The sequence below is a fragment of the Coloeus monedula genome (assembly GCF_965178545.1).
Source record: "Coloeus monedula genome assembly, chromosome: 4".
Lineage (NCBI taxonomy): Eukaryota > Metazoa > Chordata > Aves > Passeriformes > Corvidae > Coloeus > Coloeus monedula.
Window position 1 is genome coordinate 9,119,524 of NC_138784.1, and position 130,259 is coordinate 9,249,782.

At 40.4% G+C, this 130,259-nt stretch overlaps 1 protein-coding gene across 1 annotated transcript; it reads left to right on the plus strand.

Moving 5' to 3' along the window:
* The first annotated feature begins 38,720 nt into the window (after positions 1–38,720).
* FBLN1 (fibulin 1) lies at positions 38,721–115,894 on the plus strand. Its single transcript, XM_082280420.1, has 17 exons — positions 38,721–38,853; positions 53,710–53,809; positions 60,560–60,689; positions 67,506–67,677; positions 70,069–70,128; positions 71,844–71,945; positions 73,548–73,685; positions 75,847–75,984; positions 77,439–77,582; positions 78,378–78,506; positions 79,003–79,128; positions 79,986–80,105; positions 80,949–81,080; positions 81,624–81,747; positions 94,605–94,747; positions 96,601–96,732; positions 114,916–115,894. The coding sequence occupies exons 1-17, from the start codon at positions 38,772–38,774 to the stop codon at positions 115,053–115,055; spliced, it is 2,112 nt and encodes a 703-aa protein (XP_082136546.1). The 5' UTR covers positions 38,721–38,771; the 3' UTR covers positions 115,056–115,894.
* The last annotated feature ends 14,365 nt before the right edge of the window (positions 115,895–130,259 follow it).

A 130,259-nucleotide genomic window follows, 5' to 3' on the forward strand; every position in this document is an offset into this window, starting at 1 on the left:
GGTCAGAAATGTTTTATTTTGTGAGCAGTGGGAATAAGAGTTCAATAGTCATCAAAGTGATTAGTGCACTGAGGTATAGCACTGGAACAGAATGTGTGGTAGAGTTAGTGTGGAAAAGCAGGGGGGAAAGTATTCCTACATACACCCTCACTCTTTGGAAATAATGGAGGACATTTCAGGTAGTGTGCTGCTGAAGGAGAGTGGGGACAATTCACAGGTGTGACAGAAGAGGGGTGAAAAAGCAGGTGTGCACCAAACAAAGTCAAGGAGAAAAGTCTCAGCTTGTGCAGGGTAATTCAGGGAAACTGTTTACTTCCTGCCTTCATGGTGGCAGTGTTGACTTAGCAATGAAAGAGCCAGTCACTGACATTTGAAACATGGGCGAGCACAACACCAAGGAAGAAAACACAGAGAAGCAATGCAAGAAACTAACTACATAAGGGAAATGGATGGTGGAAATCCAGAAGAGAAAGAGCTGACATGGAATAGACTGCAAAAAGGAGACTAACCCTAAGAGTCAGGAGATACGAAAGAGAAGAAAAAATGAGAGTCAGATGAGAGATTAAGCTAAGAATCCAAGACCTCTAATATTGTGAACCTTTAATAAAAATAGAGAGCCCATTTATAAGAATAGATCTCGATAACTTGCCAGCATATGGGACATAAATCTGGGGTAAAAACATCCTGATGATGTTGGCTTGGAGCCCACTTTGTCTCAGCAATAATGGTAATGTTGAATAAACTTTGTGATGAGACAGGTTGAAGATGCCTCCACCAAGCAAAGGAGGAAAGATACTTAAAAAAACCCAAGGGCTGAGATAAACTTGAATGAGTTATTCTCATCTCTGAAAATAATGAAGAATGCATGGTTCTTGAGATATTATTAGGAGGATTTTATGATGTTTGAAGGAAGCGTTTCTTGAAAGGGGACTGTTCAAACAGGTCTGTTTGCTCAGCTGAAGTAGTGCCCTGTGGGATCACGCTGATACAGTGTTCCTGCCTGATTCAAAACGCTGATTAAAGAGGAGTTTGGAAGAGACCCATCATGTTAATGCCTTTAGATAGGAGAGGTGAAAGAAAATGCAGGAGAACATTAAAATGGTTAAAGAAGTGCCTTTCAACATGATTATCCTGAGGAAAAAGGTATGTCCCAATTGTAGGACATTGATGCAATTGGAATTAATTGCAGTAGAGATAGAAGCTAAGTAGAAAAGCAGTGTGGTTGAAATACAGGAACTGTAGGAAAGTTGGAAAATGAAGTTGAGAGGGGATCATGCACCGTTAGTAATGAGCTGGTCTACAAAGAAGTAAGAAGGAATGATATTCAAGAGATGCCAATGTGAGATCCATTTATTTGTCAGACTGAGATTCACATATGGCTGGATGTCTTTGGAGTATTACCTAGAAAATTGACAATCTCAGGAGTGCAGGTATGTGTCTTAGAATAGACAGGCCGTCAAATGGGATGGGTGGATTAATATGCCATCTATAGTAGTTCTCATGTCACTAAAGTTGGTTTTGATCTGTGTTGAATATCTCAGACTCTGACTTCTTCTTTTTTAACTGGAATTTAATTACCTGACAGAAAAAAATAAATAAAGCAAGTGCTGAAAAGTTCATGAAGTTGTCTTAGTTTGTCCAACTCATGTGACTAGGTGCTTGCAGACTTGACAACAGCTCTACAGTTTAATGAAACGATGCTGGACCTCGTCAGATGATGTTTGAGTTTCCTTCAGGAAGGAATATGTTTTTAAAGTCTTTTTGTAATACCTATTTGTTTGCTTGGAAACATTTTATGTGAGATCAGAGAAGGATAGGTTTCTCAGCTGTACTCTGAATAAGCCTTTAGATGGAAATTCAAATAAGACTGACAGTTCAATAATTGGGCAGGATCAGGCATCACTGAATTTCCTAGGAAACTTTCAGCATCATCAATCATATTTGCAAGAACAACCATGTTCCATTCTACCTGTTGCTTCAAAATATAAAACCTGAAATTTATTTTGGGTGTTGGAAGCACAATCAAGTTGTAGATAACATGCTTAATGTAAAGGGGAAAAGGTCTGATTCATTGTTATTGATATTTTATACTAACTTTTGCCTTGCACTGAAACAAGCCATATTTTCAGTAGGTATTATCAACTGAGCAGGTGATAATAAAGAATTGAAGTGCAGGAACTCCTCAAGCCTGTATGGCTTTGAAACAAACAAGCTGTGAGTGGTATCTTCACCTTTTGAAACATCATTCTCTTAACCTTTACTTCTGAGTTTTGAAATAAGTGGAGGAGATCAATTAAAAAGAGCCTTAGCTGATTGTAGGTGCTGTTTGAAAATGTTGGTTTCCATTGCTGAGGTAATCTATTTTTTGTGATATTTGTAGGTATTTCTATTAAATACAGCAGTGAAAAAGACAGTATCTTCTATGTGATTATATGATCAGCTAACTGGAATGAGTACAAATCACAGCTGCTGGGAGTAGAGGGATAGCAACCATCTCTTTCTAAAAAAGCATAGATATATTTTCCATTTCTTAAGAAAGACTTTTTAAAAACTGTGAGTATGGCATAAGAAGTTTCTAACATTCATCAGTTCTTCTAATGGTCCTTACAAATAAGCACAATTAATTAGATTAAATGGTCTTCATGGAGCTTCACAGAAGTAAGTTGGGTAAAATGCATGTGCTAGGACCTGATTTCAGAGAGGAAAATTATGATCAGTACCTATCATCTTTAAATTTGTGGTTTATATTCACACAGTTTTCCACGTGTCTTTGGATCAACAATTTGGGAAAAGAGTAGGTATTTAAAGTTTAAAAAAGAAGTTACAGTGATTGACCTGAGACCAGTATTCTACTTTCTCTTGGGATTTTCTACTCTAATATTTATAATATTTCTCTGTCTTAACTCTGGAGCTAAGGTCTGACCCAAGGAAATTCTTAGTTAGTGTACAAAATTTTCATGACAGTTAGCACTTTTTGATATGCTTGTAGAAATTGGATTGGGATAAATCTTTTTTGTTCATTGAAACATGAACTAGCTAATTATATATGAAAATGAGATGGGTTTTTTTTGTGTCTCTCATTGATAGTGATGTAATGCAAAGTGCATAGTTAAGTCTTGGAAACAGTAGTAATTGGTGTGAGCAAATGAGTTTGAAATTCTGGGTGTGGTTCGCCTTCTTCCATGCCTGTCCCTAAAGAGGGACTAAGAAATTTGTCAGAATAAATATCCAGCTAAGCCATCATCTCCAGGATGGGGGAATACTCCTTTCCAGGAAACTGTCTCAGGGACTTCCAGAGCTATAATAGGTGATTGCTATTGCAATCATTAACCATGATAAAAACCCTTTGCTTTTTGAACCCAGGTAAATGTACCATCCAAGATGTATTTCTGCAGACTCACCTTCTGTTTGTTTGGTTTTTGAACTTGACATCTTTGAGCTTCACTTGCTTCTGTTAATCGTCTTATGAAAATGTTTTAAAAAGGTGAATAGCTGTTCCTCATATTTTTTAAGTTGTTTTAGACCATTGTCACATCACCATTTAATCTTCCCTTTTTGTAGGCTGAAGAATCCTAAGTTTGTTCAGTTACTCCTCAGTAAAAGTTATCACATAGGTTTCTCAGTCCTTTTTATTAACTTCTGTACTTTTAAAAATTTGACTACATAACCTTTTTGAGATGAGGAGGTCAGAAGATTGTGTAATAATGATATTTTCTGGTTTATTCCATATTTTCCATAATGCAAATATATGTGTATTTCTATAGAATCCTAACATTGGGGGGTTTGGCCTTTGTTTAGCACTGAGAGGCATTTTCATAGAACTCTCTAGTGTTGCTCAAAGACATTTTTTTTCTTCCGTTCGGTATCAACTAGTTCAGGTCCCCAAAAACATATACTTAAAATTAGGGTTGGGGGGTAGTTCTTGGTATGTGTCACTTTTGGGTTTTCCTGTATCAAACTTCACCTACCATTTTATCTTCTCATCATCCTTTTGCTACACAGGTAGGTTAATATGATCAGGAAAGTATATGATCGCAACATTTACTTCTTTTTTCAGGATGTTGAATAGCATTTTACCCAGGGCTTGTGGGACTTAGCAATTTCCCTCCAAAGGGAAATTTCAAAGGGAATTTTCATTCTGTGCAATCTGTTACTGTCCATTTTGTTATGCTGGCCTGGGATGTCTGTAATCAACACAATGGCTTGAAACACTACCAATATGTTCCACATAATACAGTGTTCTGGTTTGGAAACATCCCTACTCTCCACCACTGTGAATACACAAAAAATCTCTTAAACCGTTTGAAATGACCTCATTTTTTCTGCTGCTTTAAGAAATTTTGTCTCCTACAGGCTTCTTTTTAAGATCACCTCCTTATGAGGTATTCAGAAAGGAATATAAATTTTATACCTTTAGTTTAGAGATCTCTAAACTTTATTTTTGGTCTATGTTGTTAAGTTTTACATCCAAATTGCCAAAGTTTGGTTTCCCCTTTGCTTCTGGCATGGACCTTTGGAGGAGTTGACGGCATCCTTGAAAAGGTTTACTCTGCTACCTAACAATACTTGGGGAAGATTTTTCCTCTAAGGTTTGGATAATATTTAATTTTGCATAATTTTTTTTTTTAGTGGTTTTTCTACTTAACTAGGAATTTTCACATTTTTTGGCCAATGAATTTACAAAATCACATTAAAAATATTTCCCCAGGTTTTACTTGGCTTTATAGGTGAGAGAGACGAAAGAAAGGAAAAACCAGTCTCATCTTTATGCCAGCAGGCAGTTTATTTTCTTGTGAAAAAAGTATGAATTCTTCATTTTTATCAATTAATTAAAAGTTTAAAAAATAGTAAGTCTGCAGTTTACTTTGCTATTTTTCAAGAAGGGATGACTGAGTTTCTGATAGTCTAATGCCATCTCCTTCTCTCACTTCTAAAACTCAGAAAGGCCTAGTAAGAGTCTTGCAGATGCTAGTGAGCTTTGAATCAGAACTGAATAGGCAAAGTTCAGCTCTTTTCTGTTAAAACCCCAGAAATCACTGCAATTAAACTTCACTTTAAATAACTAATGAAAGACATCTTTGAAGTAAAATTTAATACTTCTACTAAAGTTACGTTGTTTGCATGGTACAAGGTGTTTTAAGTGTATTTTCAACTTAACCGAACGTGCTGAGGAACAAAGAAAATATTCAGTTAAAAAATAAAACAAATAAGCCAATAGAACATCATAAATCCAAAAGAAGTGATCAGACCTTATAAAATAATTGGTGTTATTCTGGGACAGGTTTGACCCTTCACTACTTTTTTCATCTGTTCATTTGAGTAAAATAAGTCTCTGGATTAGAATAATCAGAATTAAACCTATTATATTACTGAATTTTATATTTGGTTGGGTTGATGACATTCCATTTGTAGTCATTAACTTCTATGCAAATAGAAATATCTGCTGAAAGAGTTAAAATGCTTATGTGTAAAGTTGTTACAGCTAACGGATTTGAAGGATTTCACTGAGTAAATTGCTGCTGTTATTTTGGCAAGTTGCATAAGCAAGTAGTGGAGAGTCAGGTTGGAACTAGCCATTACAAATACTGAAATCTGATTAAAGAATGAGAAAAAATGCTAATTTTCTTTTTCTATTCTGTTTTGTATCTCTGTGAGGATCCTGATATTTCTCTTTTCACATCAATTCTTTTTTAGAACATTTTCTCAGAACCAGTTTTTAGTTCCTCATTTTAAACCGAAGATACTGTTTTGTATCAAATGCAATTCAGAGGATATTAACCTCAAAACTTGGCAATGAAGGCAGATATGTTACATAATCCTAAATGTAATTTGCAAATGAACAAGGCAAACTATGCATGGACAAATAGGCATATAGATTTCAAAATTAGAAAAAAGAAGTTTCTGAGCGGGGGAAAAAATGAGTTTCTGAGTGAATAAACTACATTTCACTAATTTCCTGAGATTTCTCCTGCAAGGGCAAAGTTAAGTTTTTTTTGCAGCTATTACTGAAATATTATTGGTATTTCCAACTTATCTAATGTTAATATAATAATGTTAAAAAACAAATAAAAGCACATAATGAAGGAAGTCAGGTCAGTCCTGGTTTTCCCACTGTAATTTTTTTTTTTTTTTAATTTGCTTCACATACTCCTCCACATTTATTTCTTGACAATACCGTATGTGTTCCCAGCCCTGTAATACCAAACCACTGTACTTCAAATTCTCAAAGCGCAGAAATACTCTGTATGAATTAGGGAGAAAATTCATGTTAAGTCTATTCCAGTGAATTTTATGTACCATTTCTGTCTTACCTTGTTGCAATTATTAATGAAGTTAAATGCTTTTCAGATGCCAGCATGTGGAACCAGGGAAAAATGGATATCTAGCAGACATTCTACTTGATTAAAGGCTGATGATGCAATGGAAGTATGAGGAATACTTCAGGTGATCATTTAATCAGGAGAGATACTGCTTTCTGAAGGCTTTCAGAGTTTTATCTAAATATAATTTTTTTAAAAGTTTGGCTTAGCTTACTAGTTTTAGTTAACTTTATTAAATTGATTATCATTACTCTTTTGTTGCCACAAATATGTCTATGTATGTACATATATATATATCTGTGCCCATTTTTGCATGAATCTTTAAATACTGTTTTAAGACTTCAGCATGCTTTCTGTTGGTTTAAATACTTTTCCAAATATACTGTCCTTTTCTAGATTTATTACCAGAGTTATGAAATGAGGACATTACCATTAGAATGTTTCTTGCTATTGATGCTCTAACCCAGAAATGTAATGCTGCTTAGCAGAATTGTAATGAACTCTCACCCTGAGAAATCTAATTCCTGTGGCTTCTCATTAGCAATCCTGATTCTTCACAGAAGAAACCACAAAAATCTTGCCCATAGAAAAAACCACAGGAAATAAGCAGCAGCCTCTATATGTCATAGTAGAAATTGCACAATTGCTGTTCACACAGCAAAAGATACTCATGCTGAGGTCCTTAGAAAATAGGGATAAGGGTAATTTTTTTTTTTTTTAAATAGTACATATTCTAATCTAACTATGCCATTTTGCAATAATACAAGAGAGTGGAAATACTGAGGATCCAGATGCATCACTGTCATACCAACTTGAACAAAAGAGTGCTCCAGTGTGTGCTATGGCTTTTCTAACAGAATATTTGCTATTGCAGCGGTGGTTGAAATATTCTAAGAAACAGAATACTGTAAATACTGTAAGTGTTTGATACAGCATATAAAAATGAAAATTATTTACCTTTGAGCTTTATTAAATTTTCAATGAACTTTCTCCATCAATAAAATTTAAGAGTTAATTCAGGTTTCTTGTTTGAAAATGCTAGAAAGGAAGTGAGGATTGAAAAATCGAGCATACACAGGAAAAATTGACAAAAAGAAACAGCCAGCTACAGAAAGATGTTACTATTTTAAAAAACAAAATATTTCATTGGTAATATTAAAATACTAGTTTCTGCTTTAATGCTGTCCCTGGCAATTAAATGATGAGATGTTTAAACACAAATGTCTGGAAAGTTGGTTAAAACCCTTGGAATCAGTGACACTGCTCTGAAATCAGGATGAATGGAAAATTTAGTGAAAGCATAGATGAAAAAACAGTCTAACTGCTCAACAGTTTAATAGTGTGATAGCTGAGAAAACTCAGTTAAAAGGACATATAATAATTGGAGTTTGCTGAGTAGCAAAATGGGTAAAGTAGTCACTCTCCAGGAAACCTTCTAACTGGAAAATACTGTTTGTCTTTTCACATGCAGAAGGATCCACAGTCATTCTCTGGGTTCATGCTTCTGCTGGAAAAACAGTTGAGTGTGGAGCAGTGACAACTTTGAGTTGTGAATTCTTGGGAGATGCAGGTTTGCTTGTATCTGTCGTTACCCAAGTCTGGCTAAGAGATCCAAGTACCAAGCCTAGACTCAGGATAACTGAAATTATGGTGGATTGATGTTTTTAGCCTCCCACAATACATGTGAGCATGTAATGTGTAAGTATAGATGCATGTACATACACAGAAATGAAAGTGCAATTTTCAAAGCCATCTGTTCAGCTCCTGCTGCCTTAAAAAAAAAGAAAGACAAAATAGTGGTTTTTTGGAGGTATGGCCAGCACCAGAGTTCATTCCAACAGAGATCATAAGCTTATTTCTACAAAGAAAATGGTTTTCCCTGAAAGTTTAAAGGACTGAAGAATGAGAGGTTCTGCCAAGGCTAGCCAAGTGTTATCCAGGTGGTGTAGAGCTGGGAAATAGCTTGTTGCTTTGATGAACTGCATTAAAGCATGGTCTAAAGGCTCTTTGCTCTTCTATTTTTGAGACCTTAGTAGGATGTGTAACAGTTCTTCCAGAAGTGAGAGCATGGGCCATGTATGGCACAAACAAGTAAGCTCTGGCAGGGTGTGTACCTTTGTATGCTTAAAAGGTACACAGCATGTGAAAACACAACCCCTGAGCGGAACCAAAATTTCATCTCTTATCTCTCCCTGTTGGTTTTTGGTTTGGTAAGCTGTTGTTAGCATCCCAGAGGGAATAGAATTATAGTATTTCTGTAAGGTGATGGGATAGAATTTCACTGATACAAAGGTTAGTGGCAAGTTTTGTCTTAGCCAGCGGAAAATAGATTTCATGCTGGTTAACTGAATCATCTGAGTTTTCAGATATCTAACCAAGAAACAGAATGGAAAACCAGAAAAAGTAGAAAAATAATTAAGTAAATTATGGATGAAAAGTCAGAAACATCAAAGCATGGCTGTATACAAATCTGAGTAAATTATGAAAGTAATATTTGATGCTTTTAATTTTTGCACTTTTGAGCCTCTTAACAGGTAATTTATGAACAAAATAGAGCAGAGGTCACTAAGGTTCTGGTCAGGATTATGGTCACTTTTGGCTACAGCCATGATTTGAAAGTTCAGGTGTGTACAGTTATGTGACCACTCTGCCAAAATATGGGAAGCAGCATGTACTGAGCTCAGGAAGATAGAAGGTGACAGTTTCTGTAAAGCCTCTTCCACTCTGAAGTAAGTCTGCCCTTCTTATTCTGTAGTTTAGAAGGTGTGTTGATGCATTAGTATCCTGCAAAGAGGCCATGGTTTGCCACATGTGTTACAACCTTTTCCTTGCACATTTCTGATTTAGTTGTTTATACCTGCCAGTTTGACAAGAAATTGCACATTCTGCACAGGCTTCATTAATGCAGAAGGACACTTGGGAGACTTAGTCCTCTTACAGTCTGGATACCCTTTTGAAACATGGAACAGAAAAGTTTTGAGTTTCTTCCTGCATGATTATAATCAAGGTGTAGATTGCATAGAGATGGAAGAATCTCAGGCTACCAGATGGGTATGTATTTCCAGTTACATTCCATGTTGAAAAAAGCAAAGCACAAAAAGGGAAGATCTCACAGCAATGTTCTCCTGGCTTGGGATTTTCTTTCCTCCCTTTCTTGTAAAACTCAAGTTGTTAACTGTGTGCATCGAAGAAGAAAATGATTTTGCATCCTCACTGAAGAGAAAAGCCCTTGCTGTATCAAGTCTGGAATACAGCATCAGTTTTCAATTTGATCTGTATATAAATAAGCCACAGAACTGTGACATAATTCTGTTTATGAGGATATGCATCAGGGTGGAGCAGAAAAAAGCCTTGTGTTAGACATAAGTAAGGCTGAAAAAATTTTAAAGAAATAGTACATGTTTTTCTCTTCTGGAAATGTGACTTGCGCTAAAGAAAGTACATTTTGCTTTTCTGTCAGATAAAACCCATGTGCCCCAAAGTTACTAATTATAGCTCAACATACCAAAGGCTTGGGGAAAAAGAAAGGCATCCTCAACCTCCTCCTTCCGGGCCTTCCTAAGTGCTAGAAAACTGTTTTATTGTCATATTTCAGTACAAAATATCAACTTGTAAGTAAAAGTTAATGAACAATAAACGAGTATATCAAGTTTGGTCAGCACAGAAAATTATTTCTATTTATTCTAGTAGTATTTATTGATAAGATGAACTCTTAAAGATACCGGTATAACAGTCATTGTCCGAGGGCCTACAGACCTGCCTTGCTATGAATTTGAATGTTTGTTCAGTTCTGCTGTGTGTATTAATTCATGTTTCAGTTTACTGGAAATTTTTGTCGTTTTTAACTAGCTGCTGTAGTATTAAATATTGGATTGTCAATGTTCTTGTGAAGGTAAATGTCAAGAGAAAGTACTTGAGTAATGCCAGCATCTCTTCAAAAGAAAATCACTTTGTACAGTAGGTCTCTAGCACATGAGACTTACTGTATTCTGATGTTATGATGCATTTATAGAAAAGCCTTAATTCATAAATGACGTAATGGTATTTTAACTTAGCCTCAGTTACGCCATTTTGCAGTAAAATTCTCAGTCTTCCTCCTGTGTCACCTGACCACAAACTGTGTTTTGTTCAGACCTGCAGCTGTGCTGCCTAACAAGCCCAAAGCCACATGTAACAGAAGTATTGACTTGCTGCATCCTTTCCCTAAACAGGTCAATCACCTTTGTTCTTTCTACCTTCTCCAAGCTCAACTTGTGAAATTAATATAAATTTCTATTTGAAAACTTTACCTTCTTTTATTTGGGTTGAAACTGGCAAGGGATTCAATGTGTGAAGGGAAAGGAATGCAAGACAGGAAATACGGGTTCTGTCACTGTGCAAGTCCTATTTCCATAGGAAAAAAAGCAAGTCACAGGGATCTATGGACAAAGCATAAATATAAAACTTTCCCTAGCCCAGGTCCCTGAAAATACAAGACACGTTAGGAAGTGCTTTTTTACAATAGCAGCACATAGAACACTTCGCTGATAACGCCAGCAAGCAGCATAATAATACCTTAAACCTAGTGGAAGACAATGGCTGCTTAAAATAATAATGACACCTATTAAATAGAAATTGTAGCCACTGAAGAAAAAGAGCTAAGACAAGTACAGACTTGTACTTGTTTATAGCCAGTTTGTCACAGCCTCAAACCCCAAACTGATTAAGGAATGACATAACATGGTAACATGATCCAATACCTTATGCTTGGCTGTGATTGTTCTCTGCCAAAAAATTCTGAAGTAGGAAAGGGAGCATTTTGGAGATGAGAAAGAAAAAAGGTTTGAATCTCAGAAAGAATCAGTTTGTGCAATAGTTCTGAACACTGGAGACCACAGTTGCATATCCTTGGTCTGCCACATGTCATGTCTGACCACGAGAGTTTTAAGCTTTCTTCAGTTTAATTTCTAGTCTGCAAAATGAGAATAATTCAATAGCAAATAGTGTAAACAAATACGTAGATTAGATCTACTTTCTATGCTCACTTCAAATTTGAGGCAACTATTTCACAGCACTACAGTCAAGTGTTAAAGTTAAAAAATGGCATTAAATTATAAAGACAGATAAAGCAGAAGAACCAACTAGAACAAAAAACAATAAATGTACCAAGGATTTTATGTCACTAGACAGAGATATAAAAATACATAAGATAAATTGATAGGTAAAATGGACGTCAAGTTCTACTGGGCAACTAGTAGGCCTGAATATCTCAACAAATACCCACATACATTGAGCCATTACAGGTCTCATATTATTTGTACTTACTAGTTCTGTAGTTCTCATGGGAATCCTCAGGTTTTAAGTGACTTTTGTTAAACTGCCTTCTGTGCCACATGGTAACACCAACTGCCCTTGAAATGCAGCCAGCCTCTAGAGGAGAGCAGTTGCATTTGTGCAGAGTTGCAGTCCGAATTAGGTCTGGTTTGGGTTAGCTCAGGTGTCTCCAGCCACTCAAGCTTTACACAAATACTACAACTGAGAACACAGTGAATGGGCCATCTTATTGAGTCTCTGATAAGAGAAGACAATGAAAATGGAAGGCAATATGCATACCATTGTAGAAGGAAATGTTTGAAAGCAACACATAAAGTAAGGAAACAGAATCTTTGAGGGAGTGTAATAAAATCTAACAATTTCCTTATATCCTTATAGAGAATCCATTGAACCACTTTGGGCATGTTGTGAAAATTACGATGTAAACGGTCATGTTCAGGGCTTAAGCAAATTATTAAGGACCACTGTGTGATAAATCACTAAAGCAGGTTAGGAACATGCATGATTTCATTCAAGGCAATGGAACTGTTTGTACTCAAAGACAAAGTGTACCTCAGTGCTCTACTGGCTCAGAAGCTCATAGTTCAGTGGTAGAATTTCAGCTATGGGCAGGTTCTTTGGAAGGTGTGTATAATGCCTTTCTCTTACTTTCCCCTAGTGCGTAAGTTACTATCAAAGGCAGGATGTTATGATAGATGGACGACTGGTCTGATCCAATAGGTTGTTTATGCGCTTATATTTTTCTGCGAAGAGCAATTTTTCAGTGTTTTGTTTTCCTTTCTCTGTAGTGCATAGAGGAAAAAGGAATTAAGAGCCCTATCTTCTGCATGCTCTGTTTGACCTCTCTGAAAACAGAAGAGTTGTATCCACTGGGAAATGTCAATTACTAGACATGTATATCCTAGGAACAGACAATGGAGATCACCTAAGAATGTTATATAATGTCCAGGTCTTTTAAGTAGCCAGGAAAATAATTTCATTCTTCAGTAATGATGTCACTGAGCTTGTAGTCCAAGTAGTGTTCTCATTCTTGGCAAGGAACGTTAAACAAAGAATGTATGGTTTTTAAATGCTGCTCAGATTCAGTAAAAAGCATTTACGCAAACAAAGGATGTTGTTGTGTCTAGAAACCGTTGTTTATCTTTAGAATGGAGCCATGTTAATAGTTTTAATATGCTAAAATGTGAGGTCCTAGATGCATGGAATAATCAGATTCTGTTCATCTGCCTAAAAGCACTGTCATCCTGTGACCTGAATTAGGACTGTGCTGAAGCCTCAGGCCCTGACTAATCTGTGCACAAACTAAATATCATAGAAGTTTTTTTTCATTCTTACTTTCTATAGCAAGTATAGTTGTCTTTATCAGTATTAGCAGTATTTTTTTGAATGTCTAGAGAAAATATATGTATAATACATATAATTGTCATCATGCTGCATCAGTATACAAATTTAGTGATGTCTTTTTTTTTTTTTCTGGAATCTTGAAGGAGATTTATGTTGAAGAGTCACTGTGAGTTTTGATTCAAAGTGGTTTATGTCCACATCCAAAAGTACTAAATTCAACAGCGGGATACTGCTTTTGGTATCCTCTGTTTTCTTATGAGTGCTTATGATTTAATCAAAGGAGATGATGGTATTGAGTGTGAATATGTAGAGTTACCTTCGTATTCATGTCACAGAAAATAAACAGAGACTGAAACGTTTAGTTGAGAGTATTATCCCTAAAAGTAGGTAAAAATACACAAATAGATATGAAGTAAAATGAGCAGTGTATTCTTGTGATGATTTACTTGACTGCCAGCATGAATTTCCAGTTTTAGCTTTTCTGGTGGTTTTTCTAAACATTTATATTTCATTATAGGACAGTGTACGGTGCCATTTTTGTGTCGGGCTGTCCTTTTGTACATGGAAGTTATTCCCAGGAGGATGATAGAGCACTCTAACAGATTGCCCAGGGCAGTTGAGTCTTGATTCTCAGAGCTATTCAAAATTCATCTGGATACAGTCCTTAGAGTGACCAGCTCTACATAGCTCTGTTTTGATTAGGGAGTCTCCAGCTGATTTCCAGAGGTTGCTTCCAAATATAACCATTCTGTAATTCTGTGATTTCATTTCTTGCCTCAAAAAAATGAAGGGAATATAATTTTTGTTCACTCAAAGTGTTCCTCTGTGTATCTACGTGTCTTATCTCAATACCACTGCGACATTCAGAGGAACAGAGAAGGAACATCTGTGTGTCAGCTATGTATCAGACAGTTCTAAAGTGCAACCTCAGGGCCATTTGGATAACTGTGTAATTTAGCAAGGCAAGTAAGACCTTTTAAGCCATTTCTGAAGTAATATACAAGCAAAATAGGTTGTTGGTTGCCATAGGTTGGTTTGTCTTTGCTTTCATTTGTTCTTCCATGTTATTAAATTAGTCTCAGAAGGTCTTGGACAGAGAAACGAGAAAGGAAAAACATAAAAAACATTTTTTTCCTTCTCCTCCTTTTTGAAGTAAAATGAAAGAAATGTTAATTTAATACTATAACAAAAGTAATGCTGTCCACTGAGAACAAAAAACTCTGATGGAGTAAAATTGTTCTATGTAAAAAGTTTAAATCCCTTCTGGGAAGAGTTTAGGGTTCCAAAAGTCTTGTAACATTGTTAAAATTTACTCAGTAGTGTTATTCTGGACAGAATTAATTATTCTGCCTTCATAACAAGTCCACCATATATAAATGCATATATTCAAAGCATAGGTTTTCCAAAGAAATTCTCAGAAATTACACGTTCTTGGTAGTTGCAGGGGAGAAGAACCAGTATCTTTCTGTCTTTTAAATACAAAAAAGCACTGTGCTGGTTTGAAGGCAAACCAGTGGGAGAAATTAACTCCACACAAATATGTTGCAAGAGATTCCGAGTCAGAACTACAATTTAATAGGAAAAAATACAATAAAGGCAACAGTACAGAAACACTGGCTTAAACCAAAAAAGTCAGAATACAGCCTGACCTGTTGGTCAGGGTGATGGATGTGGTTCTGTTCAAGCAGTGTTCTTGTAGAAAAGGTCTGGTTTTTCTCTGGAGGTACAGTGGTAGTTGTCAAGAACTCTTGTCCTCTGGGCACCCAGTACTAGTATTGTGCTGGCCCAAGCCCCAGATTATATACAGGTGGGAATGTTCGGTACCTCCCCCATGGCAGGGCATTTCACAATTAGATGATGTAATTCTGTGAGTCATTCTGGGAAGTCCTTGATGGTCTATTAGCAGAGATGGCCCCTTTAGGCTGAGTGTGTGTTTGACAGCTGTTGCAAATGACCGACCATTAACAGTTCATCAGAGGGTGGTGTAGGTGGTTATAGAATACATGCCTTACATTGTAACCAAGACAAGCACTCTAAGATGCATAAATAGTATCAACAGGCTGCAATTGAAGCAGTCCTATGAGACAGAGAAGGAAAGGTACCAGTGTTCGGGAGACAGGGAAGGTGGTTTTTTTTGTCCTCTGCTGCTGTGAGACACTGCCCTCCTCCAGCTGAGGTAGAATATTCCAAATTATTTTAGAATATGAAGAGCAAATCTATAACCTTGTGGATTCCCACCTTCTTGAGAGTTTGGAAACTGTATCACTTACAATTTGAGGCAGCCATGAGGATGTGTAGATTCTCCACCATTTGCTGTTTAGAACTGTGAGACCAAAAAAAAATCCATTTTCTTCCATCTTTTCAACTTGTGTTTTTTTGTATTCAGTGACAGACTCCAAGATCTAGTTGCTTATTTTCAGTTGTTATAATAGGCTTCTTACACAAAAATGTCAATTAGCCCATGTCATGTTCCAGTCCACAGACTCTTCCCAGTGATTAATAAATAATAAACTTTCCTAGAGCATGATACAAAATCTTTTTATCATCTATAATGCAGTCTTCCTCATATAAATCTGAATCTTCTGTTTCTGAGAATCTGAGGCAACTGTGTATGGTCATTGTGGAGTTCGCTATGCCAGTTCCTAATTTAGCACTAATATTTTTTTGAAAAAGTGCAAAATAACAAGCAATGATGCTTGCTTCATATGCATTTATATCTCAAATTTGGAGTCTTAGTTTTGCCCAAGGTTGAGAAATTTGTGTATTCTTTCTCTCAACGGCTCCCTGTCATGTAATAATTCTCTGTCATCTAATTAAGTAGTGACCTGAGATCAGATAAGGCCATTCAATGTGTATATTGAATTTGGCCCAGTCTGTGAAAATAATGTACAAGAGAAAGAGATGTGTGAAAGTACTGGGAAAACAAAGGAGCAATTTAATTTAGTTTTAAAGAGTATTTTAGACAATCTAGCTTCCTTTTTGCCTCTGTTTCTTTATTCTTTTTAGCCTTTAATGTTTGCCCTAGAAGAAGACTTTTGATCAACAAAAATTATACCAGTTCAACTAGAAATTGCTCAGCAGAGTTAAATGTAAAAAGAAGTTGCAGTAATGCAGTTGGAGTAACATGGAGCAGGAATGGGCAATTTTGATGTGCCGAGGTAAAAACTGGTTTGTGAATGTGACAGTGTGCTGAACAGAGCAGTGAACACATACCCCTGGCACTGGCTCCCTGGGATGGAACTAAACGCAGCAGCATCACCGTGGGAAGCATTTGCCACTCATTGCTAAGGCAGGTCAGGTTTTCTATTGTGCAGAGAACAGTCATTACCTGATGGTGAGGTGCAGCATTTGTACTTGGAATTATAGTGTTTGGGTAGAGAAAGGAGGGATTTCTAATGGGATTCTTCACTTATAGAAGTTTCTTCTTAAGAAGATTCTTGTCTCTTGAAAAATTCTTTCATCCCTCATTGTATGGTGCACTGAAGAGGTGGGTAAATTGAATTTCAAACGTGGAGTGGAGGGAGATAAGCCTGCATTATCAGAGACAGGTAAGTGTTCGTAATGCAGCAGTTTAGTAGAAGCATAAATGGTGCAGAATTGAGGCATAGGCTTTGTGCTCACAGGGATGTTAAAACAAAGGATTGCCTTTCCATGCTCAGTTCTTACATCTGGGTATAAAATGTTATGGGGAACTGAATATCTACTTGCCATACAGTAGATTGTGTGGAAAACAGACACTGACATGGCTATTTGATTTATTTGAATGATGTTGAATGGATTTTGGGTTTTGCTAAAATTTAGGCAAAAATATTTTTTTTGCTGAAGATGTTTTTTGTTTGAGATACCCTGAAAACAAATCAAATCTTTAACTCACTGCAGTCTCAAATGATTACAGGAAAATTTAAGTTAAAAAAACAAGTAAAAACCACACAACTTTTTTTTATATGCCATGGTGTTCAACTGTATTATTACTGTAACTACTGAAGGTCAAAATGTTCTTCACTCATGTGCACAGCTTTTATTGACAAAGCTCAAGCAATTGCCCCTAAAATATTCTGATTTTCATCCTGTTGCTTTTCATCCTGCCTTGCATCCTTGCCGACTGGACTTACAGTGTGGATGCTTTAATTAGAACATGCTCCTTGCTGTCTTGAGTAGTTTTCAGAGCAATATTTTCCAAGTGTTTGTGACACTTACCATATGGTTTCCAACTTCAGTGCTGGCCAAAGCCTGGCTGTCACCAACAGACATGAACAGCATGGCTTCATAAATTCACATTCTTTATTCCTTGTGTTTTGCATCAGTTCCCTTTTGCAAAAAACCTGCACTAAACTACTCTTCATTAAAAGAGGAGAAATTGAAATCAAGTGTTCTATACACGTAAAACTGCTGCCCGCACACAGGAGGATGATCTGTCTTCTCTACCATCACTGTTTGTCCTTTGAATTTACTTTACAGTTCCTCTGATGAATGACTTAGGGTTGATACTGATAAAAGAATGAAAAACTGAAGATACTAATGGGGTGAGCAGCTCAGCTGTTATTACAAACAAGACAACTTATTTCTGTGAATACTGCCATCTTTCTGTTAGCCTGTCCTCCATTTGTTTGTTTACCTCTCACTGTAGTTTTCTGTCCTGAGTTTTAATTAGGAGTATTTTGGCCCATGTATGCTTTTGGCCTCTGAAAGGAATTAATTCTGTTTCCCACTTTGTCCTACATGGTGGAGTTTTAAATATATTTTGGTGCTAATTCCTGTTGAATTCAGAAAGAATTAAATACCTTTATAAATATGGTGACTCAATAAAAATAATAATTAGAAATGTATCCAATACATTGGGAATATCATTATCCAGACGATATTTTTTTACTCATCTTTGATTTTGCATCATCGGGAGCTTTCATGGATGGGCCTAATAGACTTGTTGTCCTTTAGATAGTAAAAAAAGAGTATCTGTTTAGGTTGTGGTTTCAGGTAACTAGGAGCCAGTGTTGTATGGAGAGGATACAGGATAGTGTAGCTGGCTGTGGAACACTGGCTGTGGGTATCACTTAAAAAAGGCAACTGTAACAAAGGTGGTTATTTTTAAATCAAATTCTTTCATAGGGAAGGAAAATATTCACAGTTGAATGCTGTGTTTTTCCTTGCAGGTTTTCACAGGTACTTTTTTCATATGGCTAGAAAGGGTTCAAATAATGATACGAGTTTTCTTCCTAGACAACTGCAGTTTTCCAGGCTTCTAGGTTTTCCTAATGAATTAATTAGTCCTTTTTCTTCTATGGATTAAAGAAAAAGAATGAATCATTTGACTTTACATTTTTGGTAAAATCTGTGATTTTGGCTTACAGAATGGTACATTCCAGTGAAAGTAAGAGCCAAGCAATCCAGTTTACCACTGATGTAAATAGAATCATTAAGGTTGGAAAAGGTCTCTGAGATCATCAAGTCCAAATCAATGCAGCTTCACAGAATCGTGGAACTGTAGAATTTTAAAGGGTTGGAATGCACCTTAAATATCATCTAGTCCCAACCACTCCTACAATGTGCAGGGACACCTCCCGGTTGACCAGGTTGCTCAAGGCTTTATCCAACCTGGCTTTGAACACTTCCAGGGATGGGGCAGCCACAACTTCCCTGAGCAACTGCCTTTCTTTCTTTCTTTGCCATATTGCCCACATTTGTAAAACAGTACCTGTTTGGGTTTGGAAATACTAATTTGTTCCTGTTTAAAATGTGCAGTGGTCTGTTCCATGCAGAATTCAGTTATAAATTCATAATAAAAATTAAAATGTGGAAACCTAACTCAATATGATCTACGTAAGAGAATTGGGAGACTTCTGCCTTATGGACCTCTGGGTTATCTTTCAGAGGATCAGTGCAGTTGTGGACCATGTTGTTATTTCAGGCCATAGTCTGTGTGGGTATGCAGTGCATTTAAAAAGGTCTGTCACTGAGAGCTTTTAAGACAATTAATCAGCACAGACCAAAAAGGAAGGTCCTTGCTTAGCTAAACATCTAAAATATTGACTAAGGAGGATAAGTCTAAAAAAGTTGTTTTTACAATGAATGGTCATTTGCAAATTTCAGCAGTGGTCTGTGCTAAGATCTACTCTCTTCAACGTACTTACAAATAACCTAGAAGCAGATGTGAACACTGAGATTAAAAGTTTGGAAGATACTAAGTTATTCAGAATAGAGAGAAGAAGAAAAGGTGGTAAAGAAGTGCTCATAGAACTAAATGACCAGGCAATAAAATGGCAGCTGAAATTCAGAGTAAATAAATGTGAAGTCATACACATGGTGAAAACAACTCTGGAGTCACGTAAAACTGAACCAGCTGTTCCCAATCAAGAGCAAGATTCTGAGGTTATGATCTTAAGTTTCATAAAACATTGATTCATTGCTCAGTGACAGTCATAAAACCAAATAAACTGTTTGGCGTTTTCAAGACTGAAAACAAAACAGAGAACACCATTATGCCACCATGTACCTTTATAGTTCAGTCGTGGTTTTTTGTGCAAGTTCTGATCCCTTGATCTCAAAAAGGAATTTATTAAAACTTGAAAATATTCAGAGAAGGCAAAAAACGTGACAAAGGTATAGAGTTTCTCCAGAAGGGGTGGATTACTAGGCTAGCCATTTTTAACTTGGAAAAGGGTGATTTAGAGGGCTGATAAGAGATCCACAGAATCCTGGCTTTCACAGGAATAGTTGATACAGGTCAGCTGTTCACTCTCTTTTCGCAGAAAAACTAAGGACCATCAAATGAAACTGGCTAAGCTGATTTCAGATCAAATACAATATGGCAGTTCTTTAACCAGAGAGTTGCAGCCCCATGGAACTGCTCACCAGGAGGCATTGCAGATGCTCATATTTATGTGGATTTTAGGGGGAAGTGGACAAACACTTAGAAGAGGAATCCACTAAAGATTAATAAACAGAAAAAATCCATTAAGCTTAGGAAGTTGTGTGACCTGCATATAATTGGAAACTGAGGGACTTCTGAAGGAAAAGTCTGGTTTTTCTCTGTTGCTATTCACTGAGCATCCACTTATGGCTACTGCCAGAAAAAAGATACCGGTCTAAATGGCCCCCTGGCTTGAATTCCTGTTCCTAAGAAGTGCAAATAAAGTGTTTCTTTTTTAAAAACAATAAAGACCACAATCACCCAGTTTAATACCAAAATCACCTGTTTGGGGCATGTGGTACGCTGTATTATCGGGCTATTTAAACATCCAAGCAATAATTTAGAGCTGATATTTTCATAAAATACAAAGGGACTTAATGACTTCCAAAATTATTTAAAGGGACTTAATGGATTCCAAATCTGACTGATTTGCAGTCTGGTTTAGACATTTCGTTGTATTTGTTGTCCTTGAAAACTGGGGCATAAAAAACTATACAGACAATATCAGAGAGTACTGATCACAGTAAAAATTACGTTGACTTTGGAACTTTAATTAGGGATTTATGTCTTCTTTTATTTTTTAAGGTTATTAATCTGCCACACATATTTTCAATATAGAGTGAGTAGAAACTCATGTCTCTTCTTTAAACGCCTGGATTGAAAAAAACCCGATGAGTTCAAAACCAGTTGACGTAAATTGTGATTTTCCAGGAAACATGACTGTTCCATGAATGTATTATATTGTTCAATCAGTCAGAATAGTGCTTTCTTCATTTGCTAACTCATGGAGGCTGCTATAACACTCCAGAATGGGAAATCCTTTAGAAGGGTTATTTCTGAAAAACCAGCTGGTGCTTGGGGGTTTTTTTCAGCTAAGACTCAACAAAAAATTATGTGGTTCCTTAAGGCATATATTTCTTAAAACTACCCAGTTTCAGATCTAGAAGAATATTGCTGTACAAGATTATAATAATGCTTTCAAATATTTCATCTGAGAATTTATGTATGAATGTGCATTCCTAAAGCATATGTGTTAGATTAACATTCAGTCCACCACAGCCACAATGCACAGTTTCCTTTAATGGATTCCAGGGATTTAAGAAAAATATATTTTACATTATTAACTTCAGCTTAGTTCTATTAACAGCAATTAATCCTCTTTTTTGTTCAACTTAATGAGATTTATGCAAGTTTAGGATTTTGAAAATAGTATTGTTATATTAGCATAAAACTACTAATGAAGGGATAAATAGGGAAATCAATCTTCACTATTCAATGAAAATTCCCTGTCTATCCAAATGCTAGCATGCTGTCCATCATTAACATGCCTGCTTGATTCACAATTAAGTGAGGCTTATAGCTGGCTCCCTAGAACTCTGAATTCACCTAAAGATTCCTGCTGACTGATTATGAAATGAATGTATTTATATATACGTACAAGTATATATTATATCTAGCAATCCAGTACACCATTTCTGACAAAATTAGAAATTTTCTTACTACACTAAGTCTTTTGCTTATTTGTTGTTTTCACTATATATTGACCCCAAATAATATCAATAATAATCTTCTGTAAAGTTAACAAAACGCTTTAGTTCTTAATGTCAGACTAATGTGTGATGAAATAATATCTCGTTGTATGCGACAGCCTATTTCTTGGTCTGCCTATCAAGTAAGTAATAAAGTACAAGAATTCAAAATTTTTAAGTTGGAATAGGAGTATTTTTGAAGCTTGGAGTGAAGGAGGGAAAACTCACAAAGAATTTTGCTCGCAACATCAGTGCATCTAAGACTCAAGTCTAAATTACCAGCAGCACAGATCATAATTTTCTGATTTTAATTTTTCTCGTCCTTTAGCTATAATAAACAATGGTAGTAGCCAGTTTTCAGGATGACATTTAGAATTTTTTTGTATTCTAGTGTATTAGTTGAATCGTAAGACAGATTGCATCACTTCCTGTGTATTGGGCTTTCATTCATTCATTCATTCATACAAGTTTTCTTCTTCAGTTAAGAGCATTGTACAGATTCTTTGGAGCTGCACTTGTGTTTAAGTTTCTGCTGCAGAAGGCATTTGTTTCCTAACGTAACATATGCCACTTTTGACATAACCAAACCATTTCTGTCTTGCCAGCAGATGATATGTGTTTGGATTCAGGCAAATTGCCAAAGAGGCTCTACTATGTTACATTTCTTGTACTGTTTAAAAATTGCCCTGAATACATCAGAGGGACTAGGCAAATCTGTTCGAAATTTAGATTATAAAGGGGCTGTAAAGGGCTGGTTTAGGAGCAATGAAAATTTTAGTCTAGAGAAGAAATTACATTGCCTTGTTTTCTTTGCCCCACAGGACAGATTGGAGACCTATGCCTGCGTGGATGTCTTTTAATATGAACTGAATATAGTCTGAGAATAATATTTCTGATCAGCATAGCAGATTTATTTTCCCTGTTCCTCACTGGGAAGCAAAACTGGCTGTTTAGAAGGACACACAATAGGTACAAACAAAACCATTTCTTTTGAGATGTTTTGGTCTGTTTCTTCTTTGCTTTGTACTTAGGGAAGATTGGGAGAATAGTATGAATGTGATGATGATTTTCATTCTTAAAGTAATCTCAGCATTAATTTCCATAATGAATTTAATGTACGACTCATAACTAACCATAACTACAAATAATGCTTTGAGCACTCTGGATGCCACAAAGCCAGACATAGCACTCCTCCCTAAACATTGAAGAGGAGACATTCTGAGCTTGAAACGGTATTTGGGGCACTTCCTTTGAGACCCTGAAATATCCTCTAAGACAGTTTGGTAAAAACTTAGTGTCCTTACTTGCATGTTCTGCTCATTCTTACAAGAAGATGGCAGTTTGCTTTTCTCCATTTCACATACATTGTTAAGCCTTCTGAGTTCTTTTGTTTGGAGACTTTATATGTATCCAATACAGAAATCAGGGATTAAATGAACAGAAAAATTACAGAATAGCTTTAAAATAACACGAAGATTACTCTGTGTTAGAATTCAGGTGCAGCTTCTGGTTGCACTAAGTGATAGATTTTGATTTTCTTCCAAGTAAAAAGCTCAGTTTTTTGGTGAAAGTTAATTTTAAGTCTCCCCTTTCCAGAACTTCCAAAGTAATATACCTTCCATAAAGCCCAGTGGCTGCCTGGCTCCCACAATACCTCGCAGTATGCCAAAGACCTCTGTAACAGGAAGGAGAGCCGGAGTCTCTGGCATTGCCTGTCAGAATAATTATAATGAGTCACTTTTGTCACTATGGATCTAGTGACAAAGAGTGATCTTGGAAAGCAAAAATGGGATCTCGCTATTTAAAACCTTTCTTTTCAGAACCAGTGTATTTCAACTGCATCATTCAAATGTGGGTCTTAATATTCACAAGACCATGAAATTAAGAGTAAAAAGAACTTAAACATTAATAAATGACATGCTAAAATAATAATTATATGGTTAGCTAGTATATGTGTACATATTAACTGCCTCCTAGTTTTCATTTCATTTGAAGGGCAAAGTGTATCTAAAGTAATCTCCACAACAGAAAATGTTTCACATAACTTGGACTGGATCCTTTTTCCTATGAAGTAAGGAGAATTTTGCAGTAGATTTCAATGCACCCAAGTTCTTATATAGTCATTTGAGACAATGCAAAGAAAAATGAAAGAAAACCCCCACTCTTTTTCTGTCTTACAATTAGCAACAGGGCTAATGGCTAACATGAAACACAGGAAAATGGATAATAAGGCTCAAGAAATACTGTCGTTGGGAGCATGCTTGAATTTGTATGTGCAATTACATCATTTTATTGTATTGTAGGAAAAAAGCCTTATAAATTTGAAGTAAACATTTCTAATGGAGTACAGGTGTTAATATCTTAGTTAAATAATTGGCCGATAGTGAGTGCTGTCTGGCAGTTCCACCCAGTTGAAATGTGTTGAGAATTGTTAGTTCACTTCAGTGGTTTCTGGTCTAAGCTTGCATGTAAATGTGCAGAACTGTCTCAATTATTTGTAATTTGATCAGTTTATTTTTTAAAGACTAGATTTCAAATTAAGTATTTGTGTTTTAACGGTGTTTTAACCCTGTGGGCAGGAAGTATTTCTGTTGGTTCATTTAGTGCAACTGTTACGTAGTTAGCTCAGTCCTTCTACTCTTGAAATTAATGGCAACATTCCTGCTGATTTCAGCAGCAAAAGCAAATCTACATCATAACTAACCGCAATTCCCTTTACTCCTCCTTCCCTCTCCAAATATTGTGTTTATTAGAGAAAATTAATTTTAAAATATTCTTTAACTAGTGATCTGCTGGAAGACATTTAACTCCTTAAATTTAGTTTTTAAATGTCAGATGTTAAGAAACAGAAGACACTGATTAATGTACTTCTCTTTTCACTTTTCAATTAATAATCTGTGCTTATGCTGAATCCCTGGCTAGAAGGGAGATATTTACATGGTGCATATTACAAACACTAAGAGCATTTAGAAAGATCTATATTAATGTAATTTTCCTGCTTAAATGTATCCTCTGTGCTTTGCTTGGTACTGGTTAAAGCTTATTAACATACAACTGAAATGAAACAGCCCAGTGAAAGAGGCTGCTGTCAGATCCCACATGATGAATTGTAACTTCAGGCATCTCTGTGTAAATCTCTCTGCTAACCTGTTCCCAATTAGTGACATGTGGGACCAGATTTTCTTGTATTTGAAGCAGAGGCTCTAAGAAGTTTTTAAGCTGAAAAAAAAAAGCATAAAAAAAGGAGATGGGAAATGTTATAACAGAAAGAACTTTAAATCCAAGTCCTATGTGATTTTATAGGCAGTGTCAAATATTTTTAAGTATTACATCTCAGTGTAGTGCATTATACCATGATGTGTTAAAGGTCTGACTTTACAGTGATTGGTGTTATTCCAGGTCTTAAGTTTCAAACTTTAAAAGGCCTTTTTTTTTCTTTTTTTTTTTCTTAACAAAGAGATGAATGAGAATATCTTTGAAGAGACACTAATAAACTTCCTGCTTTACATCTAGAAATACATAGGATACTGCACCTCCTTTTTTTCCCAAGAGTTGTCAATCCTCTTCTGTTGCAAATTGGCACAATTTTGGTGAAAATAGTGGAGCCTTAAGTGAGCCTTAAGATTGAGAATCTTGACATATAGATATCTGTGCTTCCATTGCATTTTTAGTTATGATATCACTTTCGTTTTTCTTCATGCCATGGATGAGTTTTTAGACTCTGTACGTGCTCAGTCTTTCCCTGAAGTTATGGTTGGAGTGTAGGAGTCTGAAGGCAAAACCATGTAACTTCCTGAAGTGTACAAAAGGTCTTTTAAACAAGAATTCTTCATTTTGAGAGACAGTGAACATTAACCTTCTGTGCTTTTCAGCTGAAATTTGGGATATGTTTATCCAAGAACCAGGCCAGCATAACATTGTATGCATAGATACATAAATAAACAAAAAAGCAAAGAAACACATGCTTAAACTTGGCACTTTTGTGGTGTTTCACTAGTAATTATGGGTGCTTTTTGTAGGCATTAGGGTCAAAAGAGAAGGTGGTTGTGTTTGTCCCAGAAAACACCCTGTTCTTGCGATACATAAGAGTGCCTAGACAATTCAATATCTAAATGTAATTATACATGCTCTAGTGACAGTTCCAGTTCCATGCTGCAAAGTGCAAAACATCCATTCCTTCGCTGAGTCCTCTAAAATAGAGAGGAGCACTGTGAAAATGCCTCCAAATAAAATACAGCCTGGGTGGTACATGGGAATGCCAAAGCCAAAATTACTGCAAACACATTAAAATGGGAGCCAGATAAACCCACATTGCTTGAGCATTTTCTTATATTCTAAATACATTTTGAAAAAGTGTAAATTTTGAAGGGTGTCCCATGGGACAAACAGAGATAGAGAGGAATCATTGTGTGTGCATTCTGGTTCTCAAGTGCTCATAATACAGAACTTAAAATTGCTGCAGGCTGATGGGTATGTTGCTCATCTGTGTCTGTTAATGTTTTGCACGGCCTGGTTTGTGGTAGTGGGGGGGCCACAGAGCTGGCTTCTGTGAGGAGCTGCTGGAAGCTTCCACCATGTCCAGCAGAGTCAATCCCTGGTGGCTCTGAAGATGGACATGCTGCTGGCCAAAGCTGGGCCAATGAGAGATGGTGGTAACACCTCTGTGATAACATATTTAAGAAGAAATCAAAACAAAGATAGTGGGGCAGTTTTAATTCCAGATGGAGAAGAGGAGGAGGTGAGAACATGTGAGGGAAACAACATGGAGACACCAAGGTCAGTGAAGGAGGGGGAGGAGGTGCTCCAGGCGCCGGAGCCAAGATGCCTCTGCAGGCCGTGGTGATGACCATGGTGAAGCAGCTGTGCCCCTGCAGCCCTTGGGGGAGGTGCCCATGCCAGAGCTGGTGGATGCCTGGAGGAGGCTGTGATCCAGTGGGAGACCTGGTGGAGAGAGGGGGCTCTGCTCCCAGGCTGGAGCAGCCTGTCCTTGGAGGACTGCACCCCGTGGAAGAGTGACCCGTGCCCCAGCAGTTTTGGAAGGGCGGCTTGCCTGTGGGAGGGACTCACACAGGTTACAGCAGTTGTGGGGGGACTACTGCTTGTGAGATTGGAACCATGCTGGAGAAGTTCATGGAGAACTGTGTCCCGTGGGAGAGACCCCACAGTCTCACAGGGGAAGGACTCCTCTCCCTGAGCAGCGGAAGAAAACCTCGGGTGATGAACTGACCAAACCCCCATGCCCTGTCTCCCTGTGCTGTCCGTGGGAAGGAGGGATGGGTTGAGGGAAGAAAAAGTGTTTTAAGGGCTTATTTTAATTTTCATTATCCTCCTCTGATTTTGTTAGTAATAAACTCACTTTGTACCCCGAAGTTGAGCCTGTTTTGCCCTCGGAGTGTTTTCCTCACGGTTGTTATCTCAACTCATGAACCCTTTAATTTTTTTTTTTTCTCCTCTGTCCAGCTGTGGCAGGGGAGGGTGAGTGAGCGGCTGTCATAGGTGCTTGGCATTTGGCCAGCGTCAAACCATGACAGTTAATGAGAAAGATTGTAAATAAAACTTCAAATAGAACAAAGGACCTTAAAGGGACTTTATTAATCAGTGTGTCACAAAAGCAGACAGTAATCACGGAATACAGTGGTTCCATGACAGACAAAGCAATCATCAAAATGAGTGTAAAAGTGAAGAAAGGGCAGAACCCCCAAAGAATAGCAAGTATGAAATAATGAAACATCAGCCTGAGGTGGAAGAAAAGTACAAATTGTTTTTCTTTGGCCATGACTTAAATGGAAGCTTCATCAATGACTGTTCATAGACCAAACAGAAGTTTTCCCTATGACTTATCAGTTAAAAAAAAATGTAGGAAGAGGTATTTTGACATTCCTGTCTCATCATATGTCTGGATGGAAGGGTGATGTAGGACATAACAGTGTAGGAAGGCATTAGAAAGTGCTGTGAATATTCACAATAAGCTTGAAAAACAATACCATGCTGAAAGCATTATAAAGGCTAATGAAATATTTCTGATAAGTACTTTCTGACCTTGCCATCCTGCTGATAAAATAGTGAGGACTTTCTGAAGTCACATAGGCAGTTAAGTCTCATTTCTATCATGGCAGTGCTCTTAAGAACAAACTTGTCCTTCTAGCAGGAAAGATCTCTAGTTAATCTTCCATCTCAAAAGCCGTCTGATGAGAAGCTATTAGCGACTGACAGCTTAAAGCTCGAGTACTTTAACTGGTGTCTAAGGTAAATATTAATTATATCGTATGAGGAGGAGCCAGGGAATGTAGGAAGAGAGAACAGATGAAAGGAATTCTTTAGACTTTTATTAATATTTTGTGGACCATTGCTACTATTACTTGCTGTTTATATGAAGGCAGTTATCTAGGGGTCTGGTTTTAAAAATGTGTATTGGGTTGACCCTGAGCTGATGGACAGTCTTTAAGACCAATTACGCTTCTCAGAATTTACATATTTAAACCGCACAGAAAGGCGGGACTGTCCGTTTTTGTCGGAGCTCGCCTGCTGGAAGGTGGGGGGGGCTCCGAGCCTCCAGGCCCCGCCGGGCTGGGCCGGGGCCACTGTCCCTTTCCCCCTTTCCCAATGCCGCGGCACGGACCCTGGGTCGCTGCGGGGGGACTGTCCCAGAGCCGCAGGCAGCTAAAACCAGCCATGGACTGCTCACAGCTAAACCCATCCAGCGCGGCTTCTGGGGACCGGCGGGTCCCTCTCCTGTCCATGCGGAGCCGGCGGAGTCAACGGGAGCCAGCAGAGCCTCCTGTCTGCAGCCAGCACACTCCGTGCTGAACTGAAGAAGACACCACGCAGCCAGCAGCACAGAGAGAGCGAGGCTTTCCCCACCGTAAAGCCTGAACAAGAACACTCTTCAACATAGCGGCTTCAGAGTCAGAGAGAAAGAGAAGTGAGCCATGTGGGACGGAGCTGAGCATGGCGACGGGAGAAAAGAGGGCGGTGCCGCGATTCTGGCGCGTGGCTTAAAAGAAACCTTCTTGCATGCCATGGTAAGAAACTGTAATACCACAAACTGTTTGTCTCTTTAATCCATTTGAAGAACATGGGGGGATGGAGAATCCTCATGTGGCCTGTGAAGATTATGAAGAGTGCCTATGCCAGGCTATATAGAAGTAGTAAGAGGCTGTTAGAGACTTGTGGCGAAGAAAAGCCTTTGTGTGCAGGCCAAAATAACTTATCCTTAAAAAGATTAATAACCCCATGTGATGGCCTATGTTTTGCAGTGTGAAGGAACTGTGAGATTTTTCATGGAAGAGATGTTCTACACACAGCAGATTGATTGTTTCCGGGCAGGTCTGCTGTTAGTAGCAGTTTAGGAACCACGTGCAACTGAAGGAAAACCCTTTTTTTCCTTAAGCATGAGAGAGACTTTTCAAGAACTGGAACACTGACTAACATCCCATGTTCTGTTATCCTTGTGTGAGCTGGGTAAAAGGAGAGAAGTGCTGGAAAGGGGGGGGGGGTGGGGGAGGGGGATTTGCTTTAATTTTGTTTTGTTATTTTCTCTTTACTTTTAATTCTATTAGTAATAAAGCTCTTCCATTGTACTGCAACTGTTTAAGGTTTGTGCCTGCTTTGCTTTTCTCCTAATTCTTATCTCACAGAAGGAAAACAAGTAAGTAATGAATATATTGAACCAAAACCACTACATTTAATTGGTGTTTCCGCCCAGTTTCGAACTCAACCCGCTACAAAATGTCACTCCACAGTGATAGATCCTCTAGGAGTGACCAGCTAATGTCCATGTAATCAAATAAAGGAGTGATTCCACTATGTAGAACCATGCCTGGAAGAGATGACATTCAGCTAAAACACAATGAACAACAGTCATGGGAATGTGACAGTGTATTTGTCTGTAATCGCCTGAAAGTCTCTACTCCTGTGTCTTCACTCATGAAGAAAATGAATATGGGATACACTTGCCTGAGATACAAACACACTCTTGTGTGTGTGTTCTCCATGAAAGTAGGTTCTGAAGAAAAATTGAATGCCAAGATTGCTAGCTCTTTAAAAAGAACAATCATTGCCTCCTTCACAGAATAAACAAACTCAGAATATAAGGGAGAAGTTTTCTTTTTTCTTTTTCTTTTGAAAATCTACATAAGTTTAACATATGAAAGTAATGCTGACATTACTATTTGGGTCCTCTTCCCCAATACTGAGTTGAAGAGAAATCTGGCAGTGAAAACTCCAGCATGAATTTTTTTACTGGAACCAGAACAGCAAACCAGAAGAGAATTTACAGACATTTCTAGTAAGGCTGGCTTTACTAAGAAAGGAAACAGCTCACTGTGACAGGCAGTGAAGTGAAACGGACCTTGGATTCTGTGAGCTGTCAGAAAATACAGATGGATGCATGAACAACATGGGTGTGAAAAAGATTCTTTTGACCCGTGATGGAGTCTGGCAAATGCTGGCTTGAGAAATCATAGTGAAAGACTACAGTTCTCAACATATATTTTGGAAAATGAAAAACATGAGTGAACTTTTTTTTAGGACACTTTATATAACCCAGTTCAATAAAGAATTTAAGGGCATATATAAATTAAGGTGTGTGAGTAATCCCAGTGAAGTTAATAAGCCAGTTAAATAATGATGAAGTGTTTGGCTGTATGGAAATCAGGCTACATACCATCCCATGGGAACAAGTCCTACAGCACTCCAACAGAAATATTACCAGTTTCTTCAGTGGCAGTCTCTTGCAAAGTTAGAGCTATTCTTAGCTTTGCTGCTTCAGAGCAAACAGTCCAATTTCTTCCAGCTATGATCAGAACAACGGTACTTGAACATCTACTGTGAAAGTTCAGAGTTCAAAAGAAAAGCAGCTAGAAAGACTTTGCAAGGGGACACAGAGAGTTAGTCAATGACCACTAACATGGATCTGCATTCCATGTGTTTAGCAGAGGACTCTAAATATGGACCATCCTCAGTATAACTTAAGTAGAGAAGTCTCCACAGTTGGATTTTTAGGGGTTTTGTTGCACTATCACAATGTTGCTGAATTTTCTGTTCCACATTAAATTCAGTTCCTTGTGGTTTTTTCCTAGTCACAAAGTCACCTTTGTATTTCAGTGGGGGCAAGGAAACGGAATGGTTTGGTGTAGGGTGTAGTAAATGGTCTGGAATAGACATGTATTTAAATCATAGAATGGTCTGTGTTGGAAGGGAACTTAGAACCCATCCCATTTCACCCCCTGCCGTGGTAGGGACACCTTCCACTATCCCAGGTTGCTCCAACCCCTGTCCAACCTGGTCTTGAACACTTTCAGGCATGGGGCATCCACATCTTCTCTGGGAACTGTGTACCAGGGCCTTACCAGGCTCACAGCAGAGAATTTCTTCCTGATATCCAATCTAAACCTCCTCTCTGTCAGTTTGAGACCATTCCCCTTTGTCCTGTCACTCCAGGCCCTTGTAAATAGTCTCTCTCCATCTTTCTTCTAGGCTCCCTTCAGGTAGTGGAGAGGGCAGTTAGGTCACCCAAGGGCCTTCTGTTTTCCAGGCTGAACAATCCCAATTCACCTAGCCTTTCCTCACAGGCTATAAATCATCCTTAATTCTGACAGTTTCAGAAGATACAAAACAATATACTAATATTTCAACAAATTTTATATGTTTTAGTGCATTTAAAATGAAATGTCAAACTTGGAGGCAGAATGTTCTACAGTGTTCACTTAATAAACATGAGTTTCTTTCTGGAAATAATAATAAATTTTAAAATTTCTGTAAAACAGTCAGTGAAACCACTGGAATATGGAAGTCAACATAGGTGCTTTCATTTATAAAAGGAGAAGGTTTGTTTTACTCCAGGGTAAAAGTTTGGGGATAATTTATTATGCTAGTTTTGTCTTGAGGATTTGGCAAATTCTCAAGAATAACAGCTTTCGTAATTGTACAAGGTCAGTTCAGCTTGTAAGCAGTCTGGATTGAGGTCTTAGCAGAGGCAGGCCACCTTCCTAGGCAATCTAGATTTTCCTTGTAGGGAAGAGTTAACAGCAGTATTGGCCCCACTGAAGTCAGTGGGAATTTTGCCAATGATTTCTGTAGAGCCAAGCTTTCACTTGTCTTTAGCAGAGCTATTAAATACAGTATATTGCATAAACTGAGATGAATAAAGACGCTTCTTTTTCTGGATTCATGTAAATGATTCTGCAGATGCTTTTCATATGACCTATCTGCTGCAGGAGAGTTAAGACACAATTTATATAGCTCCTAAATACACCTATTTGAAAGAATCCTGTTTTCTGACTTGCAATGCAACTATTACTGACATGCACAAGTTAGATCTTCATAATGACAGCCTGTATGTTTGTGGAACATTTCAGAAGTAGAGTACAAATTATGGAATAACTATCCAGCATATGTCTGTATCTGCTATTCTGTTGGAAATGTACATTTCTAAGTTTGGAGAAAACATGAGAGCTATTCTGAACACTAGTGTTTCTGTAATATAGACTATATAGGATGCTGCTTTGAAACAGGGGAAATAGAAGTTAAAATTGGACAAAATTATTTCGTACCACAATCGTGGGAAGCTAATGGCTTAAAGTTGCTAGTTTTTAACAACTATTTCTTATGTGCCTTGCTTAATTTTATGGAGCTCAAAACATTTTAAAAATCAGGTTATCCCTATAGACAACATGTGGCACTAAGAGGTGCAGTATTTGGCCGAAAGGTATCTCAGAAGCCAGAGAGAATGAGCTAGAAAGAGAATGTTTGTTAAAGTCTGCTCAAACTTGCTGTTCAGCAGGCCACATTTCTCTTGGATAATTAACTCCTAAATAGTTAGGATTTTCAGGGTGTGTGGGTCATTTTTGTGAGCAGCCTGGATTTTTTTCTGCCTCCTTTTGGTGTAAGTTGCTGCTGTCTGTCTGTATGCCACATCCTGTTTTCATACATTCACCTGGGAGCTGTTCTTCCCTCTTGCAGCAATAGCTCATTGACCCAATCCCAAACTCTTTGACTATATGAAAGAACAGTTGTGAGATCAAAGTTGAAAGAAATAAAAGTGTCAGGAAGGGGTAGTCTGGAAAAGATCTGGTTAGTTGGTTCAAGTTCTTTTAGCTGGAACCTAAACTTTGTTGCTTCCTCTGCTTCCAGAGCTCACCCAGGAGCTAAGAAAGGAATGACAGAGTAGTCCCTGACAGACAGAAAAGCTCAATGTTATCCAAAATGTAGAGTATACTGTAGCTCTCCAAAGACTCTGAGCCAGCCTCCTCATCCACATAGGCTGTGGCTAATGATGGAGTATATACAACTGAAACTGGCTGTCCTGAGAACCACAGGGTACATGCAGCATGGAACATGAGGTTCATTTAATAGAGCTCGTCTATTTATTTTGCCTTTTGCAGCATTACATAGGTGTTCTGATCCATTCACCCTTCCAACTAGAACCCAGTGTCTACTAATTTCACATGTACCAGATATCAACCAGTTTCTGGAATTGTGCCAGAAAATATGTTTATAATATTTTTATTCTAAACAGTTTGCTACACTACAATAACTTTAAAAATCATGTTTATTAAGGTATGCTCTCATAGCCACTGCTCAGAATTGTGTCAGCATTTTGTAAATGCAAGCCACACTCCCTGTCAATTGTATTACAAACGTGTTTGTAGAATCAGGCCTCCGAGAATCATCTCGGGTTCCTGGGACAAAGATATTAAGCCCAAGGCTGTGAAGTCTAAAAGATGTGATGCATGAGTAAATAAAGTTTGAGAACCTCTGATAAGGAAACTGAGACTGAGGAAATGAAACAGGCTGTCTGTGAAACTGGGGGAGAAGGAGGAAAAGAGTATATATGAATTTGTTGTAGAGTTTTATCAGTGTTCATACTCTTTCCACTGACTGTCTGCTTACATTATACTGTGTTTAAATTGCAGTTTCTACTGGTAAGATAAAAGTTTTCAGGCAGGCTGGGACTGTTTGAAGATGGGTAGGATGGGTTCTTGTTTATTAGAATTACACAAAAAGACTTGTAAATAATACAGAAAATTCATAAAATGATGAAGAAACAGCACTGAATGATGCAGGTCTTCAGTGATTATGAGGAAGCATAGAAAACTGCTCCTGGTTTAAAGCTGGTAGGTACAGCTGACTCTGGGATATTATTTATTCAAGCCTGAAATGTCTTACATTCATTTGTATATTTTCTGGTGCCCAAAGATCATTGGGTCACATACTTGAATATTACTTTTGTTTGACAAGGGATGGAGTTCAGATTTACCAGGGTTATCAGGAGGGGAAAAGGCCTTTATCAGAATAGCCATTTACTTTATTGATTGTTTTTCCCCACCCTTTATAATGAGATTTTATTTAGACTGCAGCTAAAATAGTGACTGATCCATGCTGTTGTTGGATTTGTGGAGGCTCCAAGCAGAGTCTAAGGCAGATGCCACTGTCCCCTCCTACCTGTGTGTGCATGACTCCCACTGTTCTCCAACTTAACCAAAGGATCCCAGCCTTCCTGGGGCTCAGGTCCTGGAGAACACCTTGCAGATCCACATATCAGACTAGGTCAGTGTGTGGGGACATGAGAAAGTTTAGAAGGGGAAAGGAAATTTATGGGAAGTGGGAGATCTGAGAAACTGGGAGGATGCATCTCTAGAAGGAGAGGCAGGAAATGCCCCATGAATGTCAGATTGAGTTATTCCTGAATTCTACAAATAATACCACAAGGGAAATTACATGGATCATCAAAGCATTCCTCTATGCCCAAATAAGTTTCCCCTTGTCTTAGAAGCAGCCCCCATACATAATAATGGACAACCAGTGTGGGTTCTGAGTGTCCAAGATAGCTATATCTAATTCCCTAAATCAGAGAGGAAAGAAAAGAAAATGTAGGTAATATGCAAAAAATGGATACAAATTCCAAAATGGGCAAAACCTCAACATGCTTAGAAGCAACACTGTTGAAAAGGACTCAGGGTTATGAGTCCCAGTCTGGAATATTTAACTGATCCATGCAAAGAGGGGTTTTGTCTTTGACAAGGAAAGCTCTTTAAGATAAGCCAAGCCTCTTCTGACAGTCTCTAGGCATTTGAAACATAGAGCCCAGGCAAATTCCCTTGTTTGGATACAAGCATCTGTATTTCTTGTCTATGCATATGGCTTAGTGGCTTGGACTACTGGCATCTGTGTAATTGTACATATGCATATATATATATATATATAATACGACTTATGTATGTATTTCTATGTAATACGATTTATATAAAGAACAGTGTAAATTCAGGATTGTTATGAATGGCATAGTAATTGTTCTGGAAGGAATTCCAGCCTTGACTTTAGCTACAAGATGCCATAACAAGCCTGATGGTGGTGTCTGGGTGGGCCTTCTTGGAGGTGAGTTTTGGACTCTTAGGGCAACAGAGGAGGCTCACAGTCATCCCACTTCCTTTTGTTTACCTAGGCTGGGAGCCATTTCGTATGGATAGTCTGTAGTTTGGGATTTGAGGATGGGGATGTGCCTGCATCCTGATTTATTCCAAATTAATCCCTGACAAGGATTTGGAAGTGCATATGAAGTGCCCCCAAGTGACACTACGCTAAGGGGCTTTGGTGATCAGTGGTGATGCGCAAAGTGTCAGCAACTTCAACATGAATACAAGCCCAGAGAGCTATTAAAAGCTAAACTACATTGATTTAGACTCAAAATAAGCAAGCAATTGTTATCTGTAATGGCAGTAGCAGTTTCAAAAAATAATCAAGGATTACTGTGCATCCATCTCTGAAAACTCTGCTAAGTTTTCTTTGTAAAAGATGTCTTCTAGTTTAATGAGCAACTTATCATTACTGTCCAAAAGGCAAGATAGTCGGAAAGGTTCCCATAAGCCTTCAAAATCCATTTCCTATATTAAGATACTAAACCAAAAAAATTCTAAAACTTCCAATGTTAAAATGATTATGTGTCAAGTTGTTGCCGCATGTCTTTTGTACATAGGTTTTATTCAAGTTCAGAAAATATTCAGGTAGTGTTTTCTCCAGGAAAGAAGCCAAATGTCAGTGGTACCATGCCTGTACTAGTGTTTGGAGCTTAGCTAAGTGGTCATTTGTACTCCACTAGCCATGGATTTACCTACTGTAGGGTTTGGGGTCTTTTATTTACAGTGAGAGACGGTAAGATCCACATGAATCCTCTTAATCCTTGTGTATCTGTACCAATCAGTGATGTATTCTTCCTATTAAGAAGGAAAAGAGGCCTTTTTATGCATCTTTAATGAGGCACATTTTCATAACAAGAACCAATATGTAGCTTCATTTTTTGCCATGGGGCCAAAGGAGTTTCCCTTTACAGTTAGAAATCTACAGTTAAATTTAATTTCTAGGGGAATCTATTAACTTCCTTGCAACATTCTTCCAGCAAACAGGGAGATAGTGCAATTTAATTTCCCTCTCTTTTGCTCAAGTTCTAGGACAGATAGGTGGAGTGGTAAAAAAATCAGGCTTTGGGAGCTGCAGTAAAAGAGATGAGCTAGGAGGCACAGCAGCTGGGACCCTGGGTCAGCTTTGTTCATTAGACAGAGGTCGATACCCTTATATAGACTTAATCAGGCCATCTCAAGAATTCCTGAGTAGCCAAATGGGAGCTGTGAACCTGCTGCCATAGATGGCTGGATTTGATAGAGTAAGTCTAAATTCTTTGTCAGTCTACTTGTGTGTCTCTACTCTCAACAGGACCCTTGGAAATGACTTGCGGAATGATTTTATTAATGATTAGCTGTCACTGCTCATTAATCTGAGCTTCTGCAAATGATTTCTATTCTTATGAAGTAGAAACAAAATCCTCATTAAAGAATTTGTTTGTTTTAGAGCTACACAAAAGATTACAGGGCCTTTATGAGCAGATATAAGAAAAAAATTTGGTTATGCAAAATGTTCCGTCTCATAAACCCTTGCTTTCCATTGACTCCCAGGACCTCTGCATTGAGCCTGAAGTGCATGGCTCAGCTCATTACAAAGCTTGGGGTCAGTAATTGGAATCACATGTACTTGAGGCCTCTCAATCTGACTGTAGGTGAGAGTGCCAATTTATCCTGGAAATGTGTATTAAACAAAAAAAAAAAAACCACCCCAAAAATAGGAAAAACCTATTGTCAGATCTGCAGATGACCATAGCCATGATGTTTTCTAGAAATACTTCTTAAACTTTTATTTAAATTTGCCTCATTTCTGGTATAGTTCGTGGTGGCGAACTAAATGGGAACAAGGAATTCTTACTCTGGAGTAAAAATGTCGACACATGGTGTTAATCAGAGTAACTCCATGTGTGGACAGGCACATGTATAACTTTACACTGTTTTAGGCACGCTGGGTGAAGTTCTTTCTATCCATCTTTAATCAATTTGGGGAGGTTTTAATGTAGAGTGAAATAAGGCAATATTGAACTGAACCCAGAGTTTCTGTCGAGGGGATTCCTCTGGTTCAGTTAAGCTGGTATGAATTTTAGACAAGGTGTAATCTTTGTTAGGTGTCTCCCACAGCTGTCTGATACATGAAAAATGGTAACTTGGAGGTTGGAATGAAACACTGGGAAGGTCCTGCTGTAACTGATGTAAAATCATTTTAAACTGAGTTAGGGCATTAAAAAAAGAGGGAGAAATAGACATGCTTATGTAGAAAATCCTCCAATTAATATCCCCCCCCAATAAAATCAGCCATACATCCTTTTTCTCCTTTTCCAGCTGCCCCTTCCCAATAAGACAGAGGAGAAAACCAACCAACCAACCAACAACAACAACAACAAAAAAAAAAAAAAACACAAAAACCCACAACAACAACAACAACAAAACCAAACCAGCAGTCAAAGGAAGATGACGTGGGCATTTTGAGTGAGGATGGAGGTCAGTTCTTGGATAACTCTTTCTGCTGTAGATGTGGGAGGCAGCCCAGAAGGGCGCTGGAACTAGGTTCAAAAGGAACAAAAGGAAATGGCCCTTTGCACAGTCACTGGTAAATCCATGAAACCTCCTGCCAAAGGGTATTTTGGATGATAAAGTTTTACAAGAACTCATGGGGAGACATGATAAATACCTGAAATAGAAATTCACTGAGGGCTACTAAGTATACATAGACCACATTTCACCAAGGAAATGCTCCAAACTCAAAGGAACTGAAGGCTGGAAGAGTGGCCGGGAAAATTATCACGTGTGTTTTTCTTATTCATTTTCTTCCACTACGTTACGATTGTGGCTGAAGACAGGCTATTGAGATAGTTGGACTCTTGGCCTTATGGCTGTATTTGTGTTCTTGTGTTAGAAAAGTACAGATAACCTGGTGCGGAAGAAAACACACATTCAACTCTTACTGACTTAAATACTTTTTCCAATTGGACATTTTGAGGAGAGATACTCAAAAATTGCATTATTGAGTATTTACAAGAAGAATAGCCCAATTAGAGTCCACGTGGCACAACCTCCAAGTAAAAACACACTGACTTCCAACTCTTTGAGTAAAATCGAGGTCAAAGTATACAGGGGTGTTGAACTTTGTGTATTTCCATCCCCATTTGCCTGCAAATATTTTCCCTCCCATTATCTTAAAGATCTCAGCAACAGCATTACCAACTGGGTCTTTTGACCACTATCAGTGTTTGTGTTGCTGTTTAAATAAGATAAGGAGGTTAAAAAAAAAAAAAAAAAAAAAAAAGGGAGGGGAGAGAGAGAGAAGAGCTGCCTCACTTAGGTTGAAATTCTTATCCTGACTTCTTAAGAGGAGGGGGAGGGAAGAAAGGATTTTTATTTTTCCCACTGAATTTCATTGAAAGATTCTAGAATCTCTCTCCTTTTAAAAATCTTATTTCATTGACAAAAGCTGTATTGGGGTAAAATCCACGGAAAGACCTAGAAGGGGGATTGAATATCTCCCCTTTAGAGCTTAAACCTCTGCTAGGTGGTTTCTTTTGTTTTGTTTTGCTTTGCCTTGCTTTTGTGGCTTTCTCCTACTTGGCACCGAGAGAAGTCGCTGCACTTCTTCACAGAATCAGTCACGCCGGCCCGAGGTTCACGCTGAGGATCTGCAGTTTTCCGAGCTCAAGGGAGTCACTTTTAGAGCGTGTGGGGGCGGCGGGGTATTAGAAGCAACAGGGCTCGTGCCTCCGAGCTGCGGTGACGGCTCTGTTCTGCCGAGCACTTGCAGGCTGTATAATTAACCAGGCAGGCAGTGAATTAAATCTTTGTAAAGCCCACCGAGTGGGGGGTTCCTGAAAGCTGTTTTCCAACCGGTCTCAGGCGGCTGGGATAACAGCAGCAGCAGCAAGCGAAAAGGGGGAGCCCACTGGACGCCGCAGGAGAGCCAAGACCCGCTCGGAGCGAGCGCTCCCGGCCGATGGACAACCTCGGCGGGGCCCGGCCGCTGCGGCTGCTCCTGCTCCTGCTCCTGGCGCTGCTGCCTCCGCTCCGGGGACAAGGTAAGTGCGGGAGCGGCTCCCACCGACCCGAGCCTTCGGGCTCTGCCCCGGCGAGACCCGCTCCGGGATGCGGGCTCCTGGGGATGGGGCTGCGGGGCTCCCCACGGTGTCCCCGGGCTGCCGGGGGACGGGGCCGCGAGGCCCCCCTTGGGGCCCCCTTCTTCCCTGTATCCCTGGACGTTCCAGGGAGGCTTTAAAGCGCCGCTGCCACGTCCAAGTGAGCAGAAAGGCGTGGTGTGCACCGGCCCCGCCGCTGCCCCCCCGGTCCCGCTACCCCCGGGCAGATTCGGTACGAGGCTCCGCCGGGACGGGCTGTGCCGCGGGAAAAGGGTGAGTGTGCTCCCGGCGGACAACCCCGCCCGGGATCCAGCGCAGCTCGGTGGATGTCACGAGAATCGCGACATGTCGTGGCGGCCGCCGCACGGTGCCCCCCGCCCCCAGCGAGAGGTGCCCGGCGGTGGCACCGCGAAGTGATGGGTCTGAAACCGGCGGGCCCCAGAGGTGTCAGCTCTGATCTGCCGGAGACAGAACTACGCCCGAAAAACATGGGAAACTGGACGAGCAGTTAGTTGGGATCCCAGAGAAGCGGGAGGAATAGTGAAGCAAAGGATGCGGGATTTTTGGAGACCAAATGTGGAACATTTATGAATGATACCGTGTGATATGGTTGCTTTTGAAAGCAGGGATCTGGATCCGGATCATGACTCTTTTTACTTATTGCACACTTTTTTCCTGAGCTCTTAGTACTGTCTGAAGAGAGGATATGAACTTGATTTAATTCATTGTAGCAATCTCATGCAAATCTTAATTTGTAGGAGATGACAAAGAAAGTTATTTGTCCTATGGTGATAATGAATTTATCACAGCTAACAGGTAAGTGACTTTTCCATTAGAGTAACCCCAAGGGGTCTTTTGAGGTTTCATTTCACTCTGGGCAAGTACTTGGAAACACATGGTCTCTGGCCTAGGCAGACAAAAGCCAGTGAAGTAAATAATTTGTTGCTGTCACAGTGTCTTGGGTCTTAGATTTTCGTTAGAAGAGTACTATCTGTCAAAATACTTGCTTTTGATAAAGAGACTGTAGCACTCCTTTTAAAAAAGGACAGACTAAGATGGTCAGAAGAGCAGCATTTACCTCCAGAATCAAAATAGCTCCTACTTCCCCTTAGACAACAAAATACATCAGCAAAACTGTGGCTTTGATGTGTCACAGTGAGCAGACAGGGTAATTTTAAGCATTCAACTTTATTGTAGAACATGAAAAATTTCACTTTGTAACCTCTGTACATTTAACCTTAGTTACGGGATAACTTTTTAGAAAACTGGGAAGTCATTAGATCTATGAGTTCCGTTTTTAAAAGTTTTTTTTAATACAAAAATTTGCAGTAAAATGTATATCAGGTTTTTATTCCCAAATTAGAATCAATACTCTAATTTGACTGAGAATTTCTATTTCTTAAAACTTTTATCCAGTGCACTGGATAAAATTAAATTTATACGTCTTAAAGCAGTTGAGGATCCTTGCTTAGGAGATTGGCATTTAAAGAGTAGACTTTGCTTCAGTGAAATAATTATTGAATATTGAATAATGATCTGTGTTTTAGAAGTAAATGAAGTAATTATGTGGTGAGTTATGTTGTTGAAGTCTTTGGGGTAGAGCCTGTGCTCCCCTGCAGGTCTGGAATAAGGGGCCTTGGAGAAAAGAGGAGCTCTTATGTGCTTTAGTGATACAACTGCCAAGTTACTAGGACAGCATATTGATGAAATATGGTTTTCTTCTAAACTTGTTACCATCAGTTTTCTTAATTGCTTTTCCTTACTAATGAATCATCAAATCATCAGTAGCTCTTAAAGTCTTCATTCTGAAGAAACTGAAGGAACTGCCTTCAGGGGAACTGCCCAGTGCACGTAAATATAGGTATGTACATCATTCTTTGCGAGAGTAAGGATCTTAAAACCTTTAAACATTTCATTATGCAACTTTGTTTTACTGTAAACATTGCATTATTTAACACATATCAACTACCATAAACCAAAGAAGATGAATTACATCACCATGGCCAGTCAGTGTATTAATAGTTCATCCTGTAGCTCTCTCTTTGGCATGTCTTGGTACTGCAGGCACAGTTTTAACTCACTAACCATCTGGAAACATGTCTATTCAGGGGAAGCTTACAGTTGTAATAAAAAAAATGTTCCACTGACTTTGTGGAATGAGTTTTATTTTAAGATTATGATTTTTACATGTGCTTTTATAACAGTATATTTATAAGGAGTATATGGGTGGAGGTAGGACACATGAAAGGCTAAATCTGTGCTTTTTTGCATGCTATCACAGATAAAATCTACCCCAAAAAATCACATACTATCAGTTCTAAAACATGAGTGCTACGTCTAAATTAGCTGAGTTTCATTTTAAGAGGCCATTTTGAGAAATGACATTTTATTGCAGTCAGGAGAAGAGCAAGATGTTAAAGCTCTTTGTTTTTCATCTGTGTAATTGAAAGCAGACGTGTTAGTGAAATCCAAGAGAAACCCCCATAAACCAGCTTATCAAGTTACTGCAGTGTATTTATATTGTTCTGTTAGGTTTCAGGCATTATCTGAGAGTAGGTCAATGCATTTTCAAAAGTTATTTATTTATCATTCTGCTTTAGCCCATTCTGCAAGTTTCATATCAACTTCACACGTGTTTTCAATAAACAGTTGTGTTAAGACCAACTTGTTCTACAATACTTCTGTTACTATTTTCTGAAATGAAAGATGGGCTTTGGCCCTCTGGAACTTGACTGAAATAGTTAACTGGGACCAGTAAAGAGTTTGAGTTTGGTTTTGTGAGTTATGGATACTTCTAAAGAAGTAGGTGGTAAAATGAATTCATTAAGCAGAGAATCTGGGTTTACTTGACGTAGTAAAATATCTGTAGAGAATAAAAGGGGGGTGAAATAGAGAAGGTCAAGAAAGGGAGAGCTGAAATCCAAATAAAACAACATCAGGGCACAGGCAAGAATTTTAATGGTAACATAGAGTGGGTTAGTAGAAAGATAAATGAACAGAAGCTTTTGTGAAAATGTAGCAGAAGGTGATGGTTGACAGTTACAGGGAGCAAAGAAAATGAGTAAAGTTAAGAAATAACAAAGTAAACAGGTAATTTTAGCCAAATTAGGCAAAAGCTTTTGTAATCATTCTGGAAATGTCAGGCACCCATGTTTTCGTGTAGATTGAATGGAAGAAGATAGGCCAAGGGTGAGATTTTAATGGTTAAGTCATGACACAATTAAATTTGGAGGTTAGATAGCATTGCTCCAAGATAAGATGTAGAAGTGGAAGCAGAAGGTTGGGAAGATTGCAGGGTAAGAAAGAATAGAAAAATTGTCTGCAAAGAAGCTCATGAAGGAGTTGTCAGGAGCAAGAGAGAAAACATAGGAAGAGGCCACAACAAGCAAAAAGCCTGAAAAGGAGAGAAAAAGTCAGTACGGATCAGTGAAGAGTTCTAGAAAAATGGTTAGAATTTCAGGCCATAATATTTTGTGAATAAAAATTAGCTTGGAAATGCTCAGAATAATGTCAAGTAAGTGGAGAAGGAGTAGTCAAGGACCTACTAAGATGATATACTGGGTGATTACAGTGACAGAGTGTACAGTAGGGGGAATATTGTGACAGTCACCTGCACGTTCATCAGACTTGGCAAGGATTCTTGTCCTCTGGTAAGACACAGGACAGTCCAGAACAAGTTGTGTTGAAAGTCTCTCTGATCAACAGGATGCAACGTCTTAAGCATCTCCCATGCTTGTACTCTCCTCAATATACCAACAAATCTTTGGCTAAGGCAGTTTATGAAGTTTCTTCCCTTCACTTTTTAAAGCAAGAAACATTTCTGTTTTCTGCCAGCACTCAGGAGTACTTTGTCTCTGATTTGTACCTATTATGACCTACTTCAGACTTAAAAGTTTTGAGAAATTGCCTTTTGGATTTGAAGTATGTGCTGCTGTATCTTAAAAAGAAAATCACTTTCAGATTGTCAGGGATTTTCATTCATACTCTTTTCAGTTAATCAAATTACTGTTACATTTTCGTTCAAAGAAAGCTGATGTAGTTTTGGGTACTGAGTACACAGGTACAGGAAGTATGTTGTTTTCTGGGTTATGGTAGCATCACAAATGAGTGATGCTGCACAGGGGTGCAGTATGTTTCCCAATAAAGGGTTCATTTTTGAATCTAGTCAAAGTCTGGATTGAGACTTTAATCTTAGTAAGAAAGAAAACAATACCAGAAAAGATCGTTTTTATCAGTGCTGAAGTGTACAGATGTAGAAATACTTTGTATGGTTCTTTTCAGCTTTTTAGGGTGTTTCCAAGGATTTATGAAGCTTTGGAAGGATATAGTGTGCAAATGCTGCTCGCAGTACATCCACTGGAAATACTGCCATCTTCCAGCTTTGCTCTTGTCACTGACTAAATTTCAGGTACTGAGTACTTTTAATATCAATGCTTAGTCAGAGAATCTGGGAGAGCTAGATAATGATTGTGGCTTACTATAGATAATTTCAAAAATGAGGAAAGTCTCACATAAAAGTTCTAGTACAGTTTTCTCTAAAATGAAACTTTCCCTAAGGCATTGCTATATAATTATATGCAAAAATAGATCTGTATTGTCTTCCTGCTCTGTAAAGTCTGTGGTTTCTTCCATGCTTGAACCTTGACCCACCATGCTATAAATTTTATCCCATCTGCTTAGTGTTTCCTGACTATTCTTTAAATATGGCAATACTAGAATATCAGAATCTTTCATCATTGTCTATCTTTTTTTTTATATTCAGCAATAAACATGCTGCCTACAGAGTAGATACATTTTACTTTAGCAGTATATAAAAGCATCGTAATTCTTGTTAATTTTCTAGTCAGATAAAAATACAGAAATCCCAGTGTGAAAATATTTTTCCTGTAATCATTTTACAGGAATAGCAATAGAAATAGAAATCGTTTTATGGCAGTAGAAATGCTTGAGCATGTGTGTTCAATATTCTGAGATGTTCTGCTCTGTCACATTCTCATATCCTTCTTATTTAAGTAGCTTTATTTTGGATATATACATATACTTGGACTCAATCCAAAGCTCTTCAAGATCTACTTAAAGACTGTCATTTACTGCAGTACATTTTTGGTCATGGACTTTATACAAATGAACAGGACTCACAATAGGTTAATTTTAATACCCTAAATAAAACTTTCTAATCACACAGTTTTTCATTATTTGAAATGAGAAATCAAGAGAAGATTAAAATTTTTTCTTAAATGAGAAAGCCTGATGTGGCCCTCTTTCTGTCAAGGTCCTGTGAAGTTATTTCGTTATTTGCACGATTTTCTCGCAGGGGTGAGAGTGAAGGACAAAGTTTAGCATACGTTTATCAGGAAGAGCAGTTGCTCTTCCAGTTATGAGGTTTTTTTTGTTTGTCCTTCCATGTCATCTTGGTGAGTCTGGGTTCTTTAGGCCACCTGTCTGTCAGAGCTGTGAATGGACCATCTTTTTTCATGTTCTTTTGAGTATGTAAAGTCTGGGACAGATACTACACGTACTAAGCTGTTTACGCAATGCTGATTCAGTGGACTCCAAGGTTCTTTGAATGCTTTTGTATCTTCTAGAAGTTTTCAGAACAGTCTTTATTCTTTTAGTCTTATGTCTTTTGAACTTCAGCCTCGTCATGGAAGCCCAAAAAATAACCCATCCAGAAAGATGAAAAAATAGGAATTAATTTGTTTGCAGAAAAGGCACCTTCAGGGACCAGGTACACAGAAGGTTGGGTGTATAAGAGGTAGTAACAAAAGAATGAATTGAAACAGGCTTTTGGAGTGAACAGGTAGTATATTATCAAAAAATCTGTGGTGTTGCTGAATGTATGAGATCTTCGAGCACAGGAGCACATTGCCTAGACACGTTTGGGAATCAGCCTCACTTGATACTGATTTTGAACAACTACGTAGGGCTCTGCCCACAGCTGACTGAATTTTATCAGGTCTCCCTGGAAGTAGTAAGACAAGATAACCTCCTGAGGGCTTCTACATCCCTGTCTTTTCTGACATTTTGAGATACAGATATAGATACATACATCTCTCTAAGATGCCTTATTTCTGCAATAGATGGAGTTGTCTTTTCTAATTTTTAGTAGCCATTTGCCTACTTTTAGAAGGATTTTTTTAGACCTGAGACATAATAAAAACCCTGCAGTAAAGCATGTGCTTTTCCCACTAAGGACATAATGGATGTTGCAGCATGCATTGTCTCTGTCAGGCCTGTCCTTATCACCAGCTATTGCCATGGAAGATTTTAAGAACTTGTTTTATAAACTGCACATACGTATCTCATAAAATGAGGTTTGGCTGTATCTGAAAAATCCCCCTAGTTGTGTGATGGCCTCTGCTGGTGCTACCAGAGTCACATTCCCTATAAATGAGTGTTCTCCAGACCTAAAAAATTTCCAGTAAAATGTTGGCTGTTTTCAAACCAACCACAAAACACACTAACATACCAGGCATTTCCTTTAGGATGCTGCTGCTTCAGTTACTGTGCTGTCTTTCTTCAGTGATTTCAGCTGTCCTGAAATAATTGCCCTCAGCTGAGAATACATCTGAAAGTAAAACTTCAAACCCTTTAAACATGTTTAGAGAGGATGTTGTATTTTTCAGCTGCATGTGAATTGTGAGTGATTGTCTGTCAGTCCATAAAGCTCCAGTACAACCCCTCACACTTGGAGGAGAGAAGTTCAATAGTTGTAGGTCCTCTTTGAGGGACTAGAGCAGGACAGGAAAGGGACAGCTGGCGAGGAACACAGCCTTGCATCCTACAACATATGCATTGGAGAATTCCTCCTAGCCCATGCTGCTGTGGGTGTTAAGAGAGAGGGTGTTCTGTCTCCAAGTTTTATGCTTTTATTATGAAGTTCAGACTGTCATAGTCTTTAGGGGAACCTGTAAGAACAACTGAGTAGAACAACTAAGTATCTTACTGTCCAAAGCTGACTAGTGCCACAGCTCAGCTGCATCTGTTCATTGTACCCCATCAGCATATTGGGGTAGTTGATGAGTAGTCTTGAGGTGAACCAGCATTTCTCTGCAGAAAGAGAAAACCTCCTATTCCCTTTGCTTCTTTCTTTCCATACAAAATGGAAGAGGGGCGTCTTCATTCCAACTCCATTCTGAAGAGATCCATGACATACTCGCATCGTCTCAGATGAAGAATGGTAATGCTCTCCTAAATTGCTCCTTTACTTCCAGTTCAAACTATTTGTTTCAGGGAATCATGGGGCAGATTTTCTGTTGTACATCTTTCCCTTTCATGGTTTCAGGTCTCCTTCACCCTTTCCCCTACTCTGTGTGCCTAATCCCTAGGTTTACACACAAGATAAAGATGCAGCAAAGCTGTATTTGTCATGTTAGTTTATTACCAGTTGGACCTTTGAAGTCCACTGGCTTCCCTTTTGTCTAAACACATCTCCAGGTCTATTCAATACCTTAAGTGGCCAGTCAGAGTGTGTTTGCATTGCCAGAGACAGCATTTCCACAGTTTCTTGTAAGAAGAGCCAAAAAATCAAGACTACATACAAATCCCAGCTGCCAGCACTTAACTGCCGTCCTTGCTACAAAAGCAGGTGACTTTGTCCACCTGATGATAGCCAGGTGTCATTGTTCAGGAGGAATTAATTTGGTGTAGCAAATCAGGCCAAGCACACTTTGTTTGCCCTGAATGTTGAGCAAAGGGGAGCCTTGGCCAGAGGGATATGCAGTTGCTGTGGTTTTGTGAGAATACAGATATAAGGGGAGATTGGAAGACAAAGAATGTGACTCTGCGTAGTATGGATGGCCAGTCTGTAATTCTGAGGATCAGATTCTGTAAGTAGGTTTGGAGTTTTTTCCAGGTGGCAGTTAGATGGATGAAGATCACTAGTGAGAGAGTTTTCTGGACAGGACAAGGATTTTATCAAAAAGGTACACAGTGAATGTTGAAAGTGGTTTTCTTACTGGAAACCTAAACCGGTGTGTGTCTGTTGTAATCACGAGTTCCAAAAATTCTGCATGACATACTGTTACTGAAACATGTTGGATTAGTGCTGAGCTCTCACAGAGTCCATCTGTTGCCTGTATCCTCCTCATATGCTGAGAAGTGATGCCTGTGTTTTGTTTTCTCACATTCCATAGTGCTGAGCCTCTTACAGAGTAAATTGAGTGAAGGGCAAGATCTGCACCACATTTTGCAAACGTAATCAATTCATGTGCTTAAAGGATTGTAAACGTCTTAATAAGAAGGTGTGATTTGGACCCCTTGACCTGGACTCACTTCCAAATCTGTACCCAACTACAGCTGGTTATGTGGGCTGGGAAATCATGGAGTTCGAGGGTCACATCACTGACTGCCTTGAAGAATAGGCAATCTTAACTGGCACTGGCTTGGTGAGCCCACCTAGCTCAGGTGTCACTTTGGTTTGGTATCACCATCAGGTTGATAACTGTTCCATAGATCAGCACTGAGTAATGAACAGCTATCCAATCCTGGACTCTATATAGACCTTTCCATTAGAGGCAACCATGCAGATTGTTACCTAAAAAGTCTCCCTTTTTGATCTAGCTGCAGTGCTGCTGCTATGAAATTTATCCAGTTCTTTCTACTTCTGCTTATCATTTGCACAATTCCTAGAAACAGTTCAGGGGCTCTCATTCCAGGAATCACACTTTTGGGTAACATTCTTAAGATTATCTTTCTTTTGCAGAAAATATTCACTGCAGCTGCTGAATAATCAATTATTACATCATAGAAGTCTAAGGTTATGCAGATATTAACCTCATTTCTTGCTTTGAACTCCCACAAATGGCAGTCCTGTTACGATTAGCAAATTACCTTTTTTTATAAAACAACCTTCTGCTTGTACACATCATATCTGTGTAAGTGTAATTCAGACCTAGCACATGAATGCATCATGTGCACATAGTGTTTGAATATTTTTGACCTTAATCACATCTTATCTGATTGATTTTCTTCATGACATCTTTTGTAAAATTAGAGAGCTTAGTTCCATCTGTCTGCTTCCTAAGACTTCTGAAATCTCTCTCAGAATCCAACATAGACCAGATATCCATTAGGACAGGCATCCTTGCTGTTACCATACTAACAGAGCTTGAGTTCTTTTGGATGCCCTGCTGCACATACTTCTGTACAGGAACAAAGTAGTGATAAAGCTGCATTGGATTTTACCCAAAATAAACTTGGATTTTCTGAACTGATCAGTTAGCATGCAAAATTATTGTATCTGATGTAAAGGAAGTCAACATGCTCCCCTATTACCAGAGCTCTGGTTTATCCTCATACTTTTCTGTCTTGTAATACCGGAAAGCTGAAAAAGTGTTTCTCAATTTTACAAAATGGACCTGACAGTGTGTTCTTACATGGTTATAACTTTACTGTAGGGTTTCTCCCTCCAAATAAAAGGGTACATTTAATCTGAACATAGATGATATCGTCAGCCTTTCCTGTAAAGGCTTTATCTTTAGGATGCCTGAGATTTCTCTGGCTGATTAGCATGAAACATTATGCACTTGGCAAAATTTTTGAAGGAACACCACTACTGTTGTTCCTACTTGATCATTGTTGGCACTGTAGCTCTGAGTGGGCCAGGAGCCCACCAGCTGAAGTAAGAAACATGTGGTTACAGTCAAGAAAAAAACCCCATTCTTTTCAGTGAGATTCCTTGAGATGTCAGAATCAGAGTAGTTTCTACCTTCTGCTTCCCACTGTCTGATTCTTTGCCCACCCTGCAGTACCAACTTGTAGTTAGGAGAGGCTGCAGAGAGGACACAGCCTCTCTGTGCTGTTGGTCCCCTGAAGAGAGTGTTAGAAGGCACAAATGGCCTCAGTATGAACTTCTTGCTCAAAGATTTCCAAGTGGGAGCCATGTGAATGTGTGTGTGTACAGTTGAATCCGCAACAAAACTACAGCTGGGAGATGGTAAGTCTGTCCTGTTTCTAAGTACTCATTAGCAACTCTTAGTGCCCAAATAGAATCACTTCTAGTGCAATCAAAAGTTGACACCCAATATGTGAGACACACACTTTGATATTTTGAAAGAGTAGGGATTTGGCCATGAATTACCGTTTTAAAACCAAACTGCAAAGCCAAGAGAAAATGTTTTCCACTGTTTAATTGTTACATTTTAGAAGAATGGCCTTGAGGGTGGAGTGCTTTTTTTACTGCTTGTTTTTTACTTCCTGCTATTCTCAGGAGATGTTTGGCAGGATCTTTGGAGGATATGAATTGTGATGTCACCAAAACAATGAGCCTGGACCACAGTTCTTCAACAAACTCTCCATGATCTCTCTTTGTCTGGATGCACTCCTACAGACAAGTTTGCTTAGCTTGGCCTGCTTTGAATTCTTGGGTTATTTGGTTGGAGTAGAGGTGTGTTGCCAGGGCTTGGAGGGAAGAGCTGGTGTCCAGAGCCAGGGATTGTCCTTCAGGGGAGGAACTTGGCTAAAGACTTATTTGCACAAAGCCCTGCAAAAACCTGCAGCCAGCTTTGCCTTTCAGTTAAACACACTTAAGATTGATTGCGGACAGCAGCACTAAAAATAAGGTTATTTGTAATCCTTTGTAAGAAATTTGATGCACATGATACTTGTCAGCTGGAGGGCCCCGAACAGGGTCCCTATTCCCAAAGAGGAGCTTAGACACAAATGCATGGATTTCAGGCAGATAGTTATTTACTAGACTGGTTTAATCTGATTCATTATAAATTGCACTTAGCTTTCAGACATTGGCATGAATTCTGGACACACTGAAGGATTCAAGAGAAATATTGCCTTGACTTAGTAATGACAGAATTTTGACCATTATTTTGGATATATAAGTAAAACTAGAAGAACGACCTGGGTCATAGAGTACAGAGCACTGTTATAAACTAACACTTAAATTGTAATTCTGTTTATAAGTATAATGGTTCTCTTACTAAAACTTGTTTGGTTTACTTGATCCCATAATTTTGATTATTTTTTACTGTAATAATACTGTAATACTGCAATATTTGTTCACAGGAACCCTGTCCTTTCATGGGTTTTACTTACCTATGCTTAAAATGGTCTGTCTCTCCTAGTTTCTCCTCATTTAGCAGGACTTTGATTCCCCTGACAATTTTCCTAATCTTTCTTTATGCATTTTTCATTTTGATGTAGTCTCTTCTGAGCAGGGAAAGCCAGAATTCTGTGCAATACTCCAGAGCTTTGCACTGGAGAATTGACAACTGCCTTAAGAGTACCTACCTCAAAATGACTGATGCATCCTAAAATCTCACTTAACTCTTTCATTTTTGAATTATAATCACAATGGGAATATAGGTTGTTCCCTGCAAAAAAAAAAAAAACAAAAAACAAAAAACAAAAAACAAAAAACAAAACCACCAAAAACCAAAACCAAGCAACTTAATTACTGGAGGGAATTACCTTCTCTACTTGCTTTCAGCTGCTTTTGCCTTCCCCACGTGAATATCTGCCAGCTGAGCAGATACAAACTCTCTCTGATGTGTGTCAGAGTGATCATGAACAGTTGAAATATTTCAGCTTATTTAATAACTGCAGAAAGTTAGGAGGTGGGCATGTAGAAAGATGGAAGGTGGCTGTAATGGCCCTACATCAGGAGCACCTGAGAATGATGGCTTTGTAACTGCTGTAGCTAGAGGAGACAGTTGCTTGTCCTTACAAAACTCTGCAGGAAGTAATTTGTGAAGATGTAGTCTTGAATATAATGTGGCTGCCTGTTGAGTGTGTTCATTTCAGATGTGCTCAGACCAAAGCTAAGGATGAGACAATCATGTGTGCTCTCTGTTCTGCCACCAGCTTGATGTGTAATTTGGGCAAACCATTTCATCCTTCTGTACTTCGTCTTCTCCATAAAAAACAAGTACATGAGATTTGCCTTCCTCTGTGCAGCACAGCAACAAAGAGATGGAAAGCTCTTACTTATTTTTCATTAAGTAATCAGTCACAGGATCATTTAGTTTGGAAGGGACTTCTTGAAATCCTCCAGAGTTTAGGCACTCTCACAGTAAAAGAGTGTTGCATTCAGGTGGAACTTCATATGGTATAATTTGTGTCAATTGTCTCTCGTCCTGCGAGTGAACGCTATGGAGAGGAGTCTGGCTCCCTCTTCATCCCATCCTCTCAGGTATTTATAAACACCAATCAGATCCCCACCTAAGCCTTCTGTTCTCTTGACTGAATAGTCCCAGCTCTTCTTGTCTCTCCTCATATGAAAGACACTCCAATGCATATATTGTCTTGGAGGTCCTGCACTGGACTCAGTACAGCAGGTCCATGTCCTTCTTGAACTGGGAAGCCCAGGACTGGACAGCACTTCAGGTGTGGTTTCGTCAGTGCTCTGCAGAGGGGAAGGATCACATCCCTCCATGTGCTGCCCATGCTCTGTCTAATGCAGACTAAGATGGTGTGGTCCTCTGTTGCTGTGAAAGTGCATTGCTGGCTTACAGTTAGCTTGGAGTCCACCAGGACACCAAACTCCTTCTTTCCAGAGCTGCTTTACAGCTGGCAGGTCCTCAGTGTGCACTGCTGCATAGGCCTTATTCCACCCCAGAAGCAGGACTTTGCATTTCTCTTTGCAGATCTTCCTGAGGTTCCTATTGGCCCATTTCTCCAGCCTGTTCAGGTTCCTCTGGATGGCAGCATGGCTCTCTGGTGCATCACCCACTCCTGCCAGACTTGTATGATCTGTGAGCTGGTGGAGGATGCACTGCTTTCCCATGTCCACCTCACTGTCCACTTACTTGAAGTGTCCATTGCCAGCTTGTCTGTGATGATGTTATAGGTGATGGTGTTGAAAGCCGGATGTCATGGGAAACAACATCCACTCCCTCATCTGCTAAGCTAGCCACCACCTTGTCAAAGGCTGTGAGGTTATTAACTAACTATATGCTTAATCATCATGCTTAATGCATGATATACCCTTCATAAATCCAGGCTGACATTCTTGTCCTTCATGTGTTTGGACATTGTTTCCAGAAGGATTTGCTCTATCACCTTCCCAGAGAATGAGAAGAGTGTGCCAGATGGGCAAAAAGCCTATGGCATCCTGACCCGTACCAAAAATAGTTTGACCAATAGGGCCAGGACAGTGATTTTCCCCCTGTACTTGGCACTGGTGGGAGCACACCTCGAGTCCTATGTCCAGTTCAGGGCCCCTCACTGCAAGAAAGACATTGAGGGGTTGGAGAGTGTCCAGAGAAGGGAACAGAGCTGGGGAAGGGTCTGGAGCATCAGGAGCAGCTGAGGGAGCTGAGAGGACTCATCCTGGGGAAAAGGAGGCTCAAGGGGAACATTCTTGCTTTCTACAGCTCCTTGACAGGAGGGTGCAGCCAGGTGGGGTTCGGGCTCTGCTCCCAAGGAACAAGGGTCAGGACAAGGGTGAACAGCTTCAAGTTGTTCTAGGGGTTGTTCAAGTTGGGCATAAGGAAATATTTCTTCATTTAAGAGTTGGTCAGGCATTGGAAGGAGCTGCCCAGGGAGGTGGTGGAGTCCCCATCCCTGGAAGTGTCCAAGGAATGCCTGGACAATGGCATTCAGTGCTCTGGTCTGGGTGACAAGGTGGGGATGGATCAATCACAGGCTGGACCTGATGATCTCAGAGGTCTTTTCCAACCTGAATGATTCTGTGATTCTGTAATAGGTTGACCAGTTTGTAGTTTCCCAGATCTTCTCTCCTGTCCTTCTTGAAGTTAGGGAGATACTTGTTCTCTTCCATCCTTCAGGATCTCCTCTCATTCAAGATGAGCTCCAAGATCCTTGTATGTAGCCTGGCAGTGTCATCATCCAGCTCCCTCAGCACTCGCAGGTGAAACCTGTCAGGGCCATCAGTCAAAAAACTTAGGAAACTGAGAGAAATTATTAGAAAGCTGTCCCTCTGGATAACTGGATAGGGTTTTTACACAGTTTGCATATTTGTTACACAAGGAGCTGCTCAGTGTTCAGACTACAAGGTAATTAATAGAAAAGTGTGACTCATGTTTTATTCCAAGTTCTGATACACCTGCTGTGCAGTGAACTTTTGCACTTGGAATATGAAGCAAACCTGTAGTGCTTGTCAGTTCATTAACAATATTCAGTTTTATTAAATTAGAAGCTTGTAAAAATATACTCTACACAAATAATTGCCTTCAGTGTGGTTTTCCCCTTAGTTTCAGCATTGCTCTAAGTTGGTAACAGGATTAATTTTTCTTTCATATGTTAAGTGATCAAAATACCATATACCTTTTTGTTCCTCTCTACAGTACTTTTGCATTTACAGACATACTTCTGAGTAAAAGATTGAAAACAGATTAACTGGATAATAACCTCAGGAAAAAAATTGTTCTGCAAATTTACTTGTAATGAGACTCATCTGTCTTTCATATCAGGTATTTGATTTATCCTGTATTCTTCAGGATTTTAAAAGGTTGCTTACTGCTGCTGCTTTTGATAATAAAGGAGTGCAATCCCAAAGACCCTTTTATTTGGTAGGACTATCTGAACTGGTTTCTGCAGGTGTATCAGTCCCTAGGCTGTGTCTTTGTGTGGAAGGTTAGGGGAAAATGCAGTTTTCTTCACCAAGGAAGGAAAACCTCCAGCACTAGGCTTTATTGCAAGGTGCTGACGGGTGCTCTGTTTGGCCATGGCTGCTTTTTGTATGGGTGCCCTGTTCTGTGTGTAAATCAGGGAGGGGAAAACTTACTTGCTTGTGTTTGGGTTTTTTTAACTGGCAGATACAATACCATATATTAAGGTTGTATTAAATGCATTGTATTTTTCTCTCTTTCCTCATTTCTGCAGATCTGTCAGTGGAAGAATGCTGTGACAAGGGTGTTGAATGGGCAAATAAAAACAGAATATGTGCTTCTCTGCCATTAATATCCGAGTCTAGAGAATGCAGGTACATAATTACATATTATATATTAAAACACAGTTTGTACTTTAATGTGAAACCATAGGAATGGCAGGTGTTAAAGCTAACTTACAAGATGAAGCACCCAACTCTTATATCCCAGCTTTTCAATTCCATGTGTGGCCTTGGGGAGTACCTCCTGAGTACCTACTTTTCGTCCATCAAGTCCTTTTAATTTTTGCTGTCAGTCTAGTGTGGATTCACCCAGCCCTAACCCATGTGGCACGTGCTGTCTCTTACTCAGAGGTTTTCCCACTGTGCTCTACTCATGGGGCTTGGGCTCTGCCTGCAGTCAGGACATCTCAGTGTGGCTGTGCTAATGTCACCAAGCTGGTTGTGAACCTGGCCACATTTCTGGGCAAATGTTTATAATGAAACACAGCAGATTCTGCACATGACTAATCTATGGTTTGAATAAGTACATATGTCTGTATGTATGTGAGGCAGCCTTTTGTGGTGCTACACAGGTAATTGTCCTGCAGTCCTTAGTTGACTTAAGCTTTAAGTTCCCCCACAGAGTGATTCAAGGAGATTCCTAGTTAGTCCAGCTTAGGAAAGGACCCTACAAGAAAGATGGAGAGACACTATTTACAAGGGCTTCACACTGAAAGAGAGTAGGTTTAAGTTAGGTATTAGGAAGAAATTTTTCCCTGTGAGGGTGGGCAGGCCCTGGCACAGGTTGCCCAGAGAAGCTGTGGCTGCCCCTGGGTCCCCGGCAGTGTTCAAAGCCAGGTTGGATGGTGCTTGGAGCAACCTGGTCTAGTGGAAGGTGTCCCTGCCTACAGCAGGATGGGTGGATGAGATGAGCTTTAAGGTCCCTTCCAACCCAAACCATTCTCTGTTTCTATAATTGTGTTAAATGTATTTGACGGTAGAAAATAGAATCCTTCAGTTAATGAACAGATTTCTTAATTCTACTGAGAATTGATAGGATATTTCTGTTTGGTAATCGACCAAATGAAATAATGAAGCAAATGTTTAATTAAGATTTTGATTCTAATGCATCTCTTATGTTATTATGGCATTTATATTTTTTATGTCAATGATAGTTTGCATCATTTTTGCTGTTACATGCACTTGTTACATTTAATTAGCAGAGCTAACAACTGGTAGTTTGAGAGGCAGCTTCAAAGGGAACTTCGTGTTTAAAACACTTTACTTTGCTCCCCTGTACTCAAATGGATTGCAATGTGATTTAACCTTGGTAGTTACAGAAGTGTTAGGTTGATCTTTATTACAGAAACAATGTGTCTTCCAGGAAAGTCTATCCATGTTTTCTGACTTTTGCATTTATACTGGCATTGAAAGCAGTCTCTTATGCAGAAGAATTGACAGATAGGAAATAAATGCCAATTTAGGAAATACTTGAAGAGTCATAAGAACTACAGACAAAACAGAGGCAGGAAAAACAGGAAACCAAGTTTCTTGAACAATCTGGGAGTATCTTGATGATTTAATCGTGATTTGATTAATATGAATTGAGATTCTGCTGTAAATAATTTATTCTTCCAAAGATTTTCATTTAGAGACTCACTAGGACTTCATAGGAAATGGGGAAAAATTTCAGTAATGATTCATCTAGCTTTTGTGCATAACTGAGATGTAGTTAAGAAAATTGTAATAGTAAAATAAAAGGCACGTATTCTGTGAGAGGTATGAATGCTCCTTGACAAACCCTAAGTTGATAAACTCAGTTCAGTTGCATTTATTCATGACTGCATGCTCCCCCTTAAGCTTGGCTTTACTCTAAAAGTGACAAAAAATGGCACCTTGGAGCACTTTTTTTAACATCAATATTATTTTTCTCCAGTTATGATTGCAAAATGGCATAGCTGTGAGAGGTACAGAAAAATCACTTTAGGATGCCATTTCAGACACAAATTCTACTCCTAATTGCTGGTGTAACTGGAGCCAGAATGAGCACTGAGGGAGCATGATTCTTTTTGCAGGCACATGAGGGTAATGACACTGATGTTCTACATTTATTTCTGCTGCACAAAGATGGGAACAGACCCGGGTTCATTGCCCTTGCTGAGGTCTAGGCACGTGAAAATAGAGGACTGAGAAACAGGATGCCTTATTGGTCACAGATTTTCAAAAGGACTTGGTCCCTACTTAGACTCCTGCATGCAGTGGGAGCTGCTGGGGGCCACATGTCAGCATTCCTGTGGTGGTTTAAACCCCAGCTGGGGTCCTCTGGCCATCTAGTGCAGTGCAGTGTTGACCATCTGACTTGAGTGCTCTAGAAAAGTGGGGGGGTGGAAAGCCATATCCCCTGATGCCAGGAGGAGTTGTTTCCCCTGCGTATTTCAGCTTCAGTTTGCAAGGTTAGCAGGTGACTATAGGGGAAAACACATTCTGAAGTGAGTGGGTTTGATAAAGTTCCCGGAATAAAAGGGATTTTTTGCAGTTACTGTGCAGATTGCAACACAGAAGAGATTGGATGTGAGTACTTTCTCCAATATGCTTTACAAGAATTTATGTGCTGGTTTTGAAACATCTGTTTAGAATAGTAATAACTTAGTGGTGTCTCAGATTCAGTCCCTCCCTCAAAAGAAGCCCACTGCTAGAGTCCCTTGTTTGTGTGAGGAACTAACTGCTTTACTGAGTTAGATTGCATCCCCTTGGCCGTTTCCCAACCATTTAAAATACATCCATACTAATCAGAGAATCATGGAATGGGTTGGGTTAGAAGGGACCTTAGAGATCATCCAGTCCCACCCCCTGCCATGGTCAGAGACACCTTCCACTAGACCAGGTTGCTCCAAGCCCCATCCAACCTGGCTTTGAACACTTCCAGGGATGGAGCATCCACAGCTTCTCTGGGCAACCTATGCCAGGGCCTCACCACCCTCACAGGGAAAATATGTAAAGAAAGAATTGGTTTCCAGCCCTGTCATTCTTGTATCTGCTGTGCATCCCAGAAACAAAGGTGACAGTTCTGGGTTCCAGCATATTTGTAGTATTCTTCTCCCACAGTCCCTTGTGGTTCCTGAGGGACTTGCCAGCTGTGTGAGTGTCACTTGCTGAGTGTTGTGTGGTTCAAACTACAGACATCCTTACTTTTTTGTCCTACACAAGGTGAGCCAGACCCTGTGTGAAGTTCACAAGTTCCAAAGATCCATCTGGTTGCTCGTATTCCGTTGTGTTTAAGCTGAAACAAGGCTCTGGGCCCACTGTCTGCAATCTCTTACTGTGGTTTCTTGCTCCACACCAGTTTATCTCATTGCATTATCTCTCTGTACAATGTCAGTGTTTATCTCTGTGTCTTTGTGACTCAGTAAATACAAGTGTAGAATTTTAATGAGTAATGTCTGGCTGTCATCACAGTGGGTCTTCTCCCATTCATTCATTTTCTTGTGGTGTGGTTAAACTCACAGCAGTTGGAAAGAGCTGCCATTAAATTTTGGAACTCGACCTGTCCAGTAAGTCGTCTTCCTTTCCAAGTGAAGAGTTTCCCCTGCACAGAGCTCTTAGCAAGTGAACTTAATTCCTGTGCCAGAAACAGACTATCTCCATATGGTATTTGCATGCCATTAATAATGTGTAGCCTTTCTGGAATTACATCAGGAATAACATTATTTATTAGTGTTGCAAGAATTCAGACTGAAGAATGTAAGGCTGGAAGACCCAGCTTGTTTTTGCAAGATCATTCTTCTTAATTTTGATATTTTGTCCAAGACCTTCCCCTGTACACATGAATAGCACTGACAAAGCTTGAAGGAAGTAGGAATGAGAGAGACAGAGGGTAATAAAAGTAGATTGACAAGAAAGACATTTTCAGAACACAGTTAAATTTTAATGCTTTTATGAAAAGAAGTGAAAAAATAGGTGATTATGAAATCGGTGCTGGTTTAGGAGTGCATCCTCTAGACAGGAGAATAATAAATGTGAAAAGATTGTGGATATAAGTGGGTGCGTAGATTTTAATTTGGAAATTAACTCCATGAAAATCAGCCATATTGGTTAAATTTAACAGAAAGTAAAAGTGAGAACATAAAACATGATTTCTTAACTTGATTTATAATCAAATTATCTAGTAGTGAGATAACTTCTAGATCAACATCTGAAACAATAAGGATTTTTTAAATGTCTTGGTGATTTTTGTTCACTAGTGAGCCATGAATAAAACTCATCCTTCAGAGATGCATGATTTTACTTGAAATATCCTGAAGGAATATCAATTATGAGGTCTCATGCTCCTAAAGATTCAATATTTAATGTTATACAATATCTGCCATATTGTGAATACCTGTTTATTTTCAGTAAAATTCTATTGCAGTCTTTTAACTGAAAGTCAGAATAAGGCAGATAACAAAAAAGCAGCCTTTGGCTTTTTTAAGTATTACTCCTAATTTTAAAAACCCCAAACTCACAAAACTTTTTCTGTTTTTAGAGACCAATATTGTAATGTCCATAGACTGTTAATGGTACACAGGGACACCTGGAAGGTTTTACACCAAGAGACAAATTTAGATGTCTTCCTAGCCAGGAGAGATGGCTCCTTCACCTTGCTGGGGACTAGAAAGTGAGCATATATTAGCTGTAAGCCAGAGAGACACATGTGACTTAGGAAAGGAAGGGAGAGACACTGCTCATCTCAAACTCCCTTGAGCCTGCCGAGCTGGGTGTGGTGGGTTCTGGCAAATGGCAGCACTAGGGCTGGTGTGCAGAGGGAGAAGGAAGACCAGCACTGTGCAGGTACTTCTAGCATTTTTCTCTGCCATCTTTCAAGGACTTCTGCCTCTGTTACTGCCATACTAGTGTTTAGAGTCTCAAGTAATATTTGCCACCACTCCAGCTTGGCTGTAGGATTTGGGCAATGAAGTGTGATTTTTATTGTTGTTGTTCTCAGATGAACACATGGTATTTTAATCAGTATTCAATTGATGTTTAATTCCTTATTACAGTTGGGTTGGACCACATGACTTATGAATGCAGCTGTGGGAAACATTTTAAGAAACTTTCCTGTTTTGGTTGAAATTGCCTGTTTGTCAGAGATTTCAAAGAATTGGCTTGTGTTTGAAAAAAGAAAGCCACACCAGGAATCAAACAGATCTACTGAAAGACTGCTGTTGTTTGTTTATTTGTTTGCTTGTCTGTGGCTAACATATCTAGCTCCTCAAGAGAATCAGGAGGGCTAAAGAGGCTGGAAAGTCTCAGCTCCCACGCTCTTGGGCTTGGAGTTCAGGTTTTAGAGGCTTCCAAAGCCCTGAAAGTCAGACCACCCCAGAGCTGGGCAGGGAATGGAAATCCTGCTTCAGAGGGAATTTCAGCAACAAAAAACCTACATATTCTTCCAAACTGGAACTAAATCAGATATCAAAAACTTCAAATATCCTGCCAAATAAAGTTACTGTCCTGGGCTTAACTTCTTGCTATGACTTTAGAGTCCATTTTTGAATAATTTGTTCATGACTTAATCCTTGTTTTTGTTCCTATGCATTGAAATCTCATAGCTGTTTTTGTCCAAGTGAGAACTGCACAGTCAGACCATTACTAATCATGGAACTGTAGAATCCTAGAGTGCTTTGGGTTGGAAGTGGCCCATGTACTAATAGTAATTAGAATCTTCAGGAATGTATCTTGACAACCTGGCCTCACCCACATGCACAGAGATGCATAATCTCAGCCCAGTACCCACATGTTCCCTGCTTTTTGTTGCCTGGCCTTAGAGCTGAGGGACCCTGGGAGCTGAAAGGTCATCCTGTGGTCCTGGAGAGCAGGAAGGCCCCTCCAGAGGGGATGCATGGTAAGGCACTTATCTCAGGTTATGGTAGGAGAAGCCAGTAGTTCCACTAACCCACACCTCTTCCTGATATTACTGAAATGTTTAACAGTGGAATAGAGGATTTTTAGGAGTACAGGGTATTTTTTCTGCATTTCCCAGTATCTATTACAGAACGTAGTGGTGGAAGAGCTTTACCCACAAAACTACCCAGCAGAGCAGAGTTACCCATAAAAGCAGAGTGGAGAGAGGAGAGAGATCTTCACTGGGCTTTGTATTCAGGTGACAGTAGCACCGGACTGGAGGAGTTCAGAGCTTCCTCGTGCAGATTTTTTTCCCTGCAGGAACAAGTTTCCTATTTTTTCAATGACACTGAGATAAAATAGAATTATTTAATGAGCAGTGTGACAAAACTTAGTTTCCTGCACAATTTTATCCTGTCTCCTCTTTGCGTCTCTCTGCCCTGTAATAGTCTTCTTTCCCCTGTCTTTCTTTTCCCCTTGCTGCAATACACTCTGCTGTTTCTCACTGTGACTTCCCTTGGTATCTTCATTTCTCTTTATTATCTCCAGGTGTCCCACAGAAAAATGCTCTGATCTTCCTTCCACATGGCATACCTGTTGATTTGGGGCAGCAGGTAGACTGGGTAGACTGGGATTGTAGGCTCTTACAAGATCCAGGGCCTGACTTCTCCCTTTCCCCAGCCACCAGCTGTCACAAAACATGCCAGAATGTAGCCCTGTAGGCCTTGAGCCCTGAAGCAGGTGTGGCTGAAGTTACTCATTTGCTTAAAAAAGTTGTTAGGACAGACTGCAAGGTAGATCAGCAATGAAACTACATAAACATGTCACACAGACATTCTGACTACTCCCAGAGAATATCTTTACGTTGTGTTTCCACAGAAACCCCTTTCCACATAACTAGCACAAGTACTAATTGTGAAAATTTGTATCATCTGTTCGTGACCTGTATGTGACATTGTTCTCCCCTTTCTTCCATGCTGTTGGCAGCATGACCCAGTTGCAGTGCTGCCGCAGCCAGCTGGAGAAGCAGTCCTGTTCCGATGGGGTTGAATTTGCCAACGTGCATGAGGAGTGTGATACTGCCAAGAACTCCACCTGTGAAGCCGAATACTTCAAGGTGAGACATCAGAGCTACTCCTGTTTGTCTTTAAGAAGTGGAATTGAAGTTATTTAGCGTTGACCCTGAAGGTCATTAGACTTGGTTTGCTGCACGTGGACAGTTTGTCCCTGCCTGCACCTCATGTCTCTGTTAAGGTTGTTCACTTTGTCCTTCTCTTTGAGAAATGGAGCTCTGTTCAGCAAAGCAGACTGTCACATTGCATTTTAGCAGAGGCAGAGGGGAGAATGCAAAAGGGTAGAAAATTTTGAATAAGTAATTGGCCAGGAAATTACTTTTGCATGAAAAGAAGATGTCAATGCTGTAGTGAGGGATGGGTGAGAAACTCAGACACATTTCAGACTTCAGCTTTCATTAAAGCAGCATGGCCTAAGGTCAGACTCAATGGTTTTCGATATTGGTGGTCCAAAGGGGTAGGACTGAAGTTAATCCTCTGAAGGTACTTATAATTCCGTCTTGTGTAAGTGTTCTAAGTTAACGTGACTTTGATTTACAGCTGATGGAGAGATCTGTAAGCCTCTGATACCAGCATTTTATATCAGAATAAAGATGCCTGTTGTTGGCATCTGCAGTTATTCTGTGCCCTGCCCTCCACCTTTATTGCTGTCTTTGTCTCTCACTGCCTGAAAGGGAGCATAGTCATACCTTGCTTCACAGTATTTTTGGAAGAAAAATCCACCAGTAAGATCATGACCTTGACCATGATCCAGTCATGAACAGCTCTGGTCCTGTTATGGATTTCTTTCCATGGTGGTTAGAACAGATGAGCGTGATTTTAGTTCTTCCCACTGCTCCAAGATGCTAAATGATTCATTCAATTAAAATAAAAAATCTACTATATGGAAAATGGCAGACAATGTCTGACTGACAAGTTTCATATCCTTCAAAATGCTGTCTTGATCTGCTCCTGTCAGTGGGATGCCACTGATTCTAGAGCTGGGAAGTAATCCAGGTCCTCACTGGGAATAGGAGGAAGGTAGCACATGCTGATGAGGCTGATTCTATTGGGTTGTCCTGAGTCTGTCTGCACTTGTGGTATTATCTTGTCCCCAGTGGACTATGTCTCCCAGAGGGGCCATGCATCACTTGTTGATGATGTCCAGGGAATGGCCTGCTCTTGGCACAGGAATTTCTGTGTGTGGCCTTTACTGCTGGGAAGCACGTCCCCCTCAATCTGAATGTGGCACAAAATAATATTTCACCCTCTGTATCAATACTTTGAAGAGCTCTGAGCAGATGAAGACGGACTGATGGTGAGGACTCTGCAGATCCAAGTGTTTGTTACCAAAGACAGGATTTTAGCAGCAGTACTGTTTTAACCACATGCCATGGGACAACTCTAAACCAGAATTCAGCTGTTCAAGGAAACCCACTTACCCACCAATTTCCTGATGGTTCCTTATGTAGGCTTGTCAGTGTGAGGAGGAAGGCTTAATGATGTTTTTGTAACTGGCCAGATTTCTTTAAAGATGGCAGGTTTTGATAGTGATGTCTTTATTATTAAACAAAGTGGACTGGGCCTTGTTCTCTGGCCCTGAGAAGAAATGGCTCAGCACAGTTGTCACGTAGCTGCTGTCCTTCCCCTGCAATACACAGTGCAGAAGGGCTGTGCTGGCCTCAGAATACTCTTCAGCCTTATCTGATGGAGTGTTAGTTGCCACTAGAGCTTGCTGATATTTAAACATTACAGGTGATTGTGGGGTAATGTCCTGAGCCCACATTCTGCCCCTGTTTAATTTACTGGTATAAACATAGTCCGAGTTAATTAATCTTTGTGAGTCACATTCTGCCCTTCCATTCCCTAACAGGGATATCCTACATTTAATAACTTTTCTGAGGTAGGAGTATCTTTGAAGATAATCTCTGATCCATGGTGGACATAGGTGACTTATGATCTAATATCAGTGAAAAATTCATCATTCCGTATGTTGACTACATTTTGAATCTGATCACCTTGAGACATACAATGACTGGAAGATGTGCCTTGCTGTGGTAAACAAACTTGAATCTCATTTTTCCTAACTTTGTCCATTTTTTTTAGCTTAGGTCACATAGAAAATCTTTCGGATCTTCTTTGTCTCCTTCAAGGAAGCAGAAAGAATGATTTAGTCATTCAATTAGTAGGATTAATTGCAGCACTTTGCAGCAAATGAGGCAGCTGATCTTTCCTTTGAATCCAAAACTTGGGATTGGAAAGAAGATAAAAAGACCATATTTTGAAAACATTTGCCTCAGCTTTTACACATAAAGGCAATAGGCATAGGAAACAATGGGCAGAATTTTCTCCTCTGGTTGTTTGGATAGTTTTTCTAGCTTTGGGAAAGAAAAAGAAAGGATGCAAAATGAATCATTAATCTATAAAACCTTCATCAAAAGAAAGCAATCAATTTCCAGACATGATGCTGGTACAGGACATGTAGAAATTATTTTCTGGAAGTTTGTACCACAGCAGCCTTGCAGAAAGGAGTGCAGCTTCTAGAAATTTGACCACCTTTAGGGTGCTTGGACATTTCCCCAAAATTTGTCATAGGTACTTTTCAAAGGTTGAGATCTGTCCTTATCTCAAAAGTTTTGTCATGAATATTTTGGTTGTGTGTAGTAGATGAGTACATAAATTCTATTGCTTTGGACTGTTGAACATATTTTTAATTTTCGTTTAGCTCTTTAAATGTTCTGGAAAACTCCTTGGAGTTAGTGAGTTTTTGGTTAGCATCTAACGGATTTCAACAAGGGAGAGACCTCTTGTGGACAGATACCAAAAGCAGTGTTAGTACAGGATTCACACCAAAACTGACAACTTAAATCCAAACATAAGTAATAAGAGCTATTGTCAAACTACTGTAAACTTTACATAATTGAGAGACCTTATTCATCTAAAGAATTTCAGGTGATTCCTAATCACACCAAAAATAAATCTTCAAATTTCTGACATGTAACTTTACTTCTTTACTCCTTTCTGTGAGAAGGTAGTCTAGGGATCATGGGTCTTCAGGTAAGACACAGCTGTCCACTGTCTATCCACACATGAGGGGCAAGACATGGCTTTGAAGCTGCATGGGTTTTTGCTAATACCAGGGGGAAAAAAGTTTGATACTATTATTAGGGTGACTTAAGAAGCAGAGGCTTACAGGCAGTGAAAGGGTATAATAACAATTTGATTGTTAGGTTGTACCATCCATGAAGGCAGTGATGGTTCTAGCAAATACATAAAGGGTCATCACAACTTGCTTCCAGGCAACTGGCAGCCTTTGGAAAATGGCTGCAAACACCTCAAGAACTGAATGAATATGAAGGTTAGACTGCACTCCTGACTGAAGGATCAAAGGCTTTCGGAACAGGCCAATAGCCCAGAAAATTGGTGTGGAAAAGGAAACATTGTGATTAATTATACCAAGATAGTGCTAGTGGTAGTTCCCTGCTGCTTTGTGTCCTGGAATTCCAGAGTGTGCCATGAACGTGAGTTAAAGTCTCCTTATCACTGCTATGCTGTTCCCTTTCTACAGTGGGAGAACTGAAAGAAAAGGTGACTTTCCAAGTTCACAGGTGAAATATGTGGAGCTGTGTCCAGGTCTACAGAGTCCTGAAAGTGCTCTTCATCAGCTTCTCCATCTTCTTTCAGTCATGAAATGCTGGCATTTAGGACTGCCAGTGTAGAAGCTGTGAGGGTTGGTAGGAAAATTCAGTAATGATAAATACCAGTTGTCATGGTTTGACACTGGCCAAATGCCAGGCACCCACGACAGCCGCTCACCCTCCCCTGCCACAGCTGGACAGAGGAGAGAAAAATTAAATGAAGGGTTCATGAGTTGAGATAAGGACTGAGAGAAAACACTCCAAGGGCAAAACAGGCTCAGGTTAGAAGTACAAAGTGAATTTATTGCTAACAAAATCAGAGGAGGATAATGAAAATTAAAATAAGCCCTTAAAACACTTTTTCTTTCCTCAGCCCATCCCTCCTTCCCACAGACAGCACAGGGAGACAGGGCATGGGGATTTTGGTCAGTTCATCACCCGAGGTTTTCTTCCGCTGCTCAGGGAGAGGAGTCCTTCCCCTGTGAGACTGTGGGGTCTCTCCCACGGGACACAGTTCTCCGTGAACTTCTCCAGCATGGTTCCAATCTCACAAGCAGTAGTCCCCCCACAACTGCTGTAACCTGTGTGAGTCCCTCCCACAGGCAAGCCGCCCTTCCAAAACTGCTGGGGCACGGGTCACTCTCCCACGGGGTGCAGTCCTCCAAGGACAGGCTGCTCCAGCCTGGGAGCAGAGCCCCCTCTCTCCACCAGGTCTCCCACTAGATCACAGCCTCCTCCAGGCATCCACCAGCTCTGGCACGGGCACCTCCCCCAAGGGCTGCAGGGGCACAGCTGCTTCACCATGGTCATCACCACGGCCTGCAGAGGCATCTTGGCTCCGGCGCCTGGAGCACCTCCTCCCCCTCCTTCACTGACCTTGGTGTCTCCATGTTGTTTCCCTCACATGTTCTCACCTCCTCCTCTTCTCCATCTGGAATTAAAACTGCCCCACTATCTTTGTTTTGATTTCTTCTTAAATATGTTATCACAGAGGTGTTACCACCATCTCTCATTGGCCCAGCCTTGGCCAGCAGCATGTCCATCTTCAGAGCCATCAGGGATTGACTCTGCTGGACATGGTGGAAGCTTCCAGCAGCTCCTCACAGAAGCCACCTCTACCAATACCACCACTACCAATAACTTGGCTGTGCAAAACCAACACACCAGTTAAGAAAGCACTTGACACTTTCCATCTCTGGATCATTTTGGCTGTGGTATACAAACATGAATTATTCTCGTTCTCCAGATGTTAAATCGAGATGCATTGTGCACAGTAAGAATAAATATAGGTTGGAACAAATGATTCAGGGCACACAATTACGTTAATTGAAGATATAGTGTCTTACAGACATTGCAAGATTTAGCAAGCTCTGTACTTGAAGTTTCACATCAGCTGGAGACAGGTTTTTCAAGTTGTGGTTCAACCTGAAAGAAATAAGGGACATAAGGCTATTCTACACTTCAAAAAGGGCAAGATTAATGATCACTCTTAAAAAAAAAAAAAGAAGGGAAACTCTGTAACTCCCAATTTGAACATCGTGTGACAAGATAAAGAAGTAGACTGAGTCTTCCAGCAGAAGCCAGTGAAGGTACCAGAATTATATGTCACAATTTGTCAAAACATCAGCCTATTCAATAACTTAAATAAGATTTGGCTATCCAAAATATGCAGGTTTAAGTCAAGTAATGAATCTTCAGCTCACTTTCCACTTTTGTCTTCTAATTTATGGTTGTGAAAATTGAAAATTAACAAAATTATCATCTGATTTAAGAACTTTGAGATGGATGCCTCAGGGAATTGCTTGATATGTTAGAATAAATATTGAGAAAAGTTGCAATCATCAAGGGTTTATTTCTAAAGTCATCCAAAAAAGCCAGAAAAGATGGAATTACCCCAGACATAATAGGATGAAACTGGAGCATCTGCCATTGGATGGAAGTAGTTGGAGAAACTAGTAAAAAAGTGGGTAGTAGGAACCATCTCACCAAACAAGAGAGGGAAAATATGTATCCTAGAGATTGGGACGGCATGAAAACAACATCCCAGGAGATGAGGTTAGGAGAGAGGAGTTCCAGCCCTACAGCAATCTGCAGCATGGAAAAGCTTCTGTCGTGTATTTAATGACATCATACAAAATGGAGTACTTACATACTTCAGGATGCTGTTATTATCTCACCTTCATGCTGCTCTAAATTTTAAAAGTGCCTTTCAGTTCAGTACAGGGAGAGAAACATGTAATTAATTACAAGGGAAAACTTAGAATATAGGCAGGGATAGACATCTCAAAATAAGGAAAAGCATTTCATAGTTGCCTTCTTTTCAGCAGGTGTGGTGCTTAAAGCACCAAAGTATAGAAATTTAGTTGAAAGTTTAGTTATTTTATATTCCATCTCTTCTGTTTAATGGTGCAGGCTATTTTTTTCAAGCAAAATAGAGTCTGGAAGACTAACAAAGCTAATAAAAAAGCTTAAATCTGTTTTCATGTGACAGTAGCAATTGGCAGACCAGTTCCAGAGAACCAAAGACTTTTGCTCCTTTCTGGCAGCAAGGAAGAAAACTGAATAAATGAGAAGCATCCTCTCAATTTAAAATAAAGGAAGCCTCCATGAGATTAACTTGTCCTGTGCATGCTTGTGGTGTGTTCCAGGTCTGCAGTTCATCAGGTCTCAGACACAGATCATGTGTTACTCCTGGAAGTCACATCAGGACAGTGATGCTTTTAAGTAGTGTTTGACTATGTTTTTCAGAGCAAAATAGCTCCTCTTTAAGACCTATTAACACAAACATTGGATGAGTTGTTTGTTTATTCAGGGAGGAGGTTGAATAAGCAGCTCCAGTCAGACTGAGTCCTACACTTCATTGATTGTATCCCGTTTTAATTAAACTGGACACAAATGGGAAGCAGGGGTGTGAAGAATTTCCACTTTTGGCTGGTGTTTGAATCCAGGCTGTGCAGGCAGGGAGTAATGAAATTCCATATACATGTGGGGAGTGTTGTGGTCTTCCACAGCAGCTTGCACACACCTTCACACAGACAGTGTTTCTGAGAACTGGACCCTGGCCAGATGCAGAGCTCACTGAACTCCACAGCAGGTTAAGAAATTCGAGCCCAAGTATACCAGGAGTTCTTAAAGAGTTTGCAGAAAATTTTCCGTCAGTGCCAAGATGACATGACTACTGACAGCATTGAAAAAGCTTGCATTGCTTTCACTTTGTTAATATTTTCATTTTCTTTTTAACAGACATGTTGTTACTGTTGTTTGCTGGGAAAAGCTGCCCAAGTTCACGGACAGAGTTGTGAACCCAACCCGAAGACAGGATATCAGTGTGGAATTGTCTTCAGAACTTGCTGTGGGAAAGGTCAAGAAGGCATTGATCTGTCCATCAGCGATTATGCTCCTAAAAAAGAGCCAGGTATTTTATAGCAGACTTTAAAAGAGTGAGGCACAAAATGATACAGGGTACAAGAAGTGTTTGCACTTTAAATTATTTATGTTAGAATTCCTCTAATTTGACATCTCATCTGAGTAATTTAATGATGCTTGTTTTGGAGCTCATTTTTTTGGCTAGTGATAGCTGAAAGGCTGTTGTTGAAATCAAGAGGCGGAAAGAGGTTGCTTACTTTCTGGTGTCAGAACTTAAATGTAAGAGAGCTTATTTTGGGAACTAATGATCTTATCTTGGAAGGTGAATATAAGCTATTAGATTTAATGGCATTTTGCCCACTGATAAATGCTTAATTAAAATGAAAATCAACAATCAATTCTTTGAATTGTGTTAAAAAGCTAGAGGGCCTTTCCCAGCTCAGCAGAATTCAAATGTTGCCATTGTGTGAGAGGCAAATGCTCACAAACCAGGGGTGTTTGAAATGCCAGGACTGTCTGGGACAACTAAAGATCTCCAGGAGTGTGTTTCTTTTGATATTACCAAAAAAGAGAGGTACCTGGATGGCATCAGCTCCTGACGCCCTTTTCCATACCTAGTCCACAGAGCTGAAGAGGATGAATGTGTACAGACTGACCCTTATAGACCTTCATTTGTTTGGGTTTTTTTTCCCCCTTTTTCACTTAGCAGACAGATCTGAAACTGCAGACAAGTCATACTGTGTGGTGTTGCCCCCCTCATGGGCCTCTGAGCACTGAAAACATGCAATCTCGCTGGCAGATCACAAGCGATGGGTTTTGGGAGATATCATCCTAATCAATCATTTAAACACAAGCCCCATCACAAAAGCTTGCACTAGTCTGCTTGAGCCAGCATGTTATCAGACTTGTTCCAGGTCTTTCAAGCCTGGCTTGTCTCAATGTCTCCCTTATCAGGTAACATCTGGAAATCCCCTTTCAGGCAGTTTGTCTGTGTGTGCTGTTGTCTCAGCAGGGGAATTACCCCTGTCCATTGGCACTGGCTGAGGTGACTGGACTAGTATATTCCTTGTACTCAGACATCTCTACTAATAACAGAAATTTGCATACACAATGTACCTGCATGACATGAGAAATATGTCATCTATGAGAACTGCGAGCGTGGCGTAGAGTATTTCTCTGCTTGCCCTTGTGGGCAAGTGACGCACACGGCAATCATTAATATGGTTATTGTGGCACACATCAGAGCCACTATGCATTGTAAAGTTGGGGCTGTGTCCACTAGCAGGGCAGGACAATATTCTCAGTTGTGAAGGGGAGATGAGGCTCCATTTTGCAAGGCAGATTTTTGGACTAGCACCTTGTGTCTGTTGTGCCATAGCAGTGCATGAAGGGCACTCTGCTGCAGGGGTAAGGCAAGCTGGTTCTCCAAATCATATAAAGTGTTGTCCACAGGTTGGACTTGATAGTCTTGGAGGTGTTTTCCAACCTAATTAATTTTGTGATCTCTGGTGCTATGTCCCTAGAGGCCTGTACAAAATCCATCCAGACTTGGACAAACTGATTTCATCAGCTCTGTGTAACTGAAATGTGCTCCTATGGCTTGAGAATTCAGTGAACCAACCCAGCCTCATGCCATTGCAGAAAACATTGCTTTCGCATCTACTATGCATCCCTTGCTTGTAAGTGACTGCTAGTGGAATGGGCTCATGGACATTCACTGAAACGAGCCTAAGTTTCCTAGTAAGCAGAGTATTTTGGGATTGTGTTCTTGCACACTACCAACCCACCTTTGCCCCTGTGTTCAAAGTGGCAGGATTGGAGGAAGACCGTTAGCTGGTTCTTTGGGGAAGCAGTGGGTTCAGGATATGTTTGGTCCTTTTATGTCCTCACGTGGTGAGAATGGACTCTTGGGATACATGCATGTGGCAGGAGTATCACAGATCAAAACTCTCCAATGTATATATTTGAAAGTATACCATAAGTATGTGCCCAAAAGCTTAGGTGTGGAGTTCCTTTTGAAATGAAACCTAAATAAGTAACTGAGGTTAATCTGATTTTCATTAAATCTCTGAGTACCCCAAGCTACTATAAAGTCAGTGGAAGCCAAGCATGCCTCAACAACATGCCTTATGAAAATGAGGTTAAGGTCTGGTTAAAAGTCTGACATCATGAACCTGCATTTGAAAATCTCAGTCCACATGTAGTCTATGATCACAGTGTGACTTTCATATTGAATCAGTCAGATGGAAAATGCCCCATGGCCATGAGCATTTGAATGTCAAATTTAAGTAAGAAATAGCTGTAAAATATGTAAATAATGCTTTTTAATTTTGTCCTGGTTTGTCCAAAACCCTCGTGTGAGTTCTATCCTAAGCAGTGAGTGTTTTACAATGAGAAGAAAAGTGCTTTCTTCTCTAATGCCTATCTCTCCTCTTTTTAGTTGAAATTTCAAAGGAGGAACTAGACCAAGAAGATCCTTATCTGCATGATGGCTGCAGAGGTAAGTCAGGTGACTAGTTCTGCTAGCCAGCTCTTTCGTGATTGCTTTCAATAAAGTGAAGCCAAATTAGATCTAGAGATTAGCCAGAGTCTTTTGCTAGGATAGTTATGGGTAAAAAAAAACATTGAGGAAGAGCCTTTCCAAGGAGTAATGGGCCATTATGTGATGCCTAAATAGTTCCTAAATACAAGAGAGGCATTGTCTCTCACAGTGGAGGCCATCTTGCCCAGCTGAAGCTGAGACAATACATTTAACTTCTACTTAACTTCTAGTGGGAATACCTCAGAAGTGTCATCCTTGAACCTGTGGAGTACTTTGGATTCTTCAGAATATGATGATCCTACATTAAATATGTGCATCTTTTAATCTTTTCTTGGGGTGATCAGGGTGTTTGAATATGAAATTAAACTTGTTTCTGTTTGAGATTCATCACCTGAAAAAATGGAAGACAAAAGTGGCTATTGTCCTGATTAGTCATGCTGCTCTGCCTCCTTGGAAACGTGTGTTTGGAATATTGCTCTGCTAAGTATTCTGATTTATTGCTTGCTACGTGATTTACATATCTATAAACCTAAACCAGCAGTGATTCATTCTTTTCTGCCAGCATTTTGGAACTCAGAAATGTATTTAGGATATAAACAATTTAATAGTCTTATATTCCAGTTGAAAAGTTATTTACTGTTCTCCGTGTTCTACAGCTGTTACGCTCTGGAGAGAATGGGAATATCTACCAGGTCATTAGTGAACCAGAGTCAACAGTGCCTCTCCTCCTTGTCTCCAGTTGCTAATTACAAGAGATGACATAGAAATACGTGTTACATATTTTCCTAGCATTATTTCTTCATGTAATCAGTTGTTGTATTTCTCAGTTAATCAGCTGCCTGCAGGAGGTGGATTGGTATTGCGAACTGCAAATTAGTGGTTCTGTCTACAGTGTATTTTCTGATAAACTTGGCATGCCAAAAGTACTTGTAATTTTCTGAACTTTACCAGGGGAAACTTAAATTTCCTAGACAGCGGAACTTCCAGCAATTTGTTTTGGAGCATCTTCATTTTACATGGGGAAATTCTGTTCTTCTAGCAACTCCACTGTAGATTTTACTGCTAGGATGGAGCTCACAGTATTAGCAGAGATTCAGAGAGCAGAGGCTGTTGACCTCAACCACAAAACTATGGTTTCACCTAATTTTCAGTGGTGCATTAATGCCCCTGTCCTCGTCAGAAATTGTTGTACTTATAAAACTATTTTATAAAGTACTTACAATGTATTATAGCTGCAATTGCTCACATGGATTGTGCCTATCTCAGACCTTTTGTTTAATGCCTCTCCAGCTATTCCAAAAAACAGAGATGGGTTCTGTTTGTACTAAGAATATCTGCAGCCTTAAAACAAATATTTGTTGTTGGAAGTATATAACTTTTTCTCTATTTTTAGAATATGAAATATTTTTAATATTAATTTCTATTGTAACAAGATCAGAAAAATTTTTCTTAATGATGAGCCAAATTTTGTGTAAATTCTCTGTAGTATTTTCTTTCTGTTTATCAGAACAAGCCTTCTTGTATTATTTTAGAGCCTTCTGTGCTTAGCCCTTTCTTCTGTATATGTGTATTAACTTCTTTTCTAAATAAATCAGGTATCCTGTTAATTAACCGTATGTTTCAGTTCCTATGAAGAGCCTCTTAATTACATGACTTTTTAACATATCCATTAGGTGGTGGTCCCTGCTCTCAGCAGTGCAGAGACACAGGATCCAGTTACGTCTGTTCCTGCTTTGTTGGTTATCAGCTTCAACCAGATGGTATCACCTGTGAAGGTAAAAGAAATAAAGCCATTGTCTCGATTATCAACATTCTTGTTTTAAAAGAGCAAGGATAGATACTAAAATACCCAGAGAGAAGAGATCAGAATATGCTTATGTCAGCTGGGGAAAGAGGTGAAGTCATAAAAAGTTGATTTGAATGGAGTGTTGAAATGAGAATTGTGGGAAGATGAAGTTAAGAAAGGGTCAGTGGAAAAGGTGGAGAATTTAGAATGGAGAAGAGGCAGAGTTTGAATTTGTTGTGAATAAAACCAAAATAAAATACCTATTCTCTCTCATAATAGTAGATTGTAATTGATAAGGCAGATGAAATAAATAGAGTAGGATTCTTTAGCTTGTTAAGGACACAGCTGACAGAATGGATGAATGTTCTGCATTCCATGAGTAGCATGGGAATTGTCAAGGAAGGATTTTTAGTTTCTCCCAGAAGAAGAACTGGTTCTTCCCCCAGAGGGTGCTGGGGCACTGAACAGGCTCCCCAGGGAATGGTCACGGCCCCAAGGCTGCCAGAGCTCCAGGAGTGTTTGGACAATGCTCTCAGGCACAGGGTGGGATTGTTGGGGTGTGTGTGCAGGGCCAGGAACTGGACTCGGTGATCCTTGTGGGTGCCTTCCAACTCAGCATATTCTACTCTGTGACATCAAATGAAACACACTGGGATGGAGGTCCCATTTGACTTCAGGCACGTGCAATGTGACATTTGGCTCTGAGCTGGTGAGCCCAGGCTGCTTGTTGCTGAGTTATATGAGCCCTATGGCACAGTCCACCTTGCCCATCCTGCATAGTAGTTCAAGGATGACAAGTGTTCCTGGTGAAGAGTGCCTTTTTCTGTCAGTGACTGAAAATGGAGTCTAAGTAGCTCAGATACAAACTTCAGAATATAAAATAAATATTAATGTTTGGTCAGATTAACATTAACCTAGTTGAACATATAAAAAAGAAGAGCTTTTACATTTAATACACGTGGATGTCAGATTTTCTTATGCATTCAAATTTAAAATGAAGAAAAATCACAAAGGAAATGTCTATCAGTAGCTGTAAAGTAGAAAGTCACAGCTTGGCTCAGAGAATCCCTCAACCATATGTTGGTGGGATACAGAGCAAGGCGAGGATTTCTGAAAGTTTGCCTCATTCATACAGTCACTATAATCCAACCATGAAATCACTGACATTGGAAAAGACACTTAAGAGCATCAAGTCCAACACAAATCAAACACTGCCAACTCCACCAGCAGACCATGTCTACACATCCTAGCTGTAACAACCTTAGATTTGTCCGGAGACATCATCTACTACTAGACTCTATCAGATGATGTTGTCTCTTTGCTCTCACTCAGTTAACCTTCCTCCTCTAAAGTACAGGGAAGTCCTGGTACCAGCAGGGTCCAAATGTCTTTGCTGGCTCACACCCTGGCAACAGTTGTGTAGTGGGGTGTAAGCGTGAGGCCAAATCCACATTTTTGTATTCTGATGCTCAGAGGAATACCTGGTTGGAGGTGTGCCCACAGCTAGCCTTTGACCTTGTCTCTTTCCAGGGACTTCATGCTTCTTATTTACTCTCTCTTACTTCTTTTAAAATAATTTTGCATATTGTAGATATTAATGAATGTATCACTGGGACACACAACTGTGGGATTGGACAAACCTGTGTCAATACATTAGGATCCTTCCGCTGTCAGCGGGACACAAGCTGCGGAACTGGTTATGAACTAACAGATGACAGTCGTTGCAAAGGTATGTCCTGTGCAGAGAAACTAGAATCTTTCAGGCTTAAGTTCAAAACTAAGCACATCATTATGTCGTGCTTCTTTGCTTTTGGTAAATACTCGTGTAACTGAGACATGTGCACTTCAAGAACAGCAGTTCTTCCACCTGCGACCTTGCAGATAACCAGTTCAGGCAGCTGGGGGCTGCTGCAAAGACTGCCAGGAGAGATATTTTACACTAGCAGTTTTTGTTGCATGTTAGAAGCTGGTTTGGGGACTAAAACAGGTGATTATGAAGGTCCAGCACTCACACTGTACACAACTTCCTGGAGATTATTTCTGGCTAGCTCCAGTCTGTTCTGAGGAATTCATTGCTCATTAATGAGTGGAGTGCCTGAGTCCTGCTCTTGGAGGTTTAGGTGTGCCTGAATAAATCAAGGTTGCACATTCTGAAGTGTGAAACAAAGTGTGGCAAGTGGAGCCAACAGGTGATTCAGTTTGAAAATGTGAAGGTAGATGCATCTTTAGAAAAAGAAAGTAAGCTTTTATCCTTAGGAGGTTTAATTTGTTACAGAGGGATTAATTTCTTAATCACAGCATTCCTAGGGATTTAAAAATGTAAAGAGGCTAAAAGCACTGTTCTTGTCTAGCTGTGTTTGAACACAAGGGAAACAGTCTTTCTTACTAAAAAAATTACTTATTTCAAGTTGCATCTAGCTTAAAGAATGCTGTTATGTGCATCCATAACTTCACCTGACATGCTGCCTTTACAGAGATATAAATTAGCAGCAAACTCCAGTTGACGTGGAATTGGTTTTCACTATGAGAAAGTCTATTATCCCCAAGCTTGGAATGGTTTATAAATAAACTAATTTCATTCCACTAAGTAAATTAACTCAACCAAAATTTTAGGCAAGGTTTTACTGTAGGAACTGATCAGTGATGAATAATAAATAGATTGGATAAATAGGCTGATTAATGACATCCAATGCAAAACTTGCAGAACATCAGGCAATGTTTTTGAAAGTATCATGGTGTAACTGTGATCCCTTTGAAATAACACTTCTGTTGGTTTGAATGATATCAGATTTAGGCCAACAAATAGCTTACTGGCAAGTATTAACACCTTTCTCTGTTGAAAAAAAAAGGAGTACAGGTAGTAAATTATGCATGCCACTAATTTTAGAAAGTTCTTACCTGGGTAAGATATGTTAATAATGTTAATTATTAATATTATGTTAATAGTGATAAAAATAGAAGATTCATAATCTTCATGTATGGTTTTTAAATGCCAAGTAACATGACTGAGTTGTGCTACATGTAGAACCCGGCTAAACCCAGTCCAGTATTAACCCAACCAAAACTTCAAATGGTCTCCACAGTCAGTTTTTAAGTCCCAAAGAGCTCTAGGGCTACTGTTGTATCAACTGCATCAATGAGAAAGCTGAGGTATTCTATTGCTAGAGAGTTTCTGTATTTTGATAACTTTAGGAGATTTCATCCCAGTGCCAGGCAGCAAATATTAAATTTTAGTTGCTTTTATATGGACAGGACTGCATTCATGTGTGAAGCCTCATTTGCTGTTGTCTCCTTTATCTGCTTTACCTGAACAATAATTTATTCACCAATATTTATTGTCTATTCTGAACTGGAGTAGAATATTAAAGTAATCAGAAGTCATATTTATGTGCATTTAAAAGCATGATAATTCAGGGATATTGCAAGCCTTTATGGATGGGAATCAAGGCCAATTAATTCATTTATGAAAGAAATTAAGAATACTTGCATTGGATCTAAAGTTAAAATTAAAATTGCACTTGGATAATTAAATCTTCCTGACTTCAAAACTAAGCACACTGCTGAATCAAGGCTGAGCAGTGCTGAATGTGATGCTTTAGATACTCTGTAATGGTTTTGAATCATTTAATAGTGAAAATTAAACTTGTAAAGCATAATACACACAGACACACCCCTATATATAATATTAATAATGAAATAGTAAAAAAATCTTAACCTACTTGGTTTTACTGAGATCTTTTTTGAAGTAGTAAGTCAGACTGATCCTGGATCACAGAATTCCAGGAAGGTATGCTGAGGATTAACAATGATTTAACCTATGTCTTATGTTTTAAATGTAATGAAAAAAATTGTTGAATTCCTGCTAACAATTTTTTTTTGTGATGTACCAGATATTGACGAATGTGAGACTGGTACTCATAACTGCCCCCCCGATTTTATCTGTCAGAATACTCCAGGATCTTTCCGTTGCCGACCCAAGCTACAGTGCATGAGTGGGTTTATACAAGATGCACTAGGCAACTGTATTGGTAAGGCATGTTCTTATCTTGGGGAATACTCAAGTGTTGCCTGGGAGATAAATGGTAGTTTCACTGGTTGGGTTCTGAGTTGCTCAAGCCGTTCTTCATCTGTGTATGGATTGCTCTTTCCTTGGTCCCATGGGTAAGAGTGACAGAGGAAAGCCATTTAAATAAAAGGCTTAAATACTCAATAGCCATTTTTAATGAGATTAGGTTACCTAAGGTGCTTAGCTGCTTAAGTCTTTGGGTGTTTTATCTGAAACAAAATTTGTAAAAAAATAATGATAAATTTTACCTAACTCTATCCAAAAGGTTTTAGCCAAAGCTTTGTGTAGAAAGGTGTAATTATGGCCTCCTCTGCAACACGCTTTCATATTAGTCTGCTTGGTTTTACAGGCATGTAGGTCTTTCCAGCCCTGTCCCACGTTACAGGCCATCAAGAATCTTACTGTGTATGGGGCAGTTATAACAGACCGTGAAGAAGAGTTTTACTTTAAAGACTGATGACAATCTTGTCAGGCCAATGCTTTGTTTCCCCCAAACCAGAATTATAACCTTCATATAAGTACATTAGAATTACTGGTTTCCAGCAGACTCTATATGGATTTGTCTAATGTGACCCACAAATCTATCAGTTATTCCCTTGAGTGTTATTTTCAAGTCTCAACTCCACTTTTAATCCTTCCATTGGCATAGGAAGTCTTGGACTTGTGGAACTGGCCGAACAGCAGCAGCTGCCAAGTTGCACTCATTATCAGCCCTTTTTTCTCCTGATCATATCATACCCTGTAGTGCTGAAATCTGACACTGGAAACAGACTGAAAACAAAATTGCAGCCTTTAAAATGAGGGGGGGCAGTGCCTGCGCACAGCAAGCCCTTTGAAGACACATGTCTGCCATAGGTAGCACCAGGTCCATGGCAGCTTGTGGTTAGCTCTCGATCATGGACATCAGTAAAGCCACATAAATTTGCAGCAGCAATAGTTATGGCCCGTAAAATGCTTTTTCTCAAAATATTTACCAAAGCAATTTCACAGCCTATTTTACACATTGGCAATCAAATGCTTTCCTGTGTGGAGTTGAGGGGATTTTGTTGTTGGATTTGTGACTCTGATCATCATATACAAGCTAAGACCTAAATCAGAACCAACAGACTGAAGCAGAACTGGTTGAGATGGTGAACTGAATTGTTGATTAGCTCTTTGTGTGTTTAGGGGAAACTTTTAAAGGCTTTGAAACAAATACAAGTTCTATACCAAATTTCCACAGCTTTTCAGTGGGATCTATGGCTTTTATACCTCCACAGTCTTCACACTGGAAGCATTTTATCAGAGAAGCTAAATGTCATGAATAGTTGTACTCTCCCACGGGCAGAACTTTTCTCTGAAGGGTTACATAATGAGAGCATCTTACCTTAAACCTCTTGAGACTGGAAACAGTTACACTGATTTCTGCTATTGTAGATATCAATGAGTGCCTGAGTACCAACATGCCGTGCCCAGCTGGACAGATCTGTATTAACACTGATGGCTCCTTTACCTGCCAGCGAATCTCACCCAGCTGTGGCCGAGGTTACCATCTCAATGAAGATGGAACAAGATGTGTAGGTGAGTGACAGTTGGGAAGAAAAAGCAGTTTTAAGAAAATAACTCACATATATAATTAATGTTTACCAGTTTCTTGCACTTTGCCCAGGTTTTTCTCATTCCCACAGTCAATTCTTGATCCTGTTCTTTCCCTCATGGCAGTCCCAGCAAGTGAAGAATGACAAGCATCCACCCTCTGTCCTTCATATAACTCATGAAACCCTATATTTTGAGGAGTAATGATTATCAGCTGCCATAAATGGCATTGGCTGTGATTGTGTCAATGGAATAATGCTGTCCCAAATCTCCTTAGTACAGAGAGATGCCACAAGGTCAACTTAATGCCCCACAGAAGCCATTCAAGTAACACTGAAAGACATAGATGCCTTTGGGTGGCTTTTAACTGAGGTGCTTTTGCAAAGAGAGGCATTTTTGTATGTGTTTTCAATGTCTGTGACTTATCAAAGCATTTCTGATGACTCTGGATCTCAGACATCTTATACTAGATGTAGATCTGATCCACAAATAATGCATAATGAAGCAATTTTGCACCTGAATTCCTCCAGAGATTGCCTGATTACTTCATTGCTTTCCTCTCAAGTCCATCAACATTAAGGACACCTTAGAGCTAACCTGCTTTGATATAACTAGTTTGGATTTGTGACTCTGATCTTGTAAAAGCTGAGAGCATGGTAACGTCTCGTTTTCTGTTTCAAAACAGTTTATAACCACCAGGGGACAAAGAAATATGCTAACTGTTGCTCTTCTCTCAACTTGCATAGTCAGAAGTGTACTTAAAATCACTTTTTATTTTAGATGTGGATGAGTGCTCATCCCCTAACCAGCCCTGTGGAGAAGGACACATTTGTATCAATGCCCCAGGCAATTACCGCTGTGAGTGCAAAGCTGGCTATACTTTCGATGTCATCAGTAGGACGTGTATTGGTAAGTTGGACCTATCAACCTAAATATGCGCAGCCATGGCACTTACAAAATGATCCCGTGTAAAGAACGTTACTGCTCTCTGCATACCCTCTGTCATCAGAATGTAAAACTGACTGCTGTATTATTTGGATGAATCTAAAATCATATTAAAGAACTGCTGATACTTCAAAGGAAGCTGTATTAGTATTGTCAATGTGTTATCTGCTACCCTGTTAAAAGGTAAGGTTGTGAGAGTGTAATTGTTTTCTGTGATATTTTTATAAGCACCTACAGCAAAAGATTCCTTTGGAAGATCAAAGCAACTTTCTTCTGTGTAGATCTAATCCAACTGTACTCTGGAGCGCTTCTAAATGAGCATTTTGAGGACTTCTTCTCTCCCTAGTACGAAATTTAAATCTGGAAAATAACAATCAAACTTTTATAACCACATTCTTGTCCAGATTGGTACCACAGTTAGCCAGCCAATCCACAGACCTCTCTGTGTTTGTCATTGCAGATATCAATGAATGCAGACGCTACCCAGGCCGTCTATGTGCTCACAAGTGTGAGAATACTCCTGGTTCCTACTACTGCACTTGTACCATGGGATTCAAACTTTCAGCTGATGGTAGATCATGTGAAGGTACAGCTCTCAGTGCTTTGGTTACGGAATGTGAGAAACTCATGAGTGTGAGAGCTCATTGCTCTTTGAGCTGTTTTTTATTCTAGGTTGCAAGACTGCACTGGAATGGCATGAGAAATCATCACAGTGCAGTCTCTTTGATTACATGAATGCTGCTGTGCTTAGCTGAGGCCGCTATAGCCCACAGCTTGAATATATTGCCCTTAGACTGGGTCATTTGACAGGGCAAGAGGACACAGCCTCGAGCTACACCAGGGAAGGTTCAGGTTGGACATCAGGAGGAATTTCTTCACTGAAAGGGTGGTCAGGCATTGGAAGGGGCTGCCCAGGGAGGTGGTGGAGTCCCCATCCCTGGAGGTGTCCAAGGAACGCCTGGACAATAGCACTCAGTGCTCTGGTCTGGGTGACAAGGTGGGGCTTGGTCACAGGTTGGACTCAATGGTCTTGGAGGTATTTTCCAACATGAATGGTTCTGTGATTCTGTGATGCAGAGGTGTATGGGTCTACATTTCCTGCACTTTGAAGGGTCATTCAACTCAATCAGATTAAAAACCTTCAAAACCAACTTTGCTGATATCCAGACACAAAAATGTATGTGTTGGCCTAAAAATTCCCTCCCAGTCTCACACCTTGAAGTACAGTAGGAAATTCTAGCACAGTGCAAATTAACCTATACTGCCAGACCCTGTTAAGAGTAACACTCTCAGAGCCCCCTGTTTCCAGGTTACTCAGTGATATGTGTGCCATCCTTTTTTAATTAAAAAAAATTACATTCCAAAGTTTTGTCATATGACAGTATTAGGAGTGATGAATATAGCAAGAAATTTGGGGTTCAGGTGTATAACTTTGCATTTCAGATTTGAATGAGTGTGAGAGCAGCCCCTGTAGTCAAGAGTGTGCCAATGTGTATGGCTCTTACCAGTGCTATTGCCGCCGCGGATTCCAGCTCAGTGACATTGATGGCATTTCATGTGAAGGTGAGCTCTGTAGTGTTGCAGAGAGAGTGGGTGGGCATTTCTTATTGTCACTGCAACAAACATGAGCAATTCCATGTAATTTTTTCATTTTAACATTTGAGTCTCTTTGGTATTTTCTTGTGAAACTCTATTTAATGAAGGTCTCCCACCCATATCTTTTTCTAGAAGTATCTCTCTGCATGCATGGTGTCAGTTTTGCTGTTTACACTGAATTGTAGCTTGGCATACTTTCATTACTTGACAGAAATTTGTTTTTTTACTGAGGAATTACCAGAATTTCTAGTCTTCAGCGAGTGGAGATTTGAGCATATTTATATGCTACATATATAATATATGATATTACTAGGTAGTATTTAATGCATCCTCTTTTGTGGCTTGTTCTGAACTAATGTGTTCTCAAATACCAGGAGGATGTGGGTGTGACCTTGTGGACAAGATCCTGAATTTGGACTTAGGTCTCCAGGACTTACTAGACAGTGAGGCCTTGGGCAGAACACCTAATTTTGATTTCCTTTTTGTAAAAACAAGGTTAAAACTATTCATCTCCCTCCCTTTTATAAAGCAGTAAAACACATGTCGCTGTAAAGTACTTGCTCTTGTCCATTACATTGTCTCTTGGGCTCTCATGTATCTTTTCATTTTCTTCAGAGTTCCATTTACTCCTGAAAATCTTTGCTATTTAGATGTCGTTGGCTAAAGCCACACCTATCTGATGATCTTCTTCATTGCCCAGAAATTAGAATCATCAAACTGTGTTTGAAGCTCATAGCAGGAGCACAGTACATGTGCACTGGGTTGAATGTCCTGAACACATAGTAAATTAGTGGTGTTTTTTTCTTGCAGATATTGATGAATGTGCTTTGCCTACTGGAGGACATATCTGTTCCTTTCGATGTATTAATATTCCTGGGAGCTTTCAATGTACTTGTCCCTCCACTGGGTACAGGCTGGCACCTAATGCACGCAATTGCCAAGGTGAGTTCAGTAACTGCAGGGAGACCTCACTTGGTTGTGGACTTCTGACAAGTTCTAGCAGTTTTTGTATTTAAAAAATGCCTTTCCTACGACATTATAGGTAAAGCAGTAGACCTCAGCCAGATATCTGAAGAAACCAGTCTTTCATAATAAATATACAGGAAATTTCCATTATAAAGTAATTCAGTAGAGAATACTTTTAAAAACATTATCAAATATAAAAAATTCTTACGATGAAAATTCCAATGGTGAAATGGTATGAGTTAGTTTAGCCATTAAAAGGAAATATCCTACTGTAAACATGCAGTAAATATTGAGGTCATGTCCACTTAGTGGCACTGCTGCTCTTCCTTTTCTTCTTCTTGCCAGTTGGTTGGGTTAAGGTTCTTCTTTTTTGTTCTTCTGCCCTGCCCTTGCAATCCTGTAGTAATGTTTAATTGCACCCCATGTTCTGTAGTATCTAATAGGATACTGTCATTGTCTGGCACCTGCAAGTAGAGGAAAAGCATGTGTTTAATCCACTCCCCTGTTTCCATTTGGCAGATATCGATGAGTGTGTTGCAGAAAGCCACAACTGCTCTTTCAATGAGACCTGCTTTAACATCCAGGGTGGCTTTCGCTGCCTGTCTTTGGAATGTCCGGAGAATTACCGCAAGTCAGGAGATACGTAAGTACCTTCTTTTTCAAGGTCAGGCAGTTTTTTGGTGACAGGATCTCCTTATGTCGTGCTACTGCTGACTGAACGCAGAGCAGTTTCTAGCAAATGTGTTCTGTTGGCAGGCCTATCCTATGTTTTTCACACACAGATCTGGTGTCTTTCTCATGGTCCTCTTTCTAAGAAAAAAATGCTCCCTTAAAAAGTGCCACGTGTGAGTGTTTTGCACTATAATGTTCCCCAGAGCCATGAGCAGATACTCTCTGTCTGGCTTCCTTGCAGGCAGCCTGATAGGAGGGCTACATTCAGCTTTGAAATCCCTGGCTTTTATTTCAGAATCACACACAGTCTTTCCTTACTTTCACACTTCAGCCAAAGGGTTCTTTTTAGCTCCCTCTCTGAATTCTCATCTGTGCTGTTGCAAAGCATTGCAAGAATGTCTTATATTTAGTACCATATAATTGAATCATAGAATATTAAGGGGTTATAATGGACCTTAAAAATCATCTAGTCCCAACCCTCTCTGCCATGTGCAGGAACATGTCCCACTAGACCAGCTTGCTCAAGCTGATATCCAACCTGGCCTTGAGCACTGCCAGGCTGGGGCATCCACCTCCCTGGACAACCTGTTCCAGTGTCCTCACCACCCTCACAGTAAAAAATTTCTACAAATTATCTTATGTAAATCTCCCCTCTTTCAATTTGTACCCAATTTTCACCTGTATTAGAAAACCTGGGAGTCCTAGCAGGGGTGATATGTTAGCTGCAGCTCATAATTGTGTCACTAACCTAGCTCAGAGACAGTGTGCATTCTGGTGTAGAAAATAGGAGACAGCTCTGGGAGGAGGGGCAACTGGCAGCCCATCAAATGGTGTCAGCAGAGTGGAGAAGTTGCAAACTCTCAGTTGGGTAGCTGAGTTTATGGCTAATGAAGGTGATGCTTTGCCTCCTGCCTGTGGCTTTCTGGCCACCCTGTACTCCAGCAATTCTTCCAAAGGCTGCTTCATGGTCCCCTCATGTGCCCTGTACTCAGGTAAGTGTGTTCCACCAGCCAGGGAGGAAAGCTGACAAATCACATTTGATATCAGCCCACTCTTGCTTTTCCCAGTCAGCGTTGGTATGGCCACCATCTGTTAGACAGAACTGAGTACTCTGTGCCTCCTCTGTAGAATGAAGCTAATGCTGATCTCCATCTCAGGGATTTTGTGGGGATTATTTTGCATTTAAGCCTTAGTCTTTGAAATGCCGTATAAGTGGCACAGCAGATGTATTTGATCAGAATGCTGGAGAGGAAGTTCATGGTGTAAATCCAGCTATTTATAAAATATGCTTGTGTTCTGGGAAGGGCAATAGGAATTAAATTTTAAATTATATTTGTCACATCAATGACCAAGCAGTGCCTCATGATGGAGATGTTCTCTTTATTTGTAATACTGTGGGTTCATTTGTTTTCTAATTTTAAAAAACGTGTAATGTGCAATGGGCCACTAGGCAGAATCAGCAGATTTCTACGTTTATGGACATTCCTGCATTGCAGAGTTCAATTTATAAAATACACATCGTACACACATTCCATTTGTTCTTCTTTCTTATCTGTATTTAACGGCTATTTGAGCTATATGGGATCCTTTGGGAAAGCAGTAGAATGTTTGGATTGTTTTTCTTTGTCTGGGTTGTTGGGCTCTGTAATGGCTGTCTCAGCCTAAGTCAGACCTACTCATAGGGTGAGATCCTTCTGATGTGCTTGGGCTATAATTAGGCTATGAGTCAGACACAAATCCTGCAGCTGCTCAGTGAAATGCTAATTATTTAAATTCCTTGAGTTATTATCTCATTGGATTTATTAGGTTTTCTCCTCTCAACAGCTACAGATAGTTACTAAATGTATTGTTGAAAACATGTTTGCATAAAGCAAAGAGAATGTGAGTTCATTATTACCATTGACAAAGTCCAGTGGGTTCCAGAGGCTCTCTCATACTTAGCCAGGATATGAATGTTCTACCAAAGTGCCGGAATCAGGATTTATGGGTGGGATTACCTGGCACTCACTGGGGAGCAATTTCATAAGACAGCTCTTTAGCACCCTTTTTATATCCAAACTACTTTGCATCTTCTTGACTGATTCAGTTTTGCATATATACCCCAGCAGAGCTGATAGCCAGCATATCTTTGTTACATTCTGTGTGATAAGGACCTTAAATTGCTTTTTCACACAGGCTCTAAAATCAAAGTAGTTGGCTTCTTATAACATCACATCTAGTACAGATACCATTTTTTCTCTCCTTTTTATTCAAAACACATTCCAGTTTTACCAACTTGGCACATCGTAAGAAAGACAATGTATTTTTCCATTCCCCTCAAGTTGGCACCTCAGGAATTTTTTTTACCCTGTTCCCCATTGTTTTCTTTGGAATAGCTATGATTTAATAAGCCTTAGTTCTGTAAATCCAAGTTTCTTTATTCTTATTTTTCCTTAAAATCCTTATGTACAGGCAACAGCACACAGTGATCCAGAAGCTTCTTTACCCAATACCTTTAAAGCAGAGGTTTTTGCGTGGTGGCTGTTGCAGTGGTGATTGCCATGAGGTAAATTAATTGCAGTATCGTCCCAGGCTATGGGCTGAAACCTCAGGATGCTGTTTAGATATTCTAAGCTCCAAGAGGAAACAGTCTGTGTTATCTTCCCCAAAGACAGCAAAATGCCTGGCCTGATCTTAATGGTAACAATTTTATTGAAGGCCTTATCTTTTACTTAAATTCTGCTTTTTGTTTTTCATTGATCAGTCTATAGGCTTGGTATTTTTCGAAGGGTAGATAAGATCTACTGCTTCTCATAATAGAACTTAACTTGCTACACTGCCTTGCCAAACAGTTTTTGTTTTCAAATTGCATAACAATTAACTTCTCTTTATACGGCATTGAAATCTTAACATTTGTAATATTTAACCCAAGAAAAATAGAAGAAAAGATAAAGAAGCATTTGTAGCAACATGTCAGACATGTGTCCTGCATTGAGCCAAATGGGGAAGTATTTCTGTTTTCTAGACATGTCTCCATATTATTAAGGTTGCCTGGTGCTTATCATTATTAGGACGTGTTTTTAACTCCTTAAAATTTGCCAAATTGTCATCAATGGCTGAAATTCTACATGCCAGGTATCTGACTCAGGCTCAAGTTTTGGCAAATTTCAGCCAAAGCAGTTCACCTATTTCCAAGAACAAGTGTAGAGAGGACCACACTGGTTTGTGTGTCTCAAAGACATCTTTGTGATTTTTTAAAAAAATTTATTTTAATAGTTTGCTGTCATGTTATGGAGCAGAGATCTGAAATTTGTCAGGAAATTGCTTTTGCACTTTTTTGTCATCCTTTACCAAAATCCTCTGAAACTTTTGAAATTACAAACTTTGTAAAATTGCATTCAGCCTTTTTTTTCCATAAGCGTTAGGGAATGAAGACCTTGATGGGTAAACTTAATCCCCTCCTGTATGCCAAACTAGGCTCAGATGTACCTGGAGTATTTCTGAGAGTTCTTTAACTTTTGCATCAAGTCCTTGAATGATAAAGATTTCATAGCAATCTGTCTTTGTGTTTGGCTATCTGCCTCACTGCAATTTAATTCTTCCTATTAGTAGAGAGGTCTTTTTCTTCCAGCAACAAAGAGTTTCCTTCTGATTTAGTGGTCCTGAGCTTCTTATTGCTCTTCACAGCAGTCTGAGACATGCAGGTCCAACTCCACAGACCGTCTGAGCCTGCTCCCACATAAAGCCACAGGAGAGGAGCCCAGTCTGTCTGTCCTGGGCCAGGTACTGCCTGCCTGGACAACCCCAACTCCGTGGATAAGTGAGCTGTTTCTAGCATGGGTGAGAGAGGAGTCAACTTGGTAAGAAGAAAATGCATACTTTGAGATAAGGAGGCTGAATGTAAGGAGGGAAGGATCTGAAGGCATGTCAAGGTGAGGAGAATGAGTCTTGGAGATGCTTCAGGGGTAGCAGGTAAAATGGGGTAAAACTAGAAAGGGGAAAACAATCACAGGGGTCAGGACCTTATGGTCAAGGGTGATTGATTCCAGGGAACTAGTGACAAGACAAGAGGACATCAGGAAAATTTCTGCACTGAAATGGTGGTCAGGCATTGGAAGGGGCTGCCCAGGGAGGTGGTGGAGTCTCCATTCCTGGAGGTGTCCAAGGAACGCTTGGATGTGGCGCTCAGTGCTCTGGTCTGGGTGACAAGGTGGGGCTTGGTCACAGGTTGGACTCGATGGTCTTGGAGATATTTTCCATCCTTAATGATCCTATGATTCTATTCCAGATTTGGATGAAGACCATCAGAGGAAGGAATAATTTGGGATGGCTGCACAAAGATCCTGAGGGAAAAGATCTGTGCTTCAGGTCTTGGGCTGTGAGGTAGAAACTGAGAGAACTAAGTGTCAGCCAGGAGAGAATGAAGCAAGAAGAGGAGGATTGGCACTGGCTGAGTAGACAGTCCTGATGCCAAATATTTGTGTGAGCAGCAAGGGTCGTAGGCTAGGAAAGGGAATAATAATAAGAAACTAGATTAGAAAAGACAGGTGAAGGAGACAAGGATAGGACATAAAGGCTCAGTGCTGAGGGCAAAGAGAAGGAGTTCTGTCTCCTCTACATCTTGAAATGTCCTAGAGACTTCCCATCTCCAGACAGGAGGAGCATACAGTGTGCTGTTCCATCCTCTCTACTACTCTGCTGTATCCTGTTTTCTTGCCTGAAGCAGGGCTCCAGATTCTTCTCTGGTTAAGAATTGTCCATGAAGACCAACCATCAGTTGGTTTCATTCCCTTTAAGTTCTGGTCTGTTTAAGACAAAACCACCTTCCCTGCACAGCTGATCATTAGCAGCATCAGTGTTGAGATCCATGGTGTGGCAATGGCTCACTTGGACCTCATGGTGTGGTGCAACCTGCTGAAAAGAAGTGCACGCCAATGATAGCATGAGCGAGCCTTGCAGTGGAATATATTCTAGGAGGCCTGGAAGATTGTTACAGCTCTGGAAATCTACAGCATAGAATGTATAGTGAGTGTATAGTTCACTAATAAAACTTGGTTGGTTGTTCAGCATGTTGAGCTGGTTTCCCTATAGGAAGTAAATCACAAAGCCATAAATTTTGCTAATAAAAGTTCGTTTTCCCTCAGTACATGAGGAATTGTTGTATATCACTCAACTCCTTTAAGCACAATGTAGTGAAAACCTGACTCAGAAATTAAAGTGAGGGAAGGCCCAAAATATTTTTTCCCTGTTTTTCTATTACAAAATGTTACGTTTATTATCTACAAATGGAATCCTTTTAGTTTTTTAGTTTTCTTTTATCAGTGTTTGGCACATGAAATTCAAACTGGGAGTAATTCTTTGAAACCAGTATCTCAGCCACATAAATAAACATAAAAGAACAGAGTAGTAAGTGAGCTAAAATAACTGTATTTAAATTCAGGAATAAGCAATTAGCAGCAGTATACACTTACTTTTGTAGCCCATGCACCTGATTTTGGAGGTTTGCAAAGACATATACAACTGCCCCTGGGCTCCAGGCTGGTTTTCTCTGGTAGGACTTTCTGCCTCCTCAGCACTCCCCTCTCCTGCTGGGCCCTTTGGCTCTGTCCCATGGCTCACAGAGTGGTGGCAGGACACAGGAGCTCTACAGGCAGCTCACCTGTCCCAAGGAGCCATGGAGCTGGGCAGCACTCAGGGCTTGGGCTATTCCCTTGTTAGCAGCAGCTTGCTGCATTCCCCCACCATGTGATTTCCTGCTGCCCACTGAATGCCTAGAGAATACACTGCGGTTGAAATGCTCTTTGCTTCTTGCCTTTGCGGCACGTGACCCCGGAATGAACTCTGGTTCTTGAAAGCAGTAATATTTGCTATCTCTCCTTTGTGGTTATTTGATGGAACAATTACTGCTCATTAACTGAACCTACAGTACAGCGTGCAGTGTATACCAGCAAAGCATGTGATAAAAGATGATGAATTTTGAATTATTTTAGTTCCTAGCCGCAGGCACATCTATCTTCACAAATAACTTTCCGAGTCAGCAGAACATCCTTTTTCAAGTCTTCAAAAGCTGGAAGCTTTGTTTTTTTGTTCTCTTAAAAAATTCTGGCCATAATTTTAAAATGTATTTTACTTCTATAAAACAATAAGGGAGAGCATCTTTCTGAGAGTGTAAGTGCTCATAAGCATGTACATGCTTCTAAGAAGTTGTATTTGAAGAAAACCTTTCCAACTATGGAATGAACTGTCTCAACTTGCTCCACGATTTCAGCAAAACCAAGTAGCCTCATTTCAACAACACCAAGTCATTCTCCTTAGTGGAGTTATTAGTGACATTTCAGAAGAGAATGCAGAACTCTCCATACCTGGAAATACTTCAAGAGTATCCACACCTAATTAGTCGTCCATCCTGTGAGGACTTGCATGTGATCTTTAAACACATGAATAAAATTAAGAACGCCTTTAAATCTTCAAAGAATTGCTTCAAAGAACTACTTTTTGTTTGCAGGTAGTATTAAAAGAAAACACATTAATTGAAGAATTGGGGGTACTTTTAATTAGTCTTTTTGAAAGCGCTGATTTTGCATATAATGAGAAGTTCCTGGAATTCAGATCACTATGCATTGGCAACAAAGTGGGGCTCGCTTATGAACCACAGTTCTGTTGGTAGCAGATACTCCTGATAGGAGCTCAGACTCATGTCAAAATAAAATAATGAAATGGACATTAAGATTTACTTGAGGTGGTAAGAAGCAAATCATGCTTTTGTGCTGGAGCATTTCTTGGTAAGGAAGCAAATTGTTTAGTTTCCAAACTTCAACCTATGGACCAAATACTGCTTGGAGTGGAGAGACTTTTGCACACAATTTAATTGATTTTTAGTTTTGCACGAGGCAAATTTGGAGCTAAATGCTCAACCTGATCATAACGAAATTTTACAGTTATCATCCAGCTGAGATTGTCATTGTATACCTTTACTTCCACATACCTGCCTGAAAGGATGTTTTGATACCTCTGTGGTGACTTGGGCATATCTTTAATCTGAAATGCATACGAACTTACCCAGTTTGCAATCCTTTACACACTTCTCAAACCCACCAGGTACCATGACTTGTCAGATCTTCATTAATATGCTGGTAAACTGTAACACTCTTTAACAGCAGTGACTTGGATGTCCATAGCTGTCTACCGTATTTTTCTGGACAGAGATCACTTCTCTTAGGAACAAAACGCATGACGATTGTGACTGCTAATGTAGAGGTTTGGTTTTCCCTGCCACCCTGTATGGGTGATCTCTTGCTAGTGCTCTGGATTTTCACTGGGACACAGTGCTAAGGGAATGAAAGAGCAGAAGGCAAATTCCTCTCTCACCAGAATCATTCCCATGACTTAGAACTATGTAAGAGGGGACTGAATGTGTAGGACACATGCTGGAGACATCAGGCCATTGGATCTTGTTTTCAGGGCTTGCCTAGATGGGTGTTAGACTGACTCAGGTTGGTTCTCCTGATAGTACAGAGGAATACTGTGCTGTATCAGCAGGAAAAGGTCTGTCTTCAGAGACCAACTCCTTGGAAATTCATGGTTTTCAGAATACTTTACTCAGTCTAAAAATACAGCCAGACATCCCAAGTAGGACACAGACAACTCCCTAACCACTTAGAATCTCTTCCTTTACTGAACATATGTCCAACCGGCAAAAGAATAAAACTTGGAGGGGAAAAAAGTGCCAGTGTTTTCCCTAGGAGAGCTTGGCTGACGTAAATGCAAATAAACTCTCACCCCTGCTGAGGTGCCAGACTTGATCCATCTGTGCATGCAGAGCAAGGGCAACACTTCTGACAATGGCAACGCTTCTCCCAAAGCTCCAGCTGCAGACAAGTTCATCCTTATTGAATACATGTCCATTTGCAATATGAGTGAGGTGCCAGGCTGAAGAATGGATACAGGATGCAAGTCAGCCTATCTTTTCCCACCCCCACTGCCCTTGCTCTCCCCTCCCACTTGCTAAATGTGCACTAACCTTCCTCTTGTCTTGTGTTCTCACTTTTCTTGCAGTCGCTGTGAGCGCTTGCCTTGTAATGAAAATAAGGAGTGCCAGAGCCTGCCTCTGAGAATAACCTACTATCACCTCTCTTTTCCTACCAACATTCAAGTACCCACCGACATTTTCCGCATGGGTCCTTCTAATGCTGTCCCTGGGGATAAAATTCAGCTGTCCATCATCAGCGGGAACCAGGAGGGGTTTTTCACCACAAAAAAAGTGAACAACCACAGTGGCCTTGTGGTCATGCAGCGTCAAATCACAGAGCCCAGAGATCTTCTTCTGACAATTCAAATGCAACTTTCCCGCCATGGAACTGTCAACACATCTATTGCCAAACTTTTTATCTTTGTCTCTGCACAGCTTTGATCCCTAATTTACAGTCATCATTGGCTACTCTTTTCCTTCCAAGAGTAGCTTTCCCCCCAATTTTAATAAAGTTTTAGTTCATCTGTTGCATGCTGCACTTGCATTTTATTTGTCATCATCATTACAGTTTTCCACTTTCTCCTGTAACTGAACATCTTAATTCATGGAGATTATTCTGTGTACTCTGCATCATTATACAAAGCAGAAGTTGGTGTCTAAGAGTTCATTAGCTGAACATACTGAGGACTGAAAGCTGTAAATTCACACAGTAGGGGAGTCATCTGATCGTACACAGTTACATATGTTTAGGTCTAAATTTTCCAAAGGAAATAGGTACCTATTTTGAGCTGTCTCAACTGAGACATCTCTAGAAAATTTCATCGCTTATGGGGCAAATTTTCTGAAAATCTGTTAAAAGGGCATAACTTGGACCCTTAGGACCCCTGAGGTGCCCCAGCGCATGTCAGTATAAAAATGTGCAGCCAGATTCTCAAGCTGTCCTATTTATCGTTGCTCTGTTGTATCCCGTGAGCTAATGCTGATTTCCACCAGGGACAGATCCCAGTTCTAACTTCTAAGGATTGTACAAAAGCGAATCTCCTCTAAAGAACATTTATTTGAGAGGTATTTCATCTTTTTTTTTGTGGAATTTTTGCTGAATGGAAAAACTAATGACAGCAGAACAATCAACTTCATAACAGCATTCAGCTAATAGCAGAGAGCTCCTTTCTGTTTCACAGGCTATATCTTGAAATGTTACCATCTATAGGAACATTTGAAAAAGATATTTGATTTGTCTCATAACACTTTCGTCTCTCCAGCTTTCATATTAAAGCTGATAAATTTTGAACATTAAAGACTTTACCCACAACCACCATCAAACCAAACCATAGGTGCCCTGAAAAGTCGGTCAGAATTCCAATATCCAAATCTTTCTTCCTTTATTTTGCCTTTCTTAGTTTATTTCTAGGCAGTCAGGAATAATGTAGACAATAAAACTGGAATTTCTTTGGAATTCTTTTTTTTTTTTTTCTGAGCTGGAAGAGGATTTAATTACAACAATCCTTGTGTTGATAAATATTAGAAGCTCAGTCCCAGAGGTATGATCCAAAAATTAATGTTCAACACCACCCTGGGCTCAGTTATCTGCTGCTCATTACACAGGCAGAACAGTCATTCTGTAGAAGAACAGGGAATATTCCATGTCAATGCACCTATAGAAAAAATACCTCACAATGTAAGTGCTGACAGCACAGTCAGGGTACAAGGGTAGAAACTGGGAACCTTCTAAACCAAGATCACAAGCATTAATCACCTGAGCACAAGGAATTACTCCATTAGCTGGAAGCTGCAGGCTCTCAACTCATCATCAGCCAACGCCTGGATCAGGGCATGATCGCAGCACTCTGCCAGAGAATTACATGTTCCCCAAGGCAAAGTTTAGCCCAGCTGGCTGACAGGAGTTCAAGTCTCATAAGGAATGCCAGTGTTTAATAAGCCTGTTGACACATCCTTATAAAAGCTGCCAGAAGTTGCCAGTGGGGATAGAGTCCCAGGTTTAAATACTGAGAACACAAGCCCATGCTACTTGAGCTGATGGGGTTTATTACTGCTGCAGAAGATGCTTATATGTAAATGCCCTCTGGCTAACAGTTCATTATGAGGCCATAATGAAGTAGGATAAATATTCAAAAATAAACTTCATTTTTGCAAACATTAATATATTTTTTTTTTTTGGCAGAAAAAGAAGAGGGTTTGAGAACTTGGCCCTCAGTGTTGTAAAATGCTACCACATTAATTGTATTTAGCAAGGAATTCAAGAGCACAGAGCTCACATTCCCCTGTGTTAAATGCTTGAACGCTGCAGTGTCACTGGGACTTTCAGGAGCACATATGTAATTACACAGTGCTATTTATATTTTCCAAATGAAAATGAAATCACAGCTCCCAGTCCAAAGAACTTATTCACTGAATCTAACAGAGAATATGAAAAGGAATTGTACCAGGACCCTAGAAGAAAGAAAAAATTACACTTAGGAAATAATCAGAGCAACTCAGCTGTTTTTTTACTTTCTTCTCTTTAAATGAAAATGCCTAGCGGAAAGATCAGCTCCAAACCTGTAATTCGTGCTAGAGGCAGAAAACTTGAAGGAAAGGTTCAAGTAAAAAAATTCTCAGCACCGTGGAAGAAACTTTTGTCAGTCACAGTCCCCATTGTAGGAGAACATGAGCAAAAAGAAAAATATCATCTAATCAGAAGATGAAATGCAAAGGTGATGTGTAAGGACAAAATGATAAAGTATTATGAGAACAGAGCATATAATTTATAGCAAATATCAGGATTTTAAATAGATTTTAGTTGTGAGAGAAGTTATTCCAGTTTGGAGATGAAGCAGTGAGAGAACAAAGTGTTATCGACTGCACTTTGGATATGCTGGCATGAGGCAATTAGCAGGGATAGTAAAAGAAAGGAGATCAGAGAGTGAGTATAATGAAAAAACAAATTCCAGTTTAGCAATGTGGACAGAGCATGCAAAAAAAAAAAAAAAAAAAGGTTAGTGGGATTTGTAAGAGGAGAGACAAAAGGTGCAAAGAAATAGAATGGACACAGACATCTTTCACACGTGGTTATGAGCTGGATGGATCTAGAAACTCAGTTTTGATGAGAACTAACACAATTCACTTGTGACCATTGAGATCCTCTGATCTGTACCAAAGTCATGTCAGAAGGCTTTATTTCACAGGTGAGAATCATGAATACAAATCTTGCTTAGGACTTCATCTTACACAAAATTATGGCTTTATTGGCTAAGAATTTCAGAAATATTTGTATTTGCCTTTTGTTCCAGCTGAAGTTGAGAGTAAAGCTCCCTTTTATTCCCAGGAAGAAGCAAAAGCAAACCACTACTGACTGCCTGAGACATTCCCACCACAATGTTTTTTGCATACAAATTCTATTATCTAAATACAGCTACAGAAATGTAGGATGTTCTATGTATTCTAACAGTACTTCATCAGTAACAGTGTCCCAAAATAAGTCATGCAAGCTACTGTTCATAAGTGAGGTGTCTAGGAAATGACAAGATTTTGTACACAGATAATGGCAGGAAGTAAAAGGTCTTTTCTGGCCTGTGTCTCCTGGCCAGTGTCAAAGCAGCGAGTACAGGGTGTGAATACCAGGCTCAGTTGGTGTTTATTAACTCAGCTCTGTTGCCTCCCTGTGGACTGTGCCAGTTCGCATCTGTTGAAGCATGTGTTCCTTGATGTTGATTCGTGTTTTCCCCTTATTTTAGCTTCATACAGTATCAACATGTTTGGCTTAATTTTCTTTGATGAGCAGAGGTAGAGAGCATGTAATAAGATGTTACTGATATATTGATTATTAATAAAGCCATAAACACCTGAAAAAAGATGGTTTGGACTGGAATCACACGTTTGAAAAGAGCAAGAACTGTTTGTTTTTAGAGGTATATAACAAACTAAATCTTTCCTTTTTTTGTTTCCCTTTAACTCAGTAATTTTTTCTCACTTTTAATCTTTTAATTCCCCCCCTCTGACACTGCAGTATTTTCTTTTTCCACTTAGAAATATGTAGAAATGGGCAGGTCAAAGTTGACATCATTTGTGGGGCTTAGTCACATTTTAAGTCCTAGCACAGCTCTTTCATCTCTCATGAACACAGAGCGCGCATTGTGTGAAGTTCTTGAACTGTAAGTGACTTTAAATTCACTCTAGTGGACAAGGGTGAGAAGTCATTTAGCTTTTTAATAGACTTTCAAGGCCGAATGAGCAGCTGGTTGAGATGGAATATGAAATGACCCTTACCATTTCCCCAAACTCAGAATTCAACCTTTGAGGTTTTAAATAATGTGGTTAACTTTTTTCCTCCCGTTGTTTCCATTCCTCTCTGTTTTCTCAGTTCTCTCAGATGGAAAGGGAGGGTATGAAAAAACAGACTTTAAAAAGGCTCTTCTGGTCCTTGCTACACTGAAAATCATGAAAGTTGGCCCTTTACATATTTATGCCAGATTTTTCTAAAATGGAAACGATTCTGTCTGCTTTATATGACTGAGTAAAAAAGGCTTGTGCAAGTAAATGTGGCTCCACTGAAATTGCTGAGACCAGGCCAGCTGAAGGTATGGGTCTCATTGTTTGGTCCTGTTTGTCCTTGGAAAGGGACATTGCATGGCATCTTGGGCACTACAGTTCTCCTTGTTTTCACATGCCTGGCTTGAAAAACTGGGTTTGAAGGGGTTTTGACTGCAAGTCTGAGCCAAACCAAGTTCTTCAGGGGTCATAAAGTTCTGATGATACGCATTTGTCTAAGTTTGTGAGATGAAGAATCAACGCTTATATCAACTACAGTTGCTCCCTAGATTGCAAAACACAAAGTATTTAATATTCAGTCTATATATGAATCTCTTTTTGGTTTCTCTTAGTGTCAGACTAGAAAAGACAGATACCATCCGTTGCATTAAGTCTTGTCGACCAAATGATGTCAGCTGTCTGCTGGATCCAGTCCACACAATTTCCCACACTGTCATTTCACTGCCCACGTTCAGAGAATTTACAAGACCCGAAGGTAAGTGGTTTGTTCCTTGTTCCATTTAATAGACTACAACATATAAAACCTCCACCGGAAATCCTTGCCTAAAGCCAGACTCGCTACCGGTGCAGTAAACGTTTGCACAGCTCCAAATTATAGGGTACTATTCATTTAATTAAAACCTTGGATATCCAGGAGTTTTAATTTTACGGAGGAAAGAAAATAATTCTGATCTCTAACTCATACCGCTTCCCAGTCTAAGGAAATACTGACTCTGAATTCCCACGTACTACATTTACTCACACAATAGCCATATGCCCCATGACATTTTTTCTTCCCTTGTTTGTAGGTTTTGCTGTATAAACAAGGTACTCAATATATTTCTCTCATCTGTCTATGACCAGTTGTTTGCAACTGACAGGTGACTTGTTCCAAGAATAAAAACCTTACATGGAGACATTAATCACAAAATAAATTATATTGAGTATATGATCTGTGACTGGCTGATTTTTGACCTATGAACAAAGTGTTGTTTGTTATAGATTAAAGGAAGAGAAATTCCAAAGACAGGGCAGAAAGTTTTTAAGACAAGAATTTCAAAAAGCACCCAAGTGAGTGGCTGTCCTCTACAGTACCTGAGAATTTGTAAGTCCTGGAGTTTCATAAGGATCACACTCACTTTCTCAGTTCACATAAAAACGAAAAACTTACAGATCAAGAGCCAGTTTTTGCTCCTTGCCATTTGTATGGATTTTCTGGCAATGCATCCATCAGTGGGATGACTGCCTGCAGCCCTGCTGCTCTCAGCACCTTACTGAGTGGCACAGACACAGAGAGAAGGGCATGGAGGTAAGAAAGGTTATTTTGTAGGGGTTTCTAAAGGCCCTAAATCCTCATTTCTGATGTACCCACAGTCTCAGACTTGCTGTTTCAGAAAGTTGTCCTAAATGAAAGCCAAAGCTGATTCTTCCCCTCTGCACCAGGCTGGAGTGGGGAAAGAGACATCCCAGTCCTTGCCCGAACAGGAACAATTTAACCACTGATGTAGAGCTCCTGTAGGTTTTGTCAGGCCTGTTTCAGGCCTTGGCTGGCCCTGCTTCACCAGGAATGGAGAAATGCCCCATGGCCACTTCTGCTCCCATACACACCCCTTCAGCTTCACCAGGTGTACTGGCAGCAGAGCTAAGGATTTGGCCCAGGATGCTTCCCAAACCTCATCAGTCCATCCTCGTGTTTTAATAAAAGGAGATGAGACCTAGTGATCTGAGATTACTACTGAAGCCCAGAAGACGTAAACTGTAATTCAGTGCATGGCCTCAGGTGAATTCTTACAGCTCCAAGCCTAGTTTCATCATCTGTAGAGTGAGGATAATAATGAGAGTAATAATACCTCCATCCCTCACAAGGGACTTGAAAATAATCTCACTTTTACTTTTAAACCTAAACACCGCCTCCAGTACTCCAAAGGACTCTTTAATTTGTAATGGCAATACTTTGTGTAACTGCCTAGGGGAATCAGAGTGGAGAGGTTTATCTGTTTGGTCCCTTCCTTAGCCCAGCCTGTGGATCCTTGATGTTGTCCTCTTTGCGTACATGCTGGAAATCTGATTGGCTTTTTAAGAGCAGTCTTTTTGGATTTTAAAAGTAAGAGTGTTTTGGCTTCAGGCGCTTGGATGGTGGAAATAGGAGGAGAAAATAAATCTATCCAAATCCTCGCTTCCCTTAGATCTTCTGCCTTTCCATTTTAAAGGACAAACTGGGAGTGGTAAAGGACGGGAATGTCCTCCACCAACTTTGAGGACAAGACGTTTTGGACCAAACTCTGTTGGATTCTTCAGTAATGTTTTCAGATACTTGTCAGTGCATTCTGTGATACTCTTTACTTGCAGAGATTATTTTTCTTCGTGCCATCACACCTACATATCCGGCCAACCAGGCAGATATCATATTTGACATTACAGAAGGAAATTTAAGAGACTCCTTTGATATCATCAAGCGTTACATGGATGGTATGACAGTGGGTGAGTAGTGTTTTCTGCCTGCTTTCTTCTCTCAACTATACTGTAGGATAAGGTCAAAGAAATTAACTCAAGTAATTAATTTCTACCTTGATTTTCAAGACAGTGTTGATTTCATATTCTTCAGTCCAAAATGTGTAATTTGAATTAATATCACAGACAATTTTTTATTCAAAATACCAGAGGCCTATTCTTTGCTTTTGAGAAGTATTTTAACTTTTTTTTCAGAACTGGCTCTAACTAAAAATGCAAACGGCTTAGTTTTGAAATGATGAGGGACCTAATGTAACCAGGAGCAGTTGGCAAATAATGTTAAGGTGGAGGGCAGGAGCAGGTCTTAGCTGATGTGCTGTTCTGCCCAATGGGAGCTGCTCAGGCGGTGGCAGGGGAATACACTGGGATTCTTATGCCAGGTATTAAAAAGCACTATTTCATTGCTCTTTATTAATGTTTATTTATGAAAATAAAGGACCACTGTTCCCAGTGAATATTTGTGCTTCGGTATGTGAATGTGCAGATTCTGCTCAGGTTCATACATGTGCTTCAGCAGGACTTGTCTGGAGGAAAAGAAAAATCACTGCAGCTTTCATATGGAGGGTTGTGAAAAAGCCCTATTTCATGTGGTCTGAAGGTGGCACTGGTGCATTTCAGAAGCAGGATAGCATAGCATCAGCTCTGCAAAGGTTTTATGGACTGTAGATAAAAATCCTAAGTCATTAGGTTTCTATTTCTTTCTTGATCAAACAGAAGTATACATGTGAATGCTGAGAAAAAGGGAGAGTCTGTTAAAACAGGATGATAAGATTACAGATTTCAGGTATTGGAGCAATTCTTTAGCAGAGTATAAATGTTATCAGATCCCACAGGAGTTACAGTAGTTTGCTTTTCATGCCGTGTGCTTCTTTTTGTCTGAAATAAGAAAGAAGGATGTGTTTGGAAATTCGACTGGCCAAGGTATTTGCCTGAGGGAAGTGTTTCCATTTTGAAGAACAGGACTGTGTGTCAGTGGTATTTTACTTGGTAAACTGGATTGTTTTCCTCACTTTGTAAAGAAAGAAAGGATGTTCTTATACGCTGAATTGAGAAAATATGATACTTGCCCAAGTATATTCCCAGGTCTGTGAAAGAATTGGGTAACTCTTTCTTCACCTCAGTTCCCCCTGTGCAACATGGAGATGATAAAACATGCCTACTACTGTCTTAATTAATTCTTGTGTGTAAGACTCTTAATTAATTCCTCTATGTAGAAGTACTTTGAGATTAATGAATGGAAGCTGCAAAGAAAAATGCCTCCAGCAGAACTGGAAAAGGAAAATCAAAACAACCCCCCAGCTGATATTACCTGGAGGGGCAGAGGTTCAGGACAGCACATTGTATGTGTGATATTAGGATTGCAAATAATTCTGCTGGCAGCAGTTCTGCTGCTCTCATCATAATATAATTTTTATTATTATTAATAATCAGAATGTTAGGTGTTTCCCTAAAAAGTGCTGGGAAGTTTTCAAGACAAATAAGGTGGGATCCTAGTCCATGAGAGGTCACAAAGTGAGTCCCTTTTGTAAAGAAAGTGATGGGTTTGTGTAAGGGAGGAAAACCATGAAGGGTACAGACAGTATCAGAAAGCTTTAGTGGTTATCCCACTAAGGTACAGGGATGTCAGAATTGTGGGGAACATAGCAACTCTAGCAGAGCAAATGTCCAGCTAGGCCAGTAACAGCTGGGTTTTCAGGAATCTTTCTGCAATTACAATGTTCCAACTTGTTGCAAACAGCAATTTATGCGCTTCTGGGAGAGCACACCTGGGCCATCATGTTCAATGACCACATATGCCTCTGGGATCCATGTTGCATATTTTTTAATCTTTTTTTTTACTACATACTTTTTAATCTCTTTTTGCTGCCTATATAGAAAGAATACATTATTTTGATAATAAATCATAAATGCATTGGTAAAAGTAACAAGAAGCATGTTTCATTCTGTTGTACTATTTCAGGAGAAATGACCAGAATATCAAAGCTATCTTGTCTGCTAATGGAAATTAGATCACCAGATATCTTTTTTTTACAAGACTAATTTTCTCTACAAGAGAAAAGATTGAAAATTTCTACAGTAAGCTTCTTGTTGGTTGTTTTTTTTTTCTGTTAAAGAAAAGACACAGACTAGTTCAGAGCGTGATGAAATGCATAAGAGTATATGGAAAAAATCAGGAAAAGAATTACAAGAATTATTGAAAGACCTCAGTGTAATAAACCTTGACTCAATATCAGACTAGAGGAAGCCAATGAAGGAATTCAAAGAAAGGAAGGAGCACTGGGAAAGGTGGGGGAGAAAGGACAGACTTTCCTGAAGATGAAGATGCACTTGCCAGAAGACCCTCATTAGTAACAGAGTTTTTGCTAGGTTGTCACAAATAAGGAGAGGCATGATGCCTTATGAAGGACCTGCATCTAACCTGTGCTTGTGTGAATGCAAAAGAACAAGATGCTCTCAAAAGTGCAACAGGGGGAAAAAAACGTGAAAAGGTATAGCTCTTTTGGGAAAGGTTTAAAGAGAGGGAGGAGCTGTTAGAGGTGAAGTTACAGAGGAAAAGTGGAGGCTTCAACACTGAGAGAGAATTTTGAGCTGAAAAGATTCAGGTTACCAGTTTCAGCCATTATTCCTTTAAGCTGATGCTGAGACTTCAGGGAGATGTTAGGGAAGCTGAGTTATGGAGAATGGCTGATCAGGCTGGTTTGTGCTTTGTTGATGGAGAGATTGCAGCTGAGGTCATTGGAGGAGATAAGTGTGAAGGAGCAGGTTGTGAGGGGGATAAAAGAAGAAAATAGAAGCAGAGGAAAGCCCTGCCCCAGGGAATGTTACAAAAAGAAAGAACACAGTCTCCCAAAGGATATGTAGAAGAAGCAGGCCCAAAGGGAGGTGAAGAAGGCAAGGACAGTATTGCAAAATCAAGGAAAGAAAACATATCAAACAGGAATCAATGATCAGCACTACCAGATATGGAGGAGCCAAAAGAGCTAAGAACAAACTCCAAAAGTAGCTCTGCTGACCTACAGAAAGTATCTTTCAGTGGAAGAGGAGGAATGAAATCCAGACTCCTGAAGAGGCAGTGTGTAGAATTCATGCAATCTGATGAAAAAGAATTGTATAAAAAGTTGCTTCTGATATTTGTACCCTGTTGTATTAAAAAGAGATGCAAATCCCCATTCTTTCCTGGATCAGGAAGTGCTGTAGACTTCTTGTTTCCTGGTGTGGGTACAGGCCAAGGTGGCAACGAGTCCAAACGATACTGTTAACGACCTCACATCACTTGCTAGCATGGGTAGGAGAAAAACAGAAGTGCAGACCTATCCAGGCTTGGTTTTTTTAAAAGCTTTTATAGACTGTTCACTGCATTCCTCCTTTAACCAGCTGTCAGTGAAAAATGAAGAATGCATTTTCAACCTGTGCAAAAATGTCCTATCAGTGCCTAAGGTATTATCAGTTGCTATAAAACACTTTCCCCTTCAGCTATGCATTCATTTTTTGAAACAGTAATCCCACCTTGTAGTGTGGTAAACTTCAGGAAGGTTTTAAAATTTCATAATACAGCTAAAAGTAGTTTTGATAGGCTGAAATCTTCCATATTGCATTTGGTAATAACCTAAGCCTATATTCTTACCTATAAAGCAGAATGGTGGTTTTCTTCTGGAAAACATACTGTATAGCCAATATAGCTATAAAAAGTCACCATAGAGTTTCTCTGGGGGGTTGTGCTGGTGCTTGAATGCACTTGTATCTACACTGATATGTACTACTGCTCTCCATTGTTATTTGCAAGGCTTACACTGCTGTCTCTGTCCTGAATTTCCAACCTCCTTTATGTGGGTGACAGTTCATGATGTTACCTTTGAAGCATTACAGAAAGTATCTCAACTACTGATAGCACTATGCTGGATTTATCACTAGTCTAATTTCTACTGTGGTATCATGATTGTTTAGTGTGTTCCAGAGTCTGAGGAGAAACTTGTCAAAAATGATCAAGAAGAAAAACAAAACCAGGTACCATGAGCAGGTGTTCTTGTGACATCCCATACTAGTTGGGGGCAGAAGGAGACTGGAGGTTTGTTTGACTTTCGTGACACCTGTCCTTAGCACAGGGGTAGTAGTTCTGTATCTTTTAAGTAGTTTGGCCATTCGCAGTGTGGCGAAGTCTTTCTACAGTCCTCCATGCAAATGTTTGTATGGTCTGACATTAAATTCAGTCATTGGTCTGCAAAAGATTTGGTTCTGAACTTTGTCCCTGGACCCACTCTCCATTGCCAGGCAAGTACCTTCACATTTCCCTCAGCTTCTCTCTCCTTTGTTACTCCAGACTCTTTATCTTTGGGCCAGAGACTGGCTGGCTCTTACCATGCATGCGTTTTGGTGTTCAGCAAAATAAGATTCCCAGACTGATGTGGGCTTCCTGGCACAGCTGGTGCTGAAAGCAGCAGTTCACCTACATCTGGGTGAGGTTTCTGTGAGGCAGGGGAGGTGTAGGCAGAGCCAGGGCATCCAGGCAAACTCTGCTGTGTGCAGGGGCAAGGAGAGAGAACACTTGTTATCTCCCCATGTGGATAACTCTTACTAGAGAGTAAGCAGCAATAGGAACATTTTGTTGTGATTATAATGTCATTAGTGTGAAACAACAATGGTGTCTGGCCATACAACACTGGTGCTGGCCAGTCATTACCAGCAAGCTCATGGAGCAGGACATAATTCAGTAGGTTTTTCAACAGGCTTTTGCAGCTGTACATTGAAAAAGACACAGTCCCTTTCAGTATCTTTGTTCTGGTTTCATCTCTAGGCTTGCCTCTCTCACAAGAGGAGCTCCTCAGAAAAGAATATTTTGTGAGTTTTTCTCTATGCCAGGTTGCCCTGTTGAAATTAGTAGTTGTGCATTTGAGATGAGGGTGCCCAAAAGCCATTTGGTAAACGGGATTCTAGATTTACTGCCTAAACATGCCCTTTCAGGATACTGCTGACTGCACTGCTCAGTAGTCAAATCGCTCAACACCGTCCCTCCCCTCCAGAAAAATTTGAGGCTGGAGAGCTCTTCTGGGGGCAAAGGAGCACCTTGAGCAGGAGGCAAATTTTTGTTTCATATCTGAGAAATGCTGAAGGTGCTTTTCTGGTGAGAATGATTCTCGATCTCGAGTGGAACAACGTTCCTAATGCCAAATTTCATTCTAGCACATTGCAAGTATCTGGTTAATGCAACCTTCCTCCTTGATCTATGTTCATGTCACCTCTCGGGTGTCACAAGGTACTACAAAACCATTCATACAGACCATCTTTGGTTATAGTTCCCACAAGGCCCAGCAGGCAGATAAATTATAATACAGCTCTGATAAAGTTTTGTGAACTGTGATGTGAAGTATAAAACCTGACACCTTGGGAAAGAAATGGACTGAGTTAGGAACAGCAAAGGGCACCAAAGTCCTTGGTTCAGATTTCATAGCATGCATTTTCTGGTATTCATGTTAAACAGTGGGCTGAGATATTGCATAAATGAGCAAATAAAGCCGGATTTGAAATCCAGTACACCAAGAAACATACTATAGCAATTCCTCAGAGAGATGTCTGTGTGAATCCAGCTTTCTGAGGTGCTCTGCCCCAGCTCAAAGTAGTCAAAGACCTCCTTTTGTGATGATCTCCAAGGGTGAAATATATGTGCAATTGATTAATGACTGGATGTGACACTCAGTGCTCTGGTTTAGCTGACACTGCTGTGTTTGGTCAAAGGTTGGACTCAATGATCTTGAAAATCTTTTCCAGTCTTAATGATTCTGTGATTCAGCTGCTTCTGCTGCTGTGTCCGAGTCTGTGTGTTGATAGCAACCATCTTATTCCTGCAGCAGCACCTACACACCCTATAAAAATGGAAAAGGAAGATAAGACCCAAGGTGTATCGTAAATCTTTCCCAGTATGATATGCAGATGCCTGCCTCACTTAAAAACAGCCCTATCTTAACTTTTGTTTTTAAAGGGGCCAAATGTGGTGAAGTGACCCCTTATTTCAGCCCTTGAGAACTGGTCAGGAATTGACGCACAGTAAAGTACAGGAAGCCTCCCTTGTCACAGTTCTGCAAACAGGAACAGCAGAGCTGGTGCCTCTAGGTGAAGACTGAGCACTCTATAAGGGTTTCTGTGCCAAAGCCTCAGGATTAGGTACTTTTTCTTCCATGGTAAATCAAATCACAGAGCCATATGCTGCTGTGTGCCGTAATTGTGGCTCTTTGCCAAGAAATGCTTTTATCACAAGGGTTGCAATAATTAATTGCCCAGGTGTCGCGGATCCAAGTGCAGCTGAATGGGAATACTGCAATTGTGAGACAGGTGGGGTGAACACAGCCACTCTCACTAAATGGAGACATTGCATGTCTGTGATGATGCACATGAAGGCCCCTGTAAATAACATACTGGGAATAAAGTATCAGGGGGCTGATAGATGTGATTTTTCACATTTTGGACATTCATCCCTGAAGTTTTTCCACCTGTTTTTGTAATATGTAAGGGTCTTCTAACACATAGAGCACCTCATATTCTTAAAGTGGAACAGGAAAGATTAAAAAATATATGATGAAAACTATTTTTTAATGAGGTTACTTCAAGTATAGTTACTGCATTTTAGGCATGAGTGATTTCACAGCATTGTCAACATTGAAACCCTTTGCGAGGTTTGGCTGGAAGGCAAACCAGACATCTAAAAGCACTTCGAGTTTACCAAACCAGGATAAGAGCACATCTCTCTGAAGTTATTTAGTATCCTTAATAAAGATCACAGTATTTGTAAACTAGCCAAACCTCAGTAAAATCAAAGATTGTTTTTAATTCTTTTATAATACCAAGGCTCCATATGGTCCAATATGACAGATAATAGCTTTGAAAATATTCACCATTTGTTTCTGGCCCAAAAACGTATTAATATGACACTTCTTTATGGACTCTTTATTTGATGCATTTCAGCAATCAAAGTTTTCTAGAAAAACCCAAGTGTTAATGAAATTAAACTTCATGGAGTTGTTGAATTTATAATAAATTGAATCCTATATTTCTGATCTGTTGAATAATGCAGAAAGATCCTTTTTACATGCTGAAATGTAATTCCTGTACTGTAACTTCATTTTTTTCATTGGAGTTGAAGCAAAAGGGAAGAGAGAAGCAGATTCAGTTTTAGCTAAACTTAAACTAACACTCGTACGCTGGGTGGAAACTTCAAAGGCTGTGAGTACCTGAAGAGTTTTAGACAATTGTTTAAGCAGTCTTTAAAAGAGAGCTTTGCCTTTACATGGCTTATAAATGATTCCAGTGGCCACAGATCTTCTGCATATGGGAGAGATCTGAGCCAGAGGTGCTGGTTGTGGTTGCAGGCATGGCTCACCTGGTTACACTGTTTTTCTGAGGGGTGTCTTGACATGCCCCTGGTCCTCTTTGACACTTTTCAGTGAAGCACCCAGTATTGCCTTGAGCTGCACTGTTGGATAATGGTTGTTGAACTGCTCCAGGGACACACACATGTATATATTATTTTTACATCCCAGGGTAATGTGCCACTGCAGTCAGCACTGCACCAGCTGGCCTGGGTCATTTGGAGCCCTGTTCATGCCACTAGTGCAGTACTCACTGTGACTGGACACTGCTGCCTTTCTGTTCCCAATAGGAGGAACATGGAGGTTGTGTTCAGTCTTATGGAGCTTTGTTGGTGCTCAAAAGGGAAATCTCCTTCTCCTGTTCACCTCTGAGCACACACTCCACCCTGTGGTCAGATGAGTGCTTGTGTGGCAAGCTATGGTTTTGATTTTTCAGGTGTTAATCCAAGGCAAGGGGTGGAGGATATAACAGGACCACTATTTTTGATCAGCTTAAACCAACAGTGAAACTACCGTGAGTGTCATATAGCTTATAAAAGTGAATTTTATGTGTCCAAACTTACTTCTGAAGTATTTTATAAGCCTTTGGTTGCTCAACGGTTGAAAAATAGGCCTTTTTCCTAATTAAACATCTGGGACATTCATGTTTGAAAAGTATGTTTTTGAAAATCTTGTCCCCAGATACTTCAGCAAAGATATGTATAGCCAGCCACATTCCTCTGAAGCAGTTCTCCAGCAGCATGGAAACCTTGTTAACATCCAACTCTAACTTGATTCTCCAAAACTTTTATTTTGTGAAGTGGTCACCATCAAACTTGATGAAGGTCTAATTCACAATGTTATGACGGCAATATACTTCAAAGCAAGAGGAAATCTATTTTGGTACTTGTATTTTGATTAATGAGTTTTCTGAATCCTTTCACTATAGTTATGTTTGTCAGGTGTGGCATCTTAAGGATTAATGATAACTTCAGAGCTATTTTTCTGTATGTGATTTGATGCCTGAAGTGATGATTACCAAGAAATATTTCATTTTACAAAGAGAAGCCACTTACTAATAAAACAGATTATATCAGAAACTATAGAACACCATATAGCAGGAGACACATTGTTATTGTGACAAATAAGTGAGAGAAATATAGGTAGCTTTCTCTCACACACACACACACAAAAAAAAAAAAAAGAAAATGAAAGAGACTATTCAGCTTTTGAGAGATGGAGGAATCTCAAGTATACCTTAACTTTCTGAAGTCAGCAGACAGATATCTGGTGGTCTGGAAAATGCCTGCAGTTTGACAGCTAGATTGTTCCTTTAGGCACAGTCATGAACTGGAGAGGAGTGGAGGAAAATAATGCCTGTGAGGCTGCCTATGGTGGCAGGAGAACTGGTGACAAAAGACATGAAGAAAGATTAAGTATTCAATGCCTTCTTTGCCTCATTCTCTACTGATAAGACTGGCCTTCCAGAGTCCTGGGGGTCTCAGAGCAAGAGGAAGAGCTGGAGCAGGAAATACTCACCCTCAGTGGAGGAGGTTCAGGAACATGTGAACAAACTGGGCATAACCAAGTCCATGGGTGCTGGTGGGGTACTGAGGGACAAGTGCTGGGGGAACTGGCCAATGTAATTGTAAAGGCACTCTCAACATCTTTAAAAGATTGTGGTGAATAAAAGTTCCCATGAAAAAAGGCAAATGTCACTGCAATCTTCAGGAAGGCCAGAAAGGATCTAGGGGAGTACAGGCTGGTTAGCTTCACCTGAGTCCCTGGGAAGGTGATGGAGCAAATCTACCTGGAAACCATTTCCAAACATCATAAGGACAAAGAGGTCACTGGAAGCAGTCAGCAAGGATTTATGATAGGGAAATCATGCCTGACCTACCTGACATCCTTCTACAAAAAGATGGCTGGATTACTGAGAAGAGTGGATGTTGCTCATCTTGACTTTAGTAAGGCTTTCAACACCATCTCCTTTAATACCCTCACAGGCAACCCAAGGAAACGTAGGCTGGATAAGTGGACAGTGAGATAGATTGGAAAAAGGCTGAACTCCAGGCTCGTAGGGTTGGGATCAGCAGACTAGCTCTCTGCCAGTCACCAATAGTCCATTTGAGGGGTTGATTTTGGGGCCACTGTCTTCATCAGGGGCCAGAGGGCACCTGGACAGGGATGATGCAACAGAGTTGTGCTGGCAAGCAGAGGGACCTTGACAGGCTGGAGTAATGGGCTGACAGGAACCTCGGGAAGCCCAGCAAAGGCAGCTCTCACTCTTCCAGGTGCAGTGCGACATTCCCTGATGTGCAGTGTTTGAGCATTGCATTTGCAACAGTAGGACACATTAAGCAATTAGAGGTTGATTCACTTCCCTGGCATAGCACTTCCCTGGTCAGTAGGTACTCGAGTAACTATGTTGGCAGAGCAATTTATGCGCTGCACCAAAACACTACTCTGGCACAACCTTTTGTGTAATAAGTAGAAGCCTTTAGGAAAGGAATTTAATTAAACTTCAACGCCAAGCTTTTTACAGAACAAAAAATTGCTAAAATAGCCTAAAATATGTATTTTCTGTTTGTGATCAGGATGTGAATTATTTTCCAACCCTACTGATGAGCTTTGTATATTTGTAATGAATACTGAAAAATAAATGACAAATCTTATGGTGACTTCCTTAGAGTTAATGTCTGAAGAGCCAAAAATTGGCTATGTAGTTTTAGCTTCACACTATAGATATGCATTTACATGTTGTAGACTGAGAGTGCTTGGTGTTCAAGCCTAACCTGCAACTCCTTGTCTATGATTTGATCCAAAGAAACATTAATTCATGTCTGGGTTCATTTTCCTCCTGCTCATTTCTGGAATGATGCTATCGATTTACCTTTTATAATAGTCTCTGCCTGGATTGTTTCTCTAGTCCAAACTTTCCTAATTGCCTGAACATCTTTTCTGAAACTATGACAACTCTCCTAAGTAACACTGATACAGCTGAGATGTTTACTGTAAATTTTGTAAATCTTGGCCTGCAGTATAAAGCAAAAAGCCTTCAGGAGACAAGAAAACTTGAAGTTATAGTCCAAGATCTTGCATTAACATGAGAAGATTGGTCTTGTATTGCTCAAGGGAATCTCATAAACAAGCTTTTCCCCCTCAAAAAGTTGTTCACCACACATTACCACCAGTGTGCCAGAGTTTTGGGCTCCTTGTCTTTAACAGCCACACAATAGCTGTAGGTTCCAGGAGGAACAACCTCCTTTGTGATACTCAAAGATCCATTACTTAGAAAGGGGTAGTTACTGTTGTGTTGTGGTAGTTAGGACTATTCATTTCTGACAAGCCTGTAAGAAGGACCAGGGTCTTTTTTGTGGGGAAACAGAGACCCGGGAACAGTCAAATGCAGGACTTCAGAACACACGCTGAGATTGTTTGGAGTTTAATAGAAAGTATATATTTAATATATACTTGAGTTTCGGCTCTGTTTATGTTCCAGCTCCACAGCTCTCATCACAATTTTCTTACGCTTGAATTTTTCCCAACTGATCATTTCATGTTCCAAGTATCCATTTAAAGCACGAGGAAAATAGCTGGAGGAAAAATTATAAGGTGGGGTTTTCTGGTGTCATTGAAATCTCTCTCATGTAGGTGTCACTAGCAGCTCATCCCAAAAGTTCTATCTGAAAACAGACAGCACTCCCTCTCACCATGTAATAGCACATTCAACAACCCTTCCTGTGCTTCTTTTCAAAGGGAGAACTTTTCAATGGGTTCACAATGGTTTAAAAGTGAAAGAGGGGAAATTTAGGCTGGATATACAGAAGATATTCTTCCCTGTGAGGGTGATGAGGCCCTGGCACAGGGTGCCCTGAGAAGCTGTGGCTGCCTCATCCCTGGAAGTGTTCCAGGCCAGATTGGATGGTGCTTGGAGCAACCTGGGATAGTGGAAGGTGTCCCTGACCACGGCAGGGAGTGGGTCTGAATGGGCTTTAAGATCCCTTCCAATCCAATCCATTCTATGGCTCTGTGATTCTATTTCATGATGAGCTTAAGCTTTCACTTACCATCAGGCCTGTCATAGCCCAAAGGTTAGGAAATTTAGGGGGAAAATCAGACATGCTTTATCTCACATGGGATTTATTTATCTAATGAGGACTAGACATTCATATATTGCTACCAATATTAGTTTCTGATTCATGAAAGTTAATTTTAATAGTGCATGGCCAAAGCAAACCCCAAAATAGCCTGAATAGCAGCATGTACTTACTTTGAAGGAAAAGCAAATGATGAGACTTCATAGCATCACAGAATGATTTAAGTTGGAAAAGATCTTTAAGCTCATCACGTCCAGCCGTCAACCCAGCACCACCACTATGTTCACCACAAAACCATGGCACTTGTTTGTCTGCCTTAGGTATTTCAAATATATATCCTATTCTTATTATTTTACATAGTTTTTACAGAGTGTTTAATTTAAAATAGATCTTAGAATTAATAAAAATGTGTGTTTTGTTCTATTTAGGACATGATTAATAAGTTAACAATAGAGTAATGATTCAGAAAAGTGAATTTTCTTATTTTCATCACTTCATGCTTTCTCAGTAACTCCTTACCATACATCCCACATTTTTTCAGTTCATGGTCAGTTTTCAGCTGACCACAGATCATACAACTAAACAATGATAAAAAAAATAGCAAATTATCCTAAATTGATTGTTTGTTCCCAGAAAAAGTTGCTAAATTAGTACTTGCCTGTAATGTCAAGGGTGAAGTGTTGCACTAGTGAAAACAGGGTAATACTGCTGGATTCACCTGACAGTAACCAACCTCTGTTGGTTACACATCTCTCTGTTAACTTGCCTCCTGAGAAGAGTCACAGAAAGGACATTGTGTGCTTGCTGTGAGCACAAAGGGAAAGAAAAAGGTGTTTTTTTACTGTCCTTTGGTATGTGGTGACTGGAAAAAACAATATAGCTGTAACCCCATGGGGGAAGCAATGGGAAGGGGACAAGAAGAACAAGAGCTCTCGTGCTTGTTACTTAACACAAAGCTTGAAATGTGGTTGAGGGAATTGATTCCAATTTTGATAACTGTGTTTATTGTATTTCCCTGAGCATAGCCCACAGGTTATTTGGAAGAATAACTTTTGATTTGGCAGCAGTTGGGATTGTTTATATATATACAAATACATATGCCTGTATATGCAGGCAAGGCAAGAGGAGTTTACTGCAGCACATCCCTTCTTCCAGCAGTCACCATGTACAGCCCTCACTATCAGCCTCTGATTCCTTGACTGCTCTGCTAACATCTCTCTGCATGATTTTTTGGGGGATCCTTAAAAATTTAGCTCTCTTGTTCAGGAATGGGTGTGATTTATGTCTGTTCTGTGCTCCTAATGATGATATAGATGTAAATATTTGACTAGACTCAAGAATCAATCCCTGTGGAAAATCCTATGAGCTTCACCTCTGAACCATAAAATGTAACATATTGCAACCTCTCTATGAACTCAAACCAGTATTTTCTTATGGCAGTATGGAAATAAGCTGCTTGGTTCTGCTTTGCTTTTTGCACACCATGGTGATCCCTCTTAGAGGAACTTCCTCTAGAGGAAATGCAAATGTGGTGTGAGGAACACCTTGACCCAGATCCCCTGAGAGTGTAATTGCAGCAGATTTTGTGGCTAGCAGTGAAAAAAAGAGAAAGAAAGGTTTTTTTAAAGAGAAGCATTTTAAGGAGCTTAGCATAGAAGTCAGAATTAGGAGTCTGGAGGCAAGATATGAGTGCATGACAATGCAGGGACTTGTCACCCAGAATGAGTTAATGTGGTAACAAAACAGCAGCTCTTCTCCTCAGCTGAAAATGGAGCTTCTTAGCAAATCAGCTGCCTAATGCAGAAGTACAAGCAGAAACCAAACACAGAGGTGAATTGCCTGAGGGTCTCACATATTTCAAAGCAGAGAACTGTAATGATATCTTAAAGAGGTATAGACAAGCCAAGGAATACCTGTGGCATCTAGAGAACATGTCTTATGAGGAGCAGCTGAGGGAGCTGGGGGCACTGAGCCTGGAGAAAAGGAGGTTCAGGGGGAAGCTTCTCACTCTCTACAACTCCCTGACAGGAGGGTGCAGCCAGGTGAGGGTCAGGCTCTGTTCCCAGGGAACAAGAGACATGACAAGGGCAAATAGCCTCAAGTTGTGCCAGAGGAGGTTTAGATTGGATGTTAGGGAAAATTCCTTCACTAAAAGGCTTGTCAAGCATTGGAACAGACTGCTCAGGGAAGTGGTTGAGGCAGCAACCCTGGAGGGATTTAACCAATGTGTGGATGTGGCACTTGGGGACATGGGTTAGTGATGGCCTTGGCAGTGCTGGATTAATGGCTGGACTTGATCTTATAGGCCTTTTCCAATCTAAACAATTCTATGATTCTCTCTGGTTAAAATACTAGAAATGCTGCTGAAAGGCTTAGGAATATTAACAGTATTATCCTTGCTGTCTTATTTATCCCATCTTCTCTGATAAGCAAAACTTCAGTAAGTCAGTGACAGTTACTCAGATTATTGGCTGTTGTCATTGCTCTCACTTAAAAATATGTATTATATATTATTTAGGTTATTGTCCTCACTACACATGGTGACATGCTTTACCTTAGAAAAAATCAAAATACAAAACAGAAAGAAGAAACAGGACAGGAGAGTAGCTCAGGGTTTTAATTATAGAGCTTTAGGAGTCGGGCCATGGTCAGACCATTACTGTGACATCCAAAAACTTGCTGCCTCTCACTTGGAGGCTGTTTGCTTTCACAGATCAGCAGGTGGAAAGGATTGCCATAGATCCTGCTTACAATAAGGGCAAAGTGTGCAAGAGAAAGAAATCTTATTTTTTTCTGGAAGAAGGTTAGCAAATCATGAAGATACCCAAACGGATTTGGGATGTGTAATGACATCTGTGCTTAGTTAACAAAACAGCAAATCCAAGCACAGATCATGGAAGGCATTCTGCCTAGCCCATGACACATGACATTTTCTGCAAGTTCAGTCTGTGTTGGGTCACAAATTATGGACCAAAGACAATGAACAGCACCAGCAGCTCATCAGGCTGGAGGGTACCAACACTGGTAGACGTGCCTGCAAGGAAGACAACACAGATGCTTGAGGTTGCCAATCACATTGGATTCAGCCGCAGGGGGAATCTCCATGTTAATACATAATCAAGGATTCACCCTGTTGTTGTTGTTCCTCTTCTTCTATGCTAACCTAGCTGAAGTCTGATATTGTTGGAAAAGATTGGGGTGAACTTGCTTAAATGAACTCACCTGCTTTGTCAGTGGTAGAGCCTGTAGCTTCGGTCCCTGAGAGGATCAAATGGTGGTATGTGAGAGCCCTCTGTTTTCAAGTAATTTCCTGAGAAGCCCCACTGGTGCTCCTGACATCCTGCAGACAGTGACTCACAGAACAGTGGGCACTTCTACAGTGGTCCAGGACCAAGTACCAGTCTGCAATTATCTCCATGACAAATCTGAGTGGCTCCATCCAGCTACTTTGGACTTAGGTAAAAAAGAGATCAAAAACCAGCTGCTTAATTTTTACATTTCCTGACTTCCCAGTGCATTTAAAAATTGTAACCTTCCTGTTACTATAAGGGATGTTTTTATACTTAGTGTTCAGCTGATACCTGCCAGACCACAAATCTGGGCCCACCAGTTTGCCAAAAGGGATAGTGAAACAGCAAGTTTATGCAAATGTTGCAGTATCTCACAAATCCATGTCACTTAAAAACATACAGAATTATAACATGTGGCTTCTTCAAATGTATCCTGGGCTAAACGCTTCTGAGATACTGACTGATTCGTTGAGCCACATATGTGAATACATGGACCAGGCCTGGATCACAAGATTTTTCTTTAGTCTTTTGTTTGTGTGAGTCAGCCCAGAACTGCTGGTCTTGTTTAGGTCTGGCAGAGCTATGCCTCCCCTCATAGGTGACATGAAAGGTATGAGACAGCAGAGAATCAGACACAGGAAGCATCTTGCATGGTTTCCACCTGCATTTTCCCTTGAGTTTGGTGGAGAAAAATACTCAGGTTTTCCATTTTAGTACTTGTCACAAAACAAAAATGCAAAGCTCTCAAGGAATGAATCTGCCAAGAGCAGCAAACCTCTCATATGCTTTTGTCCAGTAGAACATTTCAAGGGTTTCTCCTGACTCTTCATTTTTCATTCTACCCATTCAGAATGAATGCATCCTTACACATACGCTGTAGCACAAAGCCGCCTGCCTGTGTCATCCTGTATCATCCTCATTCATTTAATGGGAGAGAAGTGAAATAGTTCCTGCAGTGGTGGTCATTTCAGGATCATCTAGAGCATTGGCACAACAAACTGTAGAAGTAACTATTGTCAGAGTATTGTTTCCTTCTACATTCCCTCAATTTCTTTCTTCAATATAGCTGTCAGCATGCATGGCATTCACTTCTCAAGCCACTTTATAGGCTGGATTTTAAAACTGCAGCAAGCGAACTGTGTGAAAAAGCACTGCCACACGGACCGTAGTGTTTTCCTGTTGCACCTTTTTTCCTGCCTGTTAGCACGATGCATCTCAACAGAAATGAGAACATTACTAATGGCTTTGAATGCTGCATCAGTGATGTGCAAATGTTTGCCATACTTTGGCATAGCACAGCAGAGAAAACACAAGTTGCAATCCCACCTCCAAAGTAGAGTAGACTCTAGTGGAGTAGCACAGAAAGTGTAGAATCCTATAATAGGATTGCTAAATGAAACCAGCAGCCTTTGCTCTCTAAGGCTTAGTGATGAGTGCAGGAGCTGCTCACAGGGTCAGTTAAAGCTTGCCAGCACTGAGTGATTTCAATGCTGTGCATTTCCGTGGTTCTCAGTTAGAGCAGTGCCTGCAACAATGTGATGTGTTGTTAGCAAAATGCTTTAAGTGCTACCCTAAAGGGAGGGCAATTTTAGCAAGGCTTTTCTGTTTCAATACATCATCTGCCAAGCCCAGCTATTTTTATAAGATACAGGAGAATAGCCAAGAAAACTAAAGAAAATAAAATATAAGTATATATATATATGCATATAAATTGTAGGGGGCAGGATGCTTAAAAAGTGTGTTCATCAAATATGGCAGGCAAAGTGACTGTGGTGAGAAGTTTGCAATTTCACTGCATGCTGAAGATACTAGTTAGTGTTTGAACAGGACAGAACTGTAATGTCATCACTGCCTTAGGAAAAGGCGCTGACAGCCTGCACAAGCAAACATTTATGTCTCCCAGCAGATCTCAGGCCAGTGTGTTCATAGGGAACAGCTGTAGGAGCTCAGCTGGGACTCCATGATGGTACTGGTGTGCTGTGAAACATAATCCCCAGCATGCAGGAGGAGCACATCTTAAATCATCCTTCCTTAAACTGTGCATTTCCTTCTGAATCAAACACCCTGTCAGAGCAGTCTGTTGTCAGAAGGAGGTGTCTGTGGAGGGGGGTCCCCAGCAGACTCCCCATGCCTGCTGGCTGACCTTGGCTTCATGTGATTTTGACATTTGGGGACATCCTTTTCAGATGACAGCAGTTTGGTAGCTGCCTACTCTGTAACACCAGGCCCAGAAAATAAACAAGAAGTGAGAGTATGTTTAGGACCTGATCTGCAGCCTTGGGGGTCAATGGCAAAGCTTGAGTTGACTTTGTTTTGTAGGTCTGAAGCTTTATCACTGTTCTGTGTAGCCACATTGCATCAAGGCACAGATAACTCCTCATGACCCAGATGTGCCTTCTCAGGGTCCTCTTCTGCACCCTGCCCAGAGCCCAGGAGCCCAATGTCCGCTTCAGGCCCTGCCTGAGCAGTGCTGGAAGAGGGCTGTATCACAGCCCAGGGTTCGTTTGTTCTGGACCCTGCCCCACATGTTGCCTCCTCAGTTTGACTTTGGCCCAGCATCGTCCATGAGCCAGGCTGTGATCTGGGTCTCTGGGTGAATGTGGCTGCCCCTGGCAGCTGCCCTGCTGCCCGGCTGGCAAGTGGGACAAGCCCTGCCCTGCCACCCTCTGAGGACTCCGGCCATCTCCATCCTGGCACTGGGGCTCCTCCATGGCAAACCAGTCACAGGACTGGAGCCCTGGAAGACACAGCTTACTTCTTCCTTACTGCTTCCTTCCTTATCAAACCCCAGTGCTGGCGAAGGAATGACCACCATCCACATGAGGATGACATAGGAGCAGATGCAGAGATACCCCCTTTCCTTATTAAACTTAATTCCCATTGTGTCCAGTGGGGTTGTCCATCCATGACTCAGCACACTAATAATTGACAGATGGGTGTCATTCTGATGTTCACAGGGGAAGGGTTGATTTTACCAAAGCATTTCAGATAGCTTCTACTGTTCCAAATGAAATGGGGTTTTCAACCCGATACCAGGAATTGCATGGCATTCCCAGGTGTGCTCATGAGCAGTGTGTGTTCTGGGTTACCCAGGGAAATCTCCTTCTGCCCTATGTAAAAGTAGTGTCACAGCATGCTTATTGAATTTATGTCTCCAATTAAAAGGTAAAAAAAATTACTGATTTCAGAATATATAAGAGGGTTTTGCCATTCGTAACATCTTAGTGCTCATTATAGATCTTCGAGGTATTTTGATTCAAAAGTTTTATTTTATCCTTCTTTTGCAAGCTTTCTTGCAAGCTATTTATAGACCCAATAAATAAAATACCTTTCCCTGGGCTATACTGAACACCAAAGGTGGTGTAGCTCCCCCAGACTCAGCTAGATTCTCCTGCTAATCTCAGCAACCTATTTCTGTCCCAACAGGTGTAGTTCGCCAGGTGAGACCCATAATTGGACCTTTCCATGCCATCCTGAAATTGGAGATGAACTACGTCATGGGTGGGGTGGTGTCTCACCGCAACATCGTCAACGTCCACATCTTCGTGTCTGAATACTGGTTCTGAGGGACACCCACAAGCAAGTGCTCCAGCCTGAAACATTACCACAAGCTATTATGTCATATACTTGTTTTTAAAACCCAATAGTGTTCTTTTTTGTTTTATTTTTAAATATTTGGTTTATAGTTTAAGACAAGTAACAAGCTATTACATTGATTAGACATAGGGTGGAGCAAATTAGGTGAGCCCGATGTAGTTGTTTGTATAAATACGTAGTGTGTAAAACTGCTCAGCTGCCTGGTGGAATTAAAAATTTTTCTAAATGTTTGGACAGATCTCAACTATTGCTCCTTGTCCAGGTAACTGAATGACAGGCTGTGGAACAAAACAGATGTCAGAGTTCATTGGGATGAGTATATGGTGTCTTTGGATGGAGGAAGTTGGATAAAGATTAATAATTTTGCCTCAAATTAACTACCTTGAGGAGGATTGTCAGAGAGTGATAAATAGTTCATTTTGGGCCCTCTAAATAGGCCCCCAGAATTGCTATTAATGCCTGAAAAGTTCAGCCTGGATATTTAAGAAGTATCACTCAGCTGCAGCTACCAGAGGAAGTGCAAAAGGAACTAGAAATACTTAGAGACTAACAAGCTATTACACATATTAAAAAAATGCTCCTTTTTTGGGTACTTATTATTTGATTGTAAGATTGTTTGATTCCAATTAAACAAGTACCTCTCATTGAAATTAATCTGTTACAGGAACACAGCATATTGCCTAAATTCCAATCTCACCAGTACTCAGCAATACACGGGAAACTCCGACCTTATCTCCTGTCTGTTATCAAGCTCCATGCCATTTTAAAATTGGTAATAAAATTAGCATGTTAAACTGTACATTTCCCATGCACCAAACCAAGGCATATGTAATATTATAAGGAAAATCTCACAAATAAATGAATGTTTAATGTATTTTCTGGCCATAAAAATAATGTATCTTTTTTATTACAGAACAGGAAAGAAATAACTCCATGTTTCAGTTTGTTATGTTTGTTAAGATATGAGGAAATAAAGAAGGTCAGATGGAAATACTCTGAAGTATGCCATGGTTTCTGATTCCCAGGAAAACAGCATGATACAGCTTTTGTAAGCAAGTTCATGATATACATATTCTCCACTCAAACCAGACCTCCTTGGTCTTTATTGGCACTAGGTATGGAACAGGTTGCCCTGAGAAGCTCTGGCCGCCCCATCCATGGAATTGTCCAAGGCCAGGCTGGATGGGGCTTGGAGTAACCTGGTCTAGGGGAAGGTGTCCCTGACCATGGCAGGGGGTTGGAACTGGGTGAACTTTAAGGTCAGTGTGATCCTGCTACCTTTACTTTTTAAATGAGTGTTTGTGGTCTAGGTCTGTTTGGGAGGATGCTATTGATGCAGAAAATAACAGGTGGCAGCTGTGGCAGAAGACAAGTGTGGGCTCTGAGGACATTTCTGCGAGCCTCTAGCAACGTCTAGCAACCCTCTAGCAGTGTTTCAGCAGTTTGGATGTAGCAGTCCAAAAATAAATTTTACAGGGATGCTGACACATGACTTTTCTGTATTCTGTGGTGGTGTTAAGACACATTGTGTAGGAAAATTTTATTTATGTTTGTATTCACTGGCTGGGCAGGGATGGAGATGTTCATGCCATGGCCACAGTGCCTTTTTCTTACCATCTGAGCTTGACAACTCATCTCCCAAGTCTCACTCTTGACACCAGTGAGATCACTAATGCAGCTGGATGAGGAACCCACCACCGGGATGCTCTCGCCACCTTGGATGGGCTAGGTGGGTCTTCACAGAGGTTAAACAAAGCATCAGTTCCCTTTGCCATTGGCTATGTCACATACAGAGCCAGTGGTGGTTGGCTGTGGTTGATGTGGTTCATTTAACCTTTTGTTTGCTTGTGAATTGTGACAATACCACTCATAAGAGCAGCAGGGAAAATATTAACACAGTGGAAAATCTGCACTCTTACCTACTTTTTGCACAGTGATCTCAAAATAAGCAAACAATAATGACAGCAAAGTAACTCTTTTGGAGGGCTTCAAAATGAATCTAAGGGGATTCCAAGCAGCCACATGAGACGAGGCTGTTGGAATTCAGTAGAACCAAAATAAATTTGCTCCTTAATATAATTTGTTTTTTTGAAGAAAAAAAGAATCTGCAAATAACAGCATTCTGCAATTTCTTTCTATTGTGGGCAGATCTACTGTCTTGATATTGTCTCTTCTCATCTATTTTCTATAGCAAGGTTTGAGTTTGGGTCCACTGGCTGCCTCTTCCCTTTTGATTTTAAGTACATTCAACATCCAGAGCTCAAGGAGCGTTTGAACGCTCTCAGGCACATGGGGTGTCCTGTGTGCAGGGCGAGGAGCTGGACTTCTAGGATCTCTGTGGGTCCTTTCCAGCTCAGGGTATTCTATGATTCTATGGTAACTAATCAAACATATTTATCTTGATTTGTAGGAAAGGTATTATCTCTGAAAGTAACAACAACAACAAAAGATCCTTCTCTTCCCTAAACTGGCATTTTTGCTGGCTTTTCAAAAGATATCAGCTTAGGTCTCCCAGAGGATGCTCATTCCAAGGGCTTGCAGTCAGTCACCCCCAAAAACAGCAGTTGATTGTTCTCCCTTGGCCAAGGCTGGAGTGAGCAAGGTTTTGATGTAACAGCCAGAGCCCCCCAGGTTGGCCAGCACAGCACGTGCCTAGCCACGGGTTAAGGAATGCTGTTTTCCCTCGGGAAAGGGAGAGGGACCAGAACGTGATTTATGTTGCAGGGTCCCGAGTTTGGCTCAGGTTTCCAACCCGCCCACAGGCAGACCGCACCCCACCTGCCTCTGTGCTCTCAGCTTCTGTCCTCCCAGCCAGGGCTCCCAGACTCCCCGCAGCGGGTGGGGAGGATGCCTTTTCCTCCAACTCCCCTTTGGTCTCTCCAGAGCAGGGCTCTCTGCTCTTACACAGCAAGGAATGCCAGAGCCCTTCCCACATCACTTCTGCTCTCCAAGTGCCTTTGTTCCTGCTGCCTGCGGTGAGCGCGGGAGGTGTGAGGCTGCCTGAAAATTGCTGCTCCAAGACAGAGACATAAAGTACACCCACCAAGTCTCCAAAACATTGGTCTGATGAAAGATATTTTATTCCTGCTGTGGCTAAAAATGTGCTATCTCTTCTGTAATGAGCCCGCTTTTTTTTTGCTTTCACCTTATCCTATTTCACTGGGGTTTTTCCCTCTTCCTTTCCTTTATTGAATTTTCTTCTCCCTCTCCATATTTTCACTCTCATAGTTTCTTTTTTTTTTTTTCTGTCAATGAGTGTTTACTTGTAACTGAGCATTTGAAGTTTAAACATGATCACCAGACCCAGGAGAGAGATCTTGAACAGCTGCAGAGAGAGTCATATGGGGTGACTGCAGACATACAAAGGCCTATTTGCTTTCATACCCAAATGTTTTACCATGATTGAATCACATTCAGATCATGCCAGGATGGACACTTCCATGGGACAGTTTCTGGCCACCATCTTTTAAACTTCATTCTTGGAGCACATCTTCTGTGAGGAAAGGCTGAGAGAATTGGCATTGTTCAGTCTGCAGCAGAGAAGCTTTGGGGCGACCTAATTGCCCTTTCCAATACCTGAAAGGAGCCTGCAAGAAGGATGGAGAGAGACTATTTACAAGGGCCTGGAGTGAGAGGACAAGGGGGAATGGCTTCACATGGACAGAAAGCAGGTTTAGATTAGATACTAAAAAAAAATTCTTCCGTGTGAGGGTGGAGAAGCCCTGGCACAGGTTGCCCAGAGAAGCTGTGGCTGCCCCATCCCTGGAAGTGTTCCAGGCCAGGTTGGATGGGGTTTGGAGCAACCTGAGATAGTGGAAAGTGTCCCTGCCCATGGCAGGGGGTGGGACTGGATGAGCTTTGAGGTCCCTTCCAACCCAAGACATTCTGGGATTCTGTGATTCTTAAACGGTGTTTGAGATTCCATGAGGGCAAAGCACAGTTACCTCAGGATCACACCTAGCTTAAGTCTGGCTTTGGGATTGCTTGCATGGAAGTGGAGTCACCCCATTTAAATTAAAAAATAATAAATCAAATGGAAGGTGATGCCTTTTTCAACCTGGAAATTAAACTCGAGATAGTTTTAGTATAGGAGGTAATATAAAATTTGATCTTTATTTGAGCTCCAGGGGCATTTACAGAAGAAGGTTCACAAAAACCCACCCCCACGGGAGTGAATACATTTTTATAGGTTTTAGGAAATCAGCAAAATTGATAGAACGTACCAGTTAGGAGGACAAGCAATGATGCAATTCCCCCCAAGTCAAGCCCCTTCTCTGTAGCCCCCACTCCCCTTGGAACTAGCTGTACTTTGTTTATGAAAATGTTTCTTGAAGAGATGTTTTCGGCCTTGGTTTCCAGAAAGAACCAAGATAGGATAGGGGCCTTGTACCCCCTGGTGCTTGGAGCTCTGCAATTTGTTTTCTCTTCCTGCCTAAGGAAACGGCATGGAAAACTACTGGGAAAACTAGCTATGAATGCAATAATAAGCTACAGAGCTCCAAATATATGTGTAAAGAATATAGAGAATATATAAAAGAAAAAAAAGATAAAAACCAGTAAGGATCAAAGGAAAGCAGCTGTGGTGTATCACACCATAGGTGATGGGTATCTTGGGCTGGCCATGTTCACAGAGCAACATCTGCAGGTTGATCCCCAAGATGGTGATAAGCTTTTTCGTTTTGTCATTAGCTGATGGTTCTCACATGAGTGAGATCGGGGGCAGATCATACAGTGATGCAGGGGAGAGCTGATAAAAGATTTCAGTTTTCTCCACTCAGGCAAAGTCAAAACCAACTTTATCTGAACCCAGCCCATGAATGACCTTGGACCTGATCAGAACAACCACCCTTGACTCTGGATGTGAGGTAAGTTAAATTACACACTGCTGAATTGTCCTAATGCTGCCAACATTTTGAGCAGAAATTGTAATAACAATAAAAAAGCACTACTGTAATGGATACCATCATAACTCTGTAACTACAGTTTAGGTTTTGAAAATTACAAATATGTGTTTAACTAAGGCTAGCCAGAAAGTACTAAATGGTGCTTGAACTGTGGCCAGCTGTCTAGAAGCTAGAAATCCGAAAAAAATTGGGGTTTTCTCTCCCAAAGTGGAAAAATTGTGTAAGTTTGTACCTATTGAGCTGGTGACTGTTTGTCCAGCCCTACAAGGAAGCACCAGATTTTCTGTGGTATCAAGAGGATGAAGTAGTTTGTAAAACAACTGCCAAAAAATAGACTGTCTAGCCTTCAACTTATGATACACTTTACATCTTACAGATTAGGGATTTCATTTGCAGACACTAAATCTCATACTTTTTTTTAATCAGACGCCATCAGTTAACAAGTCATGGTAAACTTTGCTTTCTTTAGCAACAGTGAGTTTCATCTAGTCTTGAATTACATGCACTGACTGATCTTGGTGATGTTTCTTCAACTCATACAAGCAACTTGGTTCTTTCCAACTCATGTACCTTTGGCTACTGAGCTCTCTAAATGTTTATGATTATAATTCTTTTTTTACCTCTCCCCTGAGTAAGATTTACACCTGACCCCTTATTCCATTTCCTTCTCCTTAAGTTTCTCAGATGGGGAACAGCTGGGAACATGGAAAGAGTATTTCAGCTGCAGATGCCTGTGTCCGTCAAAGAGAAATTAGGTGTTCTGCCCCCATAAGCCACTGTGTTGCGGAGCTGCTGCTTCTGTGTCAGACAGAGACCAGAGAAGGTGGTCATGGGGGTGAGATGAGCAGAAAAAGCCAGGAAAGTATCTGTGTTAGCAAGCTGGAAAGGGAGTATTAATGCAATCTGAGAACATGCGGGCCTCACCGAGCTCCTCCCAGGCAAAGGTTACACTGAAATCACCGGTGGCTGAGGCTTGGCTTTGGTTTTGATGACTGGCCAAGCGCAGTTATCTGATAGGTGTGGGTGGCTATAAGATTGCTCTCATTGAAGGGCACTGACAAAATGAGCTGCTTTTCTTCCCCCCTGAATCCACAAGATTTCCCAGATCTGCTGATGAACTGCTTACGGGGATGGGGTTAGAAAGCTGCTAACTGGAGTTCCACGGAGATGGGCTTAACCGGGCAGGGGCACAAGGACTGTGAACAGGCACACGGGGTGAGCTGAGGTGGGATCTGAAAAACCCCTCTTCAACAGTGGTGTTGTATTTGATGCTTGGAATAGAGGCTGCCTCTGCAGGAGCCTTTCTGTTGGGAGAGCAGTGGAGAACAGCAGTTCCATGAGGAGTTTGGCCAGCAGGGCCTCTCTGGTGTCTCTGCAGCAAAGCTCAGCCCTCCATTCTCTGGACTCCCATCTCCTCTGAAACATGGAGGCAGGGGTTTGGCACCAGAGACTGGGACCCACCTGGTCCATCCTCTTTTCCATGGTGGTTGGGTATGACCTGGTGAAATGGAGAGGCCGTGGTGCTGGACTGATGGCCATGTGCCATTCAGAGCCAGGGATGTCCAGCACCTTGAGTGCAGCTGTGGGAGCCCATGGAGGGGAGGAATGCCCTGGAAGGGCTCCTTGTGCCTCTGCTCTCACACACCACACTGGGCTCAGTGTACCTGGCCTGCCTTCCCACCTGCTCAGCTGCTGAGGCAGGGCTGGGTGGTTTTTCCGGGGCCAGCCAAGGAGGTTCAGGGGCTGGGGAAATCCAAAATGATTCAAAGCAGAATCATCCAGTTACTCTCTGCAACTGCACTGGGGTCAGAACATTTTGAATTTCGTTTCATCTCCTGACAATAACATTAAAAGCCTAAATTGGTGTCCGTTGAAGCTAATGAAGAGTTCATGATTTATCAGGCACACAACATTTCAAAGAGACCTTGGGCAAGTGTTTTACCTCTTCATGTTTTATGCATTCCTTCTGTCTGTGGAGATTATGTAGATGGTTATCTGAAAAACCCACATTCTGATATTTTGTAAATAAAAGCCAGTTGTGCTGAACCCTTGGGTGGCAGACACTTCGAGAGAACATGGAAATGTTATTAAATGGTTTGCCTTTAATATGTATCTTTAGCTGTATAAAAATGTTAAAAGATGTTTTGGAAGTGTTTTAAATTCATAACCCAGAAATTTGACAGAAACAGTGGAAAGGCTGTCTGGGACCATGGCAAGGTGGCAGTAGTTACTGGGGAGGTCAAAAGGGAAAATATCTTCAGCAGAGAGCACAGCTCTTGCCCCCATGTTGTGGGGGTGTGCTCACAGGTTGGCTTCCATTGGCTCTTTCTGTGGAATATCCTCAGCTGGGAGGATCCCAAAGGGTTGGTTTGATCCTGCAGAGCCAGTCCAAGGGCTCAGTACCCTGCAGCGCTCCCACCTCTTGGTCCCTAGGTCCTTCTTTCCTTGAACTGTCAGAAGCCTTTAAAATGACAAATAACTACTTTTGGGGTGGGAGAAGTAGTTTTCTCCACATGAGTGGGAGAGAGAAAATGTCATAACAACAACAAAAAAAGATAAAACACAGCTATAACCAAATTAGCCATGACTAATTTACAGTGCTGTGTTGGGGGCTATCAGATACAGATAAGTTCAACAAATCATCTTCAAACAACAGGGACCTCACTCAAGGCTGTTAGTTTCAGATATGTGAGATTAAAGGAAATCCAAGAATGTACTTACTTGCAGTATGTGAAAGAGTTTACATCAGATTTTTTGAAGGAGTTTGTAAAAGCAGCCTGTTTATCTGCAGCTATGTTCTATTTATTTCATCTCCTTTGCAATTCTAATGGTATTCATGTTTTCCTCCCTGCCCTCCACAGTTGTTTGGCACCTGCCAGGCTCTTTGGCGTTGCTTTGGAATATTATGTAAGCCACTGAGTTGATGTAAACTGCTCTATTCTGTAGCTGGTAATTGTTCATGAAACTGAATTCATGCGCAAATAAGGAGCATTTGGGTAAGGGCAGCTTTGGCTCTGCCTCAGAAATGCACCACACTGAAATAACTGAGTAGCATCTGTCTCTGAAGTTACACTGCATGTGTGTCTTGTCCACAAAAGTTCTTTTATTCTCTTTGAGTTGTAGTTCATGGTCTGAATTTGCTTTCCTGAAGTCCATGGAGCATTGCCATTAGTTTCAACTAGAGAATTTCATTAATGACTGAACATCTCTTGCTAGCTCTCTCCCCACCCTCTGCTTTCTTTTTGATTCTTCTACAATGCTAAATGCATTAGATCCTCTATAACATATCAACCGTATTTTTTATTTACCAAAAATTAAACTCTTGAGAGGAGGGAATCCAAGAAATATTTGACATGGTCTATGGATCCAAAGCTGTTTTCCACATGGCCAGATTCCTGAAGATCTGCAGATGCCTAGTGACATTGTCATAAGAGTAAAGACAGATTAGCTATCTGTGGTATTTAGGTATGTCAATGCTTTTTATTATCTACCCCTTAATCTCCTCAAAATTTGGCTGTATAACAAATAAGAAAGTATGTGCTAAGGTATTTACAGAAGGCATTTATTTTTAATGCCATTCTTCCCTGACTAGAACATGAAAATAAAATATACGGAACTTGCTAGAAAGTAACGTTGTGTTTTCCCACTGCCCATCCTTAAACTTAAACCAGAGATTATGTATGTAAAGCTTGCAGCAAATTGAGCATGGTATTGACCCTTCAGCTGGGATTGAGGAATAGAAATGCCAGTATTTTATAGGAGTCCAAGGCAATATGATTCAAATAAATACAACCAACCTGCACAGCAAAGCAAACAGTCACTTGTTAACAGTGGAAGAAAGTTACTGATGAATGAGCTGCATCCTCTCTGCCTTGAGCTTACAGTCAATAAATCTCACTTGAAAAGTGATAGTGCCACTTATCCTGTTAGCACCAAGCTGTATTATTCCTAGTCTCACAGGATTTGTCCTGCTGACCTATTATTAGCCATGTGATATCAGCATCCATGGCTAAGTGTTATCAGACGCCAGTGGGTGGAGCTCATAGGTAGAAACAGAAGCACTTCTCTATGGGAAAGAAAGATGAGAGGGATGGGCCCATCTGATGGCTGGTGTCTTGTCTGACTGCAGCTTCTGGCAGGTCAGACGTGCATCCTGATATAAGGCCATAAGTTGCCCCAGATGCTTGGCTGCAGTAGGTTATAGCTGTACATGTAATTGTTACATGCCTCAAGAAGCAGCAAAGGAGGGCTGAGCTTTGTCATCACACTACCCTTGATGCTCCCTATGCCCTTGAGCAAGATGTGTAGGCTCTGTCTACACTAGCAAGCAGTAAAGCATAAAAGGATCACATCTGGTGATGAGGACAAGAAGTTGATGCTCACTCCCCACAAACACACAAGCTCTCCAGGCTGAGGGGTTTTCCCTATAAAGGTCTAGTCTGATCAATAGTGCTGAACATTATGAGGCTGAAGCACAATACGTGCCCTCTTGAAATGCATCTTGCTTTAGTTTCACCCAGGTTGAATCCAGCTGTTACTCTGTGATCTCTTTGCAGTATAACCCAAGGTACAGTAGCTGGACACAACCTGGGAGATGAACTTCAGGAGTGCAGTAATGGTGCAAAGTGAAATGCCCACGCGGGTCATCCTGTTACTCCTGATGCCTCAGAGGGAATCGAGAGGTTCATTTATGTGCAACTGCTTAGCACAGTCCAAACACAATCATGTTCTTTGTGCAATTCAAAATGGGGACTTCTTATCAACTGGTGGCTTGAACCTGGGTGGCATCCCAGGAAATACAGTTTTACCCCTTCTCCATAGACTGGGGAGGTCTGGCACTTTTTTTCTTCTGGGGTCTGTCTGTCCCAAGCCGTAAAACTTGCTGAGGGTGATGACTAGGAAGTCCCATCTATAGAAGTGACGCATGTAGCACTATCTATTGCATCCTAGGGATTAAGAAGTTATAACAAAACTTAAAAAACAATCATGTCATGTTGTGAGCCTCCTAGATAGTACAGCCTGGGTCAATTTTTTTAAAACCTGCCCCATCCATTTAGAGTAGTTAATTTCTGCAGAAAATGGAGACAGAAGTGAAACCATTTTCTAAATTGCCTAAAAGAACACGGTTTTGTTTTGCTTTGTTTTGTTTTGCTTTGTTTTGTTTTGTATCAGAGGTATGTTTGTAAGAATGGAAATTGCTGCACAGATTAAAAGCACCCTGGGCTGCAAAAGAGGAAAAATGCAGTAATTGATAGGAAAAGACAAACTCCAAGCTTGTCTTCTCTGCTGTACAGGATGAGCTGTGTGCAGCTTCTCCTCAGTATGCCCTGTTACATGGTACTCATTTCAGCACTAGGATTTTGGCAAAAAAGTGTTTGGACAGAAATTTTCTATATCTCAAGCCAGTTTTTGTTTCTTAGCCTAAACAAGGCTGATGTTCTCAAACAGAAAGTTGTGGCAAATCAGAGTGAGTGTTGACCTGAGCTGATGGGTGCCAGAAGAGGGGAAGGGAAAACATGCCTCCTGCCATGAAGGAGCAGATGGTGTGCTACCTGTAGCTAAGGAAAAGTCTAAATTTGTGCTGTTTCTATATTAAAGCATGCATGGATTTATCTATCTTTGTTATTTTTTGTCACTGGCATACTGAGCAAGCGCTCCCTAGTTCCCAGGTGGAATGGCCCTTCTGCCATGCAGGCAACTTCTTGCATCTCCAAGAAAATCTGCAATAGTACAAGAATTGACAGTCTTGAAAACCAGCAGTCTGAAAATGTTTGGATGAGAGGGATACCTTAGGCTTCAGCAGCTTCTCTTTAAGCAGGTACAATTTAGGTGTACATCTGTTTTAGGTGAAACCATCAGATCTCACCAAGGCTCTTTGGTATTGAACCATTTTCATTACCAAGTGCTTAATTCTCTGCCAAACAGCATGCCCTGAAGTGTCAACCTGACCTTCAAAATTCCCACCTCCTGCCTTGGGTCATGAGGAATTCATGGGTCAGGCATCTCTGCAGCCTCTCAGTTCCCTGGGGAACCCAGTTTGTAGATGTGCCAGGCCCTTTGCTTCTCAGGCACCAGACTAGACTAATTATATGTCACCTCTAGAATAAACCAAATATTCTGAAGGGGGCCTGGTCCTAGTTGTCATACAAACTTTGAACAAAAAGGTGATAAAAAGATGCTAAATTTTAGAATGGAAAATGGAGTTTGAAGGAAAAGTGTCTGCAGCCAATGGCACTATAATGCTGATGAAATTAACTTTGTGTTCCAAGAAAGAGCATTTATTTATACAAAATCTCCCAAACTCAAGGCGATTCTGTTCCACAGGTGGCCTTGTAAATGCAGCATTCAGGCTGTTCTGCTGCAAGAGTCTGCCTTCAGCTATACTGCTTGAGAGACTAAAGGTATCCCTTACCCAGCTGAGCAGCACAGAGCTATGACTGTGCTTACTTTAAGATTACATTTTGAAATGGAAGTAATGAATTCAGAGCAGAGCCGGAGAAGCTGTGTGACTTTACTTGGTTCCAGTTGTGTAACTGGATTAAAATGGCATTGCACAATAGTAGAGCTGTACTTAACATCCCAATTTTTTTTTTTTTTTTTTAACTTGTGGTAAGAGTCAGGATGCCAGTTTGGATGGGTTAGATATGTGTTTCAGCAATCTAATGATTACTTTTTCTTTAGCTTTTTTTTATGTTTATATATAAAATAAAAATCTTTAAAAAGTCAACAAAAAACACTGACTTTAAAACCATAATACATATTCTTTTCAGCAGAAGATCTGTAAGAAAAGCAGGATAGTGTGTTTGTTGTTAAAAGCTGCTGGTAAAGGGATGCACAAAAAAAGCTGTTAGCAATGCATGAAATAAAGCTTAATCTGGTCTGGGAGAAGTAAGTGCCATCCTGTGGGAATTCATCCATCAGCAGTTAGCATATCTCCACACACATCTCCCTTCCAGGATGTACCTGTTTTCTGCTCTGGCGAGATGGAGCTGCACAGTATGGCAGAACATGGCCAGATGCTCAAAGGAGCCAGCACAAACCAGAGGAACCAGTCTGGAGCAGAGCCCTGGGACTGTGGGAGGAATGATGCTGTAGTCCCACTGACTCTGATTTTTACACTGCAGCGTACTTCCTCATGCATTTACCCAGTATTTTGTCTTACCAGCATCTCAGGACTGACAAATCAAGGGCAGAAACAAGAACCAGACCATCCACCCCAATCCATTGCAGAGATAATGTTCTTGCATTTAAGGAATTTCACCTCATCCCAGGCACGTAATGGAAACCAGGTCGAGCAGACCAGCAGCTCTGCTCTCTGTATTGCAGCAGCTTTCCTTGGTTTTACCCTTCCTGTGACACCGGGTCTCTCCTTTGTGTGTACTGGCTCCTCACCCTCTGCGTTCCAAGGACAGCCCTTCCCTGGGCCCTGGGCTCAGTTTACTTAAGCCATTTTCCAAGTATCTGCTCACACTCCATGCACTGAGACAGAGCACTGGTCTGCCCCACAGGTGTTTGTTGCTGTCCTTGAGCTCCTGAGATGCCCCTGACAGTGGGATGTGGATGTGTGAAGAAAGTGGGGCTTGACTGCAGATGTGAGTCAGGTTTAGGAATCTTAGTCCAGTTAAATTCCTCTAATGAAAAATTTCTTGTATACAAAGTCTAGCTAATGCTAGAGGTTTTGCTAAACCAAGATAGGAGAGAATCCTGAAGTCAAAACAAGTCAAGGAACAAAGTTTCCCTTTCTCCTCCAAAGAGTTTAACCCACAGGCCATTAGATTTAGTTGACAGAGGGATTGGAAAATCTGATACATGTAGACAGATGCAGACAAGTATAAGATACATAAAGTAGTTACCTGTAGGCATAAGGATTAGCATACAAACATACTAAGATTTGTCCTCGCAAAGATGGGAATACCAGTACAAACACTGAAGTGATGGTTTCTATACATCATGTAATGATTAATTTTTGAACCTTGATAAACTTAACTATTCGGCTGATGAGCACAGAAGCACTGTCCCTCACACTGTCCAGGCACAGGGTGGCCTGGACAGGCTCAGGTATCTGAAACTGGCTGAGATCTTGTCAAAGCTCTTTTACAGCCTGCCTGGGCCCTGGCTGCCCCTCTGGAAAGGTGTGTATCTTCCACAGCTCCTACATCACCTCTGCCAGCCTGTTGTGGATATTGTGGCTAGCCCAAATCACCTACTGCACATCTGTGTTCAGGTACCTGAATTGCTCCCTTCAGGAGCCTTGCTAAAGCCTGTATTTAGAAAGAATTTTGACCATAGTGGATTTTTGCCATTGGGAAGACCAACGCACTGTGGAAGGAAGAAAAGAATTATAACGGATTACACAGGGATTGCCTGACTAAAATGCTACCAGCTGTGTGTTGCAGCAGGGAGTTCTGTTACTGCAGAGAGGAAAGGGAGTAAAATGCCCACTTTGTTAGCTGAGAAAGCCCAATTTGTAAAGTTCAAATTGGCATTCAGACCAGAGTCCAGGGTTATTTTGATCAAAGGGGTGAGTACAGCTTGCTGAGAGACAAAAACAATAGCCAGGCTGGGCTGGCAGGGAGGGAGCCAAAGCCTTCAGCCACCAGCTTCTCATATCTTGGAGCACTGAGCCTGGATATGGCAGTCCAGGAGTAAGTGCACAAAGCAGCTGCATTTGGGGGCACTGAGGCTCTGGTGGGTAGATAAGACACTAGGAGGAGATCAGATTGCTGTGTGTTGATGGAACATGTGTTTTGGGGAACAGCAGGAGGAGCAGAAAGAAAAAGACAATATAATGTGCAGAAGATAAGGTTTTGGCAGTATTGTCAATTATTTGAGTTTTCGGATTTCCAGGAGAGTTCTTGTCCAACCATTGGTGAACTTCCCCGCTGCTCCCTGCTGGCAAGGAGCTGTGTCCTTGCAGGAAGTGCAAGGAGTTTGCATGTGATGGTTACTGCAACAGAGAAGGGCCAGTTCAACGGCTACACTTGGTTTAAGGTAGAGAACCATACCAAAGAAAGGGTTTTTGATGTTGTAAAAGAAGCATCTGCATTGCTCAGGGTTATTTAAAAACTGTCTTTATTGAATCACTCTTTGAGTCAGCAATATGAACTTAACAACACAAACCACTCCTGCTCACCCCTTTTTCATTTCTTATCTCTCTGCATGTTGTGCTTTTGTCCTGAAAAAATAAAAATAAGTGGACCTAACAACACCAGTCATTTGAAGAAATGAAAATGCTGACAGGATGGAATGGCTCAGCAGTAGAGAGCAATTTGGCACTTAGGGTTGCAGAGGCTACAGACAGCTCCAAGTGCTGCATTCCCAATGAGGATAAAAATTTTGATTTATTTCATAACTTCACCTGCCTCTCACTGATAGATGGCTGCTTATTTTGATCCCTGGAAAACAGTTTTGCACAATAACATAGGTGCATTGAATGCTCCAAAGGTCAGGCAGCTTGAGCATGGGAAAATATTTGTGAATGAGGCCCAAAAAAACTACTGAAAGAGGTGATTTCTGGCTCAGAGATTAGTCTTCATTTAAAGACTGAGAATTTATTGCTGCCCAAACCAGCATTATCAGCTTTCTGTCAGCAACAATCATCAGGATTTCCTTTCCCAATCAACATGAGCTGTGACCTCATTGCTGCAAAGGTGAAACCCTGACAGGGATTAAAGGCTAATAGAAAGAAATGAGGTAGCAGGGCTGAACAAAGAGGAGCTTGTTACACAGCAATGGCCAACTCGGGCAGAATGTTACAGCTGAAACACGAGCTACCGAACCAAAGGCGAAAAAGAGTATTTTTAAGAGCCTGAGTAATGCTGGGTCTCCCCATCTTTCAGTGGAGAAGGAAGGCAGACTGCCGTCCTTGCCATCAGAGATTTTTGAAGTGGGATTAGCATAGCCTTGTGGTTTGTCAAGTGTTTAATTGCAACTCTGCAGGGACGCAGCCTCAAAGACACTGGAAACCAATTTAACAATCATGCCTATCATTATAGACACCAAATTGCTCCTGTGCACGTACAATATTCAGTAGTCTGAAACAGCAAGGCTAAGTCTAGGGCAAGGTTTAGAATGTGAAAAGTGATGAAAGGCAAATACATGTCTGATATTCATCAAAGCAACTTAATCCATGGTGGAAGAGTGAAAAGAGGTAAAAAGGGGTTTATGTTGTTGATCTGTGAGTTGCTAGTTTTTTCACTCATCCCCCAGTTCCTAGAACCAACAAGTGAGGCCATTTTTTCAGGGGGGATTCTTTTCTCTTAAAGGTCA

Excerpts from the sequence above, each read along its gene's own strand:
- FBLN1 (XM_082280420.1), top strand. The coding sequence starts at position 38,772 with ATGGACAACCTCGGCGGGGCCCGGCCGCTGCGGCTGCTCCTGCTCCTG. Across the intron at positions 77,583-78,377 it reads AGATGGAACAAGATGTGTAG|ATGTGGATGAGTGCTCATCC; the intron begins GTGAGTGACAGT and ends TTTTTATTTTAG. Across the intron at positions 78,507-79,002 it reads CATCAGTAGGACGTGTATTG|ATATCAATGAATGCAGACGC; the intron begins GTAAGTTGGACC and ends TTGTCATTGCAG.